Source organism: Telopea speciosissima, chromosome 2 (genome assembly GCF_018873765.1).
Source record: "Telopea speciosissima isolate NSW1024214 ecotype Mountain lineage chromosome 2, Tspe_v1, whole genome shotgun sequence".
NCBI lineage: Eukaryota > Viridiplantae > Streptophyta > Magnoliopsida > Proteales > Proteaceae > Telopea > Telopea speciosissima.
In genome coordinates this window covers 6868529-7012707 of record NC_057917.1, presented here as the reverse complement: position 1 = coordinate 7012707, position 144179 = coordinate 6868529, and the positions used below count along the sequence as shown (strand labels likewise).

Below are 144179 nucleotides of genomic sequence, written 5' to 3'. Positions count from 1 at the left end.
TTTGCGTTTTGTCTACAATTTGATATCCTCCTGGATGAAATGGTTTGGTTAACTTTTTCAAGGGATAGGAATTTTATAGACTTCAATGGGAGAATAGTTTTTGCAGCAGAAGCCTTTCCTCATTAAACATTGTTTTTTTTGAGTAATTCTTGCTAGAAACGGCTCAGACTATGTAACCAAAGGCTAGTGTTCTATATTGTGACAGATCATTGTACCCAAATTCAACAATTTTTGATTGCTCTGTTGCTGCCTAGTTGGCATTTTGATGATTGATTTGGCTTCTGGCCAAATTAAGTTGATAGAAATGTTATTTTGTACTGTGTCTTGTGAGGGGACTGGCAACTACACAGGGGTTGGTAAATTTTCCAGGTTCACAACTTGCCACTGGGCAAGCAATTGGTCGACACTTGGGTTGGGTCCATATTATAAAGGGCTGTTCACCATCTAATTGGTCAAATTTCTACAGAAAATGACCTTGCTATATGGGTTAAAAATGTATCCAAAGTTGTAGAAATTTTCAAGCATGCCACTGGCCTCCGTTGTTGGGTCTTTCTTCTGTTCATGTTTAATATTTCTTGTGTGGTATATGCTTTGCAACACATGCATGCAAGTAATTGTTTCTTTTTCCTATGTGAGTTTATGTCTACATGGATTGTAAGACACCGCTGTGATTTTGAAACATTTTTTCTGGATTTTGCTCATTAACTTCTGCCGTCTCTTAATAGGCCACATAAGTTTTGAGTTTTCCTTTCATCCTTGATGTTTATGGAAGTGAATGAATTATGATATCTATTGTATCTTCTTTTTGGTCTATATTTCATAGCGAGCGATCACAAGTTGCAATGACCTTGTCCTATTCAGCTACTTCGACCCACCCACCCCCCCCTCCCCAAAAAAAAAGAAAGTCATTACACGTTTTGGATGGATGGTTTTTCCAGGTGATAGTGATCCTCATATACCCATTCCACTGGTCAAAATTTTTGGTTGAAATAAGCCTTGGAAGTGGTTAAGCTGTGAATATAAAGTTAAACAATTCAAAGATTCCCATTCCACTTTAATGCATAGTTGCATTTTATGTGACTATTTTTCCCTCCCACTTTGAACCCCTTTTCAAGGCATTTCCCTTCTGTTTAGGACTGAAATTTGAACACTTAGATGGGTTTATTAAAAAAAAAAGGCAGAGGTTGGGCATGCTGCTAACTTTCTTGGAGCTAGCGGTTCCAACCAATGGCAGTGCAGAGCACACATGAGCATGGGCGTCTTTTCCATGAGGTGGGGAGAGAGTGTGACAGAAGTCTGGGCAGCCTGGCGGCATGCCCAGGTTTTTTCCAAAAAAAAGAAAAAAAAATTACCAATGAGATTGGTGTAGGGTCATTTATCACATGAAACAGCCATGTTTTCTGATCTGGCGTCACCTTAGAGACAAATGCATGGACAGTGTTGCCCATATAAGTTCCTGTAATTGGTTCTTTCTATAACTCTTAATTTTGAAAGGTTTGATACGTGACGATGATTGCCATGAAACTCCGGAGGAACCAGACCATTCACTCAATTTGAACTTTTTCTGTTCCTCATTTGAATTTTAAATTCCGGATTTGCATGCTTAGTTATATGTATCTTTACCAGTCAATGCCATTTTGATGATGTTCTACTTTTCTTTTACGTGCAGGAATCCTTAAAAACACCTCGGGAAGAGAAGCAACAGAGGTACTTCCCAATGAGGAAGTATGCCATCAAGGTGTAGGGCAGAGGATAAATTAAGAGACGGAGTTTTGTTAATTTTTTTTTTATGGAAATTTTGTTTCTTCTTGCTGTGAAGAATACGAACTTCCGAAGATCACTCTCGTTTAGATTTTATTCAGAGAAGATTTTTTTTTGGGTGTGCATTTTAGCATGTGTATTTTCTTTTAAAATCTGAGGTTCGGGTTGAGGGCTCTTTTCGGTCATATCAAGATATCATATTTGTTAGGAAAGAGTGTTAGAATATCCTACTTGAGATTTACCTCCCTGCCATTATTTATTTGTCATGATTTTGGCGTCTAAGTTCTATGTTTCCAGAGTTACCCCAGTTAAGTATAACATGGTTGTGGTTTATGTTTTGAGATTCATTACTCGAGTGTTTGATTGGTTATCCACAGGTTGCAGACTCCTGATTGGGCGTTTGGCAGATCTAACTTGCAATCTCAGACGCAACCAATTTAAGATGTAGAGCTAAAATTTTCATTTGGGTATAGGATTGTGTTTGCCATTTGATCCTGTGGTTGGTCTAGTTATATCTCCAGAGCATGCTGGAGTGACTATAGAGTTGCTACGGAACATAGGCTCAGAGCAGGAATAGGATGATCAAGGGGAGTTGTGTTGGCTGTCTAGTTAGTTGTAAGGGAAATGATGTTTAACACAAAACAAAGTGGTATTGTAAGTTGTAACTAGTAATAGTTGCGTATTTAGCTTCAAAAAAGTGATTGTACAATTGACTTCAAAATATTATTAAGGGAAAAAGATCTTTACTTGGTGGTGTTTCGTCTTCTCACAGGACATCGTGAGATAGTGCCGGTGCCATTAACCCTTGGGTAGATACTCAGGCATGTTCACCTATTGGCCCAGTAACTTGCGTATAGACCATGCGACCAAGTAGAGATCTCTTGCCCTATTTATAATTTGGTTATTAAATTTTATAAAAAAAATTTAATGTCTTCCCATTCCTTTCCGAAAGATGTAACTGTTGTGTTAAGAACTCCAACCGGGATGTTTGAACTAAGCGTTTTTTGAAAGAGCAAGGTGAAGGAAAGTACTTAACAAAACTGGGCAGGCATGAGGCCAAAGAGATACCCATACAAGGTTAGCTAAGCTTTTATCTAGACACAGAAAGACGGGGGAGGGGCAGGCAGGGAGAAAATGCTGCCCCAATTGATGCTTGCTTCTATTGGATCTAAAGGTCACGCTCCTAGACAGAGAACACAAGTTCCCTTTTATTTGTTAACTCAAGTGAAAAAAAATCACTGGTGGGCAATATTAATAGGACCGAGTTTCCCTCTATCCATGGTGAATGAGATCTCATTCACTGTGGGGTGGGAGAAGGCGGAAAAAGGTATCAGGAGGGTATTTTGGAGTATACTAAAACACTAGGAGGGGTTTGTGAACCCTAAATTTAGTGTTAGGTGTAAGATTGCAATTTGCAAGAGATGTTTCCAGTATCTGTTACTTGCACAAATTAAATTATTTGCTTGTGGAATCTTCTGCTGCTGGGTAGCGTTGGATGTGTATGGGCTCATTCCAAAAGTGAGGCACTGAAGAGATAAGCTTATGTGTTGGGTTTGCTTAGTTTACCTCTTCTGATGCAATGGGTGGCTAAAAGGAGATAATTATGTGTTGGGTTAGCTCAAGGGTGTAAATTGGTTTGGTTTCGATTTGTCAGTTTCGTTTTGGTTCAGCTCATAATACAAGATGAACAAATTGAAATCGCATTTATTTTCATACTCTCAAAATAATATTTTTGTATTTGTTTTATTCGGGTTTTACATGGTCTTGATAATTCGGATTAAATTTGGTTCAAGTTAAAATAATCTATCTAAAGAAATAAAATTGGGAAGGAAGTTACAATCTCATGAAGATAAAATTTGGTACTTTTCACTCTTTTTTACATCAATAAAATAAAATAATATAAAACCATGGTAAGTAATTTTGCACAACTCGTAAAAAACACATGATTGTAGGGTTTAGTATGATTGAGATTTCGGTTTATATTTTACATTTTATTCAATCAAGCCGTACTGAATGAAAATTTGAAACTAAAACCGTATTGAATTTTGTATTCGATTTTAGACGACCAGTTTCGATTCTAAATTGACACCCTAGGTTTGCTAAGTTTTCCTCTTCTGCAGCCATTAGTGGCAGAGGCTTGGAACATGTTTGTGGGCTGTGGATTGCCAAGACTCTTGCTTAATCCTAGGTTGTTAAGGGTTTCAAGTCTACCACTTGCTACGAGGCCTATTGCAGAGTCTGGGAGGGGTAGACTGTAATTTGTTCCAACCTTCAGTGTTTTTGGCATGAATCCTTTTTTGGAATAAAACCTGAATCTTCACATTAGTAGTTCAAGCCTTATGGAGAGGGTGCCCAAGTCCTTCTAAGCCCTGACATTGGGCTACTCACATCTGATGTGGGATAATTGCTTTCACGTTGAACCCTAACAGGTTCCCTTATAAATTTCCATGTGGGAGGGAACTGAGACCTTCCCGAGAGATTTTCTCCATCTTCTGAGGTACCCCGGAGTTAGTATGCCCCAACTTTGATATCCCTTGTTGGGACTTGGGTAGAACTCCCTTCCAGCGGTTAGTTTGACAAGATCTATATGGCTCTAAAACTAAAAACCATTGAGATAAGTTCATTTTAATGGGCTGTGAAGTAGCAATTTTCCCCGGATGAAATGCATGCCCTCTATTATTGTTGTTGAAGAACTCGGCTTGATGCCCTACAAGATGCCTACAATATCGAGAGGGTATTTGGGAAACATACTAAAACCCTCTAGGGGTTTGTGAACCCTAGGATAGTGCGATGAATCTTCCCTGTGTGATGAAGAAAAACTTTCTCCAAGATTTACTGTCCTCCCTGAAAGACTGAAATAGCAAGCCACAACTTGATTTCCATGTTGAAGGATCCAACAGGTTTTAGAAAACAAGAATCAGGAAATCCACCAATGGGAAAGATATACTGATACAAAAAAAGCCAAAAATAAAAACATTTCAAAACGACCACAGTGGGAGTCGAACCCACGACCTTTTGATCCGAAGTCAAACGCGCTAATCCACTGCGCTATGCGGTCCTCTATTTAATAACGTGACGCTACAAAACTATACAATTTTTAATTTCGGTGGGAATTTAATGGATCCATATTTAACTATTCAAGTGGTCAGATGATTCTCTGACCCACTTTTTTACATTCTCCTTTATTTTTATTTTTGTTTTATTTTTTTTCTATCTAATCAATGTGCATTTGATTTATGTCCAACAAATACCTATTAGGGAAAGAGATCCCTATAATGTTGCCTGAAACCTACACCAGACATATGAGTGCATGAAATTATTGCTCTGCCCTTGTGAAACATGTTGATGCTTTTGTGCTCATTTTCATTGGCCCCGTGCTAGTGCAAGGACCTCACAGGCTGGGAGCAACCTCTTGCCCTATCTATTAATATCAAATCAGGTGAAGGTTTCTCAGTATATGAACCATTGTGCTACATGGAAAAGTGATGCGGTAAGACATTGGATATCTAGGCAATGATTTGGTTCACCACATGTTAAATTTCATATTCAAATTCAATTATATGCTCTCCCCCCCCTCCCACCAAAGTATGTTTGTGCACCCTCTCAGTAGTCAATGGTTCGTTAACATGATTCGAACGAGAGGAAATCATCCTCTCTTGACATTGTGTTTTCCTCTTTGTTTGTTTTAGGAGTGTCAAACAGTTGGTATGGTCCGGTTTTGATTGGATTGAATCAATCTTTGGATTGAGCCAAACAACAACGACTGTTATTGCATTGTTTAGCTCAATCCGATAAGAGAAAACCTAAATGAATCGGTTTCAGTTTTGATTTTTGTGCTTTCAATTTACTAGGACCTATTTAACATGCCTAAATTATTTATTTATAATTAGTTAATACTTAATAATTATAATTTATATTGTAATTAAAAAGAAAAACTAAGGGTTATCAATTATTTTTGGTTTAATTGAGTATTTTTATTCTTAAGAATTGATGTTTGATTATTTTATGCTTAGGAATATATTCAATTATTTGTATGCTTGGTAAATTTATTTGTATACTTCGGAATTTTGTAATATTTGACTTTAAGATTTTGAGTTCTTAGAACTGCTAAGGAATCGAAAACAGACCGTATCATTATTAAACGAGACTAGATCCTACTTTTGGGACTATTTAGTAAACGGGACAGCTCTAGGATTGACCTTCTTAGGACCGGAACCGTCCCATTTGACACCCTTACATGTATATATGTAAACAATTATGGAAAAATCATGGGTTTTTGTGGTTTTCGGTACATCTGATGCGATTAGGTTTTCAACCGGTTTCATAATACCCCAAACCGAAGTAGCTTGATAGGGAATCAGCTCATTTCGGATTTTCTGGTTGGGTTCGATTGGTTTGACCGGTTCAATTTAGGTTTTGATACCCCTAGATTGTTTATACTAGTCAGTTGTTACTTTCAAATTATTTGTAGTTGTTGTTTCATGTTTGGAATATATAACCATCAATGGTGGTGATTATGCTTATTAATTTAGTTATTCCTCTATCATCCTTACGGAAGGACTCAAAAGTCCTTTCCGTATGAGATGTTTTAGAATCTCAAATGTCATTTATCCTCTGAAAATAATGTTTAAAAAGCCATAAATATAAGTTTAAGAGATGATTTAGAATGTTTGGAATTTTGGAATTAATATGAGTAATTAGTCATTAAAGATCTATGTAGCCAACCTTGGTTTTCAACCATTAATGAAGAGTCACTCTCAGTGTTTCGTATTTGCTTATTTGGAGTTCTTGTTGCTTCCTTCTCCATAAACCCTAGACAAAGTTAATTAAGGTAAAGGAGTCTTAAGAAGGAAATGGAATTTTAAATTTGGGTTTGGCTCTCTAGTTGTTTTATTTTGTTGTAACCCAAATTTTATTGGATTGAAATACCCTTTGCCTGAATAATTATCCCCTCGAGCTAAATTCCTTGTTGCTTCCTTCTCCATAAACCCTAGACAAAGTTAAGGTAAAGGAGTTTTAAGAAGGAAATGAAATTTTAAATTTGGGTTTGGCTCTCTAGTTGTTTTATTTTGTTGTAACCCAAATTTTATTGGATTGAAATACCCCTTGCCTTGTTTCATCTTTGTTGATAAGATCAATGATAAAATTGAACTATGATTTGATGCAGCTATGTGTGTTTCATGGTCAACCTTTACTAAGATACCACAATAGTATATTAAAAGAAAACCGTATTGTAACCAATGTGGTAAATTAAGAAGTTGTAATCTTATTTGCCCTTGTAAGATAACACATTTTTTTTCCAACAAGGATAAATTCCGTCATTTTATATAAATACTGCATTAAATAATTTTCAATTTTTTAAAATCATTTTTCTACCCATACATTAAATACTTCATTAAACAACTTTAGGAATAAAACAAGGGACAATTAAAAGAATTTACAATCGAATACTACGACAACACAATAGTATACTAAATAAATTGCAACTGCTGTGAACAAAATTAACTGGCTAAGAAGTAAGAGCAACCAATCAATTACATGATAACATCAATTCTCTGGAAGTCTCCAACATTGATGAGGCAAATCTGAAATTGAAAGGGAGGAAGATTGGCTGTCCAATGATCACTAATTTGAAGTCAAAACTTAAAAGTAGTTAATGACTTATGAGAGTGCTTAATTAGTTAGAGTTGGAGACGTGTAAAAATTCTCTATTGTATTGTAGGGTGTGCGTCTTGTGACTCAACAGAGGTTATGTGTGCCATGTGTGTCACGTAGCCTTTGTGAAGTAGGATGTGCACCGCACACCTTGCAATACGATAGAAGATCCAGACACGTTAGAGACCTTGGGGGGAGGGTTTCATGAGATGGTGAACGTAGAAGTCCAAAACAGATCCAAATTGAGGGCTAATGTGGAGGAGCAAAGATTATTTTAGTCATAGAGAAATGGGAGGATGTGGTGGGTGTTGAGCTTTACGATTATGAAACAATAATTATTTTTTATGAAAAAAAAAGGGACATGTTGCCTGTAATGTACATTTTCTTAATAAGCCTGATACTCTCTATTCTCTCTCCCTCATTAAAGATGTGAATCTTATATATGATGCACCGTGTTATCCATCAAATTCTTTTCTCTAACTCCTCGTTATTGGCTTGACGTGTATGATATTATCAATATAAGTGGGCAACATGTTGATCCATTTTTTTTTTACCTTGTGTATAGTATTATGATATGTTGGAAATATGCTGGGGACAAAGAAGAGAAGTAACAAATTCATTGACACCTCATAAGGTGTCAACAAGATTGTCCCTTAAAATTTTTTTTTTAATTTTTTGTTTTTATTTGTATAGTCTTCTCATCCACCTAAATTTACAAAAATGGTGAAGAGGTGATTCGACATTTTGATTGGACTCTTGGAACAACAAGTCTCGATCATTATCAATCCCTCTCCCTATTGATGAACGTCCGAACTACTCTTCCTCTATTAATACAAATGATCAAATCCCATAGTTGAAGAGATTCTCTCTTCATCATGGATGAAGGAAATCTCAATGTGACAATGATTGAAAGGCAACTTAATTGTACAAGAAAAGCTACTACTGTTTTCGTAGATCGACCATTTCTTGATTGATAAGTTTACTTACACCTTCTTCCCTTCCCTGTACATTTTTAAGGTCCATATCAAAATATAAACACGCTAATTTTCAACCACCAAAAAACGGCTAATCGAAAATAGAAGTGGATCGGTCACTTGATCATCTAAAGTCTTCCGTACAATTAACTACGTAAACATGCTTTTCAAGAGTCAAGAGTCTAAAGACTAGAGCTTATTCTGAAGGTGATAGCAGCCATGAAAGTTACTTTCAAGATTTCAAGAACAAATATTAACTCATCATCACATCAACTTGTCATGGTTGTAGGACCAACTAACTTAAATATTGCAAGTTACAACCACCGAAGATTGATCTAAATTTCGTTATGGGAAAGGAGTTCGTGCATGGTAGATTTCATGCATCATTCATTCAAAAGAAGGATGTGGGGGCTTTATGGTCAATTTGAATGGGCATAAATGCCCATCTAACAATAACTAATGCAGGCCGTACATGTGCTCGGCCGTGCATAAAAACTTCTGCCTTTCGGTATAAGGACTTTGATAACAAAACTTTATACTTGTGAGAAGGTTTTTTAATTTTCAATTAAGGAGTGTGTGATCTAATACTTAAACAAATTTCAATACATCACCATCCATGAGATAGCTTTTTTCCTGTGACATATATATATGGTTACAGATCTTCCATCAGTGAAAGATTTGGAAGCTGGCAAGGGTTCTTGAAACCTAATTTCAGAAGAAAAAAGATGTTACTTTTAGTACAACAAGAGATATTCAGATCCTCTCCCACACGGGTGCCTCTCCGAAAACTGGACCAATCGAATGCACCAATCGAAACCGACAACCGGATATCACACCCAACAAAAACTAAGACTGGACCTAATCTGATAAAAAAAAAAATCTAAGATTTTCCCATTTTATGCATGTAAACCCAAAATCAAGAAATTGGACCAAAACCAATCGAAATTGGACCAAAATCAATCGAAATCGAAAATTTCCTTAACGGTTTGGTTTCAGGATGGCTTAGTACTGACAAACCGAAACCAATTCAGTCTGATCAAAACCAGACTAAACCAGCCGATTGATACCCTTAAGTTTGTATCTTTCTTTCTTTCTTCTTTCTTTTTTTTTTTTCTAAATTGAATATTTATCTTTTCCTTTTGTAGATTTCTAGCCAACCAAACATACTCTCCTTCCCCCTCCCACAACAAACCAAAAAAAAAAAAAAAAAAAAAAAAAAAAAAAATTATGAAGAAGGAATTGTAGGGAGGATGAATGAATGAACCTCCCAAATAATGTATCAAAATGTTTTAAACCATCATCCACGCATGGACTTTTCCACTCGTTAGGTGACCACGTGGAATGCTTAGTTGGCTTAAATGTGAAAATAAAATGGACTGGACCATCACCACCACCACATCAAAGCATTTAATTTTAAAGAGAATTTGGCCATACCCTTCCGACCTTTATGTGTTTGTGTTGAATTTTGGGAGATTGTTCTACCAAAAAAACAAAGAATTTTGGGGGATTGGAATTTAGGGTCCAGATCATCAAAAAACTGAAATTTAATGATCGTAAGTCTGTGGCAACATTCCAATCCATGTGTCGAAGGTTGGTTGGCTGAATGATTCTCTGTCATGGATTATTGTTACGGGTGCGAATGAATGTGAGAAGGGGCTTGAGCTGGGCCAGTTAAGGCCCGATTATTTTCTGAACCTGAACTGGCCCAAGTCCAAAAACTTATGGTCTCGGTTGGATTATTGTTTGGGGTACGATTTCTTGTATTCATTTTTGGGATATATGAGTATTTCAGTAAATTACTTGTATTGATTTTTGCTATAAATTTGGAGTGAGAGTTCTTTCTCCGCAATCAATATGAGAGAAGTGTTAAGACGAGCGGTTGTTTCATCATTGATAGTGAAGTAAATTAACTTCATCTCACCATTGACATAAGCAATGTTGTCAAACCACATAAATCTTCTTATTTGCATTAGGTGATTGTTTATTTGCGATTTTCATTCTTTTCTACATCGTTTTATGAGTTGGGTTTGCCAGCTTTGGCTTACCACCTACCACATATGTCTACTTTACGGAGTCATAATATTCTACATCGCTTCATGTGAAAACAAGTTGATGAATTAAATCTTGTCGACATAAAATTGGACCGATTTTCCTTTCATCCATGGTGAAGAAGAAAACCTCTTAAACCACCACATCTGATGACCTTTGGATTAGACTCGAGAAGAATATTTTCAACCATATATAATAAGAGGTAAGAGTTTACTAATGATAAAACTTGTTATTCAAGAATCCAATCATAGGGTCACATCCCTGATACATTTCCTTCTAATAACAATTAATCATTTGCTTCAGACTTGGAGATTTTCATTGATTCGATTCAAATCATTCTGAAACTAATCGGATTAGCCATGGCTTAACCTTACTCGGTCGGACACAGTATGTATAGGGTTTTAAGTTTAATCGAAATCAAACAGAGCAAGTATAGAGTCGAGGCCGAGGCATGTCTCTTAAGTCAAGACTCGTGTTGGGTTTCTTTCTTTTTCTGGAATAAGAATCAAGTTGGGCTATTACGAGACAGGGGGGTGTTATTGCTTAATGGTCGATCAGTTACAATCCACAGTGAGGACCGTTGAAATATTTGAATTGTAAAAGAGAAACCGTTGAGGACATCTACTATATGGGGAAAGTGTTATAATGTTATTGCTTTTTTCTAATTAAACGAAAGACATTAAAAATCATTATTTCAAGTGCTTTTAAAACTTATAAGCGCCCTTTCTTTTTTTAACCCAAATATTACGTAGGACTTGGGGCAGTCCCTAAGATTTTATTAAAAGGAACCAAAATAAAAAATGAATACAATGGGGGAACATTTCCTTCCTAACCCCAAGCCCAATCGAGAAACACAATATAATAGGACAAAACACTCGATCACTCTAAAAAAGAGCTCACTCCAAAACCCAGACAAACACAGTACTACACTCTTAACATAGGAAGACCACTAGTGTCCTCACAAGAAATCTGTCGAAGATCCAGTGGTAAACTAGTTTCCCCATAAAACAACGAGTTAGACGCCTCACAAGCCAAATTTGCCAAGTAATCCGCTGCTCTAGTCTTCATAGTATGTGAAAGAGATCATTGGTCTAAGAGAGTCAATCAGCTCCAACACTTCCTGAAACCAGTACCATCCCTTCCAAAAACCACATTTTCTTTTTGAGATACAGAGAATTATAGCCACAGAATCAGAGCTGACGTGGAATTCCCTAAACCCCAAATTCGAGCAGAGCCTTAGCCCATCTCTCATTGCCCTAAGCTCAGCTACGGAGTTGGTACATTCACCATAGTAGTTAGCAAATGCAGCAATAACTGTTCCTTCCATATTCCTAATGATGCCCCCACCCCCTCCTTCTCCCGGGTTACCTTTGCAAGCACCATCCACATTGAGTTTAATTGAGGAAAAACGACGACACCAGAAATGTTAAGATGAACGATTGTAACCTTTTCATCATTGATAGTGAAGTAAATTAATCTCATATCACCATGACGTAAGCAATGTTGTCGAACCACATAAATCTTCTTATTTGCATTATGTGATTGTTTGTGTGCGATTTTCATTCCTTTCTACATCGTTTTATGATTTGGGTTTGCCAGCTTTGGCCTACCACCTACCACATATGTCTACTTTACAAAGTCATAACATTCTACATCGCTTCATGTGAAAACAAGTTGATGAATTAAATCTTATGGAAATAAAATTGAACCGATATTCCTTTCATCCATGGTGAAGAAGAAAACCTCTTAAATGGCCACATCTGACCTTTGGATTAGACTTGAGATGAGTATGTTCCACCATATATAATAAGAGGTAGGAAGAGCTTACTAATGATAAAACTCGTTATCCAGGAATCCAATCATGGGGTCACACTCTCGTCAATGAAAAACTTTCCCTTATAAAGTTTTTAAAAATGCAAAGAAATGTGTCATTGCCTCCCAATAACTACCAATTCTTTGCTTCAGACTTGGAGGTTTTCATTGATTCGATTCAAATCATTCTGAAACTACTCGGATTAGCCATGACTTAATTAACCTTACTCGGTCGGACACAGTATGTATAGGGTTTTAAGTTTAATCGAAATCAAAGGCCGAGGCTTCCTTCTTGTCTTAGCAAAGATAATAAATGTCTCTTTTAAGTCAAGATTCGTTTTGGGTTTTCAAGTTGGGTTATAACGAGACAGAGGCTACATCCACAGTGAGGACCGTTGAAATATTTGAATTGTGAAGGAGAAACTGTTCAGGACTCTTTGAAGCATTATTTCAAGTGGTGTTAAAACTTACAAGTACCCTTTCAAACATGCTATGGATGTAGACTCGCAAGGGAATGTGATTGGAAAGTATTGACATGCTAAGGAAGTTATGAGAGTTTTTGCTTTGGGTTAAATATGAAATAGGGAGAGGGATAGTAACACCGCCAACATGCAGCAAGCTAGCTGGTGGCACCAATGGGGATGCGGGATGGGTACACTGCCAGCGTGCAGCAAGCTAGCGGGTGACACCAATGGGGATGCGAGATGAGGCAAGGAGGTCATTTCAAAGGGGGGAGGGGGAAGAAAGAGATAGACACAACAGGCGTTAGCTTGCGGTATTTTGGCGGTGTGCCTAACCTTTTCCTACCAAGATAGTACCCCCTAAGGATACATGCCAATAGATAGAAAGATTGTTGAAGTTCATAACCCAAAAGCATAAACAATTTGGTAGAGAGGCTAAATTGGTACATAAAGTCATCCATGCATCCTCCCCAAATTACTCGATGATGGATTATTCCTAATGCTTTCCCTCTTTTGTAGTACTCTTCTTTTGGTGGGTTGTATATAGTGTTGGGGTTTAACGCAGCAAGCGGAAGTAATAATCTCACATCAGATATGGGTAGTTCAATGTAAAAACTTATAGATACTTTGGTATCATCTCCTTAAAGAGTAGTTTTTTAGGATGAGTTCTACCCAATTTTTTAACAAGTGATATCCGAACCAATGTTAATTCTTGCGTGATTGTTGAGATTCCACGCAAGTAAAAGATTGAATTTGAATTTGAGACATGATCAATTGAAACTACTCTCTAGATATCCAACTTTTAGCCTGCTCCACAGGGCACAACAAGGTCCATCAGATCCCATGGTAGACAAAACGCTAGTCCATACATGGAAACTTATAACAAGTAAAAAGGATTTCCCATACTCTTACATTGTACATTATTGTAAGAAGAAAAAAAAATACATTGTTGTTATTTGCCTCATGGGATTCGTTCTAGTGCATGGGTGCTAGATTGAGCCAATTTTGTATGGGATAGATTAAAGGGCTTGATTTAACACGTTCCATCAGCTCTGGAGCTTTTGGCGTATCGGTCAAGTACCTAACACTTGGTATCCGAGCCAGGTACTACATTAAGGGTTTGAGTCACGAAAAGGGTTACTTAGAGTAGAGTGAAAGCCATCAAGAAAAGGCTAACTATTGCCAAGGAAATAACCCTGGAGTAGAGTGGAGCCGCTTGGAAAGGACTACATACCGTCAGAGTGAAAACTACTTAAAGTGAGAACCATGAATGATGACGGTTGCGGAAACATGGTGGTTTGTTATGTGCCTAATGAGGTTCGATCTAGTGTATGGGCACTGGATTGGGCCAACTTAGTATGGGATAGGTTAAAGGACTAGATTTAACGCGTTCCATCAGCTTTGAAACTTTTGACGAATTGATCAAGTATCTTTTTTTTTTTTGGTAGAGTTGATCAAGTATCTAAGAGTGGCCATTCTTGCACCTTGCATAATGAGACCACAATACTAAAAAATCAGGGTTTACTCTACTTATAGATTATATTTTCTCTCTCTCTCTCTCAACATCAAACAAAATATGCATTGGAAGAGCCAAATTTCTTCCTAGGGCAAGTACCTAGAGAATTTAGCTCGTCTTCAGGGAGCCTAGCATGCCTAGGGTGCTGCCAGTCGTTGGGTCGTGCCACACACATCCTCAGGCATGCACCGAGATGTGTGCGACACAGTTCAACCGCTGAATGCCCCTGGCAGCACCCTGGGTGCTGGCCTCCCTAGAGACGATCCTGAACCTCCCTGGACACGAGGTATGTTTCTCCTAAAATCTCAAATCGTTTTCAAACTCAACACAAACAATGACCACGTACCTTTCACTCATATTCATAGAAGAGAGAGAGAGAGAGAGAGAGAGAGAGAGAGAGAGAAAAGGGAAAGAGGAGGGGGCGGGCCGGGGTTGGACGAATGATGATAAATGCAGACTTTAGTCTACGGGTTCTCTTGGATGCTATAGTTTTGTGGACAGGAGGATCCCAATGCTTGTGGTCTTATACGTGAAATTTCAGTTCAAACGGAATTAGGTTAAGATACCAAATAAAATTTTGAAAAATCAATACTACCAAAATGGTGTTCCATGCCAATACATGAACAGATTTTTTAAGTTTTCAGGTTGGTAGCGAGGCTCAATTAGTGTAAGAACTCATCCAATCTCTTTAAATTAGTGTGAAAGATTATATTATTCCCAAGATTTCCCCTCGTGTGTTATACCTGTTTTGGGTGGTTATACACAGATGTATCATTAAATTAATAGGTCTAGTGACATGATATTTTGTTAAATAATTTCAATCCAAAATATTAAGCTAGTAGCCATAGAGGCTCAAATGCTCAATTGATACATGTAGTTAAGGAAGGGTGTTAAACGGTTCGGGTTGAGTCCAAGATTTTTTAGGTAGAATCAAAACTGAATCGTTTAGTAAACAGTTTCAATGGTTTCGATTTAAACCGTTTTATTAGTTTTTTATTTTTTATAAATTCAAATGGCTTCTCTCTTTTTTAGTTTATTTTTATTGAAATAGATGTATATTTAATATTGAATTGAATTGGTTATTGCTATATGTTTTATTTTAATAATTGTAAAATTACAATTGTTTATATATTTTATTTTTTAGGAAAATGTTCTCTCTAGGGGGGCACAATCCATACCCTGAGACAATGGGGGGAGAAATGACTGCCCTACCCCCCATGAAAGGCAAAAATCATGCCCCTGAGATGCCAGCGTGTGCGCTCTCTCATTGGCTGCCGCACGCGTGGCACCTGCGGTCCCCCTTTATTTTTTTATTCAAAATGTTCGATTCTCTCTTAATTTTTTTAATGGGATTTCACCAAAATTTTTTTTTTTTTTTTTTTTTGTGGGCTTTATTTATTGTTACAATAAATAAAATGACTTAACTTATTATGGATATATTAATTGATTTGGTTTGATTTAAACCGTTTAAGTGTTTAACTAAATAATCTCAAATTTAAAATCAAAATTGAACCATTTATTAAACGGTTCAGTTTGATTCCAATAAATGGTTTCGATTTAATTTTGACACTCTTACATGAAGTCAACTAAGATTCTAGAGTTACCTAATCGATATGGGATTATTCCCAACAGTTTAATATTATTTTTTTTTTGGGTGGTGGGTGGGGGGTGGGGGTGGGGGTGGTGGAGAGAAATGTGAGCAGTTTATATATCCAACTGTTAAAAATTGGCACATTAGTGTTCCACATGGCACAACTAGGTGTGTGCAGTTAGGGATGTAAACGGATCGGATTCGGATCGGATGTGATCGGAGTCGGATATTCCCTGGTCGAATACGGATACCTCTAAACAGATTCGGATGCGGATCGGATTCGGATTTTTGACTATCCATTTACGTCTGTGCCTTGTGTAACCCAGACCTTCCTCCCCCTAACGGATACAATTCACTCTCAATCCATATCTCTTAGATCATGATTCTCTTTTTATCATATTCTAGAACTTGTTTAATCTTAAAAAACCCTCAAAATCATTATTTACTTAATTTTTTATTATTAAGTATTCGGATTTTTTTTTCGGACGGATTTTAATCGGAATATTCGGATTATTTTTCGAATATCTCTAAACGAATACGAATGCCCCTAAACGAATACGGATGCAGATTCGGATTCGAATTTCGGTTATCCATTTACATCCCGATGTGCAGTCCATGGATTCCATGGTAGACAAAAAGCTGTTAATGCATGGAAACTTTGACCCATCTTAGATTATAAGGAAAGTTGAAGGGAAATGGAAATGATTTCCCAAACTCCAAGTCTGTATGTTATTGTAAGTAGGAAGAAAGAAATACATTTTTTTAAAGGGAGAATATTTTATGTGTCACAGTGCAAGCTGCACCCAGACACATGGATCTACCACTCAAGGGACAAGATGGTTATTACGCCCACCTCCATGTGCCTGTAGGCTGCGACACAGAGAACATCACCCCTTTTTTAAAACTACAACCATGGCTGTGCATGCATGCGCGCAACTTGCATTATGAGGTCAAAGTGAACTGTTTTACCGTTTACTCTTCTTGTAGATTAATTAATTATTAATGTTTAATTATTCATTCCCACCTTGATAGCTCTCTAGACCTAAATAGGAAGACTGATCTATCTGAGTCTCCAAGGTTAAAATCTATGCTCCTCTCTCTCTCTCTCTCTTAAGCTTCTCGATCGCTAGCAAGCAAAACTAATCGAAGACGACTAATCTGAGCCTAATTAATTAATTAGTTTCTATGAAACACGTCACTTTTTTTGACCAGTGACATAATCCTTCATGAGTAGTCATCCCTAGGTGAGTCAACCCCGACATCATCTTTCCTGGAATGCATGGAATGGTGGATTTAAAGAAGAAGAAGCTTGTGGTTGGTTGTTTGCCTTTTGTTCCTAGTTAGTTTTTTAATTAGATGTATTTGGACAAATGAATTAATAAGGGAATTGCAAATTTATTCCTCCCAATTCATTAGTCGTGTCAGTCTTCTTTCTCCTGATCCACTATAACACAAACAAAAGTCGAAAGACCCAACAACTGACCGGAGACCATGGAAATAGTGTCACTCTTAAACCCATCAAACTATAAGCATTGTTTCTACAATACCAAACCCAAATTTCTTTGATGGAAATTTCGAAGTTTTTTTTCTTCTTTTTTTCTTGAGGTAATGGCTTCGATTTCAAATACAACATGTATTAGAAAAACAAAATACCAGAATGACAATTTTGCAAAAGAAATACAAAGGGAAAGAGAAATCACACACATAAGATAAGATTTTACATGGTTCACCCCCAAAAAGGAAGGCTACAACCACGATTAAACGATAGTATGAATCCATTATTTCTGTGAAACAAATACAAATCCTCACTCACATCTCTCGATGAGATAACAACAATATATAGGAAAATCCTAACCCCAAAAATACAAAACTGCCCCTAGAAACCCACCCGATCCGGTCTGAACTAACATAAGGCAAAATATATATCAAATTAAAGCTCTCGACGAGCTCTCCAGGTATCAAGGTCTACGGCGGTGATGCATGCACTTTTTGGCCCTTCTAGCGCGTTTCGAAGACAAAACAGCCCATTGAAGAATCACCACAGTACTTTCTGGATAGAATTGAAATCAAGCTTCACCAAAAACAACATGATTCAGGGAGATTGATGGAAAACCCATTTTTCGCAAGGAGTGGGCTTTATAAAAGAGAAAAGTTATATCAGTGAGAGATTTATTAAGGCATGTGAAAGCTTATGGCTGACCACAAATTCATAAGTAAAACATTTTTAACAACTAAAGATCAAAGTGTGAAAGTGAAAACTATTACCTTAGCCCTTAAATTTGATTTCCTCCAACTATATATGGTGACACTATTGAGAAATTAGAGAACATTCATGTTTCCATAAATCGTACCAGTGACACAGTACATTGGCTAATAACTATAAAGAAAAATCCTTTTCATCAGTTTACTTTGACGATTTGGTTTTGATATTTGATGGATCAAATTAATTATTAAATTCGTTATGAATAGTAAAAGGGATTGAGACTGAGATGGCAATTAATGTCAACACAAACTATATATATATGCTATTCCTGTTGATTTTTGAATCCTCCATCGATCCTTATTTGCATAAGAAAAATAAGTTAATGCACCAAGAATCAATCCCAAGTCATATGACCCCTTGCTGGCTTCTCATCCTGTATATATATATATTTTTTCCATGGAGATGACTTTTAATCTATCAATTATCTCATCATTTTGAATTCTAGATACATTATAGCTTATCCTTGATCTTTTCATGTTCCAATTTATTATCCCTTTGATTTGTAATTTCTTCCCTCACTTTAGATGTCTTAATAATAATAATAATAATAATAATAAATAGTTAATAGGGCATACTTGGAAAACCAGGTTTTCAGACTCGACTCGTCTTTTAAAAGAACCTGGTGACTCAACCTTGTCAAACTCGATCAAGGTGAGTCATTTTTTTTTTAATGCAATAAATATGTATAAATTATTAAAAAATAAAAAAATATGGAAAAACCAGAAAAAAAAAAATTAAGGAATCACATATCAATGCATTTTGAATTTATACCATTGAACAAGAGAAGAGAGTCGAGGAGTTGAGGGTTTCTTATTGTTTTAGAATACAGATTTACTATTTTACTCAACTCATATTTTAAGTGAACCAGCTTTATAGTTTTTTAAAAAACGACAAAACTCACCAAGTTTGTCATGACTCAGGTAAAAATATCGAGTCTTATTTGACTCGGATGGTTTATGACCCAGTGTTTTTATTTTATTACAATGACCTAATCTACACGACTCTTGACCAAGTTTTTCAAAATTATTGCTTGACTCGAACGACTCCGCCCAGTCAAAATCCAGTTTTTCAACTATGATGTAGGGATATCATATCAATAAGATTATATATTAATAGTTGAGTTTTGCTAGCTTACTTGATGACTCTTTGGTGGTCCTATCTGAACACCCCATGCCAGGTGGTAAGGGTGTCAAACGGCCGGTTTAGTCCAGGTTTGATTGATTTTTTTCATATATAAATTTGGTTCGATCTCCGGATGATAAGAGTTTGATTTACAAAATCCCAGTAAGAAAATGATAGCTATTGGTCTGATCGTTTTTGTTTGCTATCGGTTTCTTTTACTGATCCCTTATTGGTCTATTGTTGGCCCGGTCTCAACTTTTCATATAAAAAAATTGACTTTTGACATTTTTATTGGATTATTTTTCCAATGTGGTTCAAAATGATTGATTTTGATCAGTCCAATTGGTTTCGGTCTTTTTTTTTTTTTTTTTCTATAAATCAATACCAATCATAGAAGTTTCGATCTGATCCGATCAGTTCCAATCAATTCAACTGGTTCAGTCTGCTTGATTTTGGTTTTTTGTTTTGGTTTCTAAAAATCAATACTAACAATAAAAGGTTCGATCTGGTCCGACCGGCTCCCAATCGATTCAATTGATCCAGTCCCCTTTTTTTGGCACCCCTACCATGTAGGATGTCCCCATATAGATTTTTAGTAAAACTATGGGCTGCATCCAATAAAATAACAAAATGATCTGATTGTGGTTTATTTACTACAGAAGGGAAGGCCACTTGTTTCTATTTTTTTTTTATTTTCTTCTTTGGTGACAAAGAATTCATGGCCAGACCAGAGTAAATCCTAGGCTTAGATAATATTCTACAATCCAGATGGAGCAGAGAAATTGAAGCTCATGATGACAACCATGGAACCTAGCTCATACTAATATTCTTAAGGGGTAGAGAAGAGACCCAAGTCAGGAGACTCAGGACCTCCATTTACTAAGACATACTGAGCTGCCTTTATTTTGTTTTTCTTTATCTTTTTCACCGAAAATAATGCTCTATGGAAGATCGAATCTGATACCACTTCTCTTACTTGACTACTTGACTTGGGTAAATAATTACACATGAAAGGTAAAAAAGAAAAAGAGGCCTTCTAGATAGGTTATCAAAATTGAGACCGAATCGGGGTAAATCGGCCCGAACTGAACAGAAATGGTTTGGACCGAAGCATACTGATGGCTTATTGGACAAGTTTCGGATTGGGGTATTATGACCCTGAAATCGAACTGTACCATACCGAAAATCAAAAGAACAGCTCAAACCTGGACCTAAACTGAAACCAAACTAATCTACCCCGATAAGAACCAATAACAATCCGAAATTCGTTAAAAAAAAATAAAATAAAAAAATTCTATACTTTTGTATAAATATGTATGTTAAATCAAACTCAGGCCGGGCTGAAACCGATACCAAATTTTCTTTATTGGTTTGGTTTTGGATTCACCTTCAATTCCCCCCCCCCCTTTATCCCTTCCTTCTTTTCTGATCCCCCTGGTAAGGTAAATTTTCATCATTTTCTCCTCATCCTAAGTCTGGGCGTCAGGAGACTTGAACTCAAGACCTCCTGATAGCAATGGACTTCCACTGTTCCACACACCACGTACTACCAAGTGCACTAGGCACTTGTCACATTTCTTAAGTATTTATTGATATAATTTAACTACATATTATATAATTATTGGGAAAAAGATTTCTGTGCGGGAGTGTGGCCTACGCCAGCACTCCCATGAGTCTATCTCTCTCCTCCCCATGTGAAAAGACATCTCTGGTCTCTTGTTTTAAAGAGGAGAGAGATAGACACATGGGAGTGCTGGCGTAGACCACACTCCCGTGCAGAAAACTGCTTCCTATAATTATTAGTGAAATATTCTTCTTTTAAAGTCTATATTTCATTCTAGGGTAAATGTCATCCCCCTCCCCTCTAAGTATCCATAATATCAAACCCCTCCCCCGGATTTTGAATAATGATAATGCCCTCCCCTACTATTGAAAGATTCTATCAACCGTATTCTAATCGTTAAAAAACGTCATTAAGTGATGATGTGGCATCTACAAATTTTCTAAAACTCCATAATACCCTTAATATAATTTTATTCCAATTTTGCCCTCTTCAAGCCCAAAATTCCATTTGCGTCTTCTTCCCCCAAAAACCCCTCGGCGTTTCATTTTTCTTCTAACTTTGTTTAATTTTCACATTTTCACATTTTCACGATCGAACTCACAAAAGATGGAACTCCAATCCGTAACACCCATCTTTTTGAATTATTCTACCAAATATGTCTCAATGTTCCCAGAGATGGTTTTCGCAACATCCTTTGATAAGCTAATGGAAAGAGCTGATGGACACAAGCGGCCTTCAACCGTGTCATCTGAGTCAGGGAGAATCATTGATCTTGCTGACACAACATGTTAGTGGAGCGTCCATTCTTCCAACTCTTCTCAATAGGATCTACGATTCTCCCCGACTCAGATGACATGGTTGAAGGCTACTTGCGTCAATCAGGTCTTTCCATTAGCTTATCAAAAGGATGTTGCGAATACCATCTCCGGGAACATTGAGAAATGTTTGGTGGAATCATTCAAAAAGATGGGTGTTACGGATTGGAATTCCATCATTTGTGAGTTCGATCGTGAAGATGTGAAAATTAAACAAAGAAGAAAGATGAAATGCAAAGGGGTTTTGGGGTTGATGAGGGTAAAATTAGAATAAAATTACATTGAGGGTATTGTGGGGTTTTAGAAAATTTATAAATGTCACATCATCACTTAATGGCGTTTTTGACAATTATAATACGATTGATAGAATCTTTCAAAAGTAAGAGAGGCCATTATTATTATTCAAAATCTGGGAGAAGGATTTGATATTATGAATACTTAGAAGGGAGAGGAATGATATTTACCCTTCATTCTAAAGTTTTTCAAGGTTGTCTTCAATCCAACAAGGTCACTGTATTTAATGCATGTGATGCCGACAATTCCTATCTAAATATTAATTCAGCTTAAGTATATATTTAGAGTAATTTGATGCTTTAATTAGTCCATTAATTCAGTGAGAAATTTTAAAGAATCTGTACTTGTTTGAAAATGTCCAGATTAACATTAAAATTAAATAGCATGAAAAAGTTAATATATTATAGCACGTTGCTAGCTTTCTTAGAACTAGCGGCTCAACCAATGAGGGAGTTGTAATGAGAGAGGCAAGGGATTTTTCCATGGGGTGAGGAAAGAGGCAAACATAATGTTGGACATAGCGCTAGCATACGGACCAGGATGTGCACACATGGCACACATGGCCTCTGCTGTACCGTTGGATGTGCATTGTCGCCCCGCCGATATTGTAGAGGATTTTAATCCCTAGCATACCCAACCTTTACCTATATATTACTGAGGTTTTCTATTGGTATCCATAAATAGATCGCACAAAATTGATGATATATCCGAACATTAGTAAATGATGACATAATTTTATGGTCATTGATCCTTCATCCATGGTTTTAGTGCACGGTATCAGAATGGTTATCAGCAACATGGAAAATCGATACGATACGATACGGTATCGGCCTAGATCAACTGTATCGAACAAAATTACCCATTGATTTCCTTAAAAATGAGTTTTTGGATCATTTTGCCCCTTATTCGTACCGTATTATTAATACGATATCAACACAATATCAATATCGATGACTAGCAAAACTGGTACATATCGGATGACACGATACCGATACTTAGAACCATGCCTTTATCAGGTGGTGAAGGAAACTTCTTCTTACAAAAATAGTGAAAATAAGGCATTTAAAAAGACTTTTTTTTGGGGGGGGGGGGTAAATGCATTTAAAAAGTCAGATAAGAAGAAAACGCACATGTTTGGTTTATTAGGGCATTCTAGAAGAAAACTCCCATATTTCTTCGGCCACGGATGACGAGGCACCCCTCTCTCCCTATTTAAAGCAAGCTCCACAGCGCGGGGAACGTATCATCCCTTCCAAATATACAGAACGAGATGGAAGAGAGGAGAAGCATCAGCAGCTGCTTTCTTGCTTCTTCAGTCACAGCTCTCAATCGAACTCGGAACCCCTTCTCACCCTTGAAAGGTAAATTACCAAAGAGCTCAGAAGTGAGCATCAGAGAGAGAGAGAAAAGTAATCATGCACAGTCCTCACAGAGAAGAATCAGAGAACCAAAAAACGAAAACGAAATGCCTTTGTAAGAGAGAAATATCGTCGTTCAAAGGAATGAGGAGTATCTGCTTCACTCCCTCTAAGGATTTTTCTATTACTTATTTTTCTTCTTCTATTTCGCCTCGTCCTCCTCTGAGAAGCTGCAGTACCTTATCGGAATCCATGATGGAAGAGAACTTGGAGCAAGCCGAATCCATCATCACCAAGTGGGATCCCAACACCTCCTCCTTCTTCAAAGTCACCTCTCTCTTCCACGAAAACCGCCGTGAAGCCAAGGACTTCCTCAAATCCGTCAAGGATTTGCAGCGTGTTATGCACTACTTCGTCTCCCACTACTCCTCCTCTGACAAGCTTGTTCGAGCCCATAACCTGACGCAGATCGCCATGAAGCGTCTACAGAAGGAATTCTACCAAATTCTCTCCGCCAATCGCGACCACCTCGACCCCGAATCCGTTTCCGTTCGATCCAGTACTTCCCGCGCCTCTGCTAGATCAAGCATCTCCGACTACGAAGACGACGCCGGCTCCGAGGTCGAGATTCAGGCTGCCGGCATATCCATTTCAGAGGTTGAGCAGTTCTCCACACTCGTCATGTCGGACCTCAGGTCCATCGCCGAATGCATGATCTCGTCCGGATACGGCAAAGAGTGCATCAAGATTTACAAGATAATGAGGAAGTCTATCGTTGATGAGGCTCTGTACAAGCTCGGAGTCGAGCGGCTCTCCTCTTCGAAGATTCAAAAGATGGATTGGGAGGTCCTTGAGCTCAAGATTAAGAGCTGGCTCAACGCCGTCAAGATTGCAGTGAAGTCACTCTTTTCTGGCGAAAGGATCGTCTGCGATCACGTCTTCTCCACTTCCGATTCCACCAGAGAGTCCTGTTTCTCGGATATCACTAATGAAGGAGCCATCCATCTGTTACGGTTCCCAGAATCCGTGGCCAAGATCCACAAGGGAAAGTCACCGGAAAAGATGTTCAGAATACTCGATTTCTATGAAGTCATCTCTGAACTATTTCTCGATATCCAATCGATCTTCTCCTTCGATTCTACCACTGTCATCCGGTCTCAAGCTCTGAACTCACTTATCACGCTCGGCGACAGTGTTCGTGCAATGTTATCAGATTTGGAATCCGCCATTCAAAAGGATTCATCAAAATCCCCAATCCAAGGAGGCGGTCTCCATCCTCTGACCCGTTACGTGATGAATTACCTATCTCGCCTCTCCAATTACAGCGGAATCCTCTCTGACATCGTCGCCGATTGGCCTTTGCCGGAGCATGTGTCTCTGCCACAGTTCTACTTTGAGAGCTCAAACCTTAAAGACAATCCATCGTCGGGGTTAACTATTCGGCTGGTTTGGATTATATTGGTGCTCCTCTGCAAGCTCGACGGCAAGGCGGAGCTATACAAAGACCCCGCCTTAGCATATCTGTTCCTGACCAACAATTTACAGTACATGGTGAAGAAGGTTCAGAATTCCAATCTCAGGTATTTATTGGGAGAGGATTGGATGTCGAAGCAGGAAGCAAAGGTGAAAAGATACGCGGCGAGCTACGAGAAGATTGGGTGGAGTAAGGTTCTATCGGCGATACCGGAAAATTCGACCGCCACCGCGATGTCAGCAGAAGAGGCGAAGGATTGCTTCAAGAACTTCAATTCGGCGTTTGAGCAGACATACAGAACAGAGTCGTCTTGGGTCGTCAAGGGTAGAAAGCTCAGGGAAGAGATTAAGGTTTCCATAGCCAAGAAACTCGTGCCAAGGTATCGGGCTTTACTGAGAACAGGGAACAATTTGGAGTCAATTGTCAAGTTTACCCCTGATGATTTGGGGAATTACTTATCTGATCTGTTCTACGGGACCAGTGCTTCGTCGTCGGCGTCTTGTTCACCGGCGCAATCGCCAGGGAAGCGCCTCTTGACGGTGAGAGAGACGGGGAGGGAGAGAACGACTTAGAAATACAAGAACAAGAAAGGAAGTTTCTCTTTGAAGTTTTATCAGATGTCGTTCGGAGAGCCAAGAAAGAAAGACAGTTTCTTAACAAACGCAGTTTACTTCAACCTTTTCCTTTGCGTGGAAAATTGTTTTAGCTTTCTCCATTATTGAAATAAGAGAAAATAGTACCCGTAAAGGTAACTAGATCGTGTCCTTGTACAAGTACCGTCTAAGGCGCGTCCAGGCCATTCACATGGAATCCACTCTTTGGGTGGGTTCCATAGTGAATTTCATGTGAATAGCTATTAGAAATCTGAACAAAAAAAAGGAGAGGACAGAAAGAAAGCCTAAGTCGAACGAAATCGTTCTGTCCTTAAGACAGTATTTGCACCCTCCTAATCCTGCAAAGGGTTGCAGTAAACCTGCCTCCCAAGATAAATCAGGCGGACTGTTACTGGTTGCAGGGACAGTAACACTGTGAAGCTATCAGAGATTTTTTTTTTGATCTCCGGACTGAGAGAATTCGTGGCCCATTTATAGGCCCATAAGGCCTGTTCGGATGGGTCACACCCATCGGCTCATATGGCTTGACCTGACAGGTCATGACTATTGGGCTGGGCTCCCTTGGCTGTTCGTGTGGGCTGCAACTCTTGGGGTCAATGTTAAACCAAGGGTTGCACTCCCTATTTGATCAGCCATCGATCCAACGGTCGGATCGATCCTAAGCACCCTTTGATCAGACACCGTCGATCCCGAAAAGATTAAGTGCAAAGTGCGCCATCAAAGCGCCACATTGCGCCTCACGCACGCGCTCGGACGGGTACCGTCCTCGCTCGCAAGTGCACCGTACAATCTCTTCTAGCATTACATGTGATTATAATAACTACTTACTACTAACACATATAAACCCAATGAGCTTTCCTTTCATAGCTGATGTGGGACTAAAAGTCCGCATCAATATTTTGAAAAATTCTAACAATAGCCTTGGAGAGCATTCGTCCGTACTTGTACAAGGACATGATCGCCTCCTAGTAAAGTCAGTTATAATCCATCCAACTGCCTAATAGAGTATGCCCTACAGTACAAAGAGACTTGGAACCAAAAAAATTGGTATGATTTCTATTTCGATCAGTTTTGGATTGATTTTATGAAATTGTCAACAAAAGGAATTTTGGTCAAGAAATTGAAATTGTGTTTATTGCATCAATCTGAAATAGTTCAAGAATATGAAATTCATTCGGTAGTTCAATTTTGTAGAATAAACTCTTTATATTTCTTTGGAAGAGGGTAGCGGGAAAGGGGGTGGCTATGGTGGTGGCGGGGTTGTGGAGGCGATAGTGGTGGATAAGTGATGGTGATGGTGAAACCAATAGGAGAAGAAGAAGATTGTTTTTAATGTTTACCATGAAATTATTGTTTTTCAAAGAAGATTGTTTTTAATGTTTAATATGAAATTACTATTTTTCCATCAAATTAACCATGTGCTCATTAAAGAGTGATTGAAATCAATTTCAATTTCAAAATTGAAACAACTCCTCAGTTATTTTGGAATTTCTCTTCCATCTGATTTCTTTTTCACTGAAATAAGTGCAAAAATCAAACCAAACAATTTTTGAAATAAAAATCACCCTATGAAATTGAAATAAAAGTAATACCAAATCAGGTCTAGATCAGCTCCCCATATGTGGAGCGAAATGACTATTCACATATGGTTTCCCATGACATGTGAACGTTTTCTTCCATAAATGCCCCTCAATACTGTTAGTGGTCACATGAAATGGTGTTTGTGGAAGCAAAATGATACATGTTTGTCACGAAATTGGATGTGAAACCTTAATGTACAGAAAGCTGATCTAGAGTCCGGACTCATAAATTAGTATGACCTAGTGTATTCACGATTCAAGGAATCATGAGCGAATCGACAAATTAAAATCAAAATCGACCTGATCCCCATCCAAGTTGGCCGATCCAACATAGTTTCTAGGGTTCAGGCCAATACTATTGTCGATTTCAATTACTTGAACCGTCAGTATATTATATATTGAATAGCCAGATGGAGTATTCGTAAGGTTTGCACCATCAAGCACCAAGACTCCTTTCATAATTAAATTGATAGGAGGGGGATTGCTGCCAGGTTACGTGGCCCTGCACCAGTGCGGGGGACAATGAGAGAGCGTGCGGAGGCATCTAATAGGGGTGTGATTTTTCATTTCATTGGGGGAGGGGGCAGGGCAGTTATTTCACCCTTCATATATCTAGGTGCAGGTGCCACAGCCTAGCAACCTTCCTTTTCCCTAAATTGATTTACTAAAGTTGTGTGTCATGTACAAGGAAATGGAGTTGAGTTTTCATTTTTATTCCCTTCTCCTTTCTCATATTAGGCTTAGAACTTGGTTGAACAGGAAAGAAAAAAAATAAACAAATGATGAGGAAGATCCTTGACTCTCTCAAGTCTCAAACCTAAAATGCCAAATCTATGACCAAGCCCAACGGGATCTCAACTCTAACGCAGCCTACTGTAATGGGACTCCAAACTGACCTTCGAGCTAGCCTAAGTAATCAGGTTGGCCCAAGCAACCCAAATTTTCTCTAATGAGACCAGGTTTCGTTGGCCAACCCAACAATGTCCTGGGGGCAAAATATGATGATCATGGAGTGTGGTTTCGGACTGGCTCAATTGAATCCAGGGCTTTAACCCTCTAACCAGTGACTTCAGCCAAACCCAGCTGCCGATTGTAAAGGGCCCAATCAGGCTCATTTGGCCCATCATAAGTTGAACCTAACCACACAGCCATTTTTTGGCCCTGTTTGGCTAATCACCAAAAGAGTAGATTCCAACTTGGGAACTCACAGGAATGTTGCAAATACCACTTCCTCATGTCACAACTTTGACATGGCAGTATCTCTATGGTATCCTACCAACCAGACAAAAATGCCAAAACATGGTTTAAAACAAAGCTATGAATACTCCACTTTAGTGTAAATATGGGATATAGTTTTATTTCTTTTTGTACAATACCATCTATATATTTAATTTTTCCTGCAAATTAAGTTAAGAGATGCATTTCTTAAAGAAAACTTTTTTATTTTTTTATTTTAGATTTTTTTCATATTTTTTTTATTTTTGATATATAAGAACCATTTTTCAAAACATTGTGGAGAAGAGACCACAAGAAGGATCATGATAACCAAAGGTCCATTGTAAAACATAACACCACAGCTGGAGGCCCTTTAGTGAATCAAATGAGGAACTGGGTTTTACTGTCTGGAACCCTACTGGCAGTAATTTTATAGATGGGTGCAAGCTTTACAATGAAAGAAACATAAGTTCAGGCTCTTGCAATATTACTAGTTAGCTGAGACCACAGGGGTCTACCAATGATGCTCAATCAACCTAGAGTATGTAGCACAAAGCAATTGACATGTTTTTCCACTTGCATTAAAATCTAATACTTCAGTAACATGTTTGTTATAGGGCAGATCACGAGGGTAGTCCGAAAAGGAAAAGAAAATCCTAAGAAATTATTTTATGTATCTACAATCCATCTAGTTCAAGTTATCATCATCTCCAATTACACAGCAGCCACAAATTATTAATGAATTCATACTAAAAGAAATATATCCTAATAACAGGTTTTTAAACTCTGCAACCTATGAGAAAAAGAAATCAAAAGGATGCCAGTTACAACTACAGTCAAATATATTCAGAATATACCAGAAAATAAAGAAAGGTAACATATATAAGGTGTATTTGTGGTATGTTGAGCGTGCTAGCGGTCTACTGTTTCTTATGGTGGCCTTGGAATGGATTGCCATCCTGTACAGAGTTGGAGAACTTCTTTTAGAGTATCTGAAGGAGCTTCCATGGTCCAAGTCTGGTAGTGTTCACTTGGATGAAACATACTTCCCCCCTCCACCCCTGTCAATAGACCAGCTTGAGCTCCATTAAGGAACAGATCCCCTTCAGATTTTATGCAGCCTGAACCACCTTCTTCTCGGTCTGCTGCCTGCACAGCCATCATTCCAGTCTCATTATGGAGAGAAACTGTTCTGAATGAAAACTTTGATACACAAGGACTGATAAGTGCAAGTTCATCCAGCGAGCCACTCAAAGAGATCACAACTCAACTACTTTGTACTCAACTCAACCAAGTCTTTTCCTAACTAAATGGGATCGGCTACATTTCACATGTGCGCTAAAAGGTTTGGCTATAGTTTTTATGTTGCCAGTTGCACACCTGATGCATCAACCCTCCTCTTCCTCCTCTAGGCTTGGGACCAGCAATACAGACAGGTTTGGCTTCAAGTTCGAGGTACTGGCAGAGATAAGACAGAACTACTATGAAGTTCAATAATAGCTCCACATTCTTGGTTCATCTCAGGTGCCTGAGTAATTCTTTTGTCTTCAGAAAACAAAACTTTTATTTGTTTTTCAATTTCTTACAGCTCCTCGATCAATATTTTCTTACCTTGAGTTTACAATCTATTAGCACTGAGTGGTGTTGAAATCATGTTTGACATTATTTTCATGCCTTTTCTTAGTCCCTTTGGTAGTTTCTATCAATATCTTAAATGATGTGCTTAGTGAAACCTACATGATTTAAGCAGTCAACTACGATAGTGGCTCATTCAGTATTAAATTGAACCATTTAAGAAAGCACTCCTGGTTCCAATATGACTCCAAAGGCTACTAACCAGTTTCTAATAATTCTGCCAAGACTCATGACATGCAATGCTAGTTGGACAACTATGTGAGCAGACCAGAAAACCCTCATCAAGAATCATCTAAAACCCAAGAGATTTTGGGTGATGATGTGCCGGTACATGCTAGTATTCTTCCTAGCAACAAGATTCACACGAGAGATGAAACTATGGAAGTCTTTTAAACTGGTTTTGAACATTAGTTGCTAAAGGTGCAGTTTGAGGTGCTGTTCACAGTGCATTTTTCTGCCAATCAAGCTTGTCGGTAGCTAATTTCATAATGTCACTGTTGAGTTCAACTACAAAACTACTGCTAATTTAATATTAACTATGACTTGTAGCCGACTCCAATTAGTTGGGATATTGCTTAGTTGTGCTGTTTCCTTTTTTTTTTCCTAGATTTAAGTTACTATTAGGGTTGTAATTGAAACTAAACTACTAGCACTTACCCTATGAAAATCTCTCCCCCCAACCTCCTCTTCCTTTGTTTATTTTTCTTCAGGGGATGTTTATATCACCAATTGGGTTAAGAACCAAAATCCCTCACTTCACACTCCCAATCCAATTATAAAGAATTTTACAACACTTGAAGATGGTTCCATTCCCCAGTTATCCAAAACCACTTTCAGTACCTTCTCTAGCCTCAATACTCGTAAGCTGCTCTTATGGAAAGAGTCAAGACAGGTTTAGGACGAGGACAGGACAACAAAAATTTAATTTCCATCACTTTTTTTTATTTGGGGGTTTGGGGGGGGGGGGGGAGAAGGGAGGAAAAGACAAAGGAAAAAGGAAAGCATATATTTGTAGCAGCAGGAAATTTGCACAGAGAAACACATTTGACACTATTGTACGTTTGTTCTAATTTAAATCTGTGATTCTGAAAGAGTCACCAAGTTCATATACTGTATAAATCAGCCTATTGAAGAGTTTTAAAACCAACAAACCAACCTAACCCCTGGAAGAAGTCGAATTGAAATTACAACTGAGGACTTATAGGCTTTAACAACCAAAAATACTGTAAGAGGGGTTACAGAATAGGGTCATATAATTGTAGCCGAAAGATTTAGGAATTATGTAGTGGTTTTTCTGGAAGGGGTTCTTTTGATGAGGGGTATTGAATACATTTTTGTTCTATAACCCATAGCAAAAGAGTACAAAGATGGTGGTTTTTTTCTCATTCAACTTTCAAATTTGGTGCAGTTGCATGCCAAATGAATGAGGGACCAGAGGGTAATTGCCCAATACAAAAAAAGAATCCTTGGAGATCTCTTAGAGGTCACATGTTTTGCAGGATCCTATTCCAACCTCTCCAAATCCTCTAATCATACAAAACTAGGAGTCTGGAGCCCTGATTAATAGAGCTCCGGGTCCAAATTAATTAGTGGGACCTGATGAATAGCCTGGCTGATTCCAGGTCCATGTCAAGATACTAAATTAGGAGTTACAATATTGTTAAGTGTACAAAGCTCTTGACCCCAGGTTTACGAGTACAACCTCATGCAGGCCTGAACTTAACCCCCCTCCATCCTGGTCCCATGATGCCGTACACTGGGGTCCGATTAAACTTGTAACCCCTAACCGAGCAATGTCCTTGCTAGTTAGTACATTACATCTGTTCAAGTAACAAATAACTGCCCCAAAAGTAAATTTCACCAGTTGAATTTCCCTGCAAACTACATAAGCATAGTCTATGATTCTAATGCATCACCACTGACAAAAACAACCTATATCTATTGAACTTAGAAAGACAAATAGACGTAACTCACGCTGGAAGGCCTAATAGGTCTATACAAAGGGCCTCAATATACATCATCCACATAAAATCCTCTGGTCACTATCTGATTCTGATCCTAAACATTTCACAAGTTCTGAACCTGCCCCACGCCATATCTATCAGAACCTAATTGGGTATGGTGGATTCTCGATTAACACCACTGTCATCCCACCTGAACACCATATATAAATATCCAACTGAGTATTAAATCATCACTCAGTAAATGCAACGTATCTTAGAATATGAATTTACAGTTTGGAGTTCAAATAAATCCTGATTTGCAGTGGATATTGGATCTGCATTGTAAACCACCTTTTTTACTTTCACCTTTTATTTCTTGCTTCATATTCTCCCTAGAGTTGTGCTGAAAGTCATATTATATTGCAAAGAGTGAATATTCCACTCTAAATTTGTACAATCAAAACCAAAACACTTGCCAAGCAATCATATTAAACTTTGGGTGTGTATAAGGGTAGAGTTAAGAGTTAAAACACAAAGTTTTCTTACCCGGTTGTGTAAGCCATGTATGTGAGAGGGTCTCTCACAAACAATTGAAAAAATCATAAATCCCCATCCATGAATTAATGCCTTGAAACTCCCACCCTCTCACATACACGGCTTATACAACCATGTATGAAAACTTTCCCTTTTTAACTTTTTTTTAGGGCCAGGTATAATCCAAATCGATCAAGAATCTACTGAAATTAGCTAGATTCTACCGTTAAGCTATTTTTGGGATGTGGACTGGCTGCTCCGGCTTGGCTAGAATCAAGAACGGCTTCAGTCGATGCTGATCTGAAGTGGCTAATTTGATCAATCAATTACGATTCTTGAAACTGTGGGGTGTTGAGAGACAGAGAAAGAGAGTAAATTGAATCTGAAACCTCGGTTCAGAGTTTCAAGTTTTGAGCACAAAGAAATATTGCTTGGAAGTTTCCTGAGTTTAATGCAATTTGTTAGATCCAACTTAACAAGTATCGTAAGAAGATTAATACTTTCATGGACTTCAACCAAACTTTCACAATTTCTGAGAATCAGTTTCTCAAGATTGATCTAATTAGGATCAATTGCTCTACCAATAACCCCATTTTTAATTATCTCCAGTTGAATAATTATCACCTCCAATTCCCTCTAATAGGGGGAGTGGACCCCACCTTGGGCAGTGTTTTCGAGCAAAGGATAGTAAGGTGATCATTTCCGTCCTCATGTGAGGAATTGGAAGAATTGAAGGGGGCAGCGAATTGGAGGGGATAACGATTTGAATCATTATCTCCTCCAATTCGTTGCCCCCTCCAATTCCTCACATGGGGGAAAAAATGATCACCCTACCCCACCCGAAAACACTACCCAAAGTAGGGTCTACTTCCCCTTATTAGAGGAATTGAAGGAATTGGAGGTGATAATTATTCATAACGATTTATCTTCCGTTTTATCGGCTCACACACGGATTTTTATCCTCCCAAGTGCAGTGCATATCTGGGAAGATGACACGTGGAAGAAGACGATCCAGCCGTCCAAATTGAAATCAGGACGTTCAACAAACTAAACCGCCAAGCCCTAGCCCTAACCCGTGTTTTGACTGTCTCTCTCGCACATCAAACCCTCCTCTCCTCACTCACTACCTGCCGGAGACATCCAAGGCGACAGCGACTCCTCTCCTCCAAGGCGACTTCGATTCCTCTCCTCACTCAGTATATGCCGGATCCATCCACAGCGACGGCGACGGTATTGTTTTGGATCCATATCCTCTCTCCCCAAACCCATATGCTGTGTTATCATTTTTTCCATTTCTTCGTTGCAAACTGCCTATATGCTGTTGGATTCGAAAGTATTTGTTGTCTTAGTTTCTGCTCTTCCTCTTTGTGATCATTTTCTACATTTCTTCATTACAAAATGCTTATATGGTTTTGGATTCGAATGTGTTTGTTGTTTTAATAAAAGGATCTTCCTCTTTGTTATCATTTTCTCCATTTCTTCATATATGCAAAGTTAGTTAACCATTTGAATGGTTTTGCCAATTTTAGAGAGGAAAAAATTTAGTGATATAGAATCATAATACTATCTATGAGATATGCTTTCTTCTCCCAGTATTTGTTCTGTCTTGGGGACCCTGAGATGATAGTAGAAAATCCAGACCAAAATGGGATTTAATTAAGATACAGGATTAGGATCTTTACTTACAGTTTAGAGATGGATCATGGTTGGCAATGATACATGCCCTGGATCCGTTATGTGTGATAGTTAAACATAAGCCCTTAATCTCAAACTTATGGTACTGGTTATACCTATGACTAAAACACAGTCATAATCCATATAACTTAAATATATATATTTTTAGTGCTGTACTGCTGTGTATATTTATATTTTTATGACCCCTTAAGCTTTCTAATTCTGTTTCCATTGCATGACTTTCTGAATCAGATAATTGTAGTAAAGAAACATACTGTAACAGGAACTATTATAGCCACTATATTAAATCTGAACTAAATGGTATTCTGCTAACCTTTAATCTGGTCTGTTCTTTCTCAGTTATCAGTTGTAGGTTTCTGTTTTCAAATCATAAACTTCCCCATCGATTTCAAGAGTCCAGCTGCCACCCACTCAACTCTTCAAAACTGGTACTTCTGGATCTGATTTGCTAAACTTAATTTCTGTTACTGTTTATGGCTCCATATTCATGTTTATTCATTAAATCAGATCTCTATTGAATTCTCTTCTGAGATCTTTAAAACCCTGCATCAAATTCTGTTTCTTTTTTGGTTTTTCCAGTTTCTTACAATCAGAAGGATACTTCAATATTTCAGAAGCTGACCCTTGGATTACTTTCCTAAGCACTTGACCAACTTATTAGTCAGATCAGATTCTCTGACTTTATGCTATGAATTTTCTCTTGAAACCTGGCCAATTCCCTATCCTGCAATTCTGGAAATTTACTGGCTTTAAACCCTATCCATTAGGTTACTTAGATCTCCATCGCATCTAGACCAGACGATGCATTGATGTATTTCTCTTCTTCCCAAGTGTTCAAAACCCTCCATAGTCCTTAGGTCTGAGATCCTAAGTTCTTTCTTCTTCCTTTCTCTATGTTCAACAAATTCTCTGATGTGCTCAATGACTTATTGATACATCAATGGATCACAAATTTCTTCACCAGTTTTCAAACCCCAAATCCCTGACCACCTTCAGGAAAGAAAACATAACAAATTATAAGAAAAGGAGCTGCTAGTGAATGATATGCCAAATAGCAAATAGTTGCAGCAAAGCAGGTAGATAAATTAATTTCGAGTGGCTTCTTGGCCTACTCAGTTGTTATAACATTTTATATTATGTCATTGTTGGTCAATCAATGTGCAACCATATTTGGTAAGATTTTAAATTAATATAACCATGCATAATATTTTTTTTGGCTATTGTTCAGGTGGGTTATGGATAATCCAATAGCTACACCGGATAAAGACATAGGTCTAGATGATGAGAATAAGCCTAAGATCGGCATGCAGTTTAATTCGGAGAATGATGCATTTGATTTCTATAATAGTTACGGAGGAAGATTGGGTTTCAGTGTCAGGAGAGAATATGCAAATAAGAGCAGAAAAGATAAGTCAACGATAACTTCGAGGAGATTCGTATGTAATAAACAAGGTAGTCGAAGGAAAGAAAAGCGTGCTATTGGTATAAAGAATCCTCGAGCGGAGACGAGATCTGATTGTCTTGCTCGCATGGGAATAAAGATTTTGGAAAATATGAAATACCAATGCTATGATTTTGTTGAAAATCATAATCACGAGCTTCATATACCATCTACCACTTATATGTTGCGGTCACGACGTGAAGTTTCGGAAATAGATGGGCGTGAAATTGATTTGGTCGATTATGAAATTAGACCTAAGACCGCATTTGAGTACATAGGAAGACAGGCAGGTGGGAAACAGAATCTTGGTTATACATCAGTAGATCATTACAATTATCTCCGAAGTAAACGACAGCGTGACTTATGTTATGGTGAAGCGGGGAGTTTGTTACGGTATTTTGGGAAACAAACTAGGCTCAATCCCTCTTTTACCTACAGCTTGCAGTTGGATATAGAGGAGCACATAACAAATATTTTTTGGGCCGATGCGAGAATGTTAATAGATTATTCACTTTTTGGTGATGTTGTGACCTTTGATACTACATTTTGTACAAACAAGGAGAATAGACCTTTTGGTATTTTTTCTGGATTTAACCATCACGGAGGAGTCATTATATTTGGGGCAGTACTTTTATATGATAAGACAGCTGAATCATTTAAATGGTTGTTTGAGGCTTTCTTGGAAAGTCATGGGCAAAAGAAGCCTTTAACATTATTTACAGATCAAAATGCCGCCATGGCAAAAGCAATTTCAGAGGTGTTTCCTGGAACATGGCATGGTTTGTGTATTTGGCAGTTAATACAAAATGACATTAAAAATCTATGTAACTTAATGAAGGAGGGATCAAGCTTTTTATCAGATCTGAAAATGTGTATATATCATTATGATGAAGAAGTACAATTTGAGACTGCATGGGAACAATTAAGGACTAAGTATCAAGTTGAAAATGGTTCATGGTTAGATTGTATTTATAGATTTAAACAGAAGTGGGTTGGATGTTATATGAAGAATACATTTACAGGAGGTATGCAAAGTACACAGCTAAGTGAAAGTGTAAATGCTGATTTGAAGGATTATACAAAGTCTAATTTAGACATTGTACAATTTTTAAAGCATTTTGAAAGAGTAGTCAATGACAAGCGTGTTAATGAATTGAAGGCTGAGTTTGAGGCAAGAAATAAGCTCTCAAGGAACTTGCTTCCCCACACACCCATTATGTGTCATGCAGAAAAAGTCTACACTCCTTTAATCTTTGGCTTATTTTACGATGAATATATATGGGCTGGTTCTTGCTACATAAAATGGAAGGATGAAAGTAATAGCTTGTACAAGTATAATGTTGGTATTCATGATTTAGAGGTGGAATTTAATGTTGAGTGTAATCCATCCGAGTCTATTATTGAATGTAGCTGTAAGAAATTTGAGACATTTGGTATCCTCTGTCGTCATGCTTTGAAAATTGTTCAGAGGTTAGATATCATGTTTATTCCTGAGGCTTATGTTTTGAGTAGATGGACACGTGCAGCAAGAAGCATGACAGTGGAAGATAGCAAGGGAACACAAGTTGAAGAAGATCTTAATTTGGATTCTACACAGCGTTGGAGAATTCTTTATTGTAAACTAGTAATGATTGCATCACAAGCATCCAATTCAGCAGAGGGATATGCATTGGTGAACAATGTTGTTGATGATTTGTGTAAACAATTAGACAATCTTATCCATCATGCCCCAAATCCAACTTCAGATGAGTCAACTAAGGTACATCTACTTCTGGTACTTTCTACTCGTTTTGGTTTTTGTAATTTTAAGTTCTCTACTTCACTTTTGTAATTAACAGTCTATTATATTATAGTCACAGGGGTCATTTGAGCATTCTATACATACTATATATTCCTCCCAAGCCTCCACATCTCAGGTATTGCTTTAATAATTTAAGTTTAGGGTATATAATTGATGAAAGTTTCTTATTTATGTTTAGTTGCTTCATGTGCAGGTGAATGTTGATCAATTTGCCTCCCAATCTTCCTTTCCTTCTGCACCTGCTGCTTCATCGGTGAACTTATTTCATCGTCCAAATCCAGTCTTGCAAACTGAAAACAAATCTCCAAATGTGTATTTGAGTTAGGGTCGGGACTTGTATAGTCCTTTTCATTTTGTAGTTTAAAAGTTTAGTAGTTGGAAGGTCATTAATGGATCACATGAATGCACGGTTGGAGTTTTCAATGAAAAGAATTCCTTAAATTCCATTACCCATTTCTTACATTATTGTTCTTTTTTACTTTAGTTTTCTTTTGTTTTCTATGAAGCAGTGAAGGAATCCGGTTATTTAAGTGGGTATTAGATTGTGATATTTAAGTGGACTAGCAATAGCATCAACAAGTCTTCATTATGAGTTTTGGACAGCAAGAATTTTATATGACACATGAGCTGGAATGTTTGTCTTCCTTTGCTACACTTTTTTTGGGTAGGAACAAGAACCGTTTTTTGCTGTATTCCATGCTTGAATTAACCCTACCAAAGAGTAATTGGATTAAGAATATAAGAAGTGCTTGTTTTTCTCTTATTTTAGATTAAGAAATGCTGATCTAGTTTGTTTTTCTTTTAATTTTTTTTTTCTTATTTATAATTGTTGTTTGTTTAAATCACTGGAGATGTTCTAGGCTTATTTCCAAGTGGTGTCTTTGAAATTGTAATGCTTTGTGCTGAAAGCATGAAACAACTTTGAGTTCAGATAATATTTTGAGGAACCATTGTTTCCACAATTTCTAAATCTTGAGGGGGAAGGTTTTAATATTGAGGTATATCTCAGGTGAGGTTAGTGTAATTTATTCTATTTTTAGCTATCATTTTTTTATATTGGATTAAACTAACATGTTTTATGGAGGTAGGTGAGTCTTTAGTTCAATAAGGAAGAGCACCTGGGTTTGATCCACCAAGACTCATGTATTCATCAGTAGGTTCTAGGATGAGAATTATATAGGAAATGTAATATGGGTTAGTCATCAAGCACTTCGGATGTGGAATGATGAAATAAGCAAACTATTTTTTTAATTAAAGGTGGAGCCGCTTATTAGATGAAGTCAGCATTTATATGGGATGACATGTTTATTTTTGTTAATGGGTTCAGTGTTCACTATTGGGATATATACCATTCTATCTTTATGATTCTTCTATGATGACTTTTCTTGATTAAAATTCTTTAATGATGACAGGAATATTTTTGTTAATGGGTTCAGTGTTCCTAGTTAAAAATGATGAATCTACTTAGAAAAATCGTTAATTATGTGAGTATATTTTTTGTCAACATTTATATGCAAGTGCTTGGGACTTATACTTCAGTTTATTATTCACATTCCTGCAGGTTAATTTCAGATGTGGTGGTTTGATTGTTTCTGCTGCAATTGGTGGCATTACCTTTTTCTGTTTGGATAAACCGGTTTGTATTGTTTGTTCTGTATTTGGTTTCTTTAAGAATTGTTCTGTTCTCATTTTGTCCTAGTGGTTGCTCTATGTAGTACCTGGTGTAGGAGTTACTGCTGGGTAAACCCATTCTTGTGAAGCATTTGGGTTTACTTTCTACAAAATTCTTGTAACGCACAAACTTAAAAAGGGCATGATAAAAAAAAAACGGAAAACTATGTTTTGGTAGAGCTTTCCTTGCAGGTGATTAGGTGGTAGGTCATCCTCCGGTGGTTATTTTGAAAAGTAGTACTGATACTTAATTGTTATGGTACTTCATACGCAGCTCTTGAATCAGGATTATTCTCATTTCTGGAATTCACAAGCTTAAAAAGGACATGATAAAAAAACGGAAAACTATGTTTTGGCAGAGCTTTCCTTGCAGATGGTTAGGTGGTAGGTCATCCTCCAGTTGTTGTTTTGAAAAGTAGTACTGATGCTTCATTGTTGTGGTACTTCATACACAGCTCTTGAATTAGGATTATTCTCATTCTGGAATTCTATGTTCTCATCATGTTTCTTTCTTTCCCTGTTATGCTCTTACTTGCACAGTTATTGTGTTGGTGAAGAAAGAGGTAGAGAAACTAACCACTTTGGTTAGTCGTGTTGATGTCTATACATGGGTTATGTGTTCTGAAATAGTTGAATCATCAAAATCATTAGTGTTTGGCTTTTTATTTCTGCAAATAGACAACTTACCAAACCAGGTATAGCTGAGTTTGTGTTTGCAAACAAGCTTCCTTTAGTGACCACATTTACTAGGGAAAGTACTACTAAGATTTTTGAGAGTCCAATTAAGAAACAGTTAATATAATGTTCTACTTACAGCTCTTATCTAAAAAATACAATACCTTCTTGGATAGGTGGATATTTGGTCCCATGGTTTTGACATGTCAATTGCTTTTTGTTATCAGCTGTTGTTGTTTGCCACTTCAAAGGGTTCAGAGAAGGTTGATCCAATATTTCAGGAGGTAGCAAAAATTTTCAAGGGGAAGGTGGCAAACTGGCCTGATTTTCCTGTGTTTTGGTTTGATATAAAGATCATGTTTTGCAGAAATGAACGAGAAGAATTAGATACTGACTTTTTGACAAATGAAAAAAAAAAAAAGAGAAGAAGATGATGGATACAACTGTGAACAATCCCATTCCATTACTTTGACTTGTTGAAAATCCATTAGCCCGAAAGAAGTAAATTAAGAGGCCCCTGCATCTCAACTATAGCTCTCCCCAACTCTTTTTTGTACTTTTATTATGGATGAAAGGGGCTCCAAAACAAACCACCACTATGAGGCCTACTCGAATACTGAGTCAAATTTCTACAGTTACACGTGAAATTATGGTGGTATAGAGAGTACATAGTCTTTATTTTTGTTGTTCGTATTATATCAAAACTTATTGAAGTGGAACCATCTAGTGGCTATTGTGTTTTATAGCGAATGTTCTTTTCTTTTTCTTTTTTTTTCCTGGCAAGTAAGCAAATCTTTTGTTGCCCTTTGACAAGTAGCAGAAGAAGGTTGACTTTCAAGGTTTAAAGGTTGAGCTTAGGGACATAGGAAGTAATGGAGGAGTAGATTCAACCAAACCACGACATTATTGCATCCAGAAGGGCTACTATATATACCAGACAATCTCCCTGATTTGTTAGACCCCTTGACACAAACTGGCATATGACTTTCCCAATAATAATTCCTAGGAACATACTGAAATAAACACATGGTAAAAGGTAGTAGCTAATGTCTAATAAAAATGGTCTGCTATTAGACGAGGGCCATTTATTATACTCGTCAAAATAGAAGGAAATCACAAAACATCCGATCTTAACACCCTATTGTTCAGACATAGTTTTCTCTCTTGTTGAAAACCCTCTCGAATTGTCAAGCTTTCCACTCGTTAAACACCCGATCTTAACACCCCATTGTTGGATGATGATGAGTTGCCGCAAGTGATGGCTGAGATGGAGTAGCCACAATTGATTGTTGCTGGAGTTGGAGTTGGCACAGGTGATAGTCACCCAAGAATAGTTTTGCCACAGTTGTCCTCCAACGGGAAGAAAATGGAATGAGAGGTTTTTATTTAAATAACTAAGGGGGTGACATTTCAATTTTGGGTGCTAACTGTGCTTAACATCAAGGGGAGGTTTATATTTTGATAATTTTTTGGGGTGTCTGTGATATTCAACAAACTTATAGGGGGTGTTCATGAAATTTACCAATTTTTTATTACAAATTATAAGTAGCAGATGGTTGTAATAGTTTATCCCAATCTAACTTTCCACAAGATCGAATTGCTAATTGTAATACCTTACATATTTTTATTCTAAATTTGTTTATTCATTAAGAGTTATTTTTAGAAAGAATTTGAGTTGATCATTGGGAAATTATCAGCGTCACCCCCTGAGTTATGCCATTATTTTAATGCACCAACACTAAGTATGCAAATATCAACCTTTAACCTAGATTATAACGGGTTAACCTATGAAATGCATTTTACTAAATTACCCTCTACACTTTGTACCCAAACAAAAAACAAAAAACTCAGCTCACAATCACCCTACTTGTCCTTGTTGTCCGGCTGAGGTGTTCTGATTCCGATCAATGGAAACGTCGATGGAACATCTGGTTGGAGTGCCAGTGCCTGCATTAGTGCCGTAGCTCTAGATCAAACAGGGGTCTTAAACTCGCCGGCCACAGTGAAAAACCCATTACTTCTGATCAATGCCAGAAACACATAACCTATCTATATTACCTTTGGTTTCATCACCGCCTTCACCACTAAGAATTCCATCCTGAACTACAGCATCATAAGCCACAGCTTCATCACGGTTAACACCCTTGTTGGGCTCCTTCCCATCAAAAAAATCCTTCAAAAGTTGTTGGACTTTGGGAATCAGGGAAATCCCTCAACCCTGCATTTTCCAAGGCCTTCTTCACTGGACCCATCACTTAACGTTGAGTTGTTAACGAACTGTTAATTTTGTATTTTTTGAAAAAATACAGGGGGCGTACAAGTGTAGTTTTTGAAACTTCAGGTTGAGTAATACTTTAGTCAAAATAAAAGGGGTGTACGCGTAATTTTTCATATTTATATTTTCCAGCAAATTAAGTTAAAAGATGCATTTCTTAAACTTTTTATTTTAAGAAGAGATCACAAGAAGGAACATGATAACCAAAGAGCCAAGAGATTTTGGGTGATGAGGGTTCTCTTGTGGAGAAGAGATCACAAGAAGGAACATGATAACCAAAGAGCCATTGTAAACATAACACCACACAGATGGAGGCCCTTTAGTGAATCAAATGAGGAACTGGGTTTTACTGTCAGGAAGCCTAATGGCAGTGATTTTATAGATGGGAGCAAGCTTTACAATGAAAGAGACATAAGTTCAGGCTCTTGCAAGATTACTAGTTAGCTGAGATCATAGGATTCTACCAATGGTGTTCAATCAACCTAGAGTACGTAGCACATAACCATTGACATGTTTTTTCCACACACTCAATGACTCAAATATATTCAGAATATAGTTTTAATCTCAAGCTGAAGTTCATTTAAGAGAAGGATGCTAGTTGCAAGTTGCAACTACACTCAAATATATTCAGAATATACCAGAAAATAAAGAAAGGTAACATATATAAGGTGTATTTGTGGTCTGTTGAGCATGCTAGCGGTCTACTGTTTCTTCTGGTGGCCTTGGAATGGATTGCCATCCTGTACTGAGTTGGAGAACTTCTTTTAGAGTATCTGAAGGAGCTTCCATGGTCCAAGTCTGGTAGTGTTCACTTGGATGAAACATACTTCCCCCCTCTACCCCTGTCAATAGACCGGCTTGAGCTCCATTAAGGAACAGATCCCCTTCAGATTTTATGCAGCCTGAACCACCTTCTTCTCGGTCAGCTGCCTGCACAGCCATCATTCCGGTCTCATTATGGATAGAAGCTATTCTGAATGAAAACTTCGATACACAAGGACTGATAAGTGCAAGTTCACCCAGCGAGACACTCAAAGAGATCACAACTCAAAACTACTTTGTACTCAACTCAACCAAGTCTTTTCCTAACTAAATGGGATCGGCTACATTTTACATGTGTTCAGGATTCATGCTAAAAGGTTTGGCAAAAATTTTTATGTTACCAGTTGCACACCTGATACAGACAGGTTTGGCTTCAAGTTCGAGGTACTGGCAGAGATAAGACAAAACTACTATGAAGTTCAATAACAACTCAACATTCTTGGTTCATCTCAGGTGCCTGAGTAATTCTTTTGTCTTCAGAAAATAAAACTTCTATTTGTTTTTCAATTTCTTACAGCTCCTTGATCAATATTTTCTTACCTTGAATTTACAATCTATCAGCACTGAGTGGTGTTGAAATCATGTTCGACATTATTTTCTTTTCTTTTCTTTTTCCCTGTGGTAGTTTCTATCAATATCTTAAATGATGTGCTTAGCGAAACCAACATGATTGAAGCAGTCAACTAAGATGGTGGCTCATTCAGTAATAAATTGAACCATATAAGAAAGCATTCATGGTTCCAATACGACTCCAAAGGCTACTAACCAGTTTCTAATAATTCTGCCAAGACTCATGACATGCAATGCTAGTTGGACAACTATGTGAGCAGACCCGAAAACCCTCATCAAGAATCATCTAAAACCCAAGAGATTTTGGGTGATGATGTGCCGGTACATGCTAGTATTCTTCCTAGCAACAAGATTCACACGAGAGATGAAACTATGGAAGTGTTTTAAACTGATTTTGAACATTAGTTGCTAAAGGTGCCGTTTGAGGTGCTGTTCACAATATATTTTTCTGCCATTCAAGTTTCAACTTATTAGTAGGGCAGTAGCTAATTCCATCATGACACTGTTGAGTTCAACTACAAAACTACTGCTAATTTAATATTATCTATATGACTTTTAGCTGACTCCAATTAGTTGGGATATTGCTTAGTAGATTTAAGTTACTATTAGGCTTGTAGTGGAAACTAAACTACAAGCACTTACCATATGAAATTCTTCCCCCCCCCCCCCTCCCCCAAACCCCTCTTCTTTCTTTTTTTTTTTCCTTCAGTGGGGTGTTTATATAACCAATTGGGTTAAGAACCAAAATCCGCCACTTCACACTCCCAACCCAATTATAAAGAATTTTACAACACTTGAAGATGGTTCCATTCCCCAGTTATCCAAAACCACTTTCAGTACCTTCTCTAGCCTCAATACTCATAAGTTGTTCTTATGGAAAGAGTCAAGACAGGTTTAGGACGAGGACAGGACAACAAAATTTTCTAATTAACCATTTTTTCTTATTTGGAGGGGGGAGGGGGGAGGGGGGGGGGGGAGATGAGGAAAAGACGAGGGGAAAAGGAAAGCATATATTTGTAGCAGCTGGAAATTTGCACAAAGAAACACATTTGACACTATTGTATGTTTACTCTAATTAAATGATTCATGAAAGAGTCACCAAGTTCATATCCTGTATATATCAGCCTATTGAAGAGTTTTAAAACCAACAAACCAACCTAACCCCTGGAAGAAGTCCATTCGAAATTACAACTGAGGACTTACATGCTTTAATGACCAAAAATACTGTAAGAGGGGTTACAGAATAGGGTCATATAATTGTAGCATCAGAAAGATTTAGAAATTATGTAGTGGTTTTTCTGGATGGGACTCTTTTGAAGAGGGGTATTAAAGACATTTTTCTATAAAACCATAACAAAGAGTACAAAGATAGTGGTTTTTCTCATTTAACTTTCAGATTTGGTGCAGTTGCATGCCAAACGAGTGAGGGACCAGAGGGTAATTGCCCAATACAAAAAAGAATCCTTGGAGATCTCTTATTGGACACTCCACAGTCCACACACAAGGTCACATGTTTTGCAGGATCCTATTCCAACCTCTCCAAATCCTCTAATCATACAAAACTAGGGGTCTGAAGCCCCGATTAATAGAGCTCCGGTTCCAAATTAGTGGGACCTGATGAATAGCCAGGCTGATTCCAGGTCCATGTCATGATACTAAATTTGGAATTACAATATTGTTAAGTCTTAAGTGTATAAGGCTCTTGATCCAGGTGTATGAGTACAACCTAATGCAGGACTGAACTCCATCATGGTCCAAGGGTGCCGTACACTGGGGTCTGATTAAACTGGTAACCCCTAACTGAGCAATGTCCTTGCTTAATACATTACATCTGTTCAAAGTAACAAAATAACTACCCCAAAAGTAAGTTTCACCAGTTCAATTTCCCTGCAAACTACATAAGTGTGGTCTATGATTCTAATGCATCACCACTGACAAAAACCACCTATATCTGTTGAACTTAGAAAGACAATAGATGTAACCCACGCTGAAGGCCTAAGAGGTCTATACAAAGGGCCTCAATATACATCATCCATATAAAATCCTCTGGTCACTATCTGATTCTGATCCTAAACATTCCACACGTTATCATATCTGAACCTGCCCCATGCCATAACTAACAGAACCTAGCTGGGTATGGTTGGTTGCTCGATTAACACCACTGTCATCCCTCTTGAACACCATATATAAATATCCAACTAAGTATTAAATCATCACTTGGTAAATGCAACCTATCTTAGAATATAAGTTTACAGTTTGGGGTTAAAATAAATCCTGATTTGGAGTGGATATTGGACCTGCATTGTAAACCACCTTTTTTACTTTCACCTTTTATTTCTTGCTTTATATTCTCCCTAGAGTTGTGCTGAAAGTCATATTATATTGCAAAGAGTGAATATTCCACTCTAAATTTGTACAATCAAAACCAAAACACTTGCCAAGCAATCATATTAAACTTTGGGTATGCATATGATAGGAAGGATAGAGTTGAGAGTTAAACACATACCTTCTCTGTAAGATATTTAAAAGCCACCTTCTTCTGCCCGGCTTCATATATGTTGCACTGGGAGTGTATCTGGCGCATAAATGAATAAATAAATAAATAAAAGTCTGCAATGAGTATAATATCTTTATGCATCACAAATATGTAAATACAAAAAGTTTTATGAACATCCAGCCTATAGTTCCTCTCAGAATAGTCAGTCAATTCTCTAGCCAGATGTGAAGTTATGAAGGGAAACTAAACAATCTGGTTATGGCAGTGTCTCCACCTAGGCCACATAAGTCATAACCATCACCACGTATTGCACTTGGTATGCGTACAGGTTGGAGCAGGTGTGCAACCAAATCTTATTATGTTTTATACACATTGGCTTGGTCTTGTTAATTACAGAACCTAGCAGTTTCATTCCTGAGTCATCAAAATTGGTATCCTATGCTAGAAATTTAGCCATTCAAAATAAAACGTACCAGATTTTGGAACTGTAATAGACATGGAAGTAAAAAAGTTAAAGGAAAATATTCATATAATACTAAATTTTCGACAAATATAATTGTGTAATTAATCCTCAAGCTCCATATCCCTGACACTGAATAATTGATACAGCATGCTTGAAATTCAAAAATAAAAAACAAAAAGTAAGTTTTGAAATTTATACCAGAGATGTAAGTAAAAGATAAAATATACAAAATTTCGAAGTTCCACTAAACAGAGTCAAATCCTAGAGTTCACTGGCTTCTTTTTGCTTTTCATCATACCAAGGCAAGCTTATCTGTTCCCCATTTTCCACTTTTCTACAATATCCCTTGCCATAGCATAAGTTAGAATGTGGTTTCACTCGCCCCCTTAAATAGGTCAGTTTTGTATGATAGAGGGCATAGCTGTCACGGCATCTAGGCAATCCTAGGAGTTGAAAGGAAAAAAAAATCAAGGCGACACCAAGAAGACGTCAAGGCGTTGCCTAGGCAACCGAGGCAACCTTCCAGCAAAGGACGCCTGGGCACCTAGGCGATGCCTTGACAACTATGATAGAGGGGGTAATTTGTTATTGTAGGTCACCTATTGATTGTGAATAACATATCACTCTCAAGTAGAAATAAATGGATAGATATAATAGGGTCCAAGATATTGTGCCCACACCTACTAATAAGGGTCAGTGTGGCGGACAATCACATAACCCATGAACACTTGCCACCCCTAGTCAGACTAGTCACGCGTGAAAGACAGCATTTAAATTTTAAAATTTCCAAAAAATAAAAGGAGGGACAAGAAACAGGGCTCCCTTTTGGCCGCATGGGGAAGGTCAATTGCATTGAACCGCCACATAGGGAAACAATAAGATGGCCAAACATACAGACACTTTGGCCAATCTTACATGTCATAAGCATGAAAAACATTACCACCAAGAGTAAGTCCAACGAACCAACAGACCTCTCCCCATCTTTAAATAATTTAGTTGCAGGTGTTAAAGTTAAACTCTTCAATACCTGTGACTCTACGCTAGCACACACAGCATATATGCCCCAATTTCTGGTGTAATTGTTGTACAGATGAACCTTCCCAAATCTAACACGAGGATGACGCTGTCGGGTTCCATTAAAAAAGCAATGGTGAATGGTCACCCGCATGCATCTGTCTCCAGTGTGATTGGGGTCTGCACCAATAAGCATAGTTTTGTTGTGCTGCGAAAAGTGACATCTAATGGCACAAAGTAAAGAGTTAGGTCTGAAACCTGTACTGAACCAACAATATATTCTTAATTTGTAAAGTCTGCAGGCAGATCATATCCTCACCTTGAAATAGTAATATCTGTACTTTCACGTGTGATATCAATCAGTCCATCGTCATAATCCCGCAAGCTGCAACGGTCTATCCATATGTGCCTTGACTTGGGTTTTATTTGAATGCCATCAACATCAGGTCCCCTACCACCGTCAAACTCCAGATTGCTTATAATTACATGTTCACATTCCTTCAGCCTTAAACCTTTGCCGGTGAGTTTTATCCTTTGGCCCCGGCCATCAATTGTCTTGTATGATGATACATTCAAGTAAGATGAAAGCTCAATGGTTCCCGAAACTCCAAAAACAACCCAAAGTGGTTCTTTTTGACGACATCCATTACGAAGTGATCCAGGACCATCATCTACACTAACAGAGAAGGCAGAACGTTCTACTTAGCACAGTAACCAGTATCTATCTACTCTCAGTTATGAAAACCTACACAAAGCCACTGGAACCATCCATCACAAATCAAAATAAAAGGAGACAAGATAATGTTATACACATGGAATTTGACAAACAAAATTCAAAACCAAAATTCTTTCTAGGCAAACCTGCCAATTGCAAGCTGTCCCCATCAAAAATCAGGAAATTTTGATAACCATAACAAGCTGAATCTCTGGCTGCCTCCTATGATCTACCATTGTCTTTTGATTCCAGTATCACCACACCACTGCTGGCTTCTAATGAGCTTGGTGACTAACGACAGTATGCCTCAATCCATTCTCTGTGTTTTGTGAAGCAGCTAAGCAATGCTCCCACAAGAATGCCATCACATTAGCATAAATTCTGTTAATTGTAGTGACTACACAGCCTAATTGGACAGTTTATACTGTATACACCCACCTATAAAAACAAACTAATACTTTTGCTGGGGGGGGGGGGGGGTGAACAACTCCGCATTGGAAAAAAAAATTCCCAAACTTTTAACTAATAAAAGATTGAGTTCTGAAAAAATTTAAAATTATAGTCATAAAACATCAGAAAAAAGAATCGCGCATAGCTCAAATACATCCAAGCCAAAAGAGAAAAGAAAATGGAAATTACAATAAGAATGAAGAAAAACAAATGGCATATGAGGCACAACAGATCAAAACAAACCCACAATTTCTAACTTTTAAGAACACGTTTGAAAGGTAAAGAACTCGAATTTTGAAAGAATAGGAAGACACCAAAACCAAAGGAGAAAGAAGATGAAGAGAGAACCTGCTAAAGTGGTGACGTGATAGAGGGGTCCGTTAAGACCACCGATTGAGAAACGGCCGAAACCCTCGGCCTTTCCGGCCAAGGTCCTCAAGCTGCAATCAACAACGGCGTATGGGAGAGAAGCCATTGACGTCGACGTTGAGCTCTGGGTGTGACACTCAGACTGAGGCTGAGCAGTTGTCTGGTCAGGCTGGTCATATTTAAAAGGGCCGCTGCTACCGTTCTTCCTATTCTTGCGGGAGTACCTGTCGGTTGCGCAACGGCCACAGGCGTTACCCATAAGCACCAATCTACAATTCCTCTCTATATTCAATGTTCATCAATGGTGATTAATGGAGTTCAGAACCGATCCCACACTTCAATTACTTCTTCAAGACTTCAATTCGCACGCTTGCTTCAGTTGTTCATCAGGAGAGATTCTCTTCTTCCCTTGCTCAGTTGCTCTGATCAGCTACAGCTGATTGGAACTCCTCTACAGAAAGAAAACATATTGTAGCGTAGGCGTAGCCTCCTATTCCTCAGAACTGATTTGAATTGGGAGACGATGGGCCGGGCCAAGCAAGGTTTATATTAGCCGAGCCCAGCTCAGCTAGTATGACCCATATTAGCCAGTTGCCACCTAAGGGTGTCAATCGGTCTAGTTCTGGTTCATTTTTTATTTTGACATGGTTTGGTTTATATTTTGACAAGGTACAAATCAAAATCAAACTAGATAGGAACCAGCCAAAAAACATAATCATTTTACATTTGATCCAGTTTCACTGAATTCTATTCGGTTTTTGTTATTTAGTTCACATGCGGTTTGTAGTTTCAGTTTTGAAAAACGATTTGCAATTCTGATTTGTAACGTGTTTAATTCCAATTCACATTCGGTTTATATTATTATATGTGGTTTGTAGTATTGGCTCACCTTTGGTTTCAACTTTGTACAATTTAATTCAATTCCTTTTACACCTAATTTGAGAACATGGACAAATAAGTTTAGAATAACTAAAACTTACCATCTGAATATGTGAATTCTTTTACTGTACATTGTAACAACATAATTCCAATTGCATCCCTGCTTTCCAAACTAAGTACCACTATGGTCCCTCTAGTTAGTCAAAGACGTTATGTTCTAACTTTTGGCATTTTTTGAATATGGTTAGCCATTCTGCCCTTGATAGTGTGGAATGACAAAATGCCCTTAAAAAAAACAAAAACCTGCAACTCATCTTCCCCAAATCGATTGGGAAAGATGAGTTGCAGGTATCTTTCAACCCCCCTTTTCCTTCCTTCTTCGATTTCTTCCAATCTTCCTTTTCTTCTTCTTCTTCTTCCCTGTGTTTTCTCGCTGCTTCTCCCATCTTCCTTTTGTTCTTCTTCTTCCTTGTGTTCTCTCGTTGCTTCTCCCATCTTCTCTGTTCATCCTGTCAATATTCCTATCTCGCTTCTTCTGTTATTCTTCTTCCTTACTTCTTTATTATATTCTTCTAGTTTCTTCTTCTTCCTCATCTTTGTACATCCATCAATCATTCAGTCCTTCCTTGTTCTGGCGGTAACAAAGCCAACAACAAGGTTGTTTCAATCTCTCTAGTCCCCCTCTCTTTTCTTCTCAGATTTGGGCCGTAAGTTACCTTCCCTTAGGCGATCTTTGATAAAATAATACATGCGGAACACTCATGGAGATCAATGAGTATACAAAAATTACGGAGGTGTTCTTGACGTACCTGGATCCATGGTTATGGAAGCTGAACTCTTGACGATCTCTATCGCACACGAACTGCATTGGTCTAGTCTACCCTCTTCCACTCAATTTTAGTCTACCTTTGAATATCAAATCCAAAGACCTTCCCAGTCCTGAGAACCAAGTGGGAAACAAACCTGCAACTCCCTTTTGTCCGCCAGGTTTTGATTTTGGCAGTTCAGCCCCTTCTGCTTGTTATTTGGGTTGGCTATTGGTATGCATAAAAAAAACTCTTCAATATCGACTTCCATGTGAATTCGTAGGACCAACAGAAGCATATCGAAGGAGTTCTTTGACATGAACCATTGTTGTTTTCCACCTCTTGATTGTGTCTGGAGGTAGAAGACGACTGTTCCTTTACCCTCCCCCTCCTTTCAATAGCGGTAGTCTCTCGGAGCCTGGCGAGCCTTCGCCGTGTTTTTCCCAGCCTTTGGTTGGACCACTGCAAGAGGCTGCGGCAATAGGTTATTTGAAACCCTAATAAATTGCATTTCTCTGTTTGCGATTTGGGGAAGATGGGGAATATTCCCCATTTGATTCTCTTGTTTTAGTGAGGGCAACTGGTCATTCTACCCTATCAAGGACATACCGATCGAACCATGTACAAAAAATGCCAAACGTTAGAACATAACGTCTCTAACTAAAGGGAGGGACTATACTGGTACTTAGTTTGGAAAGAAGGGGTGCAATTGAAATTAGTGAAAGTTCAAGGGGGCATTCGTACATTTGGCCATTTGGGGGGAGGGGCATTTGAAGAAAACCCATAAAGCTATATATGAAATAATTCTAAGGACTTTTTGATGCCAATCACGGATATTAAATCCAGCCCCCATTCTTCTCCATCTCTTTCCTGGGTTCTTCAGGCCGGCGATTGCTTTGCAGCGGCGGATTAAGATCGGCGACTGTGATTCTTCTCCGTCTCCTTAAGGTCTTTTCCTGAAACCCTCTCCCCTCCCCTGATTTTTGAATGGGAAAACCCCTTCTCCTCCCCTGATTCTTGAATGCGGAAACCCTTTCCTCTTAAATCCATCCGTCTCTCGGTTACTATCCACTGACCCCTCTCTCTCCCCCTAATTCTTAGGTTATTTGGTTGAAATCAAGAAGGGCAAACGGCGCATTGACGAGATCCACAAGTTGCGACCACTCAAGTTAGTCTCTTCTTCCGGTTTGAAACTTCTTATGCAAGTTCCTCAGTTTCTGGTTAGTCTACGAAGCTATGGTTGGATTTTTGTTTTTTTTTTTTTCTTTTTTAATTTTTCACTTTTCTCCAAATTCCTTGACATTGATTTCTCTTTTATGATGTATGCTTTGCCAAATAACCGATTTAGCTTCTGTTTTGTTTATTGATGACTCTCTGGAAGGACTTGGAAGATATGTTTATTTTAATAATTCCACATGAAGGATACATTTTACTTTGAAATTAAAGAAAACTGATCAGCATTGGAGTTCAATTATCAATGTTAATTGTTGCAAACAATCAATTTAAATCATTCTTAGTACCAGAATAAGCCCGTATTTTTACTCCCGGTTTTTTTACAGAGCAACCATATTAAACACGTACCGTATCATTGCCATACATGTTTTACTACGCTGGATTTTTTGAAAAGTATTATTGCCGTGACCTGTTTAATTGCCGTATCCGTTCCCGTATCATTGTCATTCCCGAACTTACTAACTGTGGTCGTACCTAGGCCCCCCTTTTACTATTTAGAGGAGGGGCAATTCCCAAGAAGGTTGTTGAGTCCCCCTTGAAGTTGAGGTACTGCCTTGTTCGAATATTCTCTGAGTGTATCGGAGTGGGGGTCGTTATCCCCATGACTTGAGGGAAGTGTCTCGTAATGGAGGGTTAGTTACTGCTGAAGTTCAGCAGTATTGGAGCATTCTGTGATGAGTTATCTCAACCACCTCTGGATCATGTATGGACTGGTCCTCCCTTATCTTTAAGGAAGTTATGAATCTCGATGTTCTTGCTAGCATTGGTGATGTTGACATTGGTTAGGAAACTGACATATGTGATCCCTATTTTGTGGTGATGTCCTTTGATGTCATCACACCCTTGATGAGGTTTTCGGCATCCTAGCTATCATCTGCTTGTGTAGTGATCTCAAACCACGTGTCTCGATGTTTTTTTTCACTAAGTTTTAGGTTGGTTGGTTCTAGTCGACTGGGATTTCACCCCAACCAATTTTACTCGGCTGGGATTTCATCCCATCCAGCTTTGCATGGCTATGGACCTAGGGCTTCCTGAATATGACCATTAATTAATTGCTCTCTTTTTTTTCTGTATAAATATGGTTTGTATCTATCTGCTATAACTCATAAATCTAGCTCCTTCTGATATATTATTGTTACTGTAAGTTTCTGTTCAGATCTAAAATCATATATTGCTTTTTTATGTTTTCTTGTGTAGTTTGCATCAGAGCTGTTATGTTATGGCTTCTACCTTGGGGGGGGCTGATCTATACTTATACCTGACCTTATGGATCTCATCCTTGATTGACTAACGACCCATAATATCTTTTCGACCATTTTCTCTATGCTTCTGTATGCTTCTCATGGCGATCATTTGTAGTCAATAATCGCCATCCCCATCAACTTCCTCTTCTAATGTTTTCGAGAAAAAACTACACTAAAAAGCAAGATTTCTTTAGTATTTCAAGTCACAAGTATTATAGATTTCATTTTCCAGAGACGGAAGGAAAGAGTTGTAGTGGATCTTCTCAAGGCTGGCTAATACTTGAAGTGAACAATACATACATTCTTGAGATTCAGCTATTCAATCCAGTCTGTACACACCTTATTCAGCTTCCTTCCCTTTCCTCCAATATTAATCTTGAGCATCATTACATCCACAAGGCAGTTCTATCTTCGGACCCTCTTAGAACTAAAAACTATGTTGTTGTGGCCATTTTCACCAATGACAACAACTTCAAGAAGTTGGCTTACTACAAGTCCAAGTCAGGAGGAGGAGCTGATCATGATCATAATAGCAGCAGCAGCAGGTGGACTAATATGGCAACACAATTGAATAATTTTCAAGAAGTTATGTTTCACAAGGGATTATTCTACGCTGTTAGCCGCAATGGACCTGTAGTTGTAACTTGTGACTTTAATAGAACTACTGATGATGATGATGATGAATTCCCAACCATGAAAGAAATCAATTTTGGTAGGTCACCACCAGAAGGAATAATCTGGCATTATTATTATTTGGTGGAATTACTAGGAGGGGAACTATTGCTGGTTTTAAGGAGTGTCCTCCAGCAGCACAACGATGGCGGCGATGATGATAATGATATCTTCTTAGGATATAAAAATAACAAGTTTTATGTTTGCAAATTGGATGAGAGGAAGAAAGAGTGGATCCAAACCATAAGCATTCATGGCGACAACAATTTATTTGTTGGAAATGGCTGCTCACTTTCAGTCCCTGCCCAAGACTTCCCAAATCGGAAGGAAAACTCCATATTCTTCATTTATGATGACTTAAAATGTTTGTATTCGGATAAGTGTCCTAGATGGATTGCACTTATTTTTTGGCTATTTACACCTAATTACCTAAAACAATGGTAGATTTGCTGTATTTTTCTCCTCAATAATAAATTGTTCTGTTTCAGCTGCTATACAAAAATAGAATTTGTTCTATTTCACTTCTAACTCTTTATGGTTATGTAGTGCCACCTAGGTATCCACTTTGCCCTCAAATTTGTGTATAGACAAGCTTGCAATCTTTTATCAAAGCTAAAGAGATATGACCTTAGACTTTAAAAAGATTTCGGGAAACTACCCTAAAAATGATCAAAATGTCATGCCCCTAGCCTGAAGGGTTTGATTATTCAAAGAACCTTGGAATTAGTCCAAACTTCAATGGGCCTCTAATTTGAGGCTTTTTTTTATTTTTTTTGGAGAATGTTTTTAGCCAAATCGCCACCGGTGATTTTAAAGATATGATTTTCTAAAGATTTTATGGTTTTTTTGATATTTTAAAATAGAAATATTTATAAAATTCAACCCTAGCGAGGCTGGTTGGACCACCTTGTGTCTACTTGGATGTAGACTCTGCATTTTGTCACCAAGGGTGATGATGACAACAGGATGATCAGAGTCTCAATATAACTACCACTGTCCGTGTGTGTGGGGAGGGGGGGGGGATGTGAATCGTTATCCTCTCCTGTCCGCTGTCCGGACAGGACCGTGCTGTCCCCTTACATGGGGGCGCGAAATGATGACCTAACCTCCTGCTCGAACACACTGCCCGTGTGAGGTTAAGTAGTCATTTCGCACCCTTATGTGAAGGGACAGCACGGTCCTATCCAGGCAGCGGATAGGAGAGGAAAATAATTCGGGGGATGTCGGGGTTGTGCTTGTGTATGAGTGTAAAGAAGGTGGGGATGTCACAGATGTTCTACAACTCCAATGAGAAGAGGCTATAAATTGGAAATTGTTGAGGACATCAATCGATTAGGTTCTTATGTGGTCTTGGTCAATCGAATCATACTTTGGTAAGTTATAGATCACCTCCTGGTTTTCAATTGAAACTTAGATCACCCCCTGGTTTTTTGAAAAAACTCAAATGTCCCCCTTTACAGTAACAGTGTTAGTTATTAGTGTGAAAGGACTATTTTATCCTTATACTAAAATATTAGAATTAAATTTACAATACTACCCTTCTTTCATGTTCAACCCATTCCTTTCTCTTCCATCTTCTTCTTCCACCCATCCCTCCGCTCCCTGGAAGTTCGCACCGCCGCCGCCACCTCCACCGCCACTACAACCACCGCCATCACCTAAAACTCTGAGTTGTAGAACCTCTCCATCGCTCCACATCCGGGAGAACCTGGATTGCTTTTATCCAAAGAGCAGAAGTGATTACTAAGCCGGTACAGGGCTCCTGTAGCCTTGCAACAGTTCTGGTCCCTTTAAACTTGCAGAGGAATAAGCTAATGAAGAAATCAACTCCATTTCCTTCATTCATGATAAATTCTATTCCGCGTATTCTGATAACCCTCCTCCTCCTAAATGGCATGGGTTACACCTTTAATTCATCTGGCTTTTCACACCTAAAACAATGGCTGTGTAGTTGATCCCAATCTAAAGTTGCTTAGGATCTTAGATGAGGTGGTGCAGTTTTATTCTAAATTTGTTTTAAGTGTTAGGATATGCTTTTTGGAATCATTGCAAATTTTGAAAATCATGCAAAACATATTAATATGGTATGATATGAAAGGTTTTGATACTATGGAATCATTGTGGACTTGCACTTGGTGAAATATTGACCAGAATACACCTGAAGGGCAAAATTGTATTTTATGCATAGATATGATATGGAATGAGCGTGCATGCATGTGGAAATTTTCCAAAAAAATTTGAAACAGCATGAAATGCATGGAAATTTTTTTCATAATATAGCAAGTGCTCATTTATTCATATTTTTTCATTATTTTTTTGCATTAGAACGTAAAAATGATATCTATGTCCTAAGAGGGAAGGGGAGCATTAAAACATGACACTTGACATGTAACACAATGGATATTGTACCTATAACTTTAAGCATTATGAAAGGAACATTCTGTATTTTTTGGAGGAATTTTTTGCATTTATTATAATTTTTGAAGTGCCTTAACAGGGTTAAAAAAAAGGAAAAATATCAAATCCAGGCTTTGAGGGTGAATTGGTTCAAACCAAAACACATGTATACTACAAAAATATGAGCTTTAAACCTAGGTCAAAGAAAGATCTCAAAACATGTTCCACAGTTTCAGATTCCACAAGTTCTTAAAATGGTTATAGGGGCAAAACGGTTCAAAATAAAAACATTCGGATCCGGGAAATCAATTAACTTCAAGAACAGTGGGGGACATGTTGCATAAATATTTCAAATGTTTTTTTTTAACACAAAGGCTATTTTCTAGAATTATTCTACTCAAAATTACCTATTTTCACTAAGAAAAATCAATATATATATATAAAAATAATTCCAAAAATAAGGACCCTTGGGTGGCTTGAATATTTTTTTTGTAGGAATCATCCAAAAATCGCTTCAAGTGTGGTTTCTCTAAATAGCAAAGCATGTGAACCAAGGATATTTGGGGAATTTTATAAAAATATGGGGGAATAGTCTGAGAGTGCTATAAGTTTCACTTGAAAGAGGGAAATGAGGACTTCAAGGTAGTATTTTTTCCCCCATTTTTCTTTCCTTCTAAGACCTCCAAATGGAGGGCTTTTATTGGCCTCACACATGCTCGACGAAATGCCCTTTAGGAGCCCCTATGGGTATAAGGTAAGGAAATAGGCTGGCAAATGGGACTAGGTGCATGAGCCTGTGTGCATGCAATGTTTATTGTCCATCCTTATAGTGGTCATGAGCAAATTTTGCCAAAAAATGACGAAAATCTAGGAATCCTCAGAAATGTTGTTTCGTGCACATTGAGTTCTGGATGATATAATAATTTTGTTAGATTTTACCTACAAGCTTATTATGACCAAATAAGGTCATCCAAAGGATTTTAGACCATACAAGAAAGTCTGGATATCGAGGAAAGTATTAGGGGCAAAATGATCATTTTCCAATTAACAAAATACCAAACAATGTCGAATTTGAACGAAATTTTATGTGTATTTTTAAAATAGCCATATGAGACAAAAAATGTTTTGGCTCAAACCAAGGTGGTTTAGATATCGAGAAAAAAATATTAAAGGTAAAATATTTATTTTCTCAAAATTTGGATGAAATTGCACACGTGGGCTCAAAATGGTTAAATAAAATTATCCTATGGGGTCTTGGCTTTATGAGAAATTCCAAAAATAGAGTGTCCAACTTGACAATTTTTCTAGCAAAAATTAGGACCTCGCCCTTGGTTTTTAGAACCCAAGCAAGAAGGAGAAGTCCTATTGTCCCTTGCTAGCCCTGCTTCTAGCTGCTCAACTTCTGACTGCCATAATCTAAGTCCCAGGCATCCCCTCGACCAAATTCCAAATGTGATATGAAGTCCTCGAAAGCCTCAACCTCCCTTCAATTTCTCATATTTTTTCTGGTTGCACTATTTATCATGATTTTTGGGAGGATATGGTGATGGTTCCCTCCATACGGCATCAAAAAAAATGTCAATTTAAATTTTATTTCCATTCTGTAGAATTAAATTCTAAACTTAGTGTATTGGCTATTTGTTATTATTCTAATCGTCAATAATTTTCTCATAATTTGTATCTTATATTTAGTATTTATTTTATTGGGCAAAAGATTGTTGCCTAGTCACATAGCCTGTGCACTGGCGTGAGGGTCAATGAGACTGCATGCAAGGGAATCGACATGGATGAGATTTTTTATTTCACGGGGCAGGGGTAGGATGGTCATTGCGCCCCTTATTACAAGCATTGGGGAACTGGGCCGGACAAGGAACTGGAGGGGACAAAGATCCGGAATTGTCCGGATCCTCTCCAACGACATTGAAGAGGATTCCTCTCCAATAACTTCTCCTAGTGCCATGTTTCATATCAACTCACCGAGACTTAACTCGGTTTCCCTCAATTTTTTTTTCTTTTTCCTCTCTCTCTCTCTCTATATATATATTTCAGGAATCCAAAAAACGTGATTGAGTTCAAAACTTCAAATAGGTAATTAAGTCCAGGAATCTAATCTCAAATGTATCTCTCTCTTTCGCACACACCTTATGCGAAAGAATCCTACAAGTCACATTGGTTTATCTTCTTTATTTAACCCATTAGTTATGATGAGCAACTACCGATTTGGTCTTGCAAAAGGATGGTGAGGAAATTATTGTCGGAGTGCCTAATAATGCCGAGAGTCATTGCACGGTATCGGATCGGGTATTGATCACTTGAATCGGATTGGGTATCGATAACCTGTAAAATCGATACGATATTGGTATGGCATCGACATTGATCGGTTGTATAAGATAAGTTTATCCCTTGATTTTCTTTAAAAAAATAGTTTTTTTTTTTACTATTTTACCCTTTGTTTGTACCATTTCACCAATACGGTATCGACACGATATCGGGATCATGGTTTGAAGAATCGATGTTGGATCGGTCGATTCACATGAGTATTGGTTGAGATCAATACCAATTCCTGGCCAATGCCGTCTCGGTGGACCAGCACAGACAAGAGTAAAATTTTAAATTAAAAGATCTAATTTTTTTTTGAAGGAAGCAAAGGTAAACCTAACCGATCTGGATCAGTAGCGATTAGTATCGATTATAAAAACCCGTGGTTTTAGTGCATGGTATTGGATCAGGTATCAGTCACTTGCAAAACCAATATGATACCGCTACGATATCGATAAGGATTAACCTTATCTGACAAAATTACCCCTGATTTCCCTTTAAAAGAGGATATTTGACTGTTTTACCCATTGTTTGTACCGTGTCACCGATACGATATCGACACATTATTGGGATCGGCCACAATTGAAATCGTTATATATCGCCCCGATACGAGCACTATGATACTGATTCCTCAAACCATGACGATACTTATATGTATCGCAAATGATGCGATAATGCCTCAAACCATGATAAATAGTCTAGTCAAAGCTTTCAAATTAAACTTAGACGATTTCTATGTAAAGTTGTAGAGCAGGCAACCCCAAGGGGCAGCACAGTTGGCAAGGGGTGAGGTATAAGGAAGCTGCAAATCATCTTCAAATCCAAATGAAATTCAGAATCAGTGAACCCTAAACAGCCTAAACTCCTTATCCTTCCCTTCTCTTTCACTTCGGCCTTCGAACTTCGGAAGCGGCCTTCCCACTCTGCGTTTTGTGCAAATCGTTGAACCTGGAGACGAGGATCGTGGAACATCTGCAGCTTTGAAGGGGATTTTTGAATGCAAGTTGAACATATAGTTGAAGACTCTAAAATTGTTTTTACAGTCCCGTGACTCCCGTCTCGCTTCTCGATTTTTGAATGTAAGTTGAACAAAAGGAGAATCGTGGAACTTGAAATAATTTTTTTCCTTCCTTTCTTCAACAGCTCTGTTACGTGAACGTTCGACCCCGTTTTTCAGAGCTTCGAGTCAGTCAGCAAAATTTCTGCTCCTCTCTGTGGTAAGCCAGTAAGCCTATTTGTATTTTGTTTCTTCTTTCTTTCCAATTCCAAGAGCTCTGTTTAATTTCTCCAAATCTGAGAGCTATTTGCTATTTTGTTTAATTCGTATGAATTTGTTTTGTACATGTTTTGTTATGGTGGTTGAACTTGGAATTGATGTTGGATGATAATCCTTACCAAAAAAAACAAGATGTTTGGATGCAGGTATTTAAGTAATATTTCTTTAGTTTATAAAAATATACTGCGGTTTTTTGGTCCGTTTGTTTAAAATTAATCCATTTAAAACGCGTACCTTCTGTTTCCCTTTTTTTTGACTATTTTATTTGACCGCCGATTACTTATTTTATGCCGTTTAATACACGTACCTTTGGACTTCATCTTTTAGCGGTTTCTGTTTTTGTTAACTATGATTGAGACATGATTTAAAGATTCTTGTCTTAATTACCCAATTTTTACAGTAATGATATTAATTACTTATTTGAATTCAATCGGATTCCTAAACAAGAGGGAGAGTGGAAAAAGAAAAATAGATAAAGAAAAAATAAATAAAGAAAAAATAAATAAGGGAAACGGAGTTAAGGAAAAAGAAAAATAGATGAAGAAAAAATAAATAAGAGAAACGGAGTTAAGGAAAAAGAAAAATAGGTAAAGAAAAAATAAATAAGGGAAACAGAGTTAAGGCGATTGATATGAAAAGGGGCACTTGGAGAAGGTTATTGAAGGGGATGTTAGAGTTGTTCTGCAACTCCAATGAGAAGAGGCTATAAAGGGGGAACTGTTTAGACGTCAATTGATTGGGTTCTTAACTTCTTATAGAATCAAACTTATTTTCATCCACGTCCTGCGAATTTTTACTCCATATAATAATACAGATTTTTATTCTAAATTTGTTTATGGTTGAGGATTATTTTTAGAAAGAATAGATTTTTCTGTTTTTGGAATCCTAGAATGAATCAAGTTGCATGGGTAGCTAGCTAGGAATCGGAGCTCTCTCTCTCTCTCTCTCTCTCTCTATGTGCCCCCCCTCCCCGTCTCTCGTATTCTTCATTCTTTTTCTCCCTCTTAAATGTTTGCTTTGACTGAGGATTAATTAATCCTCAGGAGGGATTGAAGCATTACTTTAGCCAGTACAGGTATTTATATTAATTCTGAATCATGTTTTCTTTACTGAATAGAACCATTAATAATTGCTCTCAGTTTTTTCTGTATAGATATGGTTCATATCTGTCATAAATCTGGCTCCTTCTAAAATATTATTGTTACTATAAGTTTCAGTTCAGATCCAAAGTCACATATTTTGTTTTTGTTTTTCCCCTTATTGTGCAGTTTGCATTAGTGCTGTTATGTTATGTTATGGCTTCTACCGTGGGGGGCTGGTCAAGACTTATACCTGACCTAATGGATCTCATCCTTGATGGACTGACACATAATACTTCGGATCATTTTCTCTTTGCTTCTGTATGCTCCTCATGGCGATCATTTGTAGTCAATAATCGCCGTCCCCGTCAACTTACTCTTCTGTTGTGTGCTAACAAATACTACACTAAAAACCTAGATTTCTTTAGTATTTCCAGTGGCAAGGTTTATAGGTTTCATTTACCAGAGATGGAAGGAAAGCGTTGTTGTGGATCTTCTCAAGGCTGGCGAATACTTGAAGTGAACAATACATACAGTCTTGAGATTCAGCTATTCAATCCAGTGTCTAGACGCACCTTATTCATCAGCTTCCTCCCCTTTTCTCCATTATTAATCTTGAGTTTCATTACCTCAACAAGGCAGTTCTATCTTCGGACCCTCTTAATTAGAACTAAAAACTATGTTGTTGTGGCCATTTTCACTAATGACAACAACTTCGAGAAGTTGGCTTACTACAAGTCCAAGTCAGGAGGAGGAGCTGATCATGATCATAATAGCAGCAGCAGCAGCAGTAGCAGGTGGACTAATATGGCAACACAATTGAATAATTTTGAAGAAGTTATGTTTCACAAGGGATTATTCTACGCTGTCAGCCGCAATGGACCTGTAGTAGTGAGTTGTGACTTTAATAGTACTACTACTGATGATGATGATGATGATGATGATGATGAATTCCCAACCGTGACAGAAAACAGTTTTGGTAGGTCACCACCAGAAGGAATAATCTGGCATTATTATTATTTGGTGGAATTACTAGGAGGGGAACTATTGCTGGTTTTAAGGAGTGTCCTCCACCCGCACAACGACGGCGGCGAGGATGATAATGATATCTTCGTAGGATATAAAAATAACAAAAGTTCTATGTTTGCAAATTGGATGAGAGGAAGAAAGAGTGGATCCAAACCAAAAGCATTCATGACGGAGACAGACATTTTATTTGTTGAAAATTGCTGCTCACTTTCAGTCTCTGTCCAAGACTTACCAAATCGAAAGGAAAACTCCATATTCTGCATTTATGATGACTTCAATTGTTTGTATTCTGATAAGTGTCCTAGATGGGTTGGACCTTTCTTTTGGTTATTCACACCTAATTACCTAAAACAATGGTAGATTTGTTGTATTTGTCTCCTCAATAATTCAATAATAAATCGTTGGAAAAATTATATTGCCATCCCTTGAGGTTTGTATTAAATACATTGTAATCCTCTGTCTTGTCAAAATATACATCCAGCACTTTTAAATGAACGATGTTAAACATAAAATTTAATCTTATTCAAATCTTTTATTTTTTAAACAAAAAAAAAAAAAAAAAAAAATAGGACCTAACCACTATTTCTTCCTTATTGTCCTTTTTTCTTCTTCTTCAACCACCGCCCCACTACCGTTGCAACCTTCATCCCTCTCTCTCCTTCCAAATCCTAGAATCTTAGTGTTCTTTTTTCACAAGTTCTGTCAATTTAAGGACTTTTAGTGCATCTCATTAACCCTGCCTTAGGGTAGGTTTAATTTCCCTCTCATCTTCGATCGTTGTCAGATTCAGTTTTTTCTCAATCTCTATTTCTCAAATTTCTCCAAAAATGCAGAAACATGTTCGAAGATGTCATCAGATAGTTTAAGCCGATTCTCCCTAGCTCGGTGATGTAAATGGATAAGAAGTGAAACATCTTGATGCAGATTTTGTGTATTTTAGAAGCTCCAAAGAATCCAAGACTCTCAGCCCTCTCTAATCCTTCTGTTCATCGTCTCAACGTTTCTCATAGGTTGTTGCTTCTCCGATGTCTCTCTGATTTCAATTTTCTCTTCCATCAACTTCTGCTTCTTCTTTTTTTCCCCTATCTTTCTTGTTTGTGTTTGTGTTTGTGTTTATGTTTATGTTTCAAAGTAGCGGCTGTGAGAAAAGATTTGTCATGCACCACTCTGATATCGATGATGACATCGATCAGTAATGATAATTGACTCAAAATCATATCTGAGCCCAAACTATCTGTTTGATCTTAAAGTCGACATATTTTGCATTTGAGTTTGTTCTTTTCTTTTCTGGAAGAAACTAGAAGAAGAAAGGGATAAAGCTTGAGTTTGGAATTAACTTGGTGGTCTACCTCTCTAGAAGAGATTCTTGGTAACAACTTCGCCAAGGTCTACCATGCCAGGAACCTCAGAACCGGCCAGAGCGTCGTCATTAAAGTGATAGACAAGGAGAAGGTCCACCGCGTTGGACTTGTCGATCAAATCAAAAGAGAGATCTCTGTGATGAGACCCGTTCGGCACCCCAGTGTGGTTCAGCTTTATGAGGTTCTGGCAAGCAAGACGAAGATCTATTTCGCCATGGAATATGTTAAACATGGAGAGCTCTTCAACAAGGTTGCAAAAGGGAGGCTTAAAGAAGACACAACACGCAAATACTTCCAACAATTGATCGGTGCCGTCGATTTCTGCCATAGCCGAAGGATCTGCCACCGTGATCTCAAGCCGGAAAACCTCCTCCTCGATGAGAAGAACAACCTCAAGATCTCTGATTTTGGAATGAGCACACTCTGCAAGTCTTGCCGGAATGATGGGCTCCTCCACCCGACATGTGGAACGCCGGCGTCGGATTCGAGTAGCAGGGGAAGGGGGTGTGAAGGTTGTGCTGCCCTATGGGCAAAATGGTAAATTCACACCCCATGAAGGGTATATGTGTCATTTTAAGAAATCAATGGCCAACACGTCAGCAGCTAATGGAAATGCTCTAATGGAATAGGCCCGAGTGTAGCAAGTACTTTAAACTCAGGGGGTCGGGGTGTATATTTTGAAAACATGGGTTGCACTATATTTAGTACAAACCCTCAGGGGGTGACAATGTAATATTCGTTAAATTGTTCTGTTTCTGCTACCATACAAAAATAGAATTTGCTCCATTTCACTTCTAACGCTTTATGGGTATGTAGTGCTACCTAGCTATCCACTTTGCCCTCAAATTTGTGTATAAACAAGCTTTCAATCTCCTATTCCACGGTGTCAATCGGTCGGGCTCAGTCGGTCTTGGTCGGGCTTAGCCAGGCCTCACTAATTTTATAGGCTGCACCGTATTCGTTCGCTTAGGCATTCGGGCTTGCCTTGGGCGGGCATGGTACGGTTTCATTTCGGTTGATCGATGTTCGATTTTTAATCGGGGCAGCCTTACTCGGGCTAAATGGGCCTAAATCGGGTCTAAAACGGGCTAATGAGCCGTTTAACTCTAAATGATCTCTAAACAGTGTGGGCTTACTAATTGATATGCAACCAGAATTTTAAGTTCAAACAATCACACCGTTGGGCATTCATTGTACACCCCAACTCAAAATCAAATAAAACTTATCCCAACTAAAATAGCAGCAAAACACCGAATAGAAGCACATCTAACAAAGTAAGTAGAGAGAAAAATAATAGCAGTACAACACCGAATAGAAACATTTCTAACAAACTAAGTAGAGGGTAATAAAAAAATACCAACACAACACCAAATTGAAGTACATCTAACAAAGTAAGATCAAAAACTAAAATTAAGCGTCATCTCACCTACGTTAAGTGTATCTAAATCTAACCAATAAATATCAAAGACCAACAAAAAAACAAACAAAAAAAAGGAAATTTGGAGAGAAGGGGAGGGGAAGTTTATAAGTTAAAGGGTCGGACTGGGTCGGGCTGCAATAGGGCGGTCTAGGTCAAGCTTGGAATTGGTCAGTCCAGTTGGACGCCTGATGGGCTAGGACCCCGCACCAGGACCGCCCGATTACTAAACATGTCGGGCTTAAGCCCGACACATTTAGTAATCGAGCCAGGTCGGGCTGGACTTTAATCGGGCGGGCTCGGTCGGGCCTGGCAGTCCGGGCCTAGAGTTGACACCTTTACTGAGTCCTATCCCTCAAAAAATCTCTCATTTGGAACTTTTAGTTACGGATATGTGTAGACACCTCATTTTATCGTGAACAATGATGAAATATAATTACTCCTATGACCTTGGACTTTAAAAGGATTTTGAAAAACTACCCTAAAAATGATCAAAATGTCATGCCCTTAGCTTAAAGGGTTTGATTATTCAAACAACATTGGAATTAGTCCTAACTTCAATGGGCTTTTAATTAGGGGTAAAGCTGTTTGTAGCCAGGTCGGTTACAAGTGAACGTTGTAACCATTTTTTCTTTTTTTTTTTTTATCCTTAATTATTCTCCTTTTTGTAAAACTTTTGGTAATTTCTTTCTCTCTCTCTCTCCCCTCCCTGTCGGTAATCGGAGAAGCATGATGATAAGAAGAGGGGTAGGGAAAGAAGATTATAAATTTACATTTTTGTCCTTTTAAATAGCTAACATGTCGACTTCTTGGTTACAAATAGACGCACCCTTTAATTAGAAGCCTTTTGTTTTTTGACAATATTTTTAGCCAAATCGGTATCGATGCTTTTAAAGATATGATCTTCAAAAGATTTCATGTTTTTTTGATATTTTTAAAATAGAAATATTTATAAAATTCAATGAAACCATAGCGAGGCTGGTTGGACCACCTTGTGTCTACTGGGTGTAGACTGCAGTTTGTCACCAAGGGTGATGATGACAACAGGATGATCACAGTCTCAATATAATTACCTCAATATATATATATATATCTGACCGTACCCAAGATATAAAGTTTACCATGTCTGGTGATAAATTTTGTCTAACTATAGCTAGGAATATGGCTAGAAATGTCTGCTCAAGTACCATAACAAACTCGGTAAGTTTACCTACTATTTAATTATATTTCTTTTGTTTTCTCATAAAAAAAAAAGAATATAATTACCTCTGTTTGTGTGTAGGGGGGGATGGCGGAGTGTATGAGTGTAAAGGTGGTGGGGATGTCAGAGATGTTCTGCAACTCCAATGAGAAGAGGCTATAAACTCGAAATTGTTGAGGACGTCAATCGATTAGGTTCTTATGTGGTCTTGGTCGTTCTTATGTGGTCTTGGTTAGTGGAATCATACTTTTATTTTAGGACCAATGGTCCAACCCTCTGTTAGTAAAAAGGCATTTAAAATTCTGTTTTAAAAGCGTTCTCGTTTTTTACCATTTTAAACACGTTTTGTTGAAACATACGAAAAAAAAAGAGTAAAAACTAAGCATTCTCATTGTTTAAAACATGTTTCCATTTTTTTTTGGGGTTTAAGACCTTGGACTTCTTGAACAGTAGCTTATTTAACAGACCATATCTCGCTCTCTCTAACTCTGATTGGCTTAATTCTTTCACCGACATAAAGATGACTCGAAGGGCTGTATTTTACCTTCAACTCAAGGTTAATGCACGGACACTGAAATTAGAAGCATATATTTCAAATAAAAATTCCTCAATTTATATGAGAATAGTGACTTTTTTTTTTTTTTTAAAAAAAAAATATAAACATTTAAATCCGTACCATTCATTTTCTGTTTATTAACGGGTCTCTATTTTTGTGACCGTTTTATTTGATCATCCATTTGCAATTTTTTACCATTTAAAACCTGTATCATAAGACTCTGTTTTTTGATCGTTCCCGATTTTACTATCTATGGTCCAATCATTAATTCCATATTTAATTATCCTCAATTATAAATGAATGGATTCAAACACAACCCAATACAGTAAAAACGCTAATGACGTAAAAAAAGATGGGCACAAACAAGAATATTGGGCCACAATCGGTGGTAAGTCCTCCTAGGACAAAAGACCAAAAACAACCTATATATCCACCAGCAAAATAAGGCTATATATGAAAAAAATTTTAATTAATGACTATTATTGGGCCACAATCGGTGTTATTGTCTTTCTTTTCTACCAGTCTACTGCAATTCTTGGCTTTCCGTATAGCTAGCTTGTCGGTGATTGAAAGTATCCTACATGATGAGAATTAATGGGAAGGTTTACTCAACCAGGGGAGAAAGAAAAAAAAAAAAAAACATACATTACGCCCATCCTTGGCTTCTAATTGATGTATTTAGATCGTCTACAATGCCCTGCTTAGAGCGGCCTGAGTGGGGCACAAACAGGGCGCCCTGCAATGATCGTCGTACCTCCGCTTGGGTAAGGTGTTCGGGTAGGGGCAAGGCGGTCATTGCAGGGTGACCTGTATATGCATCGCTCAGACCGCTCTGACTGTGGCACCGTAGAAGATCAGAGTCCCTAATTGATTCACCCTGAATGTCCTCTATACACTCTGGTCGCATCATTTGGAAGATTACAAGGGAAATTAAACGAGGTCATCCTTCTCGCACAACATATCTTGAAGAGATTAAGAAATACTCAACATGAGGTTCATTTAATCAAAGGAAAGTATCATTTAGAGCTCATCTCCATTAGGCTTCTGCTGATTACCAAGTTGGGTTTGGGTTGAGCTAATAGATCTCAAGTTGGGCTAGGGTTTTTAAAAAATCCGGCCGTGTTTTATCCCTAGGGGAACTATAATTGCTAGTTTTAAAGAGATTCCAGTATGACGATGATGACGTAGAAGACGTTGATGACTTTGACATCCCTTCATCTACAATGACAGTATATATATGACTCTTCTCTTCCTCTGCACCCTTCCCCGTCTTTAATTAATTAACTATTTCATTTTTTGTTTTGTGTGTGTGTTGTTCTCTTGTGCAGTTTGATCAGAGCTGTTATGTTGTGTTATGGATTCTACAGTGAGGGATTGGACCAGTCTCACACCTTACCTAATGGATCTCATCCTTGATCGACTCATCCATCATAATATTTCATCCGAGTACCATTTTCTGTTTGCTTCTGTATGCTCCTCATGGCGATCATTTGTAGTCAATAATCGACGTCCCCGTCAACTCCCTCTACTGATGCTTCCTAGCAATAATAACCAAACTGAATCTACAATTTTTTTCTATATTTCAAGTAGTCGCAACAACAAGATTTATAAGTCTCTAGATTCTCCCTGAGATTGCAGGAAAGAGGTGTTGTGGATCTTCTCAAGGATGGGTAGTTATGGTGGAACATGGATCCACCACCGGAGAGATTGAGCTATTCAATCCAGTCTCTAGAGACCGAATCCAACTTCCTTCCCTTTCCACAACAATGTTCCACACCATCCACAAGGCAGTTCGATCTATCTTCTTCAGACCCTCGTAGAAGAAAAGACTATGTTGTGGTGGCCATTGTCTCATGTGAGACGACAAAGTTAAAGAAGTTGGTTTACTACAAGGCAGGCCTAGCAGGAGGGTGGACTAGTACGGCAAGATATTGGGATTGTTTTGAAGATGTTATATATCACAAGGGACTATTCTACGCTGTTAGCAGCAGCAGCAGCAGCAGCAGCAATGGATCTTCTGTAGTAATAGTAGTAGTAAGTTGTGATTTTACGTACTTCTTATAAATTCCCAACTAAAATCAGATCATCATCGGGATATATATGATTATTATCATTTTCATTATTTAGTGGAATTACAAGGAGGGGAATTGTTGTTACTTTTAAGGAGCCTCCGTTTTAACCACGACTACACTCTGATGAAGAAAAAACATAACAACTTCATCATCTACGAAGATATTAATGGTGGGAAATCACCACGATATTCAAAATATTTCAATTTCCATGTTTGGAAATTGGATGAGAGGAAGCCAGAGTGGATCCAAATGAAGAGCATTGGCGATGAACACATTTTGTTTGTGGGAAGTGATAGTAATTGGTCAATGTCGTCACTCCTTGCCGCCCAAGACTTTCCAGATCGAAAGGGAAAGGGAAACTCCATCTATATATGTGACGACGATTACTATTATCTGAGAGAATGCTGCTTGAATGTTGGCCTTGATCAATCTTCTATTCCTTCAAATAGATCTCCTCCCTTTTGGGTATTTGCACCTAAAACATTAATGGAAGTAGATTTGGAAGAGAAAGCTGCTGTTGCGACTTCTTATTCTCATATAGAAAGGGGTATTTCTATTTCTCCATCTAAATTTATGACGACTGCTATTACTCATATTACGATAACTCACCTTCTAGTTGGACTATTCCTATCTTCCTGGCTTTATTTACACTAGCTAGATTTGCAGTATTTTTTTTTTTGGGATTTTCTACAATAAGTTGTTCTTCCATTTATTGTGTTTCATCTTCAGCCATTTATTTTCTCTGTCACCTCACACTCTTTTACTATGATTTTATTCAATGAAAACTACATGTTGGGAATCCAATGTCGATTTTTCTTTCTTTAAGGCCAATCTCTCTCTATAACTTCTCTTACTACTGCTTCATCTTTATGAGTGTCAACAGAACTATTATATATCGCTTATTCTTCTACTTAAGTTGACATGTTATAGTCTGTTATTGTCTTTCTTTTCTAACATTCTACTGCAGTTCTTGGCTTTCCGTATGGCCTGTCAGCGATTGAAACTAGGATTCAGCTCAGGTTCACGCACGAGAATGTTCTCATACGCCTGTAAGCCATCCAGATTGAAATAGTTGCTGAAACAAACATCTCCAGCGTTTCCACTGTCCACAGAACAATCGACTAGAAAACAGAGCAGAACAGCAGAGAGACTTCAATTATTCATGTTCAAGGGCAAAAGAGTAATTCAAGTTTAGGCGAGTAAGGAGAGAAGCGCTTGTTTGGTAATAAAAGCAAGCTAGAACTACCAAAGAAATAAAGTGGGCCATGCAAAAAAAAAAAAGACAAAATAAAAAAGTATGAAGAGAAATTTGGGCCTCCCAGAAGAGGCGGGCGTCTATAAGGCCAGCAGTCTTCTATTTCTACTCTACTACTCATTTTAGGAAAATGGCTCATCTCCATTAGGTGCTGAGTCCCTGACTGGTGTGGAATACCAAATCTAGTGAAAATGATATCTTGGTGGAAGAATTAAGCAAAGGTCATTTTATTCATTATGAGAAGAAACCCCATGGTTCAGGGGACCTTTATCACCTACGGTTCCCTGTCCGGTACAGTTTCTATAATTCTCTAACAAAGGGGGCGATCCCATGACCGAACACTCTGCTCGGGTGGGATCCACCCCCTCTTATTAGAGGACTGTAGGAACCGTATCGGACAGGAAATCGTAGACTATAAAAATTCTATAAACAATGCTTGTTTTGGATAACCCTTTCCTTTCCTTGATCTGAAGTTCCACGTACAACCGGCCATTTAGTCAGATAGAAGTTAATCACCCTTCTCTAGCTTGGTAACATCAAGAGAGAGAGAGAGAGGGTGTGCTTCCCCATGGATGTTGATCCCTTAGGATGGAGGGTCATAGTGTAGGTGTAGTAGGAAGCGAGGTAGGGGTGCGGAATTATACGAAAGGGAGTTTCGAGAGAGCTAGAGGTTGCCGCTTCGTCTTATCGCATCCCTAAATCCCTCCACAGATTACTAACCCATTCTCATATGATGACCTCGCAGTTCATTAACTTCGTATCATTGAATTAATGAGGATTTCGATCACCCCTTACTTAACCAATTACTTTTGTGTATTTTTTTTCAGGGAAAATTACATTCCCTTCCCCTGTAATTTGCTTGAATGATACTTTCCACCCTTACATATTGAATAATGACAATTCCCTCCCATAAAATGAAAAATCTCCCTCTTTTCCATATCGCACCTTCCATATTTACTCTATCTTGAGCACCAAGCATATGATGTCGACAATTCCTCTCTCAATCTCTCTTAATATAGTATTTAGTTTTTCTTCATATAGCAATAGTTGTATTTTGGAATTGGGAGATTGAGTTTCCAAATATGTGGAATCCTTTTCTCCTATAAGGTTAGGGTTCGATTAGGGTCTCTTAAAAATCCCATAGAGAAACCGTTTATATTTGGTAATCGATTAGGGTTCTTAAGTGGTCTTGGTCAATCTGTATAGCTTGCTTTAATTTAATTCCGCCCTTTGGAGTCCACCCACTATCCAAAGTTCAAACTCAAACTCTTATTCCTGTCTTTCGTAGTAACCTCAAAGTCTTCGCAAATCTCTTTCTCTCTTCCCCCCCCCCCCCCCCTTTGTACCTCTCTTCCATCTCTCATATCCGTCTTTTCTAGTTCCTTCTCCCCTCCATCTCTTAACCGATTCCTTTCATTGAGAGTTAATCCTCAGAGGCATTGAAGCATTACTGTATACTGGTGACCTTATATAGGAATCTGACGTACACCACCAGTAGTAGTAGTAGGTATTTATATTTATGTTAGTTAATTCTAAAGGAATTTCTACTACTACTGTTCTGTTAGTTAATTCTAAAGGAATTTCTATTAGATGTTATCCTTCCAAAGTTCCAATTCTTCTTCTATTGGTTTCTGATTTATGTTTTCTTCGATCACTGAATAAACAACCATTAATTAATTACTTAATTGCTCATAATTAAATCTACTTCTAACATATTATTGTAAACTGCTTTTTATTTTCTCCCCTTCTTGTGCAGTTTGATGAGAGGTGTTATGTTATGTTATGGCTTCTTCTACGGTGGGGGGACTGGGCCAGACTAATACCTGACCTCATGGAGTTCATCTTTGATCGACTGTCGTCGACACATAATCTCTCCGCCCCATTTTCACTTTGCTTCTGTATGCTCTTCATGGTGATCATTTGTTGTCAATAATCGTCGTCGTCCTCGTCAACTACCTCGATCTTCTCATGATTCGTAGTAATAACAACAACATTGAAACTATAAATTTCTTTGTTAGTATTTCAAGTAGCAAGATTTATGGATTTGATATCCTAGAGATTGAAGGAAAGAGATGTTGTGGATCTTCTCAAGGTTGGCTAGTTATAGTGGAACGTTATGGACCCACTAGCCAGATTGAGCTATTCAATCCAGTCTCTAGAAACCGAATTCTACTTCCTACTTCCTTCCCTTTCCACTACTCATAGGAGGAGAAGGAGCTCATACTCATACTCATACTCATACTCATACTCATAGGTGGAGTACTAGTACTACTACTCCCATTTCTTTGGCTGTCAGCAGGATAGCAGGAACTTTTTTGCTACCCTTATTCGGGGAAAGCCCTTGGACAGGGGTAAGTCGGTCTTTGTGCCCCCACTTATGTCTGCACAGCACACTCAGGACAGACAGCCCCACTGTAGATGATCCAAATCCATCTAACGTTTAGCAGGATTATTGAGAGGATAAAAATCCCAAGTTGCATGGGTAGCTAATTTCCCTTTAATTCCGCGCTTTCTTAACTTAATTTTCACGGTGAAGGAATCGGAGCTCTCTCTCTCTCTCTCTCTCTCTCTCTACCAATTTAAAATCAAAACCCTATAATTCTCTCCCCCATTGTGCCTCCTCCCCCGTCTCTCATATCCTTCTTTTTTTTTTCTCGCCTCTCTTAAATGTTTCCTTCATCGATCGACTTAATTAATCCTCAGGAGGCATTGAATTGAAACATTACTACTGTATGTAGCCCGGTGTGACCTTCTAGAGGTATTCTTAAATCTTCTATTTATTGGAATTAATTCTGATTCATGTTTTCTTTACTGAATATAACAATTAATTAATTGTTCTCATTTTTTGTTTGGGCGGGGGTGGGGGGGTGTATAAATATGGTTCGTATATATCTGATATATTATTATTATTATTAACATAAATTTCGGCTGATTAGATCCAAAATAAATTCATATATTAGTTTTTTTTTTGGGGGGTAAACGTATATTGATTTTCTGTTGTCGTGCAGTTTGATGAGAAAAGTTGTTAATGTTATGATGGCTTCTTCTACTACCGAGGGGTGCTGGTCTAGACTTATACACCCTTGATCGACTAACAACCACAATCCATAATAATAATAATAATAATAATAATAATATTTTTGACGACTACTTCGACTACCATTTTGTGTTTGCTTCTGTATGCTCTCATGGCGATCATTTGTAGTCAATTATCATTGTCCCCGTCGACTTCCTCTTGTCTTGATTCATAACTATTACAAAACTGAAACCCAAAAATTCTTTAGTATTTCAAGTGAAAAGATTTATAAGTTTGATTTCCCAGAGATGGAAGGAAAGAATTGTTGTGGATCTTCTCATGGCTGGCTAATACTTACAACAAAAGTGTAAGTTACTATTTGGGGAAGATGAGGACAATGATCCATCCATAAATACTTACAACAAGAGTGTAACTTGACCACTTGGAAGCGATCTTCCTTGATCCCACATGAAGTCTCATTGCAGGTTAGCTTCTCTTTTTTCATTTTAATTTACAACAAAATAATTTTGGCATTTTTAACAAAGAACACATAGTAAGTAATATATTAATTAACAGGCGAATGGTTTTTTTTTTATTTTTATTTTTTATTAATGTCACTATGCAATCAAGCCACAAAGATAAATACTTTCTTTTCCAATAATACTAATCTGCCTCTAATTAATTCTTTCAATGCATGGTTTAAATAAATCTAAATTCGATGTCGATCAATCCTTAGGGAGCTAGGGTCGTTTCAGGGTTATCGTCCATGACCCAAGCAAACTTCTCCAAGAAAGGGTTTACTAGGGTTTTTGGAGGATATCTATCAATACAGTCTCTCCACACATTCTCATCTCCCAAATCTTTCATTACCTCCCACACACAGCTATTACACTTGAAACCTGCACCAAAGCTTATCATCATCACCTTATTACCTTTCTTAAGCCTCTTCTTAGCCTCCATGTAAGCCAATACATACCACAGGCTACTCGCCGACGTGTTTCCGAACCGATGAAGCGTCATCTTCGCCGGCTCCAAATCATACTCCGTCAGCCCTAGACTCTTCCCTACGCCATTTATAACCGCTTTCCCACCTGTGTGTAGACAAAAATGGTCAACCCCGGTCTTAAATCTCACGGTCGGACCGGTTTGAGAAATGTTTCCTCCTCCTCCTCTACCCTTGCCTGACCCAGACACCGCCGATGAAGTCGGTGGTGCCGGTCGGTTCAACCGTGATACAATGGCGTACCGTAGGAGCTCCTTTAGGGGTAGAATCTTGGGTGCTAACTCTCTGAGGTTCTGGATTAAGGCTTTTGTGGCAGCTTTGGGCAAATTCTTGTTGAGGCGAACCCCGGGTCGCCCTTGCTCGTCTTCCATCTGAACCACAGACTCGTAGGCTTCGTCGCTGGCAGCTTGGTGGGTTCGGACAAGGCACTTGAGCCGGAACATGGACCTGTGCCGGAGAGTTGGGTTGTTTGTTAACAATATAGAACACCCACCACACCGGAACAGACAATTAACGAGCATCATGGACTTATCGTTGCCGGTATACCAGTTCGGACTGATCGACTCGGTCGCTACCACAACGGCAAAAGCTTTCTTGTAAGACTTGAAGAGATTCTGAACGATATTGATGGAGATGAGGCTTGCACTACAACCCATCCCTGAGAGATTAAAGACTTTAATATCTTCTCTCATCTTGTATCGATTTATTATCCTTGCGGCCAAGGAAGGTTCTGTCCAAAACATCGATACATTAACGACGAGGATATCGATCTCCGATGGCGAAACTCCGGTACGGTGGAAGAGTTTATCGAGAGTGTCGTAGAAGAATTCTTCCATCTCGGAGATATCATCGAGGAGAGTAGTCGAACCTTCTCGACCCAAGATGACGGTTCTGGGTGCGTAAGTCTCTTCACCAATACCAGAGTTGACGAAGGAACGTAACAAGAACTTGTATTCGTCGATTCCCAGGTTCTTGTTTCGCATGATGAGTTTGTCGGCAAGTTCAGTGTCGATCTTTCTATCGTCAGAGGGCTTGAAGCACTCGTAGTGGAGTATGTAGCAGCTCCTGCTTTGGTCTTTCCATTGTTCCAAGATGAGCTTGAAGAGGAAGGATATTATTAATGGAATCGCAAGAACAAACAAGACCATCATCATTAAGAGCTCCATGAAGGAGATATTCGAAAATTTACTGAGAAATGAAGTTGTTTCAAACGTATGGATGTGGAATAATGAGACTTGAATGTTGGCATTTTATAGACAAAGTTGAACTCGTGAAGATTAACATCAGAAAATGGACCAAAAATGGACCACTTCGATTTCTGAAATGGGCTTTTCTGATGTTAAATTTTCACCAATTCAATATAACGCCCAACAACTCATGTGAAGAATCCAGCTCACGTTCACGTACGTGAGAACGGCCCCCAGCTGTCCATCCATGTGGGTCCCCTTAAAGTGGATTCATCTGAACAGCTGAGAGCCGTTCTCATACACTCACGTACGTGAACGTGAACCCAACTTTTATGTAAGGTCATTGTTGAATTAATTGCACTTGTTTTTTTTTCGGTAAAAATCAGTTTTTGTATTACCTTTCTACCCTTGGAACGTAGCAATGGCTCGGCCAATTAACACGAAGGAAAAATACAGATTCAAACAAAGATGATAGTGATGTGCGACATTCACGGGCGAAGCTGAAGATGATTCACTGTGTAATAGAAGAAAATTACAGTGGATATTTTTCAAGACCAGCCAAAGATAACAGCAAAACTTTCCCCCAGAAAACCCCAATTCGAAATCTTCAAAGCTTGTTTTTCTCTCTTGCTTATACAACAAGACAATAAAACAAATTTGGATAAGTATATTGAAGGAGAGAAAGAGGAGTGTGTTAAGGGAGACTCGATTGGTGGAATGTGTTGGTCTCCCCTTACTGTTGCTTTTGTTGAGCAGGGTTGGAAAGTAGAGATCATTTGTTTTTTGACTACTCATTTACTAAATAGATTTCGATAAGTATATTGAAGCTTTGTTCTCCTAGAAGGGTGGGGAGTAAAGTCATCTTGGATGCTAGGTGGATTGCTAAAGTCTTTTAAGGGAGACTCGATTGGCGAAAAGGCTCTTGTCCTGCAGTGGCGGGAGCTGGAGCGTCCAGCCCAGCAAAACCACAGCAAAAACAAGGGTGGGGTGGTCATTTCACAGGTAGGTCCCACCTGGGCCCCACATGTGAAATGACCACCCCACCCCCTCCCCTGTTTTTAGGTGGTTTTGCTGGGCTGGACGCTCCAGCTCCCACCACTGCAGGACAGGAGCCAAGCCCCTCGATTGGTGGTATTGTCATGATTGCATTCTATGCTACTACTGATCATTGATGGAAGGAGAAAAACTTGTGTATATTCAAGAACAAGACCAAGACCAGCCTAACGATTATTAGTGATAGTCGGGCAGATGTTGAAGACCGATGTAGGGTGGTTATACCTAAGGGCAAAAGAACTGCTAGGAACTAGTTTCTAGTTTGAAAGATGGAGAGTCATTCCGGTTTGGGAGAATAGATAAGGTATCGGTGGAATGTTTGCGTATGATTGGAGAAAAATCCGAATTTGGTAATGCATTTGTCTAAGTGTTTACAATTTTTTTTAAACTAATATTATTTATTAGATTTTTTGAAAATGTTTTCCGTCCAATCACTAAAAAGGAATCAGTGCGTTGGCATATTCGATGTAATAAGGTTTTGGCAGTAATTTAATTATATATATCCTATACTTCATTATGTGATATTATTTTAGTGGAGAGACTAATATCCAAATAATTTGATTAAATTGCAAATTTCTATTTTTTATGAGATAATGGTGATAACTTATCTATTGATATCCATATAATATTATTAATGGGATTAATTATATTATATGATATTTGGATTAGGTAAGAAGTGTCATATTGATAAGCTATGTGCAGCCGAGATGAGGATGTTAAGATGGATGTGTGGAAAAACAAGGACGAATAAAGTAAAGAATGAACATATTTGAGCGGACTTAGGAGTCTCCCCAATCAATGACAAGTTCCGAGAGAGTCATTTAAGGTGGAATGATCATATTCAACGGAGGCTCAGGGACGCCTTAGTAAGGAGGAGTGATATGATTCGATTGAAGGAATTAAAAGAGGTAGGGGCAGGCCTAAACTGACCATAGGAGAAGTGATGACGAAGGACATGCATAATATAGGTCTTGTTCCAAGTGTGACCTCAGATAAAGCCTATTGGAGGGCAAGGATCTATGTAGCAGACCCCATGTAGCTGAGATTCTCGTGACTTGCTGGGTTGTGCATTTTTCCTCTTACTTTCATCTCTCATCTTTCTTTTTTTCAATCTTTTATTTTTTATTTTTCATTTTTCCTTTTGTTTTTTCCAGCTCTCATCTTATGCCCTATCCCCCTCTTCCCATCTTTTCATTCCCCTGTTTTGTTTAGACCTCGGTTTACTTACTTTGTTTTGTTTGGACCCATGTAGCCGACCCCATGAAGTTTGGATAAGGCTGAATTTGTTGTTGTTGTTGGTGTTTGGGTTAGGTAAGATACCCAATGAGATCTTACCTTCATTATTGACAAGAACACTTGCCATTGAATGGATTCACAAACACACTTTTCACTAAAGGGATTAACCACATCATTATAAAGTTGGGATTACAAATGCCACAGGTAATAAGAGTCCTAAACACAGTCTAAAAAGGTAGCCAACTCTAAATGGACAGCCTAATCTATAAAAGAGAGCAGTCCACAATTATCTCTCTCTCTCTCTCTTACCCCACATCAGATGTAAGTAGCCCGATGTGAAAACTTAAAAGAACTTAAGCACCCTCTCCTTAAAGACTAACTTTTAAGAATGAATTCTACTTAACTCCAAATAACTGGTATCAAACAGATAGAAGGGTCTAACTCTTCTATCTAACAAAACTGAGACTTAAAGGGTCTAACAAATCGATCATATTTGCTTGACCCAAGCCCAGCTTATAGACACCACCTATCCCTCCAGAAGACCTGAGCTACTCACAAAAAGGATGCTACGTTGGGTATGCTGTGTCCGAGTTCAACAAAATGGTAAAGATTTTTCTAGACTAGCAAGTTAAGAAGGTACCCGTATCGTATCATTAGTTTCGGCTGATATATATCGGTTTAAGTAGTGATTGATATTGACATGATACCGATACTGATATCGATACCAATACCAATATCAAAACAGTGCCATACGTATCTATCAATACAGTCAAAAAGTAAAATTTCGTGCTAGAATCGGTCTAATACGATCTATCTATATTGACGCTAATATCGGTATTGATATTGGTATCGATGGCAACCGATACTGACACTAATAAAGTGAATTAACACGTTGACCTTTAGGCATGGAAAGGTGATGTGGAAATTTTGATTATATAGATATTTAGAAAATATTTTAGAAAGGGTACAAATATAATCTACTATATATTCTCTGTATCTAGTTGTGCATTTCTCCTTAGAAAAATTTCATTCTTTCACTAGAATTTCAAAGTGTTATTTTTGTTAGATAAGAGTTTTCTATGGGGAGAGCATGGCCCGTGTATGCATAAGGGACCGATGAGAGCATGTGCAAAAGTATCAAGGGGGTGAGATTTTCACCTTTCATTAGGGGCAGAGTAGTCATTTCGATTGCCCCGCCCCGAGATGGCAGCACACGCTTTCATTGGTTACCACACTTGCGCTCCGTCATTTTGTTATTTGGCGAACTCTTATCTGACAAATTCTTGACATTTTTTTTCCTATATTTGGATGAAAGACAAATTCTTGACATTGGCTTTTATGTATTGTACTTCTTTATGATTGAAAAAAACATCTGTTTTTTAATGTGATCAACCAAATCTTGAATCAATTATGGCGAATGGTCCTTAAAACCACAAATTTAGAAGGGCCTCCCTCTCTCAAGTCTCAACTGCCAACCAACTCTGGCATATGGTAAGCTAATGTCGCAATTCCAACTGTATTTTGTAGTGGACGGAAGACAGGGTTTCACAATAATTAATATGACTGCCTGACTGCCTGACTGCCTATCTAATTTTTAATGGATGTCTTTTTTCTACACCCACACAGAATGAGAAATCCCTTCACCAGTCAGCAATGTCATTGAATTGGTCCGACTGATTGAATTAAGGACTAGTGCATGTTATGATCCTGTGTAACACACATGGGTGTTTATTATGACATGAAATCTTATCAAAAGGTTAAGGGCTCAAGAATGCTATCTGACGCCTCTAGAGTTTGCACATGCACGTACATTGATCAATAGAAACGCACACGTATCGATCTCGGCGGGATTATGGGATTAGGGTGGTATTGTGTCTAAGCACAGGAGTGACACTGGCCATGTGATCGGGTATTGTTATATTCCTCAAAGGTTAAATCAAATCATCAGTGGTGAAGAGATTCTTCTTCATGGGTATTAGAAAACTTATCCTTTTTGTAAATATGGGAGGGATTCACATGCTCCTCAATTCTATTAGCATATTTTTTTAGGTAGAAAAGAAGGCTATGCATTCATGCACGTCCAACGCCAAACAAAGGAAAACAAAATACATAAGATAGATGAAGAGCATAATACATACAAGGTATGGATATACGGTATCAAGGAGTGAAAATTGATCCGGTCTCACATGCCATTGACTGGGTCATCCAGAGTAAGGGATGGATTACAACCATATCCCTAGAGAAAAAGTTGTAGACACAGCCACAGATAAACGCATGCACATACGTGTCATAGAGGGGGCCCCATATGTGCCGAACAGACCAAAAACACCAGACTTCCCACGTGTGCCGACACACTACCACAATCTACTTTCAAACAGACTTGCTAGAAAGACAAAGTTCTGCTGGATCGATGAGTGGAACTTCGATAGACAGTTAAAAAACCATCTGAAACGTTGTCACAGTCTACTTTTGAACAGATTTGCAAGGATCTGCTGGATCGGCAAGTGGAGATTCGTCCGGCAACAGGAGAGGTATGGTGAAAGTTGAACGGCGACTAGAGTTTCTGAGTCGATGATAAACTCAATGCCACCAGCACCTGGGTCAGCAACACCTGCAAACAGACAAACAAAGAAAACTGAAAAGGTGGGGCAGTGATGAACCGTGAAAAAAGGGGTGTGTTCATTGTCATCGCCATCGGTATCGTCATCACCGACAGTTCCAAGGATCATGGTGAACGAAGCAGAGAAGGAGAAGAGAAGTAGTACACGTATAAACGGCGGAAAAAAACACGCACAAATGGTGGAGAAGGGTTTCTGTCAAGAAATCGAATGATGCAAACTTTGTAAAACCAAGCAAGAGCTAGTTTCGAACGAGAAACCAGGAACTCGACCGATGACAACGATCAAAAGAGGTTTCTTTAATTATATTAGCATCTTACATGCTAAACCAATAATGGATAACAAAATTGTATATTTAATAAGGAGAGAGAAGACGAATCCACATACTTAATCAAAAAGAGAAGAGAGACCATCAGAAGAAAGTATACATTCAAAGCTGTCGGAAATATGTCCATCAAATTCGTATTTATTTAACATATTAAATTATTGGAATTTTTTCACGTACTTCCCCAAAGGTATCATGTAATTACAAAAATACTCCTCAGTTTTGGAAAATTCTATGTGCTCCCATAAGGTTCTAAAAAGTTAACACATGCTCCCATTCTGTTAGTTTATGACTAACAACGTTAAAAATAAGGGGTGAACTGACAAAAATGCCCTTGCAAGCAAAAAAAATTTGCAACTCATCTTCCCCAAATCGTTTAGGGTTTGAAAAAAGGGAAGATGAGTTGAAGGTATCCTTCCTGGAATTCGATATGGGGAAGAAGCTAATAGGATTCCAAAAAAACCAACAACTCATCTCCAAATTTGCAGGGGGCGGGAGCGATGGTTCTTTCGAATTTGAGGTTGGCATGGCAACAGTTTCTAACCAGGGAGAGAGAATCAGTGAGGGTTAGGGAAATGGAGCGGACGGGTTGCTAGAAAAATTGGGAAAGTCGGAGAGATCTTTGAGATGGGTTTGAATGCTTGGAAGGAAGCAAAGAATGCTTTTAGTTGGTGGCCTTGGTGATTATCCAGCTTTGAAGATAGCTTGTAAGAACAGGATAAGAGAACCATTAGAGAAAAGAGAGATTGGAATTGGAATAATTTGAAATCAATTTGTGGGTTGAGCTTATATAGATTGTTAGACCAAAAGGGGTCCAAGTAATAAGACAAGTAGAAAAAATAGAAAATACTAATAAGTAAAAATAAATTCTACCAACTTACAAGTTCAAGTAATCGGCAAGTTGGTGAGAGTGATGTCTCGAAACAGCAATACACGAACAAAACCAGGTTGAGACGCACCAAACAGATGCTGTCCTTAAGGTCTAAAAACGCCCCTTATTAGAGTGCAACCGGGTGTCTTGCGCTTTCACCTCCAAGATGACTCAACCTCAAGTCTATTAACTTTTGAACAAAGTGTTCGAATGCAGTGGGAGAGCAAGGCTAGGCTTACAGAACGGTTTTGAAAACCTTTGAATGCAACTACGAATGGTAGTGTGAAGTCAAAGTGACCAACAAAACACTATTCTGTTTCTAAACAGAATACTATTCGGACAAAGGAAGAGAGAGAGAGAGAGTAAGAGAGATAGAGAGAAAAGCCACAAAAAAATGGAATGAATTGGGCTATCCATTTCACCTCGTATTTATAGAGGTAGATGCATCCTTTCAAGGCATCCCATGGAAAGGGTGTGTCCATTTTTTTGAGTGGATAGGATTACAAGATTCCAATCCAAACATTTATATGAAGTGTCTCTTGAAGATACCCCATGGTATAGGTGTGTCTCTTGGTTCAATGGATTAGATTAAAAGATTCTAATCCAAGTGCTATGAATGCACCAATACAAATGGATATGTCTCTTTAAAGAGACATGTCCCTTAACCAAGAAACCAGGCTAACATTGAACCAAACAAGAACCCAAAACCGGGTTAAGATTGAACCAAAGAACCCAAAACTGGGCCAACTTTGAACCGGCCAACTTTGAGCCAAAATTTTAAATACACCACATTGCACTACCACGACTTAACTCGACGCATGTTTGCATATGCCTCTATCAATTCTCTTCCACTTCCAATGTGAGACGAGACTCGACTCGACGCTCACACTACCAAATGCAAATTCAAACAAAAGAAGGAAAAGTGTTTTGAAACTTTAAAACTATTTTTAAATAAATAAAAATACAACAGATTGGGCTTCATTGTTACTTTTCTTAAGTTTTGACAAGATCAAAACCAGGAGAGTTGAGTAACCATTGGAAGATATACTACGCGTGAGAGAGAGAGCACAGGGGACAGAACGAGGGGTAGGGGTCTTACTTGAGTCATCTGTCTTTGCTCGACGGCTGGAGTTCTGAAAATCAATTTGTGGGTTATTTAGCGTTTGAGATATTCAACCTAGAAAATAGTTGTAATTTTCTATATTCTGATAGATTGTCCAATAATGTCTTGTTAGGGTTTTCATTTGAATTTTTTTTTTCTTGAATCTGAATCCATTGAAGAGGATTTGCAGATTATTTACCTCCAAATATTCCTCTTCATCCTGTTCACAACCAACTGTTTCAGGGACTTCTTCCAAAAATTCCTCTCCAAGTACAATTGGTAGCAACGTTGGACGTCACACTTCTGCTATTGTCAATCAACTTCTTCTCTAGATCGAATTCCAGGAAGGATACCTGCAATTCATATTCTCTTTTTCAAACCCTAAACAATTTGGGGAAGATCATTACCAAAAAAAAATAAACAAAATTTGGGGAAGATAAGTTGCAAGGTTTTTTTTTTCTTGCAAGGGAATTTTTGTCAATTCACCCCTTGATTTTAATGTTGTTAGCCATAAACTAATGGAATGAGGGCATGTGTTAACTTTTCAGAACCTCAGGGGTGCATGCAAAATTTTTCAAAATTGAGGGGTGTTTATATAATTATGTGATATCTTAGGGAAGGTATATGAAAATTTCCTTAAATTAATTATGCTTGACTTAATAGGCTATGGTTGTCCTTAGGTTATTACCTATGATTTGTACTCGACTAGGGATAGGAGTGGACATCTTATTTAAATGGATGTTATACTATGTGTTCTTCTTAATGATAATTCTAAAACACAAGTGTGAATGCACATATGGTGTGTGCATTGTATAGGATCACACGAGAGTCTTACAAGTGTTGTTGTCAGTTAATGAAGAACACACTTTCTTCCGCTATTTCATACAAGCCATCCAAATCATATGGATGGGTTCGCAGATTATCGGTTAGTCACCTCAGATGTCGATGAATTTGGTCCTAGGCAGGGTTAGCGGCAGCGACAGGCTCTTAGGCAAAGTCAACGGCAGGGGGCAAGTTGAGATGCGTCTATACTACTTGAAATATTGGATGACATAAAGGAGGGGGGAAACAGTACATATTTTGTTGATGTATTAACACGAGTAAATGAAATTCTAGGGGCGGGCTCGTCTGATCCTAACTTATTTTAAAACAATCATTTGGTTATGCTATTTTAGGCTTTGTTTTAACTGAAGTTGTTGCTTCGTTTGCCCCAACGATGGCGTCTCTAATCTCATCCGTACGACGAAAATATTCATTGCCAAAAAGGTTGTTTGTTTTTGGGGATGAAAACATTTCCGTCACCAAAGAGATAATTAAAAATTATTTTAATTGTCCATCTTAAATAATAAATTAACTACACATCCATGTGACATAAAAAAATCATTGCATTCATTACACTTAAATAAAATGCTATACAACAATAAGAATTCATTGCTTTAATTACATTGTATTTCAACAAGATGCATATAGAGGGCCTCAACAATGCAATCCACAATTATTGTTGTTGTCCTTATTGTCACTGTAGCTTTTGCTCCCATCTTTACAGTCCTCGGCCAGTAAGGGTGTCAATCGGTTCGATTTCGATTTTTTTGTTAGATTTTAATTTGGTTTAAGATAATACATGTGCAAACGGAAATCGAATAAGAGCATATGTTTTCAAACCAGAATTGAACCGGCACAATTCAGTTTTGATTCAATTCCTTATTCAGTTCAATATTTGGCTTGGACCAGGAGGGGAGACAGACATATCTAGAGACAAATGAATTCTATAGTCCAAAATAAATACTCTTAAAGAGCACGCTGGTCAAGGCCCATCTATAAGGAAAAAATCTGAGCCCTGTCAATTCGAAGAGATGATCTTCTAATTTTTTCAATGCCTTCAATATGAAGTCCATAGAAGAGGAAAAAGGGTAGTAGAACATGTTGAACAGAAAATTTTCCTCCATCCTTAGAGGATGGCTCACCACCATCCTAGGGTTTTGGTATGTTCCAAAATACCCTTATGATATCCTTTCTCACTCTTTCCCGCCCACGGTAAATGAGACCCATTCATCGTGGGTGGAGGGAAACCTAGTCCTTAATTTAAATGTTAATAAACATATGAATTCTGTTAGGATTTTCCCGAAATGCGACGAGTGTGGGCTTAATTAATTATCGGGTCGATCATTGATGGGGATCAAGAAATACAAGGACTGACGTGACTGCTACTATTTTATTGAGATGGACAGGACCGGCCTGACCCATTGTGGAAGTGGGTTAGGGTTGGGAAGTATTATAAATACTACTGATGAGGGGTCCCTGCAGTCACTATTCTCTTTTCTCTTTTCTCTACAAGAAAGGGAGTTGTGGGAGAGTTTACGAGGCAGCAGAAGATTCCCATCCCGGATTGCATTCATTCTCTGACAAATCGATGCTGCTTATGGAGGCGTTCTTATCTGTTCTTCATCAGCATACGTGGGTGCCAGGTACACTTGCTTTCCCTGTTTATTTTGATTCAATTGTATTCTAGAGATCTATATGGGGACGGATTCGGGTTTGACAAAACCCTTGCGTGTTCTAACAAGTGGTATCAAAGCCAACCATACAGACCTAGGATCGATTGATTAAAAACTAGGCTCGAGTTTTGACGGTGAAAATAGGGTTTTTGGCTGGTTTTTTGGCGAAACGACACGTTTTGGCCGCTGCCGAATTTTTCCACTGGCGAAAGTCAAAAACTTTTAGATGGGTGCGAAGGGCTGGGAGAGACGATCACGGAGACGTGTGGATCATCACCGTCGGCGACCAGATGCTCCGACCGAAGCCGCGAGTGAGATCTATGCACCTACGGCAGTTGCAGGAAAAAAAAGATTCCCTCATAGCGATGCTGACGTCAGCATGACATCAGCCCTGATGCTTGCGGGTCACGTTTGACCCGATCAAAGATTCCAGACCTGGATAGTTGACCAACCCGAGACCCGATTGTTGACCCGTTTCCCGACCCAGATTTTAAACCGGGTAACCTGATTAGGTGAACCGGTGGTCCGATTCAGGTGAACCAGGTCCAGTCCAGTTTGGTTCGCTTAATTTGGTTTTGTCACACCCTGAATTTTGAACCACCAGAATTTGTGACCGGAGCGTACAAATACACTCCCGTAATACCGCCAGGATCACAGATGCAATATTTAAGCTAACTCTTCCACACCGCATAAGACCCAAATGATCAGGAGAGAATATAATAAATAATTAAATCAGAGTAACAGAAGCTAAATGATATTATAATAATATAACGGTCAATGTTTATCCCTGCTCAATAAACCGCCACAAACATACTCAAAACCATGATGACATCCCATCAGGACTTATGTATTACATAGTATATAAATAATACATTATTCATGACGGGATCAAAATAATGAAGTAGTTAGTATCGAAAGGTAATATCCAAAAGTAATATCCAAAAGAGGCCATCGGCCCAATGTCTCAAGAAGCTACTCTCCTAAGTGGCAAGTCTCACAGTAGCAGTCTGGTCCATGCTCCCCTTCCTCAGGGGCCCACCAGTCCTCGCCACTGCCGTCCTCAGGGGCCATTGGCTCCACCAAACCTGCATCATCATCTAAAAAGAAGTTTCCACGAGGGGTGAGCTCCACTGAGCCCAATGAGTAAATCAAATCATGCAAAGGGTTACAATATGCATGGATGATAACGTTATGATGCATGGAGCAATAATTACATGTGCACCTAACTCTAACCTCTAAGTCAGGTATAGTACTACTGCAACGCCCTAGGTAGCATCCCCGACCCTCCATCTCTCTCATGCGGATGGCCTTCCGACGATGTCAAACCCGAGTTACGTAGGGAGCTTGCCGGTCCCGATCCTCGATCGGACTCGCCGGTCCCAGCACCTCAATCGGTACACACTGGTTTACCCAGCAAACCCCCAAGTTAACCCCACAGCCACAGTTTCGATCCTCGCATCGGAATCGTTGCTCTCAGCACCTCAATCGGTACACACTGGTGTCCCCGTGGGGGATTATCCAACACGTAAACCCCTGTTGGCAAGGGTCGTAGTACGGGGTACAATATCGACCTAACCAACGACATCTAGTACCTAGAAAAGGTGAGTATGTACACGTGTAAGCCAGGGGCCGAGTCCATAGTCCCTCCGCCGGGCTCGCTATCATCACGCTCCCCCCAGCTTTACACGCACACATACAATCACAATACAGATATCGATCCCAAGCCCGGCGCACACTACGGTACTTGGATCCCATCACGCTCACACATTCCATCATCATTAATCATTCTCACATTTCAATATAACGTCACATAATGTTATCCATCTCAACGCACACACCATATGCTCTCATGCCAATGTCATATCGCAATCGAAGAATTTAAAGTAAAATGCACCCTAGCTATACATGTAATGTGTAAGCATTTCAATCAACACATTTCTTACAACACATGGTCCATCAACCAACCATGCTCAATAACCATTCATACATGTAAATAAAGGTAAATCACAACCATGAAGCATAACACATTTTCAAACATAGGTTCGGGTATCCGATTTCCTCACCTTGAGTTTTGGTTTGATCGAGTCGTGGGTGATCCGGCGTGCTAGAATGTGAGTCGACCACCGTATTTGGGTGCCCTAGATGCACAAAAAGACACACAAGAGGCTACTACTAAGGTTCCCAAAAGGATAGGAATCAATAGGAGTTCAGAAAGGTTAATATTGCAAAAAGGTAGAAGCAATTTCTGAAAATGGTAGAAAGGTTTTGGGGTTGCTTCTACCGTTTTCATTCTACCTTTTTTAGGCAGAGAGAAAAAGGTAGAAAGGCAGACCTGAAAAAGGTAGAAGGGTACCTGAGTTGCTTCTACCGTTTTCATTCTACCTTTTTTAGGCAGAGAGAAAAAGGTAGAAAGGCAGACCCGAAAAAGGTAGAAGGGCACCTGGGTTGCTTCTACCGTTTTCAGCCGATTGCATCTACCTTTTTACAGAAAAGACCTACATTGAAATATTTTGCTTGGGCTTTGGTTTCATGGCTTAAATGGGTATATCCTAGGGTTATATCATACTATTATGGTTAAAGTTATCACCCAAATCTAGGGTTTTAGGTCTCCTAAACAAGAGGGTTTATAAATCCAAGCTTACACATGAGATGGGTTATAGATTTAAAATCAATGAACCCTAGCTTATGTATTCTTGAGCTAGAGTTGACATTGATGGCTTAGGTCACCAAATGGGGAGGATGGAAGCCTTTACTTACCACATCAAGGAGGTTTTAGTACCTTCCATTAATGGTTTCTCCAATAGGTTGGTGAGCCATTAATGGTAGGACACCACCCAAAATCCAAGGATGGAGAGGTTAAATGGAGATGAGAGAAGTAATGGTGGTTAGGTGAGGGACTTACCAAATGGAGATGGTGAGGGAGTGAATCCTCTTCCCTTCCTCTCTTCCTTCTTCCTCTCCTTCTTTCTCTTCTTTCTCTTCTTTTCTTCTTTTCCCCCAAATCAATTTAGGTTTAGAATGAGATGAGAATAGTGTTTTTGGTGTTATCTATCCCAAAAGGTCCCTAGGGCCTGTTTGGTTGGATGTTGGTCCTTAGGCCTAAATGCTCTAGGGTCTGTTTGGTTGGACATCAAATCTTAGTTTCAAGTTCAAGTTATTGGGCCTCAACTTTATGAGGCCCACAGGCCTTCTCTATCTATAAATTAAAGGGGTGCTATACACCCAAGCCCAATCATCTCTGCTTAAAATGGAGTATAAGAATAATGACTTACTCCCAATCGTCGTAAAGCGGTACATTGAATCGGGCCGGGCCCCGCGGGTCCGCCTGCGGAGGGTACGCCGAGAACACTCCCTTGTTTACAAACTTCCCCCTGTCTTTGTCGATGAACCTATCCTCGATGACCTCCCCCATCTCAAAATTAACGATCTTATGGGACGGTTTGATCATTATTGCCCATAGTTGCCTGGAGTACCCCGCCGCCGATTCTACACAAGTTTAACCAGACCGGTTAGACCGGGCTTTGAATCGGGGTTTGGGCACGGATTTAACAGGTTCAGACTGGTTCGATTCGATTTTCAAACAAAAAAAAAAAAAACAAAGGGGAAAAGACCAGAAAACTTCAAATGGATCGTGTGGGTTCGTTTGGATGAATTTTGAGACGCGGTTTTTTCTGGTGTGTCTGTTTTTTCGTGCTCTTCGTTTTGATATACAATTTGGCATACCTTGGATAAACAAAGATTATGGTTTGGGCAGTTTTTGCGTTTTTCAATTGTTTTGGGAACAGAATCGACTGTTTTAGAACGTTTTTAATTGTTCCAGAAGTTGTTTTTCCTGTTTTGGAACGCCGTTTTGATTGGATTCTATTCTGGGATGCCCCATTTTGCTTGAATTTTTCAGGGCCAACGTTTTGGGTATCCAGTTTGAATATTTTGTTGATATTATGGGATCTGTTAATGACGATTGTGTCTTCTCGAGTGACGTATGGGCGAGTGAAGCATCTGATTGGGCTTTGGTTGGTCTTGTTTCATTTGTAATTTCAAGACCTACCCACTGATACCTGGTTTTAGACGTTTAATACTTTCAGGGACCTATTTTGGATGATTATGCTATTTTGAGCATATTTGGACTATTTTGGGTTGACCATTGCCGCTTGGAGGATGACTGTGCATGTCACAACACATTATGGACGATCGATGTGTTTACTTCCACATATATTGCTGCATATCTGATTAAGAAATTATGAGAGGGTAAAATGATGATCCACCAAAGTGGCCCATTGAATCCTTTTATGGTTCTGTCAAGGCAGCGGAATAGGTGACATTAGCCCAAAGGCGATGTTACCAAAGATTGACGAAGTGATATGCATATGGATTGGAAGGGATAGTGGTCTAAGGGTTCCAATTGCCCAAAGGTACTGGGAGTTCTGAAAACTACTGATCTCTTCACAGGAAGACAATGTGTCCATCCAAAGATAGTATACTCAAAGAATTTGGGATGTGTGACCTAGGGGTTTTCATACTGCCCAAAGGTGGAGAAAATTTTTTGAAAGTCATCGACATCTCGCGGTAATTGCAGTGCGATAATTTGTTATTGAGGTGCATAACCTAGGGATTTCTCTATCACCCAAAGGTGGAGGGAGATTTCCGAAAGTTGTTGCTATCTCGTGGTATTTGCTGTACGATAAAGATGTGTACCTTTGACCGAAAGGGCAAGAATGCAGTATTATAAAGAAGTAGTGTTGATTGATATTTGTTATCTTGATTGCATATAACTATGTGTCTGATGTGTTGATGATAAATGCTTAGAACCACTGATTTTATGATGATATGTAGCATGTTTAAATGATTAATGGACACGCGATGGTTAAAGAACATGTTAGTTTGTGCGATATAGAAACTTTTAATGTTATGTTGTTTTGTTTCTATATGTTGATGAAAATTATGCTGTTGATGATGATAATTTATTATGGTAGATGAAATAATAAGTGAATAATTATAGTAACTGACGGTTAACCAACGTGCATAATGAATCATGAACGAATAATCCATCAATAAGAATTGTAGTGATAAAAGACTAACAATTTGTAACCTATAGGGTATAACTGACCTTGAGTCATTTGACGAAAGCTACTTCGATAGCATAGATTGAAAATGTATCAATAATATGAAAAGATCAAGCCATACACTGAAGTAAAACAAGGAATAATGAAAGGAATGAATGAGCGAATTAAAAATCACGAAGAATATGTTGAAGAAATTGATACACTTAACAAACTATGACTATACTCTTGAAGGAATTAATATCTAATTGTGCACAAGAAAGAAAGAAGAGTAAGAATCTTGAGAATGGTAACTTGACTGAGAACGAAAGAAGTAATCGGTTCGAATAGTATGACGGTTTTTTATTACTTTATACCGAGATGTGTTGTTTGAATCTTTATTTCAAACTTGATCGATTTATTTTGCTCGATTCTCTTGATCAGTGGGAGTGCTTCTTTACATGATTGTTCTGTTTGTAGATTGAGAGTCCTTCTTATTACGTTCATATGCTTTTTGAGTGGGAGGAATTAATATATGTTTCATTTCGATTATGATGCTTCTGTTCGATTGTGATGAATAGCATTTGCATGCATGCATATGATTGATGTGTTGAAGGCCTTTTGGTCTAAGGATGTTCGATTGGCGACGAGCCAAGTCGTTCGGCTATTTCTAGCAATGGATGTTCTATTGGTGATAAACCAAGTCGTTCGATTACCAACGAATCATGACGATGTTCAAAGGTAATCAATAAGTCGTACAATGCTCATGATACGTTCGAGGACCCACAAGGAATGATGACGATATTTATGTGATCACAGACGTGTACTACATTTCTTGTACAGAATCATCTCAAGGCAGTTCATGTTAGTAGGTAAATCTTTGTTTGTAGCTGACAGAAAGTGATATGCCGTATGTTGAGGTGTATTTTCTGCTGTTACTCGACATCGATATATTTGCTAACTAGATCAAGGTTTAGCAGCATTATTGTTGTATTGAGATCCCATGGCCACATCTGATAATGGTGACCTTATAATTAATCTAGCCCAAATGGGAGATTGTTAGGATTTCTCCGAAATACGACGAGTGTGGGCTTAATTAATTATCGGGTCGATCAGTGATGAGGATCAAGAAATACAAGAACTGCCGTGGCTGCTACTATTTTATTGAGATGGACCAGACCGGCTTGGCCCATTGTGGAAGTGGGTTAGGGTTGGGGAGTATTATAAATACTACTGATGAGGAGTCCCTGCAGTCACTATTCTCTTTTCTCTTTTCTCCACAAGAAATAGAGCTATGGGAGAGTTTCGAAGGCGACAGAAGATCCCCATCGCGGATTGCATTCATTCTCTGACAGATCGATGCTGCTTAAGGAGGCGTTCTTATCTGTTCTTCATCAGCATACGTGGGTGCCAGATACACTTGCTTTCCCTGTTTATTTTGATTCAATCGTATTCTAAAGATCTGTATGGGGACGGATTCGGGTTTGGCAACACCCTTGCGTGTTCTAACAAATTCATCTTATAAAGACATAAATTCTTACATCTAGATGTTTATGCATACAATAGAATTAGAATGTTAAAAAAACAAATCCTACAACGATGCAGAAAAGAATGGAAATCACAAACAACAATCACACAATCAAACATAAAGATTTATGTGGTTCGGCAAGATTGTCTACATCCATGGTGAGATAAAATCTACTTCACTATCAATGGAGAATAGGGTTATGACCGCTCATCTTCACGCCTCTCTCAGATTGCATTACAGAAAAAGAACTCTTGCTACAAATTTATAGTAAAACCCTATACAAGATTTTACTGCAATCAACCCACAAACCCAAGCGACGGAATACAAAACATCATGCCCCTAACATTAGAAATCCTATTAAACTGTTGATCCTATTAGGTTTGTAGTGTTCAGGACTGATGCACTCTTGCTATAATTGTAAATTATAATGAAGAATCTTTACTTTGTAATATGCATAAAGTTTGAAAGTAAAGATGGTGTGGACAAAGTCCGATCTAGGTCAGTGATTTATGAGATGTTGAGGGGCGCTGCAGAGCTGGTATTCTGGAGGGAACTCAAATTCTCACAAAATATTTATCTTGTTGAGAAATGGGGTGTCCAAATCAATTGGACTGTTGGTTCATAACTATGGATCTCCTCTATTGCTGGTGGTGTGCTGTGTGGTCCTATTTTGAACTGATTGTTCCTTAGGGTCGCTCTTCTTTTTGGGTTTTTTTGGTTTTAATTGCTTTTATCCCCTAGCCTACCCCCACTCCTCTTGAAGGTTATTTTGGGGGCCTCAGTGCTTCTGTACATAATTTTCTTCATGGACCTTGGGTTGATCTCATGAATTGCAAAATTTATTCGATTCATTTTGGTTCAAACTGACAATTTTTAGTTTAAATCGTAACTAAATCGATTCTTTCAAAACAAAACAAACCAAACCAATTATTATAAACTTTAATTGTCACCTACATTTTGTTATATAATGTATTATATATAAAGATAATTAGTGATATAATATATTTTAGAGAAGTAGTTTTCTGTCCGGGAGTGTGGCCTACACTAGCACTTCCATGTGTCTATCTCTCTCCTCCTCAAAACAAGGGGGCAGAGGTGTCTCTTCAAATGGGGAAGAGAGAGAGATAGACTCATGGGAATGTTGGCATAGGCCACACTCCCGAACAGAGAACTTTCTCCCAATATTTTATTATAATGTTATTTTACGTAAAATTGATAATTTTTTCCCCGACCCATTCCATCCCATGCATTTCTTTCCCCCTCCTCATGATCAGGGCCAATCAGGGTTAGCCCAGCTCGACCCTGAGGACAGGTCAGGGTTGGATTTTTCAGGCCCTGAGTTAGGGTCAGGTTGGGCCTGGGCCCAGCTAAGGGGACTCAGGGTTGGGCTAGGAGTCTATAAAGCCCAGCCCAACTCGGCCATGTTGTAGCCCTAGTTCTGAAATTGTGACAATGCATGCAACTAAGGTCTAGCTAGTTGGGCTGTCTAGAAGCTGGGCTTAATTGGGTCAGGCAAATGTAATTGCTTGTTTAGCTTCTAGACTGTTAGAGAGTACAAAGGACAAACCTAAGCTCGGCCCATATCCCTTAAGTGGGTGTACCCTTCGGCACCCCTTTTAGGTCGTGAATTATGATACCACCTAATGATCATATGATATCATTCATATGCACAAAGATATGGTTGGTACCACTTGTTTGAGGAAATTTCAAAGAAATCCGTAGATACAGATTCTTTATGTGAAGCATTGTTACCAAATATAAAGAATTAAAAAGGTGGAGAGGGATGGGCACACCACACGTGTGTGGTAAATTAGCCGGCAGCACCAATGGGGGTGTAGGATGGGGTATCATATAAGAGGGATACGGGGGTTATTTCAAAGGGAAGAGAGAGAGAGAGAGAGAGAGCACTAGCTTACAGTACACTAGCAGAATGCCCAACCTTTTCCCTTAAAAAAGAAATGTGTCTCATGCATATCCCATTGGTTGTGGGAGGCGCTAGTACTAGTGTGGGGGCTAATGAGAGTGTGACATCCAACAAGGGTAAAATTTATCATTTCAGGGGTGAGGCAATTATTTTACTCATCCTTTGTCTGACACAGACACCACGCAACCTGACAGTCTTTTTTTTTCCTATAAAAAGCTAGTTAGGGAATGTAAAGAGGGGCATGGGCATGCAACCACCCATCTCATGCCTCTTCACATAGTTTCTCTTCTTTCTCTTCATTTAATATTGTCTGCCTTAGGACGTTTGATAATATAGGGTATGGAGCCAATGTCGCTTTCAAGTATGGCATGCATGCTAGCCTCCCCTTGCCACCGTTTTCGCAGGAGTGGTCTGGCTAGCGACGGGTGTGGTGTTAGTGTTCCTACCCAGTAAGCTAGGGCATGTCATCTGTTTTACAGCCGCCAAATGACCGTCGTCTCATACTTGATGCCAGTCGATAGTTCAATCTGCTTTCTTTTCGTCTTCACGCTCCACTCAAAATGGATACTGGACAAGAACGAGGGCGGCTAGCCGCCTAAACATGGCACCTCAGTCCGTAGAGTCTCGGAGTTTAAGTCTTATTACAAGAAAAAACAAGTAATAATGCCTTTACTTTTTCTTCTTTTTTTTTATTTAACAATATTTTTAGAAAAGTGGTAATTTTTACAGTCATTAAAAGATAGGTTTCAGCAATGTAATTTTTTTTAACCTCTGAATAATCGGGGTTTACATATTCTGCAAAGGTTAAAAAGGACTACCTCGAAAGATTGTTTTTAAGGATGGTTTTTTTTTACTGTCAATAAAGGTGCATTTATTCAACGTTGAAATTGCACATCATATCCCCTCACGTAATACTGTTTATGTGTGGGGGTGATATGTTACAAAAGTTCTTCCCCCTAATGTTAGATTTCAAAGGGGGTTCCCTCTTGAAATTCCACTCAAGTATTATAGACAACAATCTCTCTATATTTAATTACCATCATTAAAAGTTGACGATAGCTATCAATAGTTGTGTCATATTTAGTGGTGGATTTTCAAAGATTTAAAAAAAAAAAAAACCATTAGTAATTCTGTTAGCTAGAGCTATAGAAACAGTTTACCCAATTGTGTGTTTTTTCCTTATAGCAGCTAAAACCTTATTTTCTTGTAGTACACTAGTACCTCATATACCCGAAAAAAAGAAAATCTCTCTTTCCTCCTTTCCTCTCCATAAGTCATAACCAAAAATGCCAAATGATCCTGTCCACCTTCCCCCTAGGAGTAGAAGTAAAAAGCAAGTTAAAGGATACATATGGAAAATAATAGGATGTAACGTGAGTAATGTCTATTCATCATATAAAACAATAGGATGTAAATGTAATGTCTATTCATGCACACTATACATATACGATGAACGATAATGACTTCTATCTCCATCGCATGTCGTAATTATCTTTGCTTCTATTAGATATCTAATCTTCTCTGACTAACCACTAGCTTTTTGACACATCATTGACAACATAGGAACATGTAAAGACCAAACAGAATGTTCCTTCTATGACTGAATTTGTAAATTAATGAAGAAATTACTTCCGTTTGCCTCTACTTTCATGTGCGCCCTACATACAATGAGGCATGCAAAGATCGCCTTACCCCTGCTCAGGCAAACCAATTTCATCTTCATCAATCGAGAATTGATTTCTTTTCATGATTTTTCTTGGATTGGTATATTTTTCTTTTCTTTGTCTTATCCAAGGGTTTAAAAAAAGCAACAATCAATGTAATCATGATGATGAACATTTAATGTCTATTCATTTTATTTTATTTTTTTCTTTTTTAATGTTTTTCCTTAGGAATGATTCATTTAGAACGGTTATATGATATTCCAATGGTTCTTTTCTGACGACTATATTTCAATAACTCGATCTTTCCCAATTCCAACGGCTATTTTTTCCTTTTCCATATATCATTTGGTTTAAAGAAATAGATTTGATAATTCGTATATTTAAAACTTATGATTGTGCCATGTTGAATCTCATTATGAGTTTGAGGTCCTCTAATAATTCACATTTTTTAAAATCATTGTAATTTATAACTTGTATAATTAGAACCTAAACCGATGCAAATAGGAATGGACATTGCAAACAAACAATCACATAGATAAAGATTTATGTAGTTCAACAAGATTACCTACATTCATGGTGAGATGAGATATGTTTTACTATCAATGGAGAATAGGGTTACGTCCGCTCGTCCTCACTCCTCTCTCAAATTGCATTACAGAGATAGAAACCCTCACTACAAATGTATAGTGAAGCCTACATAGGAATTTTACCAAAATATTCATATAGTCCTTATAAATTTTTCTTGGGAGCTGTGGTCCCCAAACCCCCGCATGGACCTGCTAGTTCATCAAGGCCCTGCAAATACAGTAGATTAACACGAAAAGTGGAACGATTCCTCCGGACCTCTAGGCCTACAGCCCTTCAAAATCAACCAACAAACCCAAGTGATGGAATACAAGACATCGTACTCCTAGTCCCCAACAATCCTCTCTCTATCTTTATATCTCTCTTCCTCACATGAAATGATATCGCTGCCCTCCCATGTATGAAACCATTCTATCACGTTTCATTGGTGCTCTACACGCTTGCCGAAAGAATCCTCTCCCAATAACCAAAGTTTGAAAGTTTGAGTTCCTCTACACATACGGGTTAAATACTTAAATTCCAACACCAGTCCCACTTGCTACCATTAAAGGGTGAATAAGGGTATTTTTCGAAACAAGAGGGGGGTCAAGTGTTGGCACCTAAACTGTACCTAAGATGATCGTAAGTGCAGAGGAACTGAAACCAGATCAGCTCCCTGTAAGTGAAGACTTGACATACAATATATATCATTTTACTTTCATAAATGTTCTTCCATACTTGTCCTTTTGCTTTCATAAATGTCCCTCCATTCTCATGCCTTAAAATCAATTTCACTGTCACTGAATTCCTCAATCAAGTCTAGCAATCCATTTATTATTTCTTCTATGAAAAGCATTTCACGGGGGCCACGAGACTAAGATGTAGCGTTGCATGTACCCTGTAAAATTAATGTTTCATAATACCATGAGGTCACAAAAGTTGGTGGGTGGCCGTGAAGACTTTCACGTGATATTAATCTTCACATGTTCCAATTTGGATCATCTACTATCGAGCTGTCCGGTAGGATCGCAATCGACATCCTCTACTTCTGCTTGCCTCTATTTTCGTGTGCACCTCACACATAGTGAGGTGCGCAAAGACCGCCTTACCGCTGCCCGAGCACCTTACCCAAGCGGGGTTAAAGCGGTCTTTGTGCACTTCCCTGTGTGTAGGGTGCACACAGAAGTAGGGGCAGGCGGAAGTAGAGGATCCGGACTCAGTAGGATCGTGCTATCAAGACACGGTGAGGCACGCAATGACTGCCTTACCCCCACTCCGCAATAGAGGATCTGGATCCCCCATCACTTTTTTCTTTTCTTTTTTTTATTCTTTCAAATTTTAGTGAACTTCACACGTTCCAACTCTATAAATGTCAACTTCAAAGTCATTCCAAAACCCTCATTCTACTGTTACCCCTCATTCCTTCATGGAGCTCTTGATGATAACAATGTTTGTTCTTTCTCTTCCATTAATACTGTCCTTCTTCGTCAAGCTTGTAGATCAATGGAAATACCATGGAAGAAGCAGCAGCAGCTGCTACATCCTCCACTACGAGTGCTTCAAACCCTCCGACGATAGAAAGGTAGACACAGAATTCTGTGGCAACATCATCAAACGAAACAAGAATCTGGGCATCCATGAATACAAGTTCTTGTTACGAGCCATCGTTAGCTCTGGCATTGGTGAAGAGACTTACGCACCAAGAAACGTCATCTTAGGTCGTGAAAAATCTCCAACTCTCCTCGATGGGATCTCCGAGATGGAAGAATTCTTCTACGACACTCTCGACAAACTTTTCCACCGCACCGGAGTTTCGCCTTCCGAGATCGATATTCTCATCGTTAATGTATCAATGCTTTCGTCACAACCCTCTTTGGCTGCAAGGATAATAAATCGATACAAGATGAGGGAAGACATTAAAGTCTTTAATCTCTCCGGTATGGGTTGTAGTGCAAGTCTCATCTCCATTGATATCGTCCAGAACATCTTCAAGAGTGTCAAGAAAGCGTTTGCAGTTGTGGTAACGTCGGAATCGATCGGACCCAACTGGTATTCCGGCAACGATAAATCCATGATACTTGCAAATTGTCTTTTCAGGTCAGGTGGATGTTCTATACTGTTAACAAACAACCCAATTCTCCGGCACCGGGCTATGTTCCGGCTCAATTGCCTTGTCCGAACCCACTTAGGTGCCAGTGATGAAGCCTACGAGTGTGCGGTTCAGAAGGAAGACGAGCTAGGGAGACCCGGGTTTCACCTCAGCAAGGATTTACCCAAGGCTGCTACAAAAGCCTTCTTCGAGAATCTCAGAGAGTTAGCCCCCAAGATTCTCCCCCTAAAGGAGCTCCTCCGGTACGTCATTGTGTCACGGTTGTTCCGGCCGGCCGGATCTGGGTCTGGTAAGGGTAAAGGAGGAAATAATAAAATCGGTCCGACCGTGAGATTCAAGACCGGCATTGATCATTTTTGTTTACACACAGGTGGGAAAGCGGTTATAGACGGCGTCGGAAAGAGTTTAGGGTTGACGGAGTATGATTTGGAGCCGGCGAGGATGACGCTTCATCGATTCGGAAACACGTCGGCGAGTAGCTTATGGTATGTATTGGGTTACATGGAAGGTAAGAGGAGGCTTAGGAAAGGTGATAGGGTTTTGATGATAAGTTTTGGTGCAGGTTTTAAGTGTAATAGTTGTGTGTGGGAGGTGATGAGAGAATTGGATGATGAGAATGTGTGGAGAGATTGTATTGGTAGTTACCCTCCAAAAACCCTAGTAAACCCTTTCATGGAGAAGTTTGGTTGGATCATGGATGAGAATTCTGAAACCTTCACTTTGGATTGAACAAATTATACATTGTTGTTGTTCTTGTTATTGATTGCTGTAATTAACCTAAGTGTGTGTTGGTTAATTATGATGTAAACACAGGGACAAAATAAAAGAGACACCATTGAAAGAATTAGAGGCAGAATTGTATTATTGGAAAAGAAAGCATTCATATCTTTGGCTTGCAGAGTAACAATAATAAAAATCAGCTCTTTTGAATTTTCCTTTTTTATCATTTTTTTTGTGCAACACCCCCCCCCCCAACTCCCCTCAATGAAGGGATGGAGGAATTTTATTCATATTATGCGTGGATTACACATGGGGGGAGATAGCCATATCTCCCGAATCTATGGATCAAATTTGTGTCAAACTATCCTACACGTTACTAATAATGCCCTCTTGGTTAAGGAGTCAGCAATATTGTTAATCTCCTTTTAAACAACGCTAAAAATACTTAATACAAAATAAAGAAAACAAGTGTATGATGTCCTCGAGAATAGGTTTCAAAAACACGGCTGCAATACCAGCTTGCAAAAGGAAAATGACACATTTGTTATCGTTCTCAAAAATAACACGATCATAGCCTTCTACGATGGCCTTTAACATAGCAGCAAGGATACAAATTACAAATTGCCTCACCTTCTACTAAATCCAGAAATTGCAAAGGGCCAAAGACAACTACCATGGATCTCCTTTGGGAATTACGATCAATATAGCCGATACCACCATTGTTTACTCTGTGTGTCTTTGTTAAAAATATCAAAATTGGTTGTTAATTAAAAGATGGTCAAATGTTCTCTGTGTTGGGGACGTAGGCTGTGTCCAGACACATGGAGGCGGGTGAAATGACCACCCTGCCCCCCTGAATGGTAGGCCCATGTGTATGGGCATAGGCTGCGCTGCGGCACAGAGAACATCAACCCTTAAAAGATAGAGAAGCTGGAACAAGACTTCATGTGGGATTGAGGGTGTTAATAGGGTCAGTTCCAGTTTAAACGGTTCTATTTGATTCATATTGTAACTTATAGGAATCAAAATTAAATTGATTATTCATCATTTTTTTATACAACAATTCCTATTGAGGTTTTTTTTAGCAAAAAGGAGAATAAATTAGTGGTTACGATTTAAACGATTCAATTTGATTCATTTGCAATAAATAGTTTCGATTTAAAATTAACACCCTTATATGGAATTCTGTCATTGAAGGGAAAGAAATGGTAAGTGACCCAGATTCAGGTGAACAGAGAAGGGTCCAGCCCTCTCCCACTTTAAAGAAAGAAGTGATTGGAAGGTTTCTTTCCCCCAAAAAAAAAAAAAGATAGGAAGGTTTCTGCTAGAGAATGAAGCTGGTAGCTTGAGTGAGAGTATCCCTTTTCTGAATTTGGCTCTTCTCCAGTCATGGTGGGAGCTGGAGGATTCAGCCCAGCCAAAATAGGGGTGTTTGGATCATTTCACAGGTAGCCACCAAACACCCCTATTTTAGCTGGGCTGGATCCTCCAACTCCTGCCATGGCTGGAGGAAAATCAGGTCCAATCCAAATTTCAGGAATGAAGAGTTGGCTGAGGAGTGTGCAAGGTCAGCTCACTTATTAGACCCCCCTCTCTCTCTCTCTCTCTCTCTCTCTCTCTCTCTCTCTCTCTCTCAAATAAGGTTTTGGCATATGACCAACACGGAACTAGATCCTCTCCAGCACACATCAGACAGCTGAGAGTAGCATGCACTCCAAGGACAGCGCCCAACCGTCTGGAGAGGATCTAAATCCGACCAACACCCCTGGCCAGTGATCTTACCAAGAAAAAAAACACACCCTCGTTGAGATTATAGTTAGTTAAAATGCGTTATAAACATTTTTTTTGCCATTTTCTGAATTGATGTCACTTATATACAAAAAAGTCCAAAAAATAAGAAATATTTTAAGTGTGTTTGCGTGTTTTTTGAATGAAAAAACGACACTTAAAAAGAAACTTTCATTTTATTTTAAAATAAATTAATTTAACATTATAATATATAAATTTATAATTAGTACATCAAATACTAATATTATTTAATAAAACACGAGTTGGTCCCACAATTTATTTCAATATTTTTTTAAATTTAAACATTTAAAACTTGTAACATCCGTTTTCATTTTTTGCCGTTTTCAAAATACTTGACCGCATTTTTCTCCTTCTTATCCGATTTTGAGTTGTTTTAAGAATGTCATACCGTACAAGGTTTCTCCCCTTGTCTCATTTTAACTAACTATGGTTGAGATATTGAGAGTAATAGAGAATCTCATGTCAATTTGTTCTGATACTTGGTATCATCATATACTTGAAGAGCTCTTTCCACTTAGCTAGTGGTCAAAGGTTTTAGGTTGAACAATCTAATATGATATTAGACTTCATGTCCCTCTGTTATATTTTCACATCAATTCTCTTTTCTTTTCTTTTCTTTTTTTTTTTAATATGAGCAAACTGTTCCACCTTTCTCTTCTCTGCAATGGAAATGTCTCCCCTACCCCTCCCATTCCAACCCCCATTGATTGAGCTGTTAGCTACAGGAAAACTAGCAAAATACTCAACTTTCTCCCTTTCCATATACTCGAGGAGCTCTTCCCACCTAATGTTTTTAAATCGTGTAAGACACGACGAAGCAAATCTAAATTGTGATCATCCCAAACTCTCATGGCAACACGGCAATACCACCCTTTTTGAGCCGTGCCCACAAGTTGAACCTTTTTGAGTAAGTGATTCAAAAGCTTTTCCTAAACTGGAAGAACACGAGAAAATAAATTGAAAGTATACAGTAATCCTGACTAAATTGGAAGAGCGGTCTTATATTACGGTTGGCAGAAAAGAAAGTTGTCATTTTCAGATTCAGAAATAGAAATGGAAATGCAACCAATCAATCCAGATTCCACTTTTAGAGTTAAGTGATGTTAGATAAAAAACAGAAACTCCATACGTTAATCTACAACTAATAACATCCATGGATCCACCCAACCCCTACCAACATTAACTCGGAAAATTTAATTTTCATGGGAAGGGTACAATACAAGGGTTTCTATTTCTAATAGCTGACCCGGGTCCAACATGTCCCGGTTTAATTGCTTTAACCTTCTTTTACTTAGATCAATTAAATGCGAGAACCCTGGGGGGCCCACGGAATTGACTACGCCAAGCTGTCTACACCTACGTTGAAACCAGGTTTAAAAACCCAGAATCGGCTTTTGGATCGGTCTTAGTCGATTCCGATTCAGATCGGATTGGAATAGGTCTAGATCGGCCTTGGAATCACCATATTACAGGTTCTTATAGGTTTTTCGTATCGGATCGGCCCAAACCAATTGGGGAGAATTGATAATTGGGCCTCATTGACTAGGGCATGGACACGTTACTATTTGGTCAGTCAATTACCAGTCTCTAATCAGGCTCACCATATTCAAGCTAATCAAATTATAATTAGGTGATAAAACTAAGGATATCAATTTTGGACTAGTACTGAGAACCGGATCAAAACCAGCTTATTGGTTAAGTTCTGGACCTATCGATTAAGTTATGGGAGAATTTCCTAGATCTACTAAATGGTAAAAACAATTACAAAAATAATAGGTATGAATTATGTTTTACCCTCACAAATTACAATTTTGAAAAGATTTACCAAATCTCCATATTAGTAAAAATAGCTCTATGAATAACCTAAAATACCCCAACTTACTTCTCTCTCCTTCATTCTTCTCTTGCTTTTCTTCCTCCTCGGATGAAGGAACACCTCTGTACTTCCTCCTTCCCCTCCCTGCAACACCGCCCCACCTTCCTCCCTACAAATCTGCCCTGCACCACCATTGCCACCCACCCCCTCCCTCCCCTATAACCCCACCACTCTTTAAATGAATCGTGTCTCCAATTCATTTCACCCATAATAATGAAATTTTGATGCTTAGTGTTCATAGGTCTTTCTCTTTATCTGTAATGGGGGCTATCTCTTACCAATGATTTGAATGATGGCTTTGAAACTGTGATTGTGAAATCCATCATTTTCGACAACTTAATCACAACACTGCGATCCGTCAGTTTCAAAGATCTAAATTTTGAACTCAAAATACAGAAATCCTTCGGCTTCGGAAACATACTCTTAAAAAGGTCGGTTGACTTTAAAATTTTACAAATGAAAACCATGATTTCAATAAAGGCACCTTCTTTCAAAGAAGGAAATTAAATCTGTAGATAGAGAGATTGATTGTGGTTTCTTAAATTATTCTATTCCTAGTTGTCTGATTTTTTTTTTCTCTTTTATTGAATGGTTTATTAAGAAATGGATGCATGCTGGGGCGGGTTTGCAGGGGAGGGAGGGGTGGCTGGCAGTTGCAGTGGTGGTGGTTCCGGGCAGATTTACAAGGAGGAAGGCAAGGCAATGTTGCAGGGAGGAAGAGGAGGGAGTGCGAAGATGTTTTTCATCGGAGGAGGAAGAAAAGAAAGAGAAGAAGGAAGAAGGGAGGAGAGAGAAGGAAGTTGGGGGTATTTTAGGTTATTCATGTAGTAATTTTTACTTATATGGGGATTTGGTAAATCTTTTCAGCATTGTAACTTGTGCTGGGAAAACAAAATTTATACCTACTATTTTTGTGAGTAGATCTAGGCAATTTCCCCTTATTGTTCTCATTCTGGGTCTATCGATCAAGTTATTGGTTTCCCTATGGTTCTAAAACTGATAGACCAATTAGGAATTAGTACAAATCCATATCCTAATCTTATATATTATTTAATTCTTAAGACTTAAGGTTATGATAATTAAGGTCAAGCCTTTTATTCTTTTTAATCTTTCAATTTTACTGAAGATTTGACTGTTAGTATAAGTTCCATTTGCGAATACTAACTTAAGAACATACCTTAAAATAATTTTTAGTTTATGAGGGTGGTGATGTTCCTACATATTAATTGAATATAAATAAAACAAGAGGTAATATGGACTAGTTTTGTGACTTAGAAAAAAATAAAATAAAATTTTTTGATGGTGGGTTGCATATCTCATGTGATGGATATTAGTTTTTGTGGCGTCAAGAAATCGTCGAGCGGTCCTGCAAGTGTCGTCACTTGCAAGTGGACCAAGGGGTCAACAGAGAGAACCAGTGTGGTTCCGGCCTAGGGCTCGCCGATGCCAAAGTTAGATCTCCTGAGCAAACAGATGAATAGTGATTATTCAATATGAGTTTAGATGTCCCTTATGAGGGTGGTGTACCTTTCCTTTTATACTGGAGTATGATAATATGGAGAGTCCCAGTTTGATGGCGAGTGTACCGTTGAGTGGATAGAGGCCCTGGGTGGTAGGGCTCTATCCTGATTGGTCATCTCCCCGCGGGAGGGAGTGTCCTGGTGGTATCAAGATCCTTGGCGGATAGATACTCGCGTGTGGTGATAACGTCATTGGTGCTTGAATCCGTCTGGGTGACGTGACCTCTAAGCGGTAGTCCAGAGTCCTGGTGGTGGCATAAGTCTGTAGTGACATGATTGGGTCATAGATGAGCGGCTTCGGTGTCCGTGTACATCACATCTGCTTCCACGATACCACGCCTGGGTGCAGGCCGCGTCCGGGTGGGACCCCCGGTTGGTTCTCCTTGGTTCTAGAGAGGGTCGCTTTGTGACACGTGGCAGCCGCTGACTAGTTCAGTGAATCTTAGATGTATCAGTCTTATTATAATATTATTGAAAATATATGTAGTATGTGTTGGGGAATTTCATCTTCAATTTTGAACTACTTGGAATCAATTGGGAACCGGAACCAGATCACCCATTACTTAATGGTCCTGGATTTCAAGTTTGGAACTAGTTAACTTATTGGTTTGATCAGGTACTTACTCTTAGGACTAAAACCGTTAAGAAACTGGACCGATAGCCCAGAATCAAACCAATTGACACCATTAGATCAAATGGGTTAATTGGCTAACCAATCTACGATTAGGCTATAAAATTTATATACTCCGGCTGAATGGCCTTAAACGGGCTATACTCAACCTATAAATGATCAGTTACTGATAAAGGTCGGGCACCAATTGGGTTACAACCAAACACTGTTACTGATCCTATTGCTATTTGTTAGATTCGCGGACTAAATTTTAAACATTGAAATTTTTATTTAATACAAATATGGATAAAAAATCTTATAAAATCGTCAGCGTTTGTAGTCCAACGGTTAGGATAATTGCCTTCCAAGCAATAGACCCGGGTTCAACTCCCGGCAGACGCAATTCTTTTTAATTTGTTTCATTTTGTTCTTTCTTCTTCCCTGCGACCCTCACTCAGGCAGTCTAAGTCCATTATCTACAAGAGCTTTTAAAGTCTCAAAAGTTTTAATGAATCAACACTAATACAAGAGTTTAACAAAACAAAAATAACACTAATCCGAGAGGAATGATGTGCCAAATTACCATAAAAAAGATAATGTTTTGAATTCTTTTGAGCTACACTCCCTTGTAGAGATTCTTTTATACCCTTCTTACATAATAAATAGTGGTAATATTGGAATTGAATATAACAACGAATTCAAGGTCCGAAGAATCTAGTCAATGAGATGGAAGGACATTCCTCTTCAATCCTTTGACTCTTCGCACATGCTCAAATAATCAAATCATAGTTGGAACCAATGGAACTAATATAATAATACGTAAGGGGTCATTGCTTAGTTGCATGACCTACATCAGCATGAGAGCCAATGGGAGCACAAGCAAGGATATCAATCAAGAGGGATTTTTCATTTTGTAACGGATAGGGCGATCATTTCAAGGGGTGTTGTGTCTGTGCAAATTGCATATGATCATGAAGGGTTATTTTTCCCTACAAAAATAATGGGAAAAAAAAAAACCAAAAAATGCCTAGGTGTAGATTCGATGTATTTCACACTCTATAGTTTTTTATAAATCGACCTTATATAGATCATGTATCGGTAAAATTGGCCGGTCCAATAAATATAAATCTAGGGCATTTATAATAAGATGTGGGGATATTAAACAATGTGGGGACTACATTTATAATGAGGGGGTGAGTGTTCCGTACGTGGGTGTAAGCGAACAACTCACAACAGTTCAGATGAAATATTCCCACATAATAGATTCCATCTGAACAGTTATGAGTTGTTCACGTATGCTCACTTACGTGAACATTCCCTGGACTCATTTATACTCTCCTATCATGACCTATGTGGGTCCCACATGAATGATACACATGTTTTTAGAAAATGGTATTGGGATTAGTGTTAATCTTGATCAATATTAATATTGATTTATTGTATTGGATCAAATCAAATGGTTTTACGGTTTTATCCTTAATTTTGATTTTAAAAAATCATTTTTAAACAAATTTACCCCCATTTAGAACCATTGCATCAAGATCAAACAAGTATTGATATTAGACACGATTATACAGATCTCTATAAATTAACCCAATCTAATACCATCTTTTTAAAATCACGATGATATCATGCTCAGCACAGCCATTGGCCAGCACGATCCTACCGGACAACTCGATAATAGAGGATCTAGATCCCTCACGTTACATTGGCATCGTGAAAATCCCTCCTAGTATAATAAACAAATGAAAGAGGATTTCTCGTGTATTGATTTTGGTGAAGATTTTATTTAAAAAACCAAAAAAAAAAAAATTCGGGTGAAAAAGAGGTTTTGCTACGAATCTGTTTAATGATGATGTGAAAGAATCCTTACACGGACTACGCAAGAATGTTTTACCATAACCAATCACAAAGCATGGAAAATTAATAGAACAGGCAACAAAAAAGAAGAAGCCGAACCGGAATACGAAGGCCTTAAACGCGGTCGGACCCTCAAATTGGTGGGCTCGGCGGCGTTTTGTCGTTAACGAGAGAAAGTGGGGGAAAAGAAGAACAGAAAAAAAGCAAACAATAGAGAAAACTTTCCCCGAAAACGAAATCCAACAATTTTTTCCGTCATCGGCAGCTGCTGGTTCCTTCGCTGCTGGTTCCTTTGCTAACCTTTCTCTTTCCTTATCCTGTCTCTTTCCCTCCTTCAAAACCCTAGAAATAGCAGCTCATGTTTTCTAGTTGAGATGAAATTCTAGGGTTTGGTTGAAGAGCAAACATGGGTTTGGAAATCGAAGAAGGTACCTGCACAGATCGTCTTCCGTTTAATAACGTATTTGTTAATTTTACTTTTGTTGAATCTTTACAAACTTTACGTTTCTGCGCTGTTTGTCTTTGTGGTTTTGAAGGTGGGGAGAGAGATTTGGAGAAGGGTATGAGCCCGAGCCCTTCAGCCGAGCCTCTGCCTTCGCCTTCTCCGTTGCCGACGGCGGCTTCTTCGGCGCCGGCCCTGGTTCTATCGAATTCCGGTAAGAGGATGGATCAGGCAGGGAAGAAGAAGTACGTAAAACAGGTGACCGGTCGGCATAATGACACGGAACTTCATTTGGCGGCGCAGCGAGGTGATCTAATGGCTGTGAAGCAGATTCTCGCTGACATCGATGCCCAGATGGTCGGTACGATGAGCGGGTCCGATTTTGATGCTGAGGTGGCCGAGATTCGGTCGGCGGTCGTGAATGAGATCAACGAGCTCGAAGAAACTGCGTTGTTTACGGCTGCCGAAAAGGGACATCTCGATGTGGTGAAGGAGCTTCTCAAGTATTCGACCAAGGAGTGCATTTCTAGGAAGAATCGCTCTGGCTTCGATCCATTACATATAGCTGCTATTCAAGGATACCAAGGTAATAATCAGTATCTCTGCTGCTTCTTATTTTCAGTCCTTTACAGAAGGAAAAAGCCCCATCTTTCCCCTTTTTGATAATGAATTTTCAACCTTAAATTCGACTATGCTAGTTCTAAATCTGCTCAAGGAAGATGGAGTTTACTCTGAGAAAATAGAAAACGTATTTAGGTTTCATCGGTTTTGTATATGCACTTATGAAGATATCTAAATTGTCAATTTATTCTTTTGTTTTCTATTATGAGGTAATTTTATCCATTCCTGTCCTTTTGTCTCTATCGTTTAAGTAAATGGAAAAGTTTTTCTTTGAAGTTGCAGACTTAATGTTGAAAACTATTTCTTTAAGGTGGTTTATTGAACCTGCTTGAACTCAAAGTATGCATGTTGTAGAGACTACTATTCATAGAAATTTCCATTTCTGTACATGTTTAAATGATTAGGTCTGCCTCCCCTTACTCTAAACGATTATCATCATTAGTTTGATCATGGCTAACAATATTTTGGCAACTATTGATTTTAATACTGGATAATTTAGAGTGCGAATCAATCAGTTTTGCTGGATGTAAAATCTTATAGAATTTGATTCCTCCTAGTCTCCTACACTTTGGCCTAAATCTAACTGTGCAGTTCACTGCATTCGCATAAGAAGTCTCTTTGGGAGATTAGTTACTCCATAAAGCATGTATTCATTCATTTCTGATATAATATTTTTCACTTGAATTAAAAATAATATATACCCACTGTTTTAGGCCAGTATCTTGACTTCATTACGCGATTCTACTAAAACATACGCAAAAAGCAGCAGTTTACAATAGTGGAGGTGAGGTGACAGCTTAAAGGATGATTTTATGGAGGTAACAAGAACCAAAGGGTGGATGGAAAAGTGGGTTGGAGTGGGAATGAGAGGAGGGAGTTGCTCCTGAATACCAAGTTCTAGAAGTATGGTGTTTGACCACTTACTCCAGATTATTGGATTCCTTTTGAAGAGACAGCTTTCTTTGAATGGATATCTACAGCTGGGTGATGGAAAAAGAAAAGAAAAAGAAAGAACAAAGATAAGAAATTAATAAAGAATCAAAAAAGAAAAGAAATTTTTTGACTAACTAGGCAAAGAATATTATTGTCTGTCTTCTGTAAACTATATATTTTAATGCCGGTTGCTTGAGATTTAAAGTGGGAAGAGCCTGTTTACAACAACAAACACAGCTTTATCTCAACTTAATGGGGTCGGCTACATGGATCCAAAACAAACAAGAAAAAGGAAGACTATGAAGAAAAAAGGGGTAATGAGGAGATGGAGAAAAGAGGGGTTGGAAATGAGCTGAGAATTGTAAAATGGAAAATGATAAATGAAAAATTGCAACTAAAAAGAAAAAGGAAAGATGAAAGTAAGAGGGAAGAGGCACAACCCAGCAATTCAGGAGAATCTCAACTAAATGGGGTTTGCTACATGGATCCTTGCCCTCCAATAGGCTCTATCCGAGGTCATACTTGATGCAAGACCTAGCCTATGCATATCCTTCTTCACAACTTCTCCTATGGTCATTTTAGGTCTACACCTCGCTCTTTTAGCTCCTTCAATCAGGATCATATCACTCCTGCTTATTGGGGCGTCCCTAGGTCTCCGTTGAACATGAGCACACCACCTCAAATGACTCTTGCGGAGCTTGTCATTGATTGGGGCAACTCCCAAGTCAGTTTTAATCCACTCATTCCTTACTTTATCCTTCCTAGTATTTCTGCACATCCATCTTAACATCCTCATCTTTGCTACACATTGCTTCTCAATATGACACTTCTTAACTGCCCAACATTCAGCCCCATACATCATAGCCGGTCGTATAACAGTTCTATAGAACTTTCCTTTAAGCTTTAAAGGGATACGTCGGTTACACAGCACTCCGGACGTGCCTCTCTACTTCATCCATCCCACTTTAATTCTCTATGAAATATCATCCCCTATGTATCACATGGAAAATTTCTGAATAGTAAATAGAAAAAATCGCATTGATTAAACCCTGTCTACTGGTGTGAGTATATATGTTTTTATAAAGTTGGGAAAGATATATTCTTGTTGTAATTTACAAGGGAATACATGTTCCAGCAAAAAAAAACTGGGTTGGGGGGGGGGGGGGGAGGGAGAAAGAGAAACTCAACAACAATTGTTTACCACCATTTCCTTATCGCAACTTTTATGGCAGGCATTACAACATTTTCTCTGTTTAGATACAATATTTGCTTCTGATCTTCTTTTGTTGCTGGTAGTTTATTTGTGGTTTATATCTTCATTCAAGCCTACAATTCTTGGAATTGTGGGAGAGCATCTTAGGAGATCTGCATTTAACATGACTTTGTATTTGAACATCTAGTTACTCCAGATATATAATTTTCACTTGGTTGTTAGAGGCTTCACACCCTTTTCCTTCAGGGTCTGTTGAGTTAGAAAATCTGGTTACATTTTCCATCTTAAATGAGTTTTTTTGTGGCATTAGGTTGTTGGTTGAGTTGTTAAGATATCAAATCTGGGTAAGTTTGGATTCATGGTCAAATTTGATTATATTTGTTATGCAATTTGTACTGCTGCTGTAGTGGTTCAGAACCTGACAAGTTTATTTGATTCGTTGTTGAGATACTTGATGTGATCCATTCGTTTGGAAACTTCTTTATATACAATATACATATATCTTGTGTGAAAGTCTCCACCAGATTGGATTGTGTTTGCTGATGTTTCTTATGCAATTTCCAGACTTTCCCCATTATGGAAATTGCTGTACTTGAGTAGTTGGTTGAATTGATTTGTAATTAGGTAATTGCTGGGTGGGCCTATATTCATCGATTTGAAATTTTCCTGCTCTGGTTTTTCTGCTTTAAAATGTTAAAGATGATCCTTGCTATTTTCACAGACATTTAAAATGACTATTATTATACAGCTGTTGTCCAGGTGCTATTAGAACATGACCCAGGACTAAGCAAGACACTTGGCCCCTCAAATTCTACCCCTCTCATATCTGCTGCACATAGAGGACACACGGCAGTAGTTAATGAATTGCTTTTGAAAGATTCTAGCCTGCTTGAGATTTCTCGTTCCAATGGGAAAAATGCTTTACATTTTGCTGCTCGACAAGGGCATGTTGAAATTGTAAAAGTATTACTGGACAAGGATCCACAGTTAGCACGGAGGACTGACAAGAAAGGACAAACAGCTTTGCACATGGCTGTAAAAGGGGTAAGCTGTGAGGTGGTGAAACTGCTTCTTGAAGCAGATGCTGCTATAGTGATGCTCCCTGACAAGTTTGGTAACACAGCATTACACGTGGCCACCAGAAAAAAACGAGCAGAGGTATTGTGCACATTGTTCTTTATTGTGATCTCTTGATGCATGTGAACATAATTTTAAGTGGTTTACTATTTCTATATACTAAACTATCTGAGTTTGTGAATTAATGCTCTTTCTGCGAGCTGGTGTTCTAATTGGGCTAGTGTGATTAACATGCTGTGTGTGGGATAAGTTTATTTATTTGTGCGATTTGCTGAACGTTAGTAATTTCTAAAAGGAACTTTGAAATATCTCTGTTGCAATGAAGGGGCAATTCTTATTATAGACTGATTAAAAATGCATTAGCCCTCCCCTTATGGACCTTGTAGAAAATCAGTAAATACCTTTGAATTATTGACATCTAAATACAACTTACTATCACAACATAGTTAGCACATGCTCAGAATTTGGAAAAAGTTCATCTTAGAAAACATCTCAACAAATTTATAACTCCTCCAACTAGAAGTAATAGTAGGTTCCTTTTTCATGGTTGTAATTGTTCACTTTTAGCTGAAATGCTGTTCAAACTTCAGAAAACCTGGGAAAAAGTTTACATGCTCTCTTCCCAAATCTTGATATCCTGGTTTTTCTTTTCATCAGAAAAGGATAATTCTGGTCTTTCTGAAAATATGTTTTTTTTTTTTTGGTCTGTAGTCCAGTTTGAACCGTTGCTTTGAGATGGACCATTAAAAAATCCATTACCTAGTGCTGATCCCACAGGTTCCTGGGAGGGGTGAGTTTCGAGATGGCCCTAACCTTTGGCATTTCTTTCACAAAGTGGCCGCTCTCAAGACTCGAACCCAGGAATTTGCCTTGGCAGCTGAATCATTTACCGTTGCTTCAAGCAATGACCCTTTTGAACAGTTCCTTTGAGATTTGGGGGGATAATTGATTTTCTGTGTAGTAAATGGGAATAAGCTCCCTCTATATATTCCAGGAGGATCAGTAAGTTTTTCTTTTGATTGGTTATGATGTGTTTTGGAAGAGAAGTTAGGATTTTGAAATGAAAAGAAAGTAAAGTTTCTCTCATTTCTTGCAGATAGTAAATGAGCTTTTGAATCTTCCTGACACGAATGTCAACGCCCTAAACCGAGAGCACAAGACAGCCTTTGACATCGCTGAAGGACTCCCTCCTTCTGAAGAATCTGCTGAAATAAAGGAATATTTGGCCCGCTTTGGTGCTGTGAGAGCAAATGAGCTAAACCAGCCAAGGGATGAGCTGAGGAAGACTGTGACGGAGATTAAGAAAGACGTCCATACCCAGCTGGAACAGACTAGAAAAACCAACAAGAATGTCCATGGGATTGCCAAGGAGCTCAGGAAGCTGCATAGAGAAGGAATCAACAATGCCACCAATTCTGTTACTGTGGTGGCGGTGCTCTTTGCAACAGTGGCTTTTGCAGCTATCTTCACTGTACCTGGTGGAGATTATGATAGTGGGATGGCAGTGATGGTGAGCACTGCTTCATTCAAGATCTTCTTCCTATTTAACGCAGTTGCACTCTTTACGTCTTTGGCAGTCGTCGTGGTACAGATCACGCTGGTTAGAGGGGAGACAAAATCAGAGAGGCGGGTTGTGGAGGTGATTAACAAGTTGATGTGGTTGGCATCAGTGTGTACATCAGTGGCGTTTATTGCGTCCTCGTATATAGTGGTTGGCCGACATTCTGAGTGGGCAGCAATTCTGGTTACCGTCATTGGTGGGGTCATAATGGCAGGAGTTCTTGGCACCATGACATACTATGTAGTGAAATCCAAGCGAACCCGATCTATCAGAAAGAAGGAGAAATATTCAAGGAGGAGTGGGTCAAACTCTTGGTATCACTCTGAGTTATCTGATTCAGAGGTCAATCCAATTTATGCCCTATAGATGGGTCCTCGGATTGGACATCAATGGTACTGTTTTATGATTGTTCATGTGTAATGCCTGAAACCCCCCCCCCCCCCCAACCCACTCTTCTCCCCAAAGTTTCAAACCAAATCACCTCCTCCCCCAAAAGGAAAAGATATATCTTGTAGGGTTTTTGGCACTTTGTATATATAAAATCTGGTGACAGAATACTTCTTATCACTGAACTCAATTGATGGGGATCAAGGTTATGTGTATCAATATCAGTGTTTGTATCGGTCTTGGCCGATACCAATATGATACATTGGGCTGGTATCGGTTTTAGTTAGAAAATGGAGCACTTCTTGGCCGATACAACTAACCTGTGTTGTTATTTGTCTCTAGTGATACCGATATGCTAATACGATACTGTTACTTGGAACCATTATGGGGATCAGGGATTAAAAAAAAAAACTGTTTAAAAGCATATGATAAGAGTCATAGATAGAGGTTTGTTCGGAAACAATGACTAAATTGGATATAAAGGGGAAATTGTAAAATCCTTATGTAAAACAAAATGGGCAAATGTAACAGAAAACGGTTTGAATGGTTAAGATCATGGAACTGGATTTTACAAGATCTTGGAGACTCCTAACTTGAACGGTGCCTCAGGGAATTGAGCTGGAAACCCCTTTGACAGATATCTAAAGGGAAACTTGAACTGCTTGGTCCTCGAATTTGGGTTCATCAAGGGTTTTTCATAACTTTTATTTATAGGCCAGTCTTTTGATCTGTTCTGTGTCAGTTTAGTACTTTTCTGTTCTCGATTTCGGTCCTATGGTTTGGTTTGGGATTTTCAAATGTAAATTAAAAAGTTATAGGTAAAATTAGGAGCAGAGTATGACTCCAGCAAACAAGGTAAAACGGGTACTGGTCAACTCGGAAATCGATACGATATCAAATCGGTATCGGTAAGGATTGGCTGTATCGGACAAATTTGTCCTTGATCCTCTTTTAAAAATAGGTTTTTTTTTATCTTTTTACCTCTTGTCCATACTCTGTCATCAATACGATATTGGCACCGATCAGAATTGGCAGGGTGTAAAAGTAGTACGGATTACCCGGTATGGGCGATCTGATACCGATACAAGGCATTTGTTGAAGGAAGACAAATGCCTAGGAGATTTCAAGTGGAGTTGCTGTTGTTCTAGTAAAGCTGAAGTCTTTGGGCCTAAAAGATGGCGAAGGGTCCTAGTTCTATAGCCAGTGCAGCCATATAATTCTTAAAACCAGATTGGGCATGAGCGGAAAAAGAACCGTTCCCCGTTCCAGTTTTGACCGGTCAAGCCATGCTGTAAAAAATGAATTAAAATCAAGGGTTTTCTTCCTTGTCACTTTGGCTAGTGAAGTATAAAGTTTCGCTATTTGTCACATGGTAATATATGAGATAGAGGATCAGGAAAAACATCCCATTAGTTATTGGTACAATTGCAGCTTAAACAGAGTAGAGGAAGTAGCTAAAGTTAAAAAATATGTCTTTTTTTCGTTTTATATTCATCTCCATGTGATGGTATTTTGGTAATATTATTAAATTTTTGAATCAGAGTTTGAGCAACTTTGCTTGTTAATTTTGAATTAAAATTTGGCCATTGAAATACATGTAGGGTCCACCCTCATATGGACAAACAAAATACTGCCAAATAACAAATAGTGAAACATTATACTTCACTAGGCATAGTGACTGCCTAAAAGGATCCACTAATTAATTAATTAAAATTTGGGAGAATCACAAAAAATAGGAGAAAAAAAAAATTAGAAATCAGATCCATTACATTGCTTTGAGTTTGGATTTGATTGATGCAGTCAGAGAAAAATACTGATGTTAGTAAAAGTTGGTGCCTCTGTTCTTATAAGCATTCATGATAATTAATTCTTTGATTTAATGGAATCCAAATTAGTCTCACATCGGACGTGTGAGTGTGATGTGTGTTGTGTATATTCACCATTCTTTGGTGCTAAAAGTTGGTTAATCTTTTGGGATTAGTGTGTGGTTTGTATGATTACACTTTCATTAAAAAAAGAAGGGGTATGTGAATTTAATCTCATATCGGATATGTGTTGTGTATATCCGCCATTCCACGATCCTAAAAATCAATTAATCTTTTGAGATTGGTGTATGATTTGTGTGATTACACTTCCAATAAAAAATACATTTGGAGCTGGCCAATGGCCGACATTGAATCTACTTTGGCTATTATCTCTTTCAGACTTTGGTTTTGTTAACTTTAATTCATATCCACTAATTGCTTGTAGGGTCCATATAATACCGTGTTTTACCTACTCAGGAAAGCAAGATTCCAATTGGTGATTGAAAGGTCAAAATTCTCCACCATAAGGAATTGTTGGGTAGTGAATGGAATAGACTGATAAAATGAAGGGAGAGAGTTTCCCACCCTATCATGTGGGTGGAGATTATATTTCATTGGCCCTCCCTCATGTGAGGTGGCACTCCACGTGGGTAGAGGATTCACACTTTTAATTTATATATATTTTTAGGAAGAGAGATGGGTATGCTAGTGGTATACCGTAAGCTAGTTCTCTATGCGTATCTCTCTCTTCCCACCTTTGAAATGACTCTCTTACCCCTCAAAGGGAGGAAGAGAGAGAGATGGACACATAGGGTACTAGCTTACGTTATACTGCTAATATATCCAGCTTTTTCCTATACTTATAATAAAGAAGTAGTGTTGTGTTCGGGAGGGTGGCCTACACCAGCACTCCCATGTGTGTCTCTCTCTCCCCTTCTCAAAACAAGGGGGTACAGGTGTCTTTTTATTTGGAGAGGAAAGAGATAAACTCATGGGAGTGCTGCATAGGCCATACTCCCAAATAGAATTGCTTTTTCCATAAATAAAATAAATAAACATGTGGGACTCTCACCTTTTGTGAGAGAGCATGGGAATTAATTTGCATAGCATGCGAGTCTTTTCTCCAAAACTAAAATGTGGTTGACATAAGGAGAAAGTTGTTGAAGTATCCGCAGACCACATTGAAACAATGTCCTCCAGGGTTTAAAAGAATAGAATTAGGATCTGGATCAGTCAGGAATCATTCGGAATATACAAAAATATACCCTAACACTAAAAATTCAATACAGATTGATCAATCTAAATCGGTCGGAATTGGAATCGTTCTTAGTCGATTCCAATCTGAATCAGCCGATCCAATCCGATCCAGATCTTTTAAACCCCCCCCCCTTTGGAAGGGAGAGTGGATCACCACACCACTGGTGTAGCATGCGCTTCCAATGCACTGCAATGTGAGATGGTAGCACGCTACTTACAATAGTGGGAATAGACTGGAGTAGAGAGAACAAAGTTTTAGTGCATGGTATCAGATCGAGTATCGATATGGTATCAACAAAGATTGGTTGTATCGAACAAGTCTACCCTTGATCTTCCTTAAAAAAACAAGGGTTTTTTTTTAACTATTTTACACCTTGTCTGTGACCAGCTATCGATATCAGTCACCTTCAAAACCATGCAGTCCTATCGGGCGATCCGATACAAATACTTCAAACCATGAGAGAGAATGAGTGGAAGGATAGAGAGTGTAGGAGGTAAATTGGAATTAGCCGCATCTACATTTCCTTTTTTTGGTTTACATAAAGATTGTCTTCACCTATGGGTCATAATTTTCTTCCCCCTTCCATTATAGAAAATCAGACCATGCCTTAATAGTACAATACTACAATCCAATCGTAATAAGGACAGAAAATCTCTTCACCATTAGTGAAAACGCGGTCGTTTTTTATTTGGCATGGAAAACAATGTTTCAATCAATAACCAATTATGTACTACTCACATTATTAACGCGTGAAGTAGGTGAACTATTTCGGAAGTCCAATCCAATTACTAGAACCCATGGATTAAGAGATTCTTCCCGTACCATGGGTGAAGGAAAAATTCATTTTTATACAATTTATGTCGAAATAGACTCAGTTATTCCAAAACCGTAGCTGACTCCAATCCTTACAATTCAGTTTGGGAATAGGCTCAAAATTCTAAGACATGGTTAGTAATCTCGGTATTAGAATCAGATTGGTATCTCTTAGAACCGAGCCAATTATGACACATTAGCCCCTTTTTATGAAAAGAATCATTTTTGACCTTTTTATCTGATATCAATCCCATCCGATCAAAATCGACCAATTCAATCCAAGGTTGGGAACCATGTTCTAAGATTTTGGAAGCTGATTCCAATCCGGAACAGAATCCACATGGACGGATTGGACTCCAATTCCAAAATTTAAATCTTTGTTGTCTATTAATTTTTGGAGGAATGTGAAAATGTATATTTTAATCTATGCCGTTCGCGGTACTGACAATAAACATTGCTCGAGAATCTTTTGACGCAGAGAAATGTGTTATTTTAATCTGTGCCGTTCATGGGACTGACAACAACATGCTCGAGAATCTTTCGCCGTTCGTTTGCATGATGTAATGCTTTAAAATATTCTTCTACCAAAAAAAAAAATTCCTTCAAAATATTCTCACATTTTTTTTTAGTAGAAAATGTTCTCACTTCACAGCCCCTAGAAATAAAGTGATATTCACTATTCTCTTCCCCAGGCTTCATGTGGTGGCGGTCGGAAGCACTCGGAGCCATGATTTGAGGAATCAGTATCGGATCGGTTTGTATCAGCTGATTCGTATTGATATCGATAGAGATCAATATCGATTCTTAATTGATCTTGTATCGAAGAATCGGTATGGACGCTGGTTAAAAATATAAAAAAAATTCAATTTTTTAAGAAAACAGGAGTAAACTTGTCAAATCCAAACCATTATGGACCGATCTAGATCAGTATCGGCCGATACCTATTAAAACCCTAGTCGAAAGGAAGTTTGGGTTGGCAAGAGATCGTTGCCTAGTCCTCTAGAGCCTATACGTGCAATTTGGCCAATGTGAACACGCACAAGCATTGTCCTAGGTGGGATTTCCATTTTTCTAATTAGTAGTACGGTATTTTTGTGCGCTTTTACGTCTAGGCGTTGGAGCCACGCAGGCCACTTGACCATGTAGCGTTATTTTCCCTTTATGTTGAACATTCTATCCATCGGTCCATTCGTTTCAGTTTTGGTGGGGGTTGAACTCAAGTTGGACTGGTCCAAATCAAAACCAGCTCGATAAGAAGAGACTCGGTTTTAGTTGGTTCCATTTTCAATTCAGTTTGATTTCGATTTTTTATTTTCCTTTTATCAGGTTTTTATTTGTTTTGATACTAGGTTCGATCTAGTTCGGTTTGGTTTACCATGCATCTATCTATATATATATATATAATTTTTTTTTAAATGAGAAAATTGGGGTTTTTTCCCCTAGTTTTGATTCACTTTTTCTAGTTTCATAAAATCGCAGAGGACTGATAAGGATTTATTTCTGTTTGGGCTGAACCAATTGATTCCAATCGATCTGACCGGTTTGAACTGAAATTTGACACTCTGAACTGAAATTTGACACTCTTACTTGTACACGCGAATAAATTTTATGAAGACAACTATTGACACAATTGGTCGATATCCTGCCAATAGAGTGAGGAGGTCAAGGGTTCTACCACTTGACCTCCTTAGGGGCATGCGCTCAACTTGCAAGCCACCAACCCAACTAGCGATTGTTTGCACAACTCTTGAGAATGACCTAATAATGAGTTAATTTTAAATTATTTTTCACTCCACCTTACAGAACTTTTAAGAATAAGAAAAAAATAATAAAAAATAATGTTACATCTTCACAGTTCACCACTTTAGTTACAACAAAATTCACCATGAATATAAATTTATATTAGCACTATAAAAAGGGGTGGAGAGAGAGAGAGAGAGAGAGAGAGAGAGAGAGAGAGAGATGCTAACACTATGAAATGTGGTGAAGTGAGCTAGAGAGATGCTAGCACTATGATAAAGCAATGGTTTTTAGAGTTTATACTCCTACTTGTTAATTAGTGGTAGCATTCCTAGGAAAAGGAGGAAGGAATAGGAATTCGTATTGAAAATTCATTTTAGGTTCTCAATGTCTTAATCAAGAGAAAATTTTATAGTCTAATAATATCTACGATCTACCCCATTGCAAATTGTTAAGAACTAAGATTTTGTTAATAGAACCCCAAAGTCTCAAAAAAAAAATCTTGAAATTCTAGTGTAAAAATAAATGGGGGAAGGTTTATGATTAGATCTTAGTTTGAAATTTAACATATGACTAATTTCATATGGTCAAAATTCCCCTATCACCTTTACATATTGCAAAACTTGGTAATCGTTTAAAGAACTCTATAATTATTGTTCTAGATTATTTTTCGCCTAATTTCTTGTGTAGGAAATGCATTCACTTCTTTGTAGAAGTTTTCTTAATGGGAAAGATTTTCTATGCCAGTATGGGAAGGAATTTGCATACCACACTAATAGCTATCTTGAAAAGGGTATCATGCACATGATGCCCAAAAATTTAGAGTAGAGAAAAAAAAAAAAAAAACCTACATGAAAGGAAAATTGCATTCTAGCAACGTGGGAAAGTTTTTTCCTTTTTTAATACAGTTTCTCATACTATGTAAAGATACAACAACAACATGGTCGGAAGTGACGGAGCCAGATTTGGTTGGATTAGTTGGCCTCTTCAGTGAAGTGGATTGTCTATTTTATTATTTTTTTTCTCTTTTTCTAGTTTTGATTGGATGGATAGTCTCTATTAACACAATGTAATGTAATGAGGTGAGGATGTGTTCAACAACTAGAAAACAAGCTTATAAAATAGACAATAGTTTTCTAGTTTTGAGTTTTTTGAGTTTTTTCAAGAATAAGGGAGTGATCTAAATTTCGTTTGAAAACTAGTGGTGAAGTGTAGTTTACCTAAAAATAAAAAAATCCAAGGCTAGGAGCCATGTTCTAAGATTTTGGAAGTTGATTCCAATCTGGATTAGAATCCGCATGGACCGATTCGGCATCAAATCCAAAATTTAAATCTTTCTTGTCCATTAATTTCTAAAGGAATGCCGTTACCAAAAAAAAAAAAAGTTTTTTTTTAAGGAATGTGAAAATGTGTATTTTAATCTATGCCATTCATAGGACTGACAATAAACATTGCTCGAGAATCTTTTGATGCAGAGAAATGTGTTATTTTAATCTGTGCCGTTCATGGGACTGACTACAACATGCTCGAGAATCTTCGCCGTACGTTTGCACGGTGTAGTGCTTTAAAATAATGCAACAATTTAGACTCACCATTTTCACAAAATCTTCGGAGCCGTCCATTTGGACGTTACGTGGAATTGTTGTCACTTCTCAGGCCCCTAGAAAAAAAGTGGTATTCACTATTTTCTTCCCTAGGCTTCATGTGGTGGCGGTCGAAACTCGGAAGAACTCGGAACCATGGTTTGAGGAATCAGTATTGGATCGGTTGTATCAACTGATTAGTATCGGTATCAATGGAGATCAATATCGATTCCTAATCGATCCAGTATCGATGGATCGATACGGACACAGGTTAAAAATGTAAAAAAAATCAATTTTTTGAAGAAAACAGAGGTAAACTTGTCAAATCCAGATTGTTATGGACTGATCCAAATCAATATCGATAAAACCTTGGTCGGAACGAAGTTTAGGTTGGCAACAGGTCGTTGTCTAGGCCAGTAGAGCCTACACGTGCAATCTGGACAATGTGAGTTCGCACAAGCAGTATCCTGGGTGGGATTTCCATTTTTAAGAGCTAGTACGGTATTTTTGTGCGCTTTTATGTCTAGGCGTAGGAGCCATGCAGACTACTTGACCATGTAGCGTTATTTTCCCTTTATGTTGAACATTTTATCCATCGATCCATTCGTTTCTATTTTGGTGGGGGGGGGGGGTTGAACCAGTTTTCAGGTTGGACTGGTCCAAATGAAAGCCAACTCGATAAGAAGAGACTCGGTTTTAGTTGGTTCCATTTTCAATTCAGTTTGATTTCGATTTTTCATTTTCCTTTTATCAGGTTTTTATTTGTTTTGATACCAGGTTCGATCCGGTTCAGTTTGGTTTATCATGCATATATATTAAAAAATGATTGAGAAAATTGGGGTTTTTTTTTCCCAGTTTGATTAACTTTTCTAGTTTCATAAAAGCGCAGAGGATCGTTAAGGATACATTTCAGTTTGGGTTGAACCAATTGATTCCAATCAGTCTGACCGGTTTGAACTGAAATTTGACACTCCTACTTGAACGCCCGAATAACTTTTATGAAGACAACTATTGGCACAATTGGCCAATATCCTACCAATAGAGTGAGGAGGTACCACTTGACCTCCTTAGGGGAATGCACTCAACTTGCAAGCCACCAACCCCGCTAGCGATTGGTTGCACAACTCTGAAGAATGACCTAATAATTAGTTAATTTTAAATTATTTTTTTACTCTAACTTAAAGAACTTTTAAGAATAAGATAAAAAAAAAAAAAACAATAAAAAATAATGTTTCATCTTTGTAGTTCACCACTTTAGTTAGAACAAGATGCACCATGAATATAAAGATATACTAGCACTATAAAAAAGGAGTGGAGAGAAAGACGCTAACACTATGAAAATGGGGTGAAGAGAGATAGAGAAATGCTAGCACTATCATAAAGGATGGTTTTTAGAGTTTATACTCCTACTTGTTAATTAGTGGTAGCATTCCTAGGAAAAGGAGGAAAGAATAGGGATTCGTATTACGAAAATACAGTTTAGGTTCTCAATGTCTTAATCAAGAGAAAATTTTATAGTCTAATAATATCTACCCCATTGCAAATTGTTAAGAACTAAGATTTATTAATAGAACCCCCAAAGTCTCATAAAAAATAAAAAAAAAAATCTAGAAATTCTAGTGTAAAAATAAATGGGGGAAGGTTTATGATTAGATCTTAGTTTGAAATTTAACATATGACTAATTTCATACGATCAATATTCCCCATCACCTTTACACATTGCAAAACTTGGTAATCGTTTAAAGAACTCTTTATTTATTGGTCTAGATTATTTTTCGCCTAAATCCTTGTGTAGGAAATGCATCCACTTCTTTGTAGAAGTTTTTTGAATGGGAGAGGTTTTCAATGCCAATATGGGAAGGAATCTGCATACCACACTAATAACTATCTTGAAAAGAATGATGCCAAAAAATTTAGAGTAGAGAAAAATATATATATATATATATATATATGAAAGGAAAATTGCACTCTAGTAACGTGGGAAAGTTTTTTCCTTTTTCAATACAGTTTCTCCTACTAAGTAAAGATACAACAAGAACATGGCCGGAGGTAAGGGAGCCAGATTAGGTTGGAGTAGTTGGCTTTTATAATGAAGTGGGTGGTCTATTTTATTATTATTATTTTTTCTTTTTTTCAGTTTTGATTGGATGGGCAGTCTTTATTAACTTCGTTATAAAGTCGGTAAAAGTTTTCCTCCACCGTGAATTTCATATAAGGATACACTCATCTAGGGTCATTATTATTTCTTTAATAACGTAAGATTTGGGTCATTTGTAATGTGACATCATTTGTAGCGCACCATCTGAGGCCCGCAATGCTCAGACACACAACCCAACACTCCTTGTCACGTTATAGAGAAACCCAATGCCATAACATATGAAGCGATAATGCCTCAAATTATCGAGGCCCTCGATGAAGGTATTCTCCCTTTGTCATGGGTGAAGGAAAACTCGGTCCTATAAAAAACCTATAAGGATCGAATTTTCCTTCACCAATGAAAAGAGAGAATCTTTTCACTCGTGGGACCATTCTCGATTGTGAAAAAGGCGGTTCACACTCATACTGGGATTTGCAGAGGTCATTATATTTATGGCAGCATAGTGGTGGGATTCTCTTAAACTTTTTTTAAACTATAATTCAGAATTTATTTTGAACTAGAAGATCATAAATTGAGTATTTTATTCCGTCAATAAGGGGGACAAAAATATTTTCATATCCAAATTCCAAAGTTCCAAACCTTTTGAATTTTTAATTAATTATAATCCAGAATTAAGGTTGATATGTCTGATTCCTGGTTTGGAGTTTGGACCATTTTCGAGGTTGAGATTAAGACCTTATGCAACAATAATTAAAATTGTAATAATGAAAGACATTTCAGAACTCAACATAGGGGGGGGGGGGGGCGGCATAAGTGTTATTAAACTCTTAACTAACCTCAACTGTCCTCAACTGTTGATGTTCATATGACAACATGAAGCATATAAGATCTAATGGCATTTGATGGAATTTAGTTCGTCTCTAGGGAGCCCAGCATGTCCAGGGTGCTACTAGCCATTGGGTTGTGTCGCACACATTTCTAAGCATGCATTGAGATGTGTGCGGTATAGCTCAACTGTTGGATGCCCCCTAGCAACACTTTGGGCGTTGGGCTCCCTAGAATCGATCATGATCCTATTTGATGACAATTTTTTTTTTAAAAGGATAAGGGTATTTTTAGTAAGAAAAATAAATGTAAGTCACATGGACATTCTATTTGATAATCTATTTAATAATTTTATTTTTTTGGGTGAAATCAATTTATAAATGAAGAAATGAGTGGAGATGAGTGGAGACATTCTTTTTCGTCAGCTCCAAATTTTTTTTTAATTCTTTTTACAACTGAGGAGATGCTGAAGACAAATTTTTTTCTTCTGTAGATTCATTATAAAATCATTTTTAAAAAGCATTTTATAAGTAAGCGACATAGAAGAGCACACTAATGAAGTGCATGGAATGATTTCATACATAGAAAGGCAATGAAATCTAGGGATGTAAATGAATAGCCGAAATCTATTTCCGTATCTATTTAGCACTATCCGAATCCATCCGAAAGCTACACGGATATGGATATGGATAGGCTATAGCTATCCGAAAAGTTATATTTGCATGTAAATTGATAAAATATCCGATTTGTATCCGTGTCCGTATTTGTTTAGCACTATCCGAATCCGTCCGAAAGCTAATTGGATGCGGATGCGGATATAGCACTATCTGAGCCGAATCCGATCCATTTACATCCCTAGTGAAATCAATTCATGGAGGAAAAGAGAGAGATAGAGAAGGTGTTTCTGATTCCTCACATGGTTTCAAAATTCAGTGAATCGGATAGGAATCGGAATTGGTTAGGATTGATCCCCATTTTTGCTATTCGAAACATTCACAATAATATAATCTTGAATCGATGAGTTTTCAGATCAAATGACTGATTCTAGGGTTCTTGGGAGTAATTCTGGCTGAATTAACGGTTTATTTTTAAAACCCTGCTCCTGATAGCATAGAGAGACTTTTGCCCAGGGAGTTTTGGAAGAATGTTCCCTGAAAAAGCAGCATACAGGTGTAATACAACGATTTCATATGCAAGAGGGCAGCAAAGTCATTTTATATGAGGAATCAAAAGGATAGTGACAGAGAGGTGTTAATGTATCCTCTGTTGCTGCTCATTAACATGAATATAGGTATTGGGATCTATTAGTATCAGTCATGGCCTATACTGATACGGTCAGCAATATGATATCAAACATCCATTTTTTTTTTTTGGGTGAAAAAACCAATAATTTGATCCAGTATTGACAGAAAATTATCCTCTTAGGTTTTCTCTACCTGGTAGAGTTTCCTAATGCCTCTAATAAGAAAGGGGTGGAGCCCACCCGGACGATGTGTTTGGGTAGGGGATAAGATGATCATTTCTGCCTCCCTATGAGAGGAAACAGATGAATTGTACTGGGCAAAGAACCTGAGAGGATAAAGATCCCTGTATAGACCCGATACAACATGATACGATGGATATGCATCAACATTGGTATCGTATCCTTGGTTGCAGATACATCCATGCTCAGAGAACCTTTTCTCTAACAAAGTTAATTCATCTGATGAGAGAGAGAGAGAGAGAGAGAGTACTAGTGTATCCAAGGTTTTAAAAAACAGAATTGGGAATAGAATCGGCCGGAATCGAATTTCATGTCCGATTCCAATGTGAACCAACCGATCCACTCGTACGATTCCGATACTTTGAACCGTGTGAGTGTACCCTTCCCTGACGGCTCAGAGAGAACCTTTTCCAAAGAAAGAAATTAGAAAGATCCACACGCAGAGGGTCGGTGGATACTGGATAGTGACACAGCACTTGGCCACTGACCAGCTGATCCATGTTCCGTCAGTCAACCGCCAGTCTTTTGGTTTGGTTTTTATTACCTCTCCAGCCTTCATCTTTTATCAACTTGTCTCACTTCAATGCCCCAATCCTCCAATGGTTTCTTTATAAAGTTACAAATTATTTTTTGCGTAATTTAAAAAATCGTATTCATATTTCCTTTTCTAGTTGTGTTTCTTTCTCTCTAACCTGTGTTCCATTTTGCTGCTCTTTCTTCTAAAGTCGGATTTCTTATTTTCTTGGTTGTTTTCCGCTAACCTCTAAGTTCCCGCTTGATTCTGTAGAACCTGTTGATCTAATCATGAGTTTCTTATGGTTCGTTTTTGTACTCTGTTCCATTTCGCTGTTTTTCCTCTAAAGTCGGATTTCCTACTTTCTGGGTAGTTCTCTGCTAACCTTCTATATTCCCGCTTGATTCTGTAGAATCTGTTGATCAGTCATGAGTTTCATATGATTCTGCGGAGTCAGTAGGCGAGGATGATACCGAGAAACCCTGTTCTTCATAATCCCAGGTCAATATCCGAGTTGTTCTTTTCTGTTCTATATTTCCAAGATGCCAATTTATCTTAATGAATCGAACCCCTCGTTAACAAATGTTCAGTTCCTGAAATTTTCCCAATTTTGCCTTCTGGGTGGTTACTGAAATGATATATTGGATACAAGGAAGGAGTGGGTGCTGATCTGGGTGGGTTTTTCGTGGAGAAGATATTCTCGTCTTTTTCTTTTTTAGAAGTCTGAATTAGCAGAAAGTAAGTATTTCTTCTGCAATTAGTCCGATGCAGTCGCCCCAAGGGAAGAAGATGACGAAACAATTGACTGGGAAACGAGACGATACTCCCCTGCATTCGGCGGCAAGAGCTCGAAACCTACCCGTGGTCATGGAAATCCTCACCGGGACCACAGAGGAAGAGCTAAAAGAACTGTTGTTGAAACAGAATCAATCGGGAGAAACAGCCCTTTACGTGGCTGCTGAATACGGTTATGTTGATGTGGTGGAAGAGATGATCAAGTACTGTGATATTGATTCCGCAAGCATCAAAGCCAGGAATGGCTATGATGCCTTTCACATTGCAGCCAAGCAAGGCGATCTAGGTACCGTCTCCATTCAATTCTCTCTGTTTTTTCCTTCTACTTTTCTTTCTTTCTACTTATCAGGATTTATTAACTTCTGTTTGGACACATAACAGAGGTGATGAAGGTACTGGTGAAAGCTCTACCAGAGCTATCTTTGACAGTTGATCTCTCGAATACCACAGCTTTGCATACGGCTGCGACACAAGGTCACACTGAGGTTGTAAATTTCCTCTTGGAACAAGGTAGCAGCTTGGCAGCCATAGCGAGAAGCAATGGGAAAACTGCCCTGCATTCTGCAGCGAGGAATGGGCATTTGGAGGTTGTAAAGGCCCTTCTAAGCAAGGAACCTGGTATGGCTGCGCAGACTGATAAGAAGGGGCAGACAGCTCTCCACATGGCTGTGAAAGGACAGAAAATTGAGTTGGTGGAGGAGCTTATCAACTCAGACCCTTCTTTGATTAACATGGTCGATACCAAGGACAACACAGCATTGCATATAGCATGCAGGAAGTGTCGGACTCAGGTGAATTTGTTTGTTTACCTTGACTTACTTTTCTTTCTATATAGGAGGAGAGATTGGCTAGTAGCAGATACTTTAAGAATCAATAAAGAAAATAAAGTTTGGAAAAGATGATGGTTATGACAGTGGTGATGAATCCTAGGACGAACAAGGAAGGAGGCCTGGTTTGCCTCCTGTCCCTTGAGGCATTACATTAGGTTAAAGTTACTCTATCTGTAAAACACTCACTGTGTCATTTCCATATAATTCTACTGTTAGTTTTGCTTTGATCAATACTGTTCTCTTTTATGGTTTGGTCATTAGAGTCTAATCCTTTCGCAATGGTTCTTCAGTGCATTCTGTCTTCATTTGATTACTATTATGCCAAAGAAAAGGGGGTGGGGTATGGGGATCACTGTTAGGGGCTTCTCCTATTTATCTACAAATAGGTATGCTGCCTTTTGATGGAGTAGATATCTGTTGTTCCAGAAATATTTGTTCCATCCTAGGGATTATATTGTTTGGTTTATTCAGAAATAGAAGCATTTATGTTCAAGGCTTGTAATCTTGATACATGGATCAGCTCTCTACCAAGTGATTGTTTTTTCTTTCCTTCCCTGCTGTGTTTCTCTAAAACGAAATGGTTCATCTGTCCCTTAATTCCTGAATATCAAGGATTGATCAAGTGTATTGAATTCCAAAGTCAATCAATTTACAAACCAAATACATTCTTTTACTTCACATGATAGACATTTTGATGAAAAGTTTATGTTACACAATACTTTCTGCTCCAATTTAGTATATTATTACACTTAAGAAGATACAACAATCAGTATCTCACAAAGTTAGGCCTGCAAGCGGCAAACCTATGGCTTCAACTAAATCTGACATCTCTATTTTAGATTTCCCAGTACTCCATCTGAGTCTAGATATTTTTGGGTACTTTCTATGTGGTAGTAGCGTCAATTAACATCATTCTCAAGTTGCTTAGAATTCTTATGGTTTATAGCCACAGATTCTCAGTTTGAGTCTCCAATTACATTATTATTTTCATTTAGCTTGCTTAATCTTTCAGATGCTATAGACTTATTAATTCCATGTATGGCCCCAGGCATAGCCATAATGCTCCTCCCTCTTTTTATTTGTATGTATGTACAAGTGCTCAAATGGTAACCTCCAACTCTCCAAGGTCGCATGTGAGTGGTATGAATTTTCCAAAGATGGTGCCCTAGTTTCTGGAATTATGGAGCTGTTGTTCTATCTAAGCATGTTCATGCCATGATTGTTTTAAAGCTTGGTTGATGAATTCATGCCACATTTATTAGTCTGGATTAAGAAGATATTCTGTTCTTTCTATTGAATAGCCTATTCTAGACCAAGTTGCCAATCCTGGAGATTTAATCCATTCAAATATGACCTTTAGGTGAGTGACGATTGTAAAAGCTCTCAGCATATTGAAATAAAAGCCTGTGAATCTATGACCTCAATTATCCCCAAAACAAAAAGAAAACAAAAGTATTTACTTAAGATATTATTCATATATAAGCAAATACCCCCCCTATTTGAATCCAATAAAAATAGTTAAAAAATTAAATTCCAAAAGGAAAAAAAGTCAACCCCCCAGTTCAAGAACAAAAACTGGATTTTCGGCGGTAGGTGCAATTTTTAATTTTCTAATGCTGGCTGGGGTTTTTCTCAAATAAAAAAATTCCATAAATCTTAATATGGTAAAACATTGCTAAAAATCAAAAGTGTAGTAAAATATTCATTTGTTTTGATGTCCAAAAATATATTTTCATTCAGAGCGATTTTGACAGCATTCGTGCACACCGAATTAAGTTTGACCGATACATAACTCCTTCAATATAAATCAGATTTAAGCAATCTTGGACTTGTTGGAAAGCTAAAACAAAGCTTTCCAACAAGTCCAAGATTGCTAAAATCTGATTTATATTGAAAAAGTTATGTACCGGTCAAACTTAATTCGATGTGCGCGAATGCTGTCAAAATCGCTCTGAATGAAAATAGTTTTTTGGACATCAAAACAAATGAATATTTTACCGCACTTTTGGTTTTTAACAATGTTTTACCATAATAAGATTTATGGAATTTTTAGATTTGAGAAACACCCCAGCATTAGAAAGTTGAAAATTGCACCTACCGCCAAAAATCCAGTTTTTGTTCTTGAACTGGGGGATTGACTTTTTTTCCTTTTGGAATTTGATTTTTTAACTATTTTTATTGGATTCAAATAGGGGTGTATTTGCTTATTTATGAATAGTATCTTAAATAAATGTTTATATTAGGCATAAATAAGTGTCTGTCTTGGTTCCTGGCATACATAGACGTATACCAAGAATTTCTAGCAAGATCTCGAGATCTGGCACTCATATAAAGGACCTAGATGGGCATTTTCCTATGTCAAACCGAGATCTCGGCGAGATATTGTACTTTTGTGACTCGACCCCCATCTTGTCTCGGATTTTCGAAATACGGAGAAACTCGGCGAGATGTCGCGAGTTCTCGAACTATGTTCATGAGGTCAAGTTTTGTTATGAGAATTCTTCGTGATTGGACCTAATAAGACCTGTTTAAAGGGACCAGGACTTGAATCCACTCTATTAAAGGTGGATTTCTCATGCATATGCTTTTTGGATTTAGTCATTTGAATGTTTTGTTTCTCTTGGTGAAATTTATGGTTTACTTCGATTGTTTCTTGTGGTTTGGCATCAGTGTTTGATTTCCTGAAATATGGTGGGAAACAAATGTCTTACACTTAGTTGGAGCAGGACCACTTATATAACACACTATTTCTGCAGATTGTAAAGAAGCTACTAGACCATAATGCCACCGACAAAAAAGCTGTCAATAGATCAGGGGAAACAGCCCTTGACACTGCTGAGAAAATGGGACACTCCGAACTGATGGTGATCCTGCAGGAGCATGGTGTCCAGAGTGCGAGGGACATCAAGCCACCACAGACAAGCAGAGCTCGAGAACTAAAACAGACTGTAAGTGACATAAAGCATGAGGTCCACTACCAGCTAGAGCAAACCCGCAACACAAGGAAACATGTGAAGGGTATTGCCCATCGGCTTAACAAGATGCACGCTGAGGGGCTCAACAATGCAATCAACTCCACAACAGTTGTTGCTGTCCTCATTGCCACTGTAGCTTTTGCCGCCATCTTCACTGTCCCTGGCCAGTATGTTGATGACCCTAAAAACATACCTCCTAAGCTCTCCCTTGGGGCAGCAAAAATTGCTAATAAAGTACCATTCGTGATTTTCATCATCTTTGATTCTATTGCCCTCTTCATATCCCTAGCTGTTGTGGTGGTACAGACTTCAGTCGTAGTAACAGAGAGCAAAGCCAAGAAACAGATGATGGCAATTATTAACAAGCTGATGTGGTTGGCTTGTGTTCTTGTGTCGGTGGCATTCTCAGCATTGGGATTTGTCGTAGTCGGCAATCAGAGGTGGTTGGCAATCGTGGTGACTATCATAGGGACAACAATCATGGCGACAACACTGGGTACCATGTGTTATTTGGTAGTGATGGACCGGATTCATGCCTCAAATTTGAGAAGCATTAGGAGATCATCATTGAGCAGCAAGTCACGGTCATGGTCCATGTCAGTGTTATCAGATCCAGAGCTTCTGAACAGTGAGTATAAGAAGATGTATGCAATCTGAGATCTGCTGGTCAGCATGCCAGAGTATTTTTTTCTCCTATCTGGCATCTCAGGTTCTCTTCTTGGACCTCTATCTAATTTATGTTTCTCTTAACATCTATTTCTGGATGTAACTTGTAAGTATAGTTTCTCCTTTCCTTCCACATGGTAGCCAGAGCTGGCTCATTACTCATGGTGCAGTAGCATGTGCTGCAAATTAAAATACTGTACAAGAATTAGAAATTTTGGTGGGACGATATTTCAGTTTCAACATCTTTTCTTTTGATAGCAAGTTGGTGTTGTGGTATTGTCAACTTCTTGATATCCACGGTGGACATCATCTTTCCCCATAAAGAATCTTACTCTTGGATCACTTTTTCTTTGATCATTGTGGTGTGGCTGCTGCAGTCAATTACTTCAGAAGGTACCTACTTAAATCCCTCCACAGCAAGAATTGATTATCTCAAGCAGCCAACCAAGCTCTCTAGTCTTGGTTCAAAACCCAGAATTCCACCTGAGGTTTCAACCAACTGATCTGACTTTGTTTTCAGAGCCCAGGTGAAATTTGGGTTCTTGGGGGCAAGGAGGGTATAGAATGGCGTTATAAAGACCTACCCATGTCCCATTAATGAGGTGAAGCCATGGGTTGAAATGCTTTCTCCATGCAAATAAAGCTTGGCATTAGTTTTTGAAGTATAGAAAATGCAATTTTCACAGTTCAGCTCCGCTCCCAAGCATGTCTATAGAGAATTCAATCTTGTGGCTTATCACCTATCTAAGCTGTGGACCTCCCTTGGCCGAGAAGAGTACACTTCTGGATCCTTGCCCTCTGAAATTCGAGTTGTATGGCCACAGACCTTAGAGGGTGTAGATATGCTTGCATTAAATGTAAATAGGGAGTTTAGTTTTGGTGTACAACCTTTTGCTGCTAGCCCTTATCTCTTTGTTTTCTTTTTAATATATATTTTGTCTCTCCTCTTCTAGAAAAAAAAAAAAACACTGAAACATACTTCTCTCTCCTCAATTGATCCGAAAAACCTTAGAATTGATCCTTCATATCTGAAAACTTAGCGATTTGGTCTCAAAACCTTGGAATCGGCCCGTTCGGAACAGAACTTTTTTATCAAGGCCCGGAAACCCCAGTCGCTCCAGAACATTCAAAATCCTAGGATCGATCACAGCTGATTCCGATTCGAATCGGCCGAATTCCAACTTTTGAAACAGTGTTCTTCAGCTTAAGCACAGCCAAAAAAGAGGGCATTTTTGTTGAATGGTCTTCTGAATTGCACTTAGGGAGGCCTTGTGTGCAGACTTATTGATACCCCTATATTGTGGATGGGCTCCTCTGCTCACATGTAAATGATGGATGAGTTTAACTAACCACCAGTTGCTGATCAAATTTTGTCAGCTTAGAAGCTTGGGTAGATGAGTTTAACTTTGTTGTGTAAATTAACCACCAGTGTGATTAATCATTAATCATGATTCTGAAGAGTGATGATATCCTCCGGTTGGGATCATCCGAATACAAGACTGATGCAATCGATGTATTATTTGCAATGGATGGTCCAAACCATACCATTCATATCCTAGTCCAGAACTAACCAAACTTGGAATTAGGACCGGACTTGACCGATCCTGATCCAAATTGGTTGATTTTATTAAGGGTGTCAACTATAAATCGAAACCGAATCAAACCGTTTGAATCAGAACTGATAATCTGTTTATAATTCATTCGGTTTTGATTTTAGAAAGTAAAATCGTTGGCTTTGAATCAATTAAAAATCGTATGCTATTGAACCGATTATATATACTCAATCGATTAGTCTTGGCATTCTATGCATGTTTTTATAGTGGATATAACACTATGTAAATTAATCGAATTTGTAAATCACAATTTGAGCCTAAATGGTGTGGTTCAAGTCTAATAAATAAATAAGTTCATTCTCAATTAGGTCCAAAATTGGTGACTCGAATCAACAACAAATTTTAAATTATGGCTATGTTTGATATGCATCTCAAACACAGCCTAAAAACAACTATTTTTATCGTCCGAGAATGCGAAATCGACCCAAAATGCATACCAAACGCAGCCTAAAACTGATATAACTGTTTAACCGAAACTGCTTATTAATTGGCTGAATTTGGGATATTGGAACCATTTATAAATGATTTAATTCTGAACCAACTAACCAGAATTAAACCGACTGAACCCTTAATTTCAACCAAATTAAAATCAAACCGATTAACACCCTTGGATTCAACCGATTCGATTCTGATTCTTAAAACCCTGACTAATTAGCTCGTGGTTCAGCGGCTTCAGCCTGTTGGGCATGAACCACATAGGACCGCTGGAGCCAGGCCCCGAGTTATACCTTGTTCGCAACTCGTTAATGAGAAAAACGAGAGCATAGCTGAATCGGAACTCGGAAGTTGGGCCAAACGGAAGAATCGAAGAAAATGGTGCGGATTCAGGTGAAGGTGAAGCACGAGGAGGATGAGGAAGACCTGCAGTTCCTCTACCATTGCCTTAGCACCACAGGGATCGAAGAGATTGCCAGAGATGTAATCGAAATCTCCAATCTTCAAATCAAGATCCAGCGCCTTGCCCTAGCTCTCGAATCACGACTTATTCAACTTGGTGACGGCAATGGTCAGTCTGTCCGATGTTCTTCCTTTCTTATGTATATTCTTCTCCATCAGCAAGTAGTAAATTTTCCCGTATTCTTTCAGGCAGTCATTCGATTGAAGCAGTTCCTTTGATGAGAGCTTCAACAGAAGCCAAAGCCTATGCATCAAAGGTTTCACTTTCGCCTACCCTTAGGTTATTTATTCACACGCTTGAACTACTACTGTAGGTTGAAGTAACTCTTCACGCTCTGAAGAATTCTGCATTTTATTCTCAGGATCAGGTTCTCCATGGTAGACTTTTATCACCTCATATCTTGACAGACCACATTCAGACAATAGAAGAGCAAGTCATGTTGAACGAAGCAATGGGTTTCTCTGATTTAACCCAATTGCATCAGCTACTCTCGGGTTCCTCCACAGGTCAAATATCAAATCCACTCTATGCTTTATTTTTCAACTACATCACCCCCCCCCCCGGGGGGGGGGGGGGGGGTTAGACCCTTTTTTACTGTTTACACTTCTTATGCTTTTATATTTGTTTCCAATGTGGTTCTTATCACCACGTTTGGTGGGATTTTCCACATGAATGGAGTCCTTCTTGAGGTGCCAAGGCTTCCAAGTGCCTGAGATGCAAATGTATAATACAAATAAATGATAAAGACAGTATGAAATGATCGATAACTTACAACAATTACACGATATGATAATAACACCACCCTACTATATAGCAACAAGTATGTAATTATTGCAATAAGATAACAAAGCCTAACTGCTACAGCCTGACAAATTTGCAAAATTGTAGAGCAGTTCTTCATGGTTAGAGTAAACTGAAGGCTATGCTGATCAAACAAATATAGGCACATAAAAGACAGACAAATGTGCACAACAACAGCACACACCTTAGTGAAGTGCCAGCCGCCAGGTGCAAAACAATGAAGGTATGGTGCTCTCGCTTGAGGTGTACCCGTTGTTAATGGTGGTACTAAATATAGTTCTCATTGCAAAACAACTACTTTATGATACATAGAAAAGGCCCTTCGCACTTTCAATGTGTTAGACTGGTCAATTTTTATGCACGCAATGAAACCCTAATTTAAGCAGATACTTTGATTTATTGAATTGTTTTTCATTTGATTTTCACTAACTGCATGTTTAGAATGAGGTAAATTACTTTAAGAGTAATATATTTCAACAATATATAATACAAATGGCATATGGTAGCAATGGCAGGGAGTGGTATACTATCATGACAACAACTAGCCTTTCTTTATTTTTGCGATCTATAGTTGTAGGAATGTTATTCTTTCCTCAATGTACATCAATACTCCTGCATGTAGTGCATTCCCTGATTTTAGTATGCAATTCACATTTACCTATCAAAAGAAAGGATTATAGAGTATACTCTTAATTATATTTGTTCATTGGAGCAATTAGTTTCTTCTCTTCTTTCTTTTTTCCTCCCTTTATAGAACCTTGATGGTTGGCATAAGTTTCAACTTAGTTGATGACCTTTTCTTCCTGACGTGTCATTAAGTTCATCGAGTTTGGAGGAAACATGGCAAAAGAAAGAAAGCTAAAAGTTATTAACATCTAAATTTTTACAACCTTCTTTCTTGTTACATTTGTACCACTTCTATCTTTTTTAATCTGCCCAATTCTTGTCTACTTCTATTATTCCAATTTCATGGGCATTTATGGAATCTTCTATTCTATATGAATTTCATTCAAATGATCCTTGAACCAGAATGAACTCCCAATTCAATAGCAGTTAAAGACCTTGAGTTCAAGTCATGCATTATACAGCCCACCATATATATGTTTTGTTACCAGGAACGAAAGAGAAAGCTATTGGCAGAATTTAATGAAGAGACTTGCTATTTTCTTGACTAACAGGGGAAGTAACACTTTTTTTGAACATTTTTTATTCCATTTTTAAATAGTTAATTTTTGCATGCTACTCATGGACTTTGTTTTTGAGTTAAAAAACAGGGTAGATGGAACAACAAATTTGTTTGTTTGGGTGTGCCTTCATAATTGAATAAAAATTTGTCTGTAATTCTTCTTTTTTCGTTCCCCCGTAAGTCATTTGTTTGCAATTTAATTTGTGAGTAACTCAGACTTGTAGAATTTCTAGACTCAGAACTTTTGCAAGAAGATACCACACAGCTTTTGTGGGCAGGGAAGGAGCTCATGAAGAATAAAAGATTATGTGATTATGTTGGTGACAATGAGAGAACTAAGGTAACTGTTTTTCCCAAGGTACTAAAACTCGGGTCTCGGGACCAACTCGACTCTTGGAAAAACCGAGACGAGTCGAGATCTCACCGAGACGAGTTGAGATCTCCCCGAGATCTCGCCGAGTTGGTGTGCATTTTTTTTTTTTTCCAACTTGAAGCCTGAACTTTGGGTCAACCCGAGATCTGGACCTGAGATCCGAGATCTCGCCGAGATATGTCGAGTTTTGTCCAATTAGGTAAGGTATTTAAGTGGTAGGTGGGTTAAAATAATGGGTCGAAACCGAGATTCAACCGAGATCCGAGATCTCGCCGAGATCTCACCGATGCCGAGATATTGCACTTTTTAGTTTCGGATGCCATCTCGACTCGGTATTACAAAAAACCGAGAATCTTGGCGAGATCTCGCGAGATTTTGGACTATGGTTTTTCCACTAGGTCAAAGCCCTTCATCCTCCAGGGAGGCATACTAACTCCTAAACCTATTGATGGCAGATCATACTCAGATTGCAGCCATCTTGCATGAGCTCTGCATGATGCTTGTAAGTAATAATTTTTTCTGATGTGCAAGAGAGTGAAATTCTTTTGCATACTTGATCTTATGATCTGTGCAATTTTGGTTGTATGTCTGTGTCCTGTATGCATTCAAATTCAAATTTCTATTGATTGTCTTGAATGCGTCTTTTTTCAGAATTTGCTCTTTCCACTATGTGGTCAGTGAAAAGATTCTAAGAGCAAAAAAACAGCCATGAAGGCAGGTGAGCTGAAAGAGCAAAACCACTCGATTACAGTTGCACATCTCTTGGTGGTTGGCACAATTTGCCTGCACCTACGGACATGCCCTATACATACACATGTGTTTGTCCTTCATTTATAGAGCATGACACACTTTTCCCCCCTCTCTTCTGATAGGATAAGCTCCAGAAAGAAGAGTAAGGATAGGAAATACTGAATGTGTGATTGGTGTTGGTGAGGAAAAAGTACTTTTATTCCAATTCAAATTCTTGTTGATGATCTTAGAGGTGTAAAATATTATATCTTGTGGTAACCCTCATATCTTGTGGGAATACTGCTTATATACAGATGGTCCCCTAAACTTACGAGCACAGTTAAGAGGATATAAAATGTAACTGATAAAATGAGTTGCTGTTTTGGGGTTATTGGAAATCAAGATAATTGAGCTTATTTGTGTCTTCAAACTGCTACATTCTTAGGGCGGCATTAGGAGAGTTGAGGAAAAGTGAAAAGAGCAGAGCAGTGAAATGTGAATGTGTTTTCTCCTTTGTCCTCTTTTTACCCATTTCAGATATGGCCACTTAACCAAAGGACATGTATTGTAATAAAGTGTTTTAGATGACAGGTTCCATGTAGAAAAATGTTTGGTCATTTGAACATATCCATGAGATAATGATAGGGATTCTATGCTCTTCTGACATTATCCACATGCTCTATGCTCCACTCCCTGATTGGGTCAATCAATGGTTTTGAATGTTAATAACTGATTGGGTTTATTGTGATTTTAAGTTTCAACACTATTGTTTGAACTTTTATAGAAAAACACTGTTGGGTTTTGGACTTTGGAGAGAAGATCCTTCAAACAGTACAAGGAAGTGGGGATGTAAATGGATCAGATTCGGCTCGGATAGTGTTATATCCGCATCCGCATTCGATTAGTTCTCGGATGGATTCAGATAGTGCTAAAAGGATACGGACACGGATATGAATCAGATATTTTATCCGTTTACATATAAATATAGCTTTTCGAATAGCTATAGCCTATCCGTATCCGAATATCCGTATCCGTTTAGCTTTCGGACGGATTCGGATAGTGCTAAACAGATACAGATACGGAAACGAATTTTGACTATTCATTTACATCCCTACAAGGAAGGCCTTTGTCTATTATGGCCTGCCTCATCTTGCCATGTGGGATGGTGAGGTGGTAATTTCAATTTTTGAATGGACAGTGAGGGTATAATATGGATTTGCTGCTTTTCAAATTTAGAGCTAACTTTAAGCAGAAATACTCCTATATACTTTACTCTATATTGGTTTCCAACTACTTTTTAAAAAGTTCAATTTTGCAACATGTCAATTCCATAAAATTTTAGCTGAAATTTGACATGTGAGTAGGGGACCATGGCCTTGCATGCCTATACATTTTTATTTACCCAAATTGCCCGTAAATTTGGATCACCTGATCTATCATGTGGTAAATATTAGGGCCATGGAGGGAAATCAGAATCCATTTATTGGATTTGTAAGAAAGTTTTAATTCTGAGAGGAATTGGCACGAAGTAATACAGCAATTGCAACCAATATGTGATTTGCATCAATATCAAGCAAGAATGATCAAATGCTTGTCAAGTGGTACTAGAAAGTTTCACAATAACTTGTTGATTGGTTAAATTACTGCTTCCCATACCTTGCCTAGCCTTCAGTAAGTTTGGCTTTTCAAATGGTGTAGAAGTGTTGTGTGGCTGTCTTTTAGGCCTTATCTGTATCAGAGTAAGTTGAATTTTTCAATGGGAATGGAGTCACAGAACATGACAAAGGAATTGCAACCAATGGTTTCCATTCCTGTGTCCCAGCGGATCATTAGCTGCTCCATTTCTCAGGCAGGTCCATTTTCCCAAGTTTCTCAAATAGGGAGGTGGAAATGACCACCCTACCCCTGCTCGACCATACTGCCCAGGTGGAGTCCACCCCCTATTAGAGGCACTTGGGGAAATGAAGCGGGCAGGAAATAGAGCAGATAATTTTCCATGTTCCAGCTCCAATTCTTAAGCATTTGGGCCCAAAAATAAGAGAATTTTGAGTGGCTCCAATCCATGCCCTAGTTGCTGGTTTCAGATGGCAATGGATTTGATTTTGAAACATTTTGAACATTGTAGCCCACATAGTGCACCGTCATGCAATCCATCTATAAAAGAATGTTATTGTCATTTTACATAAGAATTTTATTAAAGCAGTATTTGGTTCTAAAAAAGAGCTCTTGAAATTTAGAAAATAGTACTTTACCAAAAAAAAATAAAAATTAAGTAAATAGTATAGGAGACTAGAGAAATAAAGGAAAATTTGATCTTAAAACTTTTTGGGTTCTTCTAGGTATCACTATGCCAAGTGAAGTAAAGCTTCATTATTTACCACATGGCTGTACATGAGTTAGTCCACGTGATAAAGGAGTTTTAATAAAATTATCACAATGCCATCAAATGGAGATGAATATAAAATACAAAATGACATATTTTGTAATTTTAGCTATTTCCTTTACTCATTTTAAACACGAATTGTACCAATCAGACGCTTATTTAGTACTCTATCACATGGACTAACCCATATACTATCAAGTGGCAAATAGTGAAGTGTTATACTTCACTAGACACAGTGACGAGAAAGAAAACCCTTTTTATGCCAAAGATTCAAGCTGTAAATTCAGGGAATCGAATGCTTAGAAAGTTCTGTAGAAAGAAAACAAAGTGTATGTACTTTTAACAAATTTTTTTCTTTTTTAGTGTCTTATACTCAATAAATTTTTAAGGGTCATCCCCAAGGGTGTATGTCAGTTGGCAAGGTCCAATACTAAGAGGTCACGAGTTCTACAGTCCTTGGGGCTTACCTATATAGGTATAGGTCATGTATGTACAAGGCCGGTTGTTTGTGTGTGTGTGTTGTAAGGGTCTGGTTTTTGTGCATGGTCATGTATGTACAAGGCCAGTTATTCATCTAAGACTCAAAGTAGGGAAAATAAATGGTATTAGACACCCCTCTCTCTCTCTCTCTCTCTCTCTCCTTGACACTTAAGCGATAGTCGTGCACAAAATCCGTTTGCCAAATTATAATCCACTAAAGACTTTCTACAAGCTTCTTCGTAGCCTCAATGGTTTGTTGATAATGTGAGCAACCCTAAGATCAAAGGTTCAAGGCTTGGGTAAGAAAGAGAAGACTAAAGACTTTCTGGAGTAAAACCATTAGAAGTTTAGAAATTGTAAAATACTTTATCCCTAATTGAAACACCTAATTTCTTGAAACGTAATCATGGTTTGAGATATTGATGTCGGATCGCTAAACTTCCACTCTCTCCAATCTCTGGTAAATACAAGGGAGAGGATGTGTGAAAGCATCCCCACATTGACGGTGTGAGAATCTTTTTCCCTAAATCTATTGTGTGCTTTCTCTCTTCCCCACCAACTCTCTTATTACTGTATCTACTACCATCTTCTACGATGCCACATTTTGGTATGAGAAAGTTTCCCACGACATCAAAGTATTATTTTCCTCGCATATAGAATTCTTTATGATTTTCTCTCTTATTCAGATAATGTGGGTCCGTATGTATGTCATAATATCATTCTCCGCACCACCATTGATGTGACATGCTGATCTCCCCCGTTAGAGACCCCTTTACCTTAAAAATATTAGCAGTTCAAGCCCCGGTTTACATGATACCACTCCCAAGTGGCCAACAGGCCAAGTCCACAGTGCCCAGCATAAAGTATAAACGGATGATGAGTTTTAGCTGGCTTTCTTTGGTTCTAATCCTGTCAAAATATTGGCTGACATGTTCACTTAATTTAGGGCTTTGTAAACCCACCCTCCAAAGATCAAAATAAAGGTAAAAAAAAGAAAGAAAGCTTCCTGAAAGTCTGGTTGTCATCACTCTAGCACTTGAAGATTTCCTTTTCTTCTATTTTTAGTTTTTTTTTTATCATCAACTAAGGAATCTTTACATTCTTATTGCCTTTTAAGTGGTTCTATATTCCAAAAAAAAAAAAAAATAATAAGAATCTAACACTATTAATTTATCAATGTATCATGTTTGTCATTTGGATGTTCTCAAGGGTCAGATGCAGACAAAATAGCTTTTGTTTTTTTCCACACTCGTTATAAATTTTTTTTTTTTTTTTTTAATACAAAAAATTACATACATCAATAGATGTACAATGGTAAGGTTTCTCCATTGTAACCAAATGATCACGGGTTTGAGTTTGAAAATAGCTTCTCCGCAAAATCAGAGGTAAAGCTACGTACATTATGACACTCATCTTATCAAAAAAAAAAAAAAAACCCATAATGACGATGGCCTCGTGCTGGGCAAGCCCTTTCTATACATCAGTAGATATAATCTTACTAGCTTTAGATAAGCTAAGGTAGCAAGTAGAAGTGCTATTGATGCTACTTATCTATCCTTTTTGACTATACACATTGATTATTTTTTTTTTGGGTAAGAACAAACATTGATTTAAAAATTGACAAAAGCTTATGAACATCATATAATAAGGGAAAATTTGTCCAAGGCCAACAGGACTGAGAGAGTGCCAAACTTCTATATCTTCTCAATCTTGTCGTTTGGTATCTTGTACTCCTTGAAGAAGACTCCTTAATTATTTCTGACTCTTGTGTGCATCTTATAATTTTAAAATTCATGGTAGCAACAAGATTACAAAATAAAACAAAAGCCTAGTCCACATCTCTAACGACCGGACCCGTTCCAACCCTACATTGCAAATGGTAATAAATGGCCTACATCATAATATTTCTGTTTCTCTATTTCTTTGTTTTTTTTTTCTAGGAACAAAAAAAATAAGAGAAATTCGTTAATTAATATCGGTTCATTTTTTTTGTTTCTGGGAATGAAGTGGGACAAAAAAGTTGCTGAGAAATAGATAAAAGGAAGCTCGAATTTGAAGCTTTTCTAACCCAGAAATAAAATGAAGAAATGAGGGGGAAGTTGCTCTTTAATGAACACATGCTTAATTTGATGGGCAAAGCAGTAATTTCATGGTCAAAATAAAACACCACCTCCAATACAACTTCAACCACCACCACCATTGACGCTGCCACTACCTCCACCACCACCACCTCCGCCACCGCCACCGCCACCGCCACCGCCACCATTGCCTCCACCTCCACCTCTACCTCTGCCACCATCACCACCTCCTCCATCTCCACCTCCACCACTACTACCACCACCGCAACCACTACCACCTCCACCTCCACCAACACCGCCACTACGTCCTCCACCAAATGTTTTGGTATTTAATGACATTTTTTAATTTTAGAGAAGTTCTAGAAACAAAAATAATTGTGCATAACAAACATGTTTCTGTTTCTTTTCTGATTAAGAAATAGAAATTATTACGCGTTACCAAACATTCTTTTTTGCCCAAAAATTTGAGCTAGTAACAGAAATACAAAAAGTCATTTTTGGAATAGAATCTTAACTTAGAAACAGAAGTGTTAACATGCAGGCCCAAAGTGATCCTTAATATGAAGCACTTGATATTTAGTTAGGGTCATAACAAGGTTCCCAAGTTTAGGAGAGATAAGTTTTCGTAATAGGGTAAAGATTAGATTCTTTAATCCATCGATCGATCATACTAAGCAGAGACGTCGATGGGTCAAATTTAGATCTAGTGAACAAACATTTGTTCCTAGGAATCCAAATAAAATAAGATATGATAGCAAAAACAGAGAACCCATTAAAATTACTGTTTTTGGTGAAAAAAAGAATTACTTTCTATTAAGGAAGGATATAGTCAAGAGAACAAGGGAGGGACATTGGAGATACTTCATACTTAACCCTAATGGTCCTGCTGCCAACATGTGCTTTAGAGAATACACAAAACAAGAATAAGTGTCAGTTCTATTTTTATAACAAAGACATTGCCAAAAAACAAAAAAAAACCAAAAACACATTCTCCATATCAATTGATACGTTTCGATATCATTTGTATCCAATACCATAGCGGTGATATCTGTACAAGGGAGGTAAAGTGGTCCAAAAATCAAGGTATCGATATTTTAAAGGGCAAAACGATTCAACCTAACCAATAGAATTGATTGGTATCCATATCGGTATCGGTATAGATATCAGCCAACAGCGATATCAATACCTAAGACAAGGAGATCGAGTGTATCTACAAAAAAGTGGATCATTTTTTAAGTTACACTCAATGCCAGCCCAATCCAACCCTGATTCCAGGCTTCCAGCCAATCCGTATTGCTATCAGTTGAGATCAATACCCATGGTTTTAAGTATCAATATCGTATTGTCTGTATTGGGGGATACGTATCGGTTTTGCTAGTCATCGATACAGATATCGTATCGATAGTACGATACGGATAAGAGGTAAAATGGTCAAAAAACTCATTTCTTAAGGAAATTCAGAGGTATTTTTGTCCGATAAAGCTATTCCAGGTTGATACCGTATCGATATCGTATCGGTTTTGTGGATCGTCGATACCCATTCCGATATCGTGCACTAAAACCATGCCAATAACAGCATCAATACCAACACCTATAATTTTGGTATGAATCAACCATCGGAATCGGATCATTTAAATTGACCAATTTGGATTGAAATCTGCCAAGGCCAATCCCAATTTCTCCTGTTCCAGAGTGGAATCAGTTGAGAATTTACCAGAATTGTTAATTCTCTTTGAACCCTAGAAACAAAGAAATAAATCTTCTCTAGCGCCCTCATCTACCAATGACGGCAATGAGGTGCAGTGAGGGCTTGGAAACTCAACACATGAAAGGCGCAACATCCAACAGTGTCAAAACAGAATGTGAATCAGCCGTTTCGTGACGGAAGGAATTGGGATTTGGGATCAACCAGTTTTTAGATCCGAATTAACTGATTCCACACGGAGGAATCGGGTCAGCCGATTCAGATCCGAATTAGTTGATTCGCTTATTTTCAATTTTTGAACCCTAATGAACACTGACAAACGCACGCACGGCTACTAGAAGGTCTGTCTTTCTATCTTTCTGTAGCAAAGAAAAGGAGAAAGTGTGAGAAACCCAAAAAGGTTTTCGTAATGTCATGGAGTCTATTTCAGGGAGGCAGGGGATATGAGAGTAAGTATAGTCAATACTAGAAAATGTAGAACTTCCATTAAAAGCTTCCCCTCTTCTAGTCACTTTCCACTAATACCCATCAAGCTGTGACAGTGATCGTAACTTCCCTGAAAAGATTTGCATTATTGAGAGGGTCATTAGCTAAGAAGTGAAAAAAATGAAAATTTAGGAGCTTTCCATTATTGAAGATTGAGTTCTGATTCCTGAAACCTGGGTTGGAACCAATTGAAAAATGAAAACTTGAGAAAATGACCTGACCTGACCTGACAATCTACAGGTGGGTCTTTATGAAGTTTTCATTTTGTCTTCCTTAAACATCAGTAAAAAAAAAGGATTACTGCAATTTAACAGAACAGATGTGAAGAACAAGAGAGAGAAAGAGAGAGGTGATTTCAGAGATAATTTTATTTCAGAAATGAAATTTCTGGGTAATTTCACATATAGAGGAACTGCCCAAGTGCCCAACATGTTGACCTTTGCACTGAATCAATACACATAGACAAGCAAACTCAGCCATGAAAAGTTCAGAAAGAGCTACACCCCCACCATAAAGGAAAGAAAAAAAAAAAAACAGGACAAAATGAAACCTTTCTTCTTTCTCCTCTCCTGAATTCCTGCTGGGGTCTTCAATTTCAATTCTGTTTTGTATTTTATTTTAGATCATCATCATAATAATCATCCTCTACTGAGTTCTGGACTTTCTTGATCTTCACAAGCTGCAATTCTTGAAGCAGAGAATGAACAAAACCCAACTTCACTTAATGTCTTTCTCGAATCAGATAACTGCTGAGATTGTTTACAGTGAGCAATAGCTCCTTGAATTGAGCTCTCAATCTCTGAATTTGCACTGCTACTCCTAAGGAACTGCAACTCATAAAACCCACTTGGATTACTCCAGAAGGATGAAGAAGAAGAGGAAGAAGAAGAAGAGCCCGACGAAAATGACGAAGACGAAGAGTATTTGGTTGCTGAGTGACGTTTGATGGCCCCTGAGAAGGACCTTCTATGGGCGCCGCCACCACCACAACCACCACCATTCTCCATCATCTTCTCTTTCTCAGTGTGGGTATCTGTCCTGACAGAAGACGATGATGTAATTTGGTACCTCTCCCTATGAATTTGGCCAAATGGGTTCTTCTTTGTCACCTTCACATATTTGTTCGAATACTCCTTGGCTTTGGAAACGGTTGCTTTGTCTTCATTCATGGCAGCCTTTGCAGAGAACTCATCTGAACATCCAGATTTACTGAACAGAGACTTGATATAAGCCCTGGAAGCCTTCAATTTGAGACTCAGTGAAGATTGCCTGATCAATTTGAGCTTCTTGGACCAAGACTTCTTTGGCTGGTCACCCATGAAACTACTGGTTCCAGAGGGGAATTCGAAGAAGTACTCATCTGGGTTCAGTTCTCCACTGACCCTGCAAGACTCAGAAGGAGAAATGTTGCAGGATTCAAATGGGGTATTATAGGAAGTAGCAGTGGGGGTTGTAGTGAAGGGAGTGGAATAGTTTTCTTCAGAAAGCTCTGCTTTGTTCTCTGTAGAAGCATTAATGGAGTTGTGGTTATGGAGAAGTTTTTCGACCATTTGGAGACGTGGAGGAAGGTGAAGGGGAAGGAGATTCCCTTTGTAGAAGAGCTCATCAGCTGGGGAGGTGGAGGGTTCTCTTTCAAGAGAAGCTGATGACATTTGGAACTCAAACTCTCTGTGTTGAGGAGGAGAGGTGATGGGGTAGTACAATAATGTGGTGGAAGAACTCACTTCCATGTCTATGTAGTCTTCTTCTTCATCTGCATGTTCATATGAAAAGCTAATGGCCATCTTTTCTGATCAACTCTGCTGTGACTGATTTCTCTTCTCTCTCTCTCTCTGGAGATGCTTCTGGGGAGCTGAGCTATCAGCTATATGTGCAGGTTGAGGAATGGGCCGAAGGGCAGAGCATCCTTTAAAGTGTGGGATGGTGCCAAATTAGAAAATTTTAAAAGGGAGTAAAAATCAAAGTAGGTGAGGTGGGGGAATTGTACAGGTTTGAATTTACAGTTATCAACACAAAAATAATAGAAATGGGGGAGGGTTCTCCAGGTAAGGGTTTTAGGGACTAAAGGATTTCATATATAAAGTAGTAGGGTTCTAAAAATCCGATTAGTCCGGATCAGAATCGGTCGAGGCTGATTCCAATTCTCACTGATCTATAGGAAAAAACTCTAGATGCCAGGAAGATACTGATTCTGGGCCGAGATAAGTATCGGAT

General features: G+C 38.4%; 9 protein-coding genes and 2 non-coding genes across 13 annotated transcripts in view; 7 read left to right on the top strand and 4 right to left on the bottom strand.

Annotated features, from left to right (window-relative positions):
• LOC122652076 (60S ribosomal protein L35-like) overlaps positions 1–1773 on the top strand; it is a 13286-nt gene extending 11513 nt beyond the window's left edge. Inside the window, exon 4 of the mRNA XM_043845746.1 lies at positions 1670–1773. Within this exon, the coding sequence (XP_043701681.1) occupies positions 1670–1744 (75 nt within the window). The 3' untranslated portion in view covers positions 1745–1773. The remainder of the gene's footprint in view (positions 1–1669) is intronic.
• A 2972-nt stretch (positions 1774–4745) lies between these two features.
• Positions 4746–4819, bottom strand: TRNAR-UCG. Its single transcript has one exon. It is a non-coding gene; the product is annotated as a tRNA-Arg (tRNA).
• Positions 4820–23215: 18396 nt separating this feature from the next.
• LOC122649796 (exocyst complex component EXO70H1-like) lies at positions 23216–25281 on the top strand. The gene has a single exon (XM_043843033.1). The coding sequence runs from the start codon at positions 23293–23295 to the stop codon at positions 25279–25281; it is 1989 nt and encodes a 662-aa protein (XP_043698968.1). The 5' UTR covers positions 23216–23292.
• A 3667-nt stretch (positions 25282–28948) lies between these two features.
• LOC122652826 (probable pectate lyase 4) lies at positions 28949–49064 on the bottom strand. Of its 2 annotated transcripts, none has more exons than XM_043846698.1 (5): positions 48668–49064; positions 47474–47825; positions 47168–47378; positions 45687–45755; positions 28949–29267 (listed from the first exon to the last, which is right to left on the bottom strand). In XM_043846698.1, the coding sequence occupies exons 1-5, from the start codon at positions 48945–48947 to the stop codon at positions 29049–29051; spliced, it is 1131 nt and encodes a 376-aa protein (XP_043702633.1). In that variant the 5' UTR covers positions 48948–49064; the 3' UTR covers positions 28949–29048. The 2 variants fall into 2 exon arrangements, with proteins under 2 accessions (XP_043702633.1, XP_043702632.1); XM_043846697.1 differs by lacking the exon at positions 28949–29267 and adding an exon at positions 42371–42718.
• A 24168-nt stretch (positions 49065–73232) lies between these two features.
• On the bottom strand, positions 73233–74669 carry LOC122649791 (3-ketoacyl-CoA synthase 12-like). Its single transcript, XM_043843029.1, has one exon. It carries the CDS (start codon positions 74667–74669, stop codon positions 73233–73235), a length of 1437 nt encoding a protein of 478 aa, XP_043698964.1.
• Positions 74670–96535: 21866 nt separating this feature from the next.
• On the top strand, positions 96536–97965 carry LOC122650053 (3-ketoacyl-CoA synthase 12-like). Its single transcript, XM_043843351.1, has one exon. It carries the CDS (start codon positions 96536–96538, stop codon positions 97946–97948), a length of 1413 nt encoding a protein of 470 aa, XP_043699286.1. The 3' UTR covers positions 97949–97965.
• Positions 97966–98354: 389 nt separating this feature from the next.
• Positions 98355–129389, top strand: LOC122652857 (ankyrin repeat-containing protein At5g02620-like). The gene is made up of 5 exons (XM_043846736.1): positions 98355–98371; positions 102572–102578; positions 124657–125048; positions 125144–125553; positions 128349–129389. Exons 3-5 carry the CDS (start codon positions 124733–124735, stop codon positions 129222–129224), a joined length of 1602 nt encoding a protein of 533 aa, XP_043702671.1. The 5' UTR covers positions 98355–98371; positions 102572–102578; positions 124657–124732; the 3' UTR covers positions 129225–129389.
• On the top strand, positions 104085–104156 carry TRNAG-UCC. Its single transcript has one exon. It is a non-coding gene; the product is annotated as a tRNA-Gly (tRNA).
• On the top strand, positions 105865–111925 carry LOC122652856 (ankyrin repeat-containing protein ITN1-like). Its single transcript, XM_043846735.1, has 4 exons — positions 105865–106042; positions 106151–106642; positions 109572–109981; positions 110997–111925. The coding sequence occupies exons 1-4, from the start codon at positions 106021–106023 to the stop codon at positions 111825–111827; spliced, it is 1755 nt and encodes a 584-aa protein (XP_043702670.1). The 5' UTR covers positions 105865–106020; the 3' UTR covers positions 111828–111925.
• Positions 129390–131600: 2211 nt separating the features above from the next.
• Positions 131601–134844, top strand: LOC122652859 (cilia- and flagella-associated protein 298-like). The gene is made up of 6 exons (XM_043846740.1): positions 131601–131852; positions 131933–132000; positions 132106–132250; positions 133965–134071; positions 134560–134610; positions 134811–134844. The coding sequence occupies exons 1-5, from the start codon at positions 131660–131662 to the stop codon at positions 134599–134601; spliced, it is 555 nt and encodes a 184-aa protein (XP_043702675.1). The 5' UTR covers positions 131601–131659; the 3' UTR covers positions 134602–134610; positions 134811–134844.
• On the bottom strand, positions 133909–143955 carry LOC122652858 (probable membrane-associated kinase regulator 4). 2 transcript variants are annotated; one of them, XM_043846739.1, is made up of 2 exons: positions 142713–143955; positions 133909–134075 (listed from the first exon to the last, which is right to left on the bottom strand). In XM_043846739.1, the coding sequence occupies exons 1-2, from the start codon at positions 143747–143749 to the stop codon at positions 134036–134038; spliced, it is 1077 nt and encodes a 358-aa protein (XP_043702674.1). In that variant the 5' UTR covers positions 143750–143955; the 3' UTR covers positions 133909–134035. The 2 variants fall into 2 exon arrangements, with proteins under 2 accessions (XP_043702674.1, XP_043702672.1); XM_043846737.1 differs by lacking the exon at positions 133909–134075 and having other exon boundaries at positions 142389–143954.
• Positions 143956–144179: the final 224 nt, after the last annotated feature.

Excerpts from the sequence above, each read along its gene's own strand:
- LOC122649796 (XM_043843033.1), top strand. The coding sequence starts at position 23,293 with ATGCACAGTCCTCACAGAGAAGAATCAGAGAACCAAAAAACGAAAACG.
- LOC122652826 (XM_043846697.1), bottom strand. The coding sequence starts at position 48,947 with ATGGGTAACGCCTGTGGCCGTTGCGCAACCGACAGGTACTCCCGCAAG. Across the intron at positions 47,826-48,667 it reads TCACGTCACCACTTTAGCAG|ATGATGGTCCTGGATCACTT; the intron begins GTTCTCTCTTCA and ends CTGTTAGTGTAG. Across the intron at positions 45,756-47,167 it reads GTGCTAGCGTAGAGTCACAG|ATACACTCCCAGTGCAACAT; the intron begins GTATTGAAGAGT and ends TTTATGCGCCAG.
- LOC122649791 (XM_043843029.1), bottom strand. The coding sequence starts at position 74,669 with ATGGAGCTCTTAATGATGATGGTCTTGTTTGTTCTTGCGATTCCATTA.
- LOC122650053 (XM_043843351.1), top strand. The coding sequence starts at position 96,536 with ATGGAGCTCTTGATGATAACAATGTTTGTTCTTTCTCTTCCATTAATA.
- LOC122652856 (XM_043846735.1), top strand. The coding sequence starts at position 106,021 with ATGGGTTTGGAAATCGAAGAAG. Across the intron at positions 106,043-106,150 it reads GGGTTTGGAAATCGAAGAAG|GTGGGGAGAGAGATTTGGAG; the intron begins GTACCTGCACAG and ends GTGGTTTTGAAG. Across the intron at positions 109,982-110,996 it reads CCAGAAAAAAACGAGCAGAG|ATAGTAAATGAGCTTTTGAA; the intron begins GTATTGTGCACA and ends CATTTCTTGCAG.
- LOC122652857 (XM_043846736.1), top strand. The coding sequence starts at position 124,733 with ATGCAGTCGCCCCAAGGGAAGAAGATGACGAAACAATTGACTGGGAAA. Across the intron at positions 125,049-125,143 it reads AGCCAAGCAAGGCGATCTAG|AGGTGATGAAGGTACTGGTG; the intron begins GTACCGTCTCCA and ends GACACATAACAG. Across the intron at positions 125,554-128,348 it reads GCAGGAAGTGTCGGACTCAG|ATTGTAAAGAAGCTACTAGA; the intron begins GTGAATTTGTTT and ends CTATTTCTGCAG.
- LOC122652859 (XM_043846740.1), top strand. The coding sequence starts at position 131,660 with ATGGTGCGGATTCAGGTGAAGGTGAAGCACGAGGAGGATGAGGAAGAC. Across the intron at positions 131,853-131,932 it reads TCAACTTGGTGACGGCAATG|GCAGTCATTCGATTGAAGCA; the intron begins GTCAGTCTGTCC and ends GTATTCTTTCAG. Across the intron at positions 132,251-133,964 it reads ACTCTCGGGTTCCTCCACAG|ACTCAGAACTTTTGCAAGAA; the intron begins GTCAAATATCAA and ends TAGAATTTCTAG.
- LOC122652858 (XM_043846737.1), bottom strand. The coding sequence starts at position 143,749 with ATGGCCATTAGCTTTTCATATGAACATGCAGATGAAGAAGAAGACTAC.